Source organism: Rissa tridactyla, chromosome 12, assembly GCF_028500815.1.
Source record: "Rissa tridactyla isolate bRisTri1 chromosome 12, bRisTri1.patW.cur.20221130, whole genome shotgun sequence".
Classification (NCBI taxonomy): Eukaryota; Metazoa; Chordata; class Aves; order Charadriiformes; family Laridae; genus Rissa; species Rissa tridactyla.
This window is the reverse complement of record NC_071477.1, coordinates 7,446,003-7,590,181: the sequence shown is the minus strand read 5'-3', so window position 1 is coordinate 7,590,181 and position 144,179 is coordinate 7,446,003. Positions and strand designations below refer to the sequence as shown.

Below are 144,179 nucleotides of genomic sequence, written 5' to 3'. Positions count from 1 at the left end.
GTGAAGGCAAAAAACACTGAATGCAAGAAAAGTAAGCAAACACTCTGTTTGCTGGAGCCCATATCATTGTGGAATCATCTTACTGTTCTGTGGAGCCAGACAATCTCAACTACAGGTTTCTGTGTGGTCTCGCTTTTGGTCAGACCCTGATAATCAGTTTGTACTTATTATTCCCCGAATGATTTCAGAGTATTAACTCATGGTTTTAGCACCGCAGAGCAGATCAACAGCTATCCAGGTAAACGACATCATTTGATCTGCTTTTATTTCCCAGGTTTCCAGGGGAGTGGGGAGAGAGAAAGAGTTTCTCAAAGCGCCGTACCTCATTGATTGTGGTATCCAGTTTCATAACTTCCCTGGGTTTCATTAATTTCTTTTGAAAGGCACTTCTTACCCTCTGCCAGTCCTTTCCTTCCCTAGATTGAATTAGGAACAGCTAGGTTGAAATCAGAAAGGCTTAAAGAAGAAAGCAAGCAGTAAAAAACCACCCAAACCCACAGCATGTGCAACAAAAGCAGCATCTCCCGGGCCGCTCGGAAACCAGCTCCCCCTGCACCTTATCCAGGCTCCCCCGGGTGCCGCGGGTGCCACTTACAGGATCAGCAGCCCGTAGCCCTCGTCGCGATAGTCCCGATAGGCTTTCCAGGGCTTGATCTCCAGGCGCTGGGGACAGGCGCTCTCCCGGCGGTACAGGGCTTCCAGGAGGCAGGGGGCTGCGATGTGCACCGAGTCGAAAGCCCCCAGCTTCATGCGGAAAATCTTGCCAAACCTCCTGTGGTACTCAGCCTGGGGGCGCAGAAGGGACACACACCCCCCCATGCCCCGGTGAGTGCCAGGAGCTCCCCTGCCTCCCCCCCGTCCCCGCCGCAGCATCCCCATCCCTCCGCCCGCCTCACCAGCGTCTCATGCTGCCGCTTGAGCCCCCCCTTCCAGAGGACGTCGGGCAGGCTGCCCATCAGCGGCCAGCTGGGGGGCCCGGGCAGGGCGGCCAGGGGGTGCCCGCGGCCCCGGGGAGCAGGGGTGGCCGCCGGCCGCGGGGCGCTGAGGGAGGAGGCGAGCGAGCGCGGCGCGGGGGCTGCGCGGCCGGCGGGGCCCATCGCGGCGCGGCCGCAGGTGAGGGCGGGGTGCCGGAGGAAGATGCTGCAGCCTCCCATCGCCGCGCTGACAGACGCCCATCCGCATATATGTATATATATAGCACCCGGGAGGCTCGCTGGACTTTCATCGGGGGCCAATGGGAGCCCGGGCTGGGGTGAGGTGGGGCCGGCTGGCCCGGCCCGGCCCGGCCCGGCCCGGGGAGGCTGCGGGGCAAGCGGTTCATGAAAGGGTTCAGGCGAGGCAGGAGGGCACCGCGCCAGCGCCGGCAGCGCCGCCGCCCGTGGAGCTTCCCCGGGGGCTGCCGCGGCTCCGGGCCCCGCCACTGGCGGAGCTTCCCCGGGGGCTGCCGCGGCCCCGGGCCCCACCGTCCGCGGGGCTCCCCGGGGGCCACGGCGGCTCCGGGCCCCACCGTCCGCGGGACTCCCCCGGCTCCGGGCCCCACCGCCCGCGGGGCTCCCCGGGGGCTACCGGCAGCCCCGACCCCGCTTCCCGCGGAGCTTCCCCGGCGGCTACAGGGGGCTACCGGCGGCCCCGGCCCGACGGATAGCGGGGCTCGCCGGGCGCTACCGCGGCTCCGGGCCCCGGCGGCCAGCGCGGCAGGTAGCGGCACCCGCTCCCTGGCGTTCGTGCGAACGGTGTCATTAAGCAATTTCCCTCTCACGCTTTTACTATTTTTATTTTTTTGTAATTCGGCTTTTTAGGGGGGCGAGGCGGCCGGGGCGCATCCGTATGAAGCGGGGGGGCGGGGGGGGCTGTGGTGTACACAGTGCAATGCACAGGTGGCTGAAGAGTTCAGTCTTCCTTCAGCGTTTGCACTTCGAAATGATGGAATGAAAAACGCAGGGAGCTGAGGAATAACAAGTTGTGGTGGGTGGACTGCTCTTCCCCTATCTGGCTGACTAACCACCTATTTATGAAAAGGGCATGTGAGTGCATCATCTGAGAAGGCAAAATTCCCTTCGCTGTTAGTATTGGCAGCCATTAAATTCTGACAAAAAAAAAATAATCAGTTAATGCCATGAGTCTTTTAATTGGAAACTGCACAGTAACCCTCAGAGAGAGCCAAAGGTTTTCACGCTAAGTGAAGGCAGGAGAGGTGCTAGCACAGAGAAAGCAGCTCAGGTCAGCCGGGTACTTAGCTCCCTGTCCTCCCCTTGCAAGAGGAGTCAGAGAGGCTGTGGGTCTTGCTGCAAGACAAAAAGCTACCTGTAAACCAGAGCATTTCCAGGAAAGACAGGTATGCTACAATGAGGACTTGATTCTCTCCCACCCCACGCTACCTTTTTTCATCTTTCCCAAGCTGCGTTTCCTGACTCAGCTCTTAATCCCCTTTATTTAAGTCTCTGACAGTAAGAAGCAGAGTGTGCAGATAGATGGGTGTATTAGACAAGGGACATGCAGAGGAATAATTAGAGGATGGATTTGACATGGAACCATAAAGACACATGCCTCAAACTCAAATTAACCATAATAAAAAGGCCAAGGTAGCAGTGGTCAATACAGAGAAACATGCACAAAACCATGACATCTCACTGCAGACTTCTGTGATTTTTGTACATCCTTTTCAATCTTGTCTCTCTGTTTCAGTGATTTTCTTCTATAGGATCATACTATGTAGGCCACAAGGTCAGAGCACTTCCTAAGGCAGGCTTTAAAATTAAAGCTGGTTCAAAGGTTTGCAATTTTTTTTTTTTTTTTTTAGGGAAAACCACAACAAGTTGGTATTCTTGTCATTTGTTTTCTTTGAACCAGTTCTACTGAAAGCACATCTTGCTGTCCCTGTAGGCAGTGCAGTTCAGGCTTCGTTCAACGATAAGTTCTTTTAAGAAACCAGACAAGAAGAGACAATTCGTGTGCTCTCTGGACACCTGTCTATTTAAGGAATCAAAATGAACTCATTTGAAGGGTCATGGCTTAATGCCTGTGAAACAATCTCTTTAGAAGACTCTGGAATAGGCAAGTCAAGACTAAACTGGGCACAGGTCAATTTTTCCATGTTTGTCGCTGCTATGGGGAAGAAACCACCCTGTTAATACGAAATCTTCTCTATTAAGCTGTCTTTAAATTACAGAATGGAAAAGGTTTTATTTAACTTCTGTGGTCGTGATGTAACACTCTGGCAGGGAAGCCAGTATATTTGTAGCTCAGCTGGGCCTGGAACTGCGAGAGCTAATGATTGCCTCAATTTCTGGTAAAGTGCAGTTCTAAGGGCATTTTCAGCCTTCGCTTCTTCCTCCCCTCTCTTGTAAGAGATCTCAAAAACAAGCCTTTAATTTTTAGCACAATCTTTTCTTGTGACCTTTAGAACATATCAAGGGTTTTCTTAAGAGTAAGGGGACACTAATTACAGGGTTCTTGAACTGAATTTTGGGGGCTTATCCTCACAGGAGTATCACTCCACCGAGGCACCTGTAACAGTGAAGATGTCACCATTGTCCCACAGATGTCTATCCACAAGACTTCCCCATATTTTCTAGTAATTGTAACAGCTAATGACAGCTGTGAGTGAAAAGCCCTCTTCACTTCTATACTATGGCAAGGAGTATTTTTAGGTCAAAGACCAGGAAATATCTGAAGATCAAAACTAAATAGCTTATGATACTTATTGTTCTATGCTTCTCTTTTGCTACAGAAAATAAAATGTGGTTTTGATTTCTGCAGTCACAGATGTCAGGAGAGAATGTTCCTTGAAAAACGAGCTGCCAGTGTGATGCTTCTGTAGAAGATCTGACAGGGACCATTGCAGAGGTACAGAAAGGTTGTATCACAGCATATCTTTTTCATCACTAAAATATTTAATCAGTACCTGAAGTCCAAGTTTTAGAGCTGCTTCCTAAGCAGGAGTAATTGCTAGTCCTACCTCTTGGGAAACAATAGTAATATATTCTTTAAATAAAACTTGGAAATCCCATCAAGCTAAGAACTCACCAGGATTTAAGAGACTGAGGTGTGCTCGGAAATCTCATTGAAACACAACAGCTGAACTTTCAGTATATCGTGAAACATATCAAAGGCACTGAGCTTATGCAAAGTGAACTGACTGCTTTTCATATAGTGCATTTCAAATACACTAAATATTACCAGAATAAATCCACAGTGGGAAAGAGCTTTAGATTAGTAGTGGATTTTCCTCCTTAATACCTGTAATTCCAGGTTTGTTTTGTGACATATTACACAATTCCTGCCTCCTGACCTCTACTCTTTCTCCTTGTTGGAGAAAGCTTTTTGCTATTTTGGCCCCCGATATGCTTTTGAAGTCTCCAGTGGTTTCTAAAATGCTACAATGTACAAGTGCTATAGGAGAACGGGCAGCCTGCACAGGGAGTTATCTCTGACCTAGGAAGGTATTTCACAGTGTTGGGGAAGGCGAGCTGAATGCGACTTGTAAACTCAGGTTTCAACACACAAAGTTATTATTCCAGGCTTTTCCACATGTTTGTTTATGCACTTTTAATTCTATGTCTCTTTCCAGCTGAGCATCTTAGAGTTTTGTAAATACTGGTGGATTAAGCCTCAGCTTAGGAAATTGGAAAGTACAGTAATTCCCATTCCTCACAAGAGAAACTGAAATGTATTTGAAAATTGAGATCTCAAAGTTGTTATGCAGATGCTCACTGTAAAATGAAAGCAAAAGAAATCTTCATTATATTTTTTACTCAAACACTAATTTTTTAACATTAAACTTGTCCGATCTCACTGCATACTAGATGATTACACTCCTACAAGGCAAGAGTAGGAGTGTGGGGAAAAAGGTCTGCTGAGTGAACTGAGAACAAGGTAATCCTTAGAGAGGGATCCAGAAAAACAGAAAGGTAGATGAACAGCTCAAACTCCACCAGCCAAGGAATCTTCTAGATGGCCATGACCTGTTTCTGATATCTACCTCGGCAATAAACATTGTGACATTCAACTACTGGAGTCTCTAATTAAGTAAGTACATGGTTCAAGAAAATTAGGAGATTTCTTGACTTAAATTAAGCAGAGTTAGTGTTTTCTTTTTTTTTAAAAAAAAAAAAAAAGTTGAACCATCTTTTCTGTGAATAAATATTTATTTTCTCCTTTACATGGATAAAGCAATGCTCCATGCATACTTCATCCTCTCGAGAGGTTAAGCGTACAGGGGGACAAGCCAGGGAGAAAGTGGTGAGCACAGACCAAGAAATTGATGTCCATCACATGATGTTCTGACAGCCAGCTTGGAAATACTCAGGACTTGACTGGCTCTTCTCTTTTCTTCTCATAACTAGCACCACTCTCTGGGCTTTTTCAGTTTCTTGTCTCTTTTAGCAATCTTGTCCTCCTTGAGCGGGGAAGGAGGATTGTAGCAAAGGATTTGTGTATTAGGATGCTGTGAGAGTGAGTTATTGTCCCAGGCTGAATTTTTCTCTTTGGACAGAACTGACAGAAGTTTAGAAGATTTTTCACCTTTCACACGGCACTGTAGAGAGGAACATTTAGTTTAAAAAGCAGTAGCATTTAGGAATCTGTCAGAACATTTCATTTTTGAAAGCATATGGTTCACATTCAGGAGGTAGGAATTTCACTAGTGATATCATGCCATGGAAGGTGATACTGCAAGTCTTGGTTTCTCTTTACTAGTCTTCAACACTTGCAGGGGGAAATTGAGGGAAATCAGTGTGAAGTGAATCCCTCAGGATGGCTCAAAAGTACCTACTGAAATCATGATTTTGTGATTGAGCAATTATTGCGGGTGGATACCATCATACTAAGCTAGTATAGGACAAGCCCTGTTGCTTCTCTCAGCCTTGTTTCTCCCAGATGTCCACAAACCATCTTTTTCCTGTTGACACCTATCCTATCCTTCTCTATTCTGCAGTTATTGACAGGCTTAATGTACAATCTAATTATATTTTACATTTGTCCCAATGGGTTGGGATGTAATTTGGTTATTTACTGCAAAAGAATTATGTACATTTACAACAGTGTAAAAATGCAAGTGTCGATTTATTGCTGATGTTATCAGTGTAACATGATGTTATGCAAAGAAAATCTTAAAAGATACAAAAAGGTATAATGTAAATGGTATTTTCCTCACCACTTGATTATGGTGACTTACCCTCTTTTATGCTGCCTAGTGATCCATGACGTGTAAGCACTGTGCCTTTAGATCCAGTGTATATTGAAACATTCTAGTTTAGCAGTATCAACAAAAGTCTATAATTATACAGATACAATAAATTACCATTAAATTCCTTTTCTTGTGTGTGTGGTGGGTGTTAGTGACTTTAGATGATGTACCTAAGAATCAGGCTAGCTTGCATCCACTTCAGGTTACACCTGCAGACAGTTCTGCATAAATACACAATATCTAGATATCTATCTTTATTAAATGATCCGAAAGGTACAGAGGGCAGGAAGGTCCTGGGAAGTATTAGGAGGAACTGTGAAAGATTCCGCATAAAACCTAGAGAAGCATTTGGATAGTCAAGTTTTGCCCAAGATTCAGGCCAAAGAAGTTTGGCCTGATGAAGTTTGGCCTGATAAAGTTTGGCCAGATAAAGTTTGCCATCTCACCTGGAGACATGGAGTGTTTGATGTCTATACAGTCAAAATGTAGATTCTCAGGCATCCCAAATCCAAAAGGCACCTAAATTCTGTAGCTATTTATGTATTTCTGTTTCCAGAAAAATTATGAAAATATTTTCAGTTCTAGTGGTATCAATAACTCTACAATGTAAGTAAGCGACAAAAACCTGTTTGCCAAAAGCAAGGAAAGCTTTCAGAAGCAGGAAATGTTGAGTATCCCTTTAATTCAAACAACACAAATCTAAACTAAAGATCATGTTTAAGAACCTGAAGCTTTTAGTTGTTGTGTGACTGTCTTAATTGCCCGGAAAAATAGCTGTTATATGACTTCTTGAGAGAATTTGCTAAAGCTGGTTATACAAACACTTGAATCAGACTCAGACTCATGCAATTTACTGGAGTTGTTGATTAAGCCTGTAACGTTTGCACAGATTACTTTACTTTTGGTCTGATGGATGTGTTTCTGCCGAGGTAAAACTGACCTCATACCAAGTCTTTTGAAAACAAACAGATGCTTGTTACTTGCTAACATTTTAAAGGCTCTGTTTCTCTGACACACTACTAGCCAGTTTGTCAAAGAAAAGGCAGTAACAATATTGTTCTTGCACATTTTTCTTACAGTTATCTTATGGTAATCAATATTTATCTTATTGTTCCTGCACTGACATGTTGTCATAAAATATCTTAAAGTATAATTGTGTGAATATAGTCTTTCATGTTATTTTTGTACTATACTGTATTTTATTTCTAGAATTAGAGTTTCACAGGTATTAATATCTGGTCTCTAAATTCCCCTGAAATACCAAGATAATAGGTGATGCTCTTATGAGGTTATTACCTTGAACGCTTGCCAATATACAAGAAAGATAGTTTAGGAGGTTGAGTGAGTGCCTAAGCAAGCAGCGTCTCCCCCCTGAGCCAATACAGAACTCAAAGCCCCAACCTGCTGTCAGTGGCTTCTATGCCATTTGCAGGTAATGCTCTCTGAATGACATACACCACCACGGCTATGTGCGTTTGCAAGTGTTCAGAGGGGAGGAATGGGAGGAATGCTAGTTATTAGTATTATCATCGCCTTGACCACGATTACAGTTTGGTAATAATATCTGGTCTCAAAATTTCCCAGAAATGGCAAATAAATAGGAGATTTTAAATGTATTTTACTAACTATTATGGAGCACTGCTGTGTTTCATCCCAGGGAGGGGGTGTGCGAAACAATCCTTGTCTGTGGCCTTTAGAGTATTTTCTGATGAAAGGTCTAATAGATATGTAGAAGATACTATTAATCCAGCAGTACTTCTGCAAAACCACAAAGAGATGAGTTTGAGCTTTAACGAGTGAATTGCTGTGAACTGAGTGCATTTTGCTTCTACTGTCTTCATTAGAGCCATAAGAAAATATGAAAACTCTATCTCCCTTTGCCATTAGTCAGCCAAAAGGCACTTGGGCTATGCTTCGTTGAACTCAATACCCTCTGGGCCACATCCCGGTTACTCCTATTCATTGCTTTTGGAGGGATTAGAGCAGACTGCAGCAGTAGTTCATCAGATAAAGCCTTCGCCTGAAATCCTGCTGTTTATTTCAGTTCAAATGCCTGGCCACAGACCTCTCTAGGGAAGAGTTTAGTTTCCTCAGATGTATGACTACTGAATGCAACTATTGCCCTTGGGAAAACATTTAATATATTTATTGCTCTATTTGGTAAAGTATCAAATGAGCACATCTGATACCTCTCTGAGGAAAACTATTCTCCCAAACTCCATTGTGATTCTGCCAACACTCCTACCACCCAAAAAAAAGAAAAAGGAAAAAAAAAGAAAAAAGACAATCTTGTGCAGATTAAAAAATGCTGAGTAACGCTACAGACAGGGCACGTTACTGACAGACCTGCTGTGAGTTTAGAGCCAGCCTCCAGATTCGGTGACAAATAAATCTGTAATGCTTCAAGACGAAAGAATCCAGCGGGGTGATGGTTAAGGAGGGAACAGGACTCTACTGCTCCTTATGTGTGTTTTTTGAGAAATACATGCCGACTTTGGAAACTGGCACTGACAGTGCTGCTCTTAGAAAGGAAATTATTTCTACATGTACAGGTGTAACTGAAGACCTAATTTCAGGTAGTTTGTAAGCATTTCTATTGAAGATGAACCATAAAAGTAAAAAAAGAGCAAGACTGGTGCTACAGTTGTAGGCCCTGTAGAGAGACTTTCAGTACGGGCCACAAAAAGTTCCCAGTAAACTGAGAGATGTTCCACATTTCTGGAACAGGATGGATTGTGGAGCAACAGAAATACACGGCTAATATTTTGGACTTCGATATATTCCCTGTTGATACTGAGATGCCAAGTAGTGGTGAGGAAGGGCAGGGCTGCAGAGATAGCTCTTACCTTTTATTTTAAATAAAACCAGCGTGAGGCAACAACTGTTCTGCTGGGCCAGAATTATGGGATTATAAAGCATTATGTTTACAGAATACCCTGTCCACAAAGGTGGAGTAAGGTCTTCTGCTGTGCTTAACCATAAAGGGATTTCCCAGCAAAAGGGAATCTCCAGCTTCCATCTCAGGCACAAACAGCCAGCAGAAAACTCCCCTTGGCTTCACGGGTTCAGCTGACGCTGCAGAACTATCTGAAAGGACTACAGCGAGGGAAAAGAAAGTTTTCTTCAGAGGGTGAAGCCTATTGGGATGACTTGCAGAAAGGAGGTAATGCAATTTAATAACTCTAGTGCTGGATATATATGAACATAGAGGAGGGCTTGAGTGATAAAATGGTGATGTTGCTTTTGACTAACAGGAGGGATATTCTGTCTTTGAAAGAACAAGATTAGAAATCAGAGAAAATCTGCCTTCCTTTCCTCAGAATACAAAAGAATGAAGAACTAAGGGGGATTTGTCCTATAAATACTTAAGACTTTTATCGTTAAGAGCTGACGTGTCTTTCTGGAAAATAAGAACACCCTTAAAAGGTTTTTTTTTTCTTCAACCTCCATTTCCCGTGCAATGCTGGTACAAGAAGGGCAGACATAGGCATTCTGACATAAGGAGCTTTATACCACAATAAGCCATGTCATCTAATATTGGAAATGCCATGATACTGCTAGTTCTGCGCCAACATGATATGGAAGCTGTACCCTTTTAGTACACTGGCACAATTAAAATATTACAACTTTGTGTGGTTTTTGCTAATAGCGATCCACTTCATAAAGGCTAAACCTAGATAAACCAACCACTTAATCTCCATTAAGTTTTCTCCATTTCTAATGCATCTTGTACTAACAAACACTGTTGATATGTGGGTGTTGCAAGATGCTCAAAGACTGAGAAAGAGCTCAGTGTAACTTCAGGGAAAAGGGTAAAGAGTTTGGTAATTCAAAACAACTCACTTAGGCAGCAAAGAGCATGGGAAGACTCCTTCCCACCGAGCTGTATTGCAAAAGGCTACAGCAAGTAACATGAAACGAAAATGTGGAAAAGAACCACAAAGGAGAGGTAAGAAGAGGGCGTGGGGGTTATACACACCATGGAAGGGATCCCACCGAAGTGCAAGGTGAAGCTAACCACGCTCACAACAACAACGAGGACCAGTACAAGAAAGAGCAAGTCCTTTTATGCAACTGAAAGAGAAATGAGGTCACGGAGTTCAATGAGTTTATCTTACTCCACCACTAGATGTTTGCACTCGTGCACTGTTTTCACTTTTATTTACATAAGAAAGGTCTACAGTAAGTTACTCTTGGCAACATGCTCACACCACAATTCTTGCCTGAGCATGTGGGAGAAAAAGATTTATTTTCAAAGCCTTCAAGTCATCAAATTCTTACGAAATCCTCTCCTTTTCTGTTGAAGGAAATTACACTGGCTCGGACCTAACATGTATTATTCAGTTAATCCACCCATGGAAATAACCATGATTTAGACTATATCCTTTCATAGTAGGATCTTTAAGAAGAGAGAAGATAGCTGACTTAGGGAAAAGTAGGAGAATGGCCAAAGAGATGAGAGTTTGTTCTCTAGAGAATAAGAGCAATTTAGAATTAGGATTATATTTTTACAAAAGTTAATAAAAACATAGTCCCCCAAGGAGAACTTTTGTGATTAATTTTCTCCCTCAGTGGGAAACAAAGCCAAAATTATGCACCAAAATAAAATGTAACAGTCAGCCTGAGGGCCACTCAAAATATTTTCTTTTCTGTTCTATTTTTTCTACTAGTTTGTAACAGGAGTTTTGAAATAAGCAGTCATTCTGAACTGAAAAAACCAGAACTTTTTCATTCAGTAAATATCCACTATAGAATATCTTGATGGTTCAGAAAGGGTTTTCCCTCTGCCAATTTTCAAGCTAGAAACCTGCTGCAGTTTTTCCCACAAGTAGTTGTGACTTTCTTACATTTATTCAACAAAAAGCAACTACTGAAAGAGAGCTCCCAAGCCAGCTCTACTATGAAATAAAGCTAAACTTTGTTGGTGTAAGCTCCACCTCCGTAAGTAACAAAGCAGGAACCCAACCTTTTCATTTTTGCAGGCAGTAGGGCTGCTATACTATTTCCATCTGTGATGGGCAAAGTCAAGGTGGAGCGAGAACGGTGTTAGTATATGTGCTAAGACTTGAATGGAGCATGCCGTATTTCAGCTGCTCCTAATAATGCCTAATTGCAGGAAATTAATAGGAAACTTTTAACATATACACCCATTCTTCTGTTGGGTGTTGTCTTCTATTGTTCTCCACAGATCCACTTTGGAATGGACTTTTGTAAACTACCGTGGAACAAGGATTCTCCTGCAGCTGCAGGACTGGATTCTCCCTCAGCAATAAGGGGTTCTAACCAAAGCAAACACTGGCACTCTGGTCCATGGATTGTTCCTCTATTTTTCATTAAAACTGTCATTGGATAACATACAGAGTTATTTATGATTCAGATGTTAGGAGTGGGGTGGGAGACGTGAATTTGGATGCCACCAGACAGCAGGGAAGTGTACATCAGCCTCCCGTATCACGAATAAGCGTTTGAAGAACAAGACCATTGCGTGCCATCAGGGTGTTCGGCTTTTTAAAGCATAGCTTGAGAAAGAAAGGTTATAAATTTTGCCTTCAGGAAATGGTTTTGATCTTTGGACTCCAAACTGGCAGAGGCGATTCTCAGTAGCTCTGAGAAAAGGTTCAGCAGTTTTGGCTGCCTGGGACTGAACGTGCTGACCCTAGACAGCTCCTTGGTCACAGCGCTGTCTGGTTGTCTTTCTGGAGATCCAAACTCTCCCCAGACACTGTTCAGTGAGCTGCAGACTCTAACCCAGCTTTCCAAATTCCTTTCCAAAGTCAGACATTTTAAAAGCACAACATCCAGGACCTTGGACTCTCTGTACCCAGTCACTTTCTTTGGGTATAATGACTTGCAACTGCAGCTCACACGATGGCATAGCCGAAAGATGAATCACTGCAAAACACCTGAAGATATTTTCAAACACCTTTCTGATTCTTACACTGCAGGCTTGTTGCCATCCCCACCTGACACTGGCACAACAGCGTATTGCTCGGAAATCTTTGTAGCTGAGGTGTATTTAAATTTTTGAAACCTTGCGGGTACCGGAGATGCCGATCATTCTTCAAGATGGTCTTGGCAGAACCAAGCAGGAGCCGATCATGGAGCCTCAGCCACTGTTGCCAGTGGCAGTAGCAAGGCCAGCGCGGGTGCCTTAGAATCATAGTATGTGTTGGGTTGGAAGGGGCCTTTAAAGGTCATCTAGTCCAACCCCCCTGCAGTAAGCAGGGGCATCTTTAACTCGATCAAGTTGCTCAAAGCCTCATCAAGCCTTGCCTTGAATGTCTCCAGGGACTGGGCCTCCACCACCTCTCTAGGCAACCTGTGCCAGTGTCTCGCCACCCTCACTGTAAAGAACTTCATCCTAATGTCTAATCTAAACCTGCCCTGCTCTAGTTTAAAACCATTTCCCCTTGTCCTATCGCTACATGCCCTTGCAAACAGCCCCTCCCCAGTTTTCTTATAGGCCCCCTTCAGGTACTGGAAGGGGCTATAAGGTCTCCCCGGAGCCTTCACTTCTCCAGGCTGAACAACCCCAACTCTCTGCGCCTGTCCTCATAGGAGAGGTGTTCCAGCCCTTGGACGATCTTTGTGGCCCTCCTCTCGACCTGCTCCAACAGGTCTGTGTCCTTCCCGTGCTGCGAGAATTGCTTAGGTTGGAAGAGACCCTGTCCCTTTGCAGCCCTCACAGTGCTTAACATCCATCCATCCACCCATCCATCCATCCACATGTACCCATCCACTGCCCCCCCAAGGCCTTTGGATCTCGGGCCTTGTACCCACTGCAGCCAGGCCTCAGGAACACCCAATGCCAGGCTTCTCCCCGCAGCTGGGAAATGTTATCGTGACCTGGTTTCGTTTTAAATTTTTTTTTTGTTTTGTAGCTGTGAGAAGCTAAATAAACTTAAGCACATGGAGGCAATTATGCAACATAAAATGCCATAACCCCCTGGTTCTGTTTAGAAGCTGTCAGCCAGCCTTTTCAGAAAAAATATTTATTTTTGCTTAAAAAGTCCCTCCGCAGTGATTTGAACTCGAAGGCCTCTTCCACCTCCGTTCCCGAAAGGCGGCTGCCGAGGGCTGGGGACAGCTCCGCGCAGTCCCTGGGCCCGGCCGCCCCGCGCTGCGCGCTCCGGGGCCGCCCTCCGTCAGGGGCCGCCCTCCCTCAGGAACCGCCTCGCACCCCCGCCCTGCTACTGCCGCGCCGGACCGGACCCGGCCCAGCCGGGATCCCGTCGGGCTTCTGGCAACGGCACCGAGCGGGCGTGAAGCCGAAGCCGAAGCCGAAGCCGAAGCCGAAGCCGAAGCCGAAGCCGAAGCCGAAGCCGAAGCCGAAGCCGAAGCCGAAGCCGAAGCCGAGAGCGAGGCCCCGGCGCCCCCCGGCGGCGGCGCTGCCAGACCGCAGCCGCAGCCCTCCCCGTCGGCCGGCAGCGGGGCGGAGGCGGGTCTCTTCTCCTTTAAACGGGACGTACTAAGCGCTGCGGGGGTGGTTAGGGGGTTCCTGAGCGCCCTGTGGTGCGTCCGGGCAGCCCGCCGGCCTGGAGGTTGTGGGGAGCGGGGGAAGCCCCGAGCCGCGCAGGGTCACCACTGCCGGGCGCCTTCCCCTCGTTTTCCCCGGCCCCCAGCTCCCCCTCTGCGGGGAGGGCGGGTGGTTCAGTCCCAACAACATGGCCGCCACCATGAAGAAAGCGGTGAGTGTGGCAGAAGTACACGGTGGACTTTTATTCCCCTTCCTGGCCTCTCCCTCTACCGTGGGCTCCCACCGGGGAGGGCGCAGCTCCTCCGCCGCTTCCCCGGGCGGGCAGGCCGGGCCCTCCAGCCGTTGGCGTCCGCCATCAGTCGGTGCTGGGGCGGTGCGGCCGTGTCGCCTCAGCGCTGCCTCCCGGCCCTGAGTTGTCTCCCTGAGCGCCTGACCGCCGGTTCATGCACCCCCCCGGACGGCAGCCCTGTGCGGGCCGGGCGCGGGGGTCACTTTTCCTAGGCTCCCCCTTTCCTTAGGCCGCTGCCGGGTGAGGCTAGCTCCGGGTTAGGCCCTGCCGGAAATACCCCCCCTTGCTTGTCGGTGGTGGTCCTGGTGTTGTTATCTTGGCTCTATCGAAATCCCCTATCAATCAAACGTGCAAGTCCAGGTTTGGTTACGCTGGTGTTACAGAGTTTGCGCTGGTGCAGTCGTTCGTCTCAATGGCCAATCCGACCCAAACCACGACAGTTGTGCTGGCAAAAGCTCTTTCTGGCCGCGCAAACTGCCTGTAAATGGAGGACACCCAACCCTGTCCACCTCCCCAGGCTGCTCAGGGAGATTCCACCACAGTTCAGTGGGTTTAAAATCTGTAGCACAGCACAGCTACCAATTACCACAAAATTATGTTGCGTATGACAGACTACACTGACCTGTTAGGCTGTACCCTGCTGTGGTCTTGAAGCAGAGGTGTCCGTTTCAACTGTCAGTGCTGTTTCCTGTTAAGGAAACAACCTTCGGCGTTGGGATGCTGTGGATGGCTGGTGTTTTAATTGGGTGTTACTTAGGCCTCTGCACAGCTAAATGTGGGTATTGCTGATGTCCTTGGGGGGGTGTTGTGAGCAATCAAGCGTATAAGCAGAATGTAGTGGCTGTAGGACTATTTTTCAGAAGTTTTGTAGGAATGATCTCGTAGTGAGATTCAAGATGATGTAAGAAATGAAGTCTTCATTTTGACCTCTCCTCCTCGCAGGCTGCAGAAGATGTCAATGTTACTTTTGAAGATCAACAGAAAATTAACAAGTTTGCAAGAAATACTAGCAGGATCACAGAGCTGAAGGAAGAAATAGAAGTGAAAAAGGTATATTTGCTTAAAATATCACTTACTCTTCATTGCCCTGAATTAATTTTCAGCTGCAACACAGGAAATATGGGCTGTGGATTACTGTAAATAATGCTTTGGTTCTGATACGGGATATTTGATTCTTTGAAAATAGCCAGAGAATGTTAAAGTGGAAAAAGAAGTCATGAGAAGTAAAAGCCACTAATATATTCTGCATGCAATTCTTAGAACTCCTTAGTTTTCATATATGAAGCATTGTTTATATATGTCTATATGTCTGTTTGTAGTGTTCTTAAAATTTCCTGCCTGAGGTTGTTCACATTTATTTTTTCTTGAACCAGTAAGGCAGTTGTTTGTTACGTTCTTCTTTCAATGTGTTGACAGAGATTGTCATTATGAGCGCAGAGGTTTTCTTTTGCTAGGCTGAAGAGGATACATCATTCTAATTTTCTTTTTTAATATTAATTCACTTTCCTTCAACATCAGTCATAACATTTCCAAAGAAGTTTTATCAGGTTTTTTAAAAATGCTATTACTGTCACAAAATGTTCTGTGTAACTAGTTTACCTGATATATATATTGTGGAAATGTTGCCTTTTTATGTTGCTGTTCCGTTGATGACTTAAGGTGCTGGGACTCTAAACAATCCTACTTTTGAGATAAAGTAATTAACATTTGCCATCTTTTTTAGTATTTTTTTCTGTTTTCTCGTTAAATTTAAAAGTTCCTGTGTAAAAGCATAGCAGATATTAGTGAAATTTAAATCTGCTGTATTTCCCTTGTCTAGACAGTTAATTATCCTATTAATGACAGATAATGAGTATTGACTAGCCATTTCTACTGGTACAGCTCCATTGTATTTAATACTAATGCTGAATTACAGCTCTGGAACTGTTCTATTGAACATGTTAATATCATACTGGCAGGTAGGATTTTTCCCTGAAGTGTGGGCTCACTGAGTTCATTATTCAACTGATAGCACGACAATGTATCCATTGAAATAATTTACCTGGTACAAAGTGACCACCTTTATTATGTCTTGATGAATAGAAACAGCTTCAGAATTTGGAAGATGCTTGTGATGACATCATGATGCTTGATGATAGCGATTCACTTATGATACCCTACCAAATTGGCGATGTCTTCATTAGTCATTCCCAAGAAGAGACACAAGAGATGCTGGAGGAGGCAAAGGTTTGTCTGGGCAAAAGGGTGCGCCTTTACTATGCTGGCTGCTATAGTGTGATGAGCATTGGAATGGGGTGATCTGTTCATCCTTTGAACCTTTTACTTTCTAAAGTTCATGTTTGATTTGTGATTTGAGGAGGGTGATGTACATGCACAGTAATTCCTAACCGGGATGTCAGTATACAAAGTCATGCTGGCCTTTGTTTGGCCCCGTAATAAGTCTTACAGCCTGATGTGGCAAAAAGTTGGCAAAGGGATACCTCTTTATTGTTTATATGTTGCTGACAAACATAACTTAGTTTGTTTTATGTAACTAGTTGATTTTTTTTCTTTTTCAGAAAAGTTTACAAGAAGAAATTGAAGCATTAGAATCCCGAGTGGAATCAATTCAGAGGGTGTTATCTGACCTGAAAGTTCAGCTCTATGCAAAGTTTGGAAATAACATAAATCTTGAGGCTGAGGACAGTTAAAGGTGTTCTAAATATGCCATACAACTTTTCCTTGATTTATTAGATTTTTTTGATAACATTGTTTCCATCACATTTTAAAAAAAATTCACCACTTTTTTTTTTCTGAACTTTCCTGTCTTGGGTTCCATCTATTTAAGGAGAGCTTTCTTATTTTGGTTATTGCAATTATTTATTTGTTCAGGAAAGCATTAGCTTTGTACTGTTGTAAAGCATCAGGATTGGAATATTTGCATTGTTTATTAAAGTAACAAAGTCAGGCACATATTTGTAGTTTCCTTTGTTTTATTTTCCACTCATGAAAATACTTAAGTATAAAAACAATAAAAATGGAGAATTTTTGATTTGCACTGTAATGCCTGTTTGATAAAAGTTTCTCTGTAATATGTAGGGTATGGTTCAGCTGTAATGCTATTTAGCTGTTTTTAGCAGCCTTCCTGGAAATACTAAATCTATCCTTTGTCTTTCAATCTTAGCTCAGATAGCATAAACACTGTTGGCAGGGGAGAAAGGAGGGCTCTAGAAAGCTCGCAATGTTATTGAAGAAAAGCTTTTGGAGTCAGAATCATGTTCAGTCATTTACTGCTTTGTATTTGGGAATCACAAAAGATGCTGTAAGTCAGAATGGTGAGTCTTAACTTCTAATTTTCCTGAACAATGATTTTCTAAATCCACGTTTTTGTATCAAGTTAATGTCAGAATTGTTCATAGATGATGTTGCAATGTCAGCATCAGTCCCTGGAACTATGCCTCCATTGCTATGTGGAGTTGAATGTAATTTTTAAATGTCTTTGACTCCTTACATCCTTAAAAAAAATTATGTACTGTCTCACTGTAATTCTGCTTTTGGACTTTTGCCTGCTTCTTTGATTAATGTATTGTTCCATGGGAATACCTGCTCATTATGACTTTGTTTTTAAAAAATTAAATCTAAGCATACTTAAATCATCTTTTTAAGCTATTTTGCAAAACAGTGTGGACAGAGGATTCATTTGGCCAAACATTAATCTACAGCCATTGTTCTTAATAATCAGAGTATGAGATGAGTATATTTTTATAAAGTGACTAATACCTACCTATCGTGTCAATTGTGTAGCATCTCTTCTGCAAACAATGTGAATGTGGAGGAAAAAACCCCACTTGGTTTCTCTATCACTGAAGTAGGTTAACAGGGTAGTGATATTGACCTTGATCTTCAGTACACCTGAGCAGGATCTTACCAGTGCATTGTTATTTATGAATTGCAGCATTGTAACTTACATAGTTGTTTACGTAAGTGTATTAGCATTGTATATAGGGTTTAGCACAGCCATAACAGAAGATGTCTTTGACAGTGAAGATCTAATACCTCAACACAAGCACTTGGTATTACATACAACGTATATTAACTGATGGCTGCAAGTCTCAAAAGCTGTCCTAACGTTCTCTCTAGCCCTGGCATTTCCCATGTTTCTTTTCTGTAGAATTCCAATGGTTTATATGCTTTTGCTGCTGGACATGTGTACAAATACCCTGGTTATTCCTGTACAGATTTTAAACCTTGTTTCCTAACTGGTTGTGGTTTTATTTCAAGTCTATGCCTCAGGAAAGGGTTCAAGTTTTTCCTTGCTTCCTGAGTGAATACTTAGGCTACTCTTAGGTAAAATGTGGATATGGTATCCATAGCAACTCTGCTGCTGTCTGCCAGCCAGTGCTTGTAGCAAATCAAGTGTGCTGGGCCTTCAAGAAGATATAGGCGTTCCTCTACATATTTTCTGAACCCTCCATTCAGTTTTCTGTGTTAGGTAGGCATTTGGCACCAAACTACTTCGAGCAGTTGATTGACCACTTACTGTTATTTTAGGCACTAAAGGAATAAAGTGATGGCCAGTTATTTGAGAGCAGCTGATAAGAGTATTGTGGTCTTAGGTGACTCAGCTTTGTCTTATCCTGCTGTAGTAGATAACAGCTTTTAGTCCAAAACTGTGTTTTGGGACAGCGCAGTTTGAGACCTGAATAATGCAAGGCTACAGACTTAGGAGGTGCTGATATCTTGAGGCTTTTTCTAAACAGACAAATCATTCATTTGGTATGTTAAACCAAACCATCCAATGCACTTGTCCTTATAATTATAAACCAAAAAAAAAAAATGTAAAAGACATCTTTTTCCAGGTGAAAACTAAGCTAGTGATGGAGTTTGACCCATAATGAGAAGCATCCAGCAGATGGCATCAAAGAACTGGGAAACCCGTTTTATGGTAAACCCATGCCTAGGCTGTGAGCACCATCGCCGATTTTAGTAAAGTGAAACTTTGGCTGCAATGATCACATTCTCATTAAGTGGTTGGTAACACTGTAAAAGTCACTCCTAAGTGACCGCTGTGCCGTCTCTGCTGTTCTGAGCATATTCACAGCTGTGCAGACTGCAGGTATTTAAAATGATTGTGATTTCCAGGTAGGCCATAGCACAAATATGGCTTCATTACAGAAAAGAAAAAGGCAGCTAGTACAGTTTAATGATTCCAGTAGCAGCTATAAAGCCAATGAGGACCTTAGTTCAGTAAAGGACCAAAGGGAGAATGCTGCCAAGGTGTGGAAAACTTGCATTATCCCTGCTGTTCTTTGCTATGCTAGAAGTGGAATTGTCCATATATACAGCCCTGGTGGTTAGGGAATAGAAGGCTGTTAGATTGTTCTTGTGAATGCCAAAGGTCTTTCCTCTCTGGTCCTTTTAGTTTGTTTTGTGACCCCGTTCCCTTATTTTCTTTCTTTTTTCTGGTTATGATGGTCTTGGTGTATTTTAGCCCATTTAACTAGGCCTTCCTGCACTACTAGAGTTTAGGGTTTTATGTGTGTGATGCATCTTTCCTGTTTGCTTAGTCCGTGCTACAGCCTTGAAAATCTGGGTGTCTTTTTGCACATGTAATGTCCAGTTTCCTTGTATAGTTATGGTGTTTGCAAGCCAGGCAAGTAATTATCCAACAAACCTTTTCAGATTAGTCCCTGGATTTTTGTATTTTACAGAACTACGGTCCCAGGCTATCATTTTGTATTTTTACACGCGTAAAATAGAACATGAAGGAAACTCTGTTTTGTTCTTAAGTTGTCATTGTAGAAATTGATTTACAGATCATCCATCAGTTGCTTGAAAGTATTTAACAGAGTCCTAGTTTTTCCTTTTGATAACCTTTCTCCTCCCTAGTGAATATATGCAATTGTCTTTCCGTTGGCATTTATTCTGTTTAGTGCCACATCTTCTAAGTACTTTTTATTTTTGGTAGATTTGAAATTTCTGTTGTCTCTAATCATGTTTGTCTTTCAGTTATCTTCTTCAGATAGTGTAAGTCCATGAAAAAAACCTGATCCTTTGTGCACTGCTGTACATCATGAATCATTTAGCTGCACTTGACAATGTACAGTTTTTAATAGCGTTGTCAGAATGCAAAAAGTTTACTGTCATTCCCTGTATTGTCAAGGGAGCCACATTTGTGAAGCACTTCAAAGATGAAATGCACTGTAAAAGTGCTAAGTGTTATTTTAATTTAAGGGCTTCATTTAGAGCATTGGGCCAGTGATCTTGTATTCTCTCTTAGTGATTGAATTATCTATTCAGCTTCATCTTTGTATTAAAATACAGTTTCCATACTGTTTTTGTATTTTGCAAAAGTCATATATTTTGCAAAAGTCATATATTTTTATATTTTGCAAGTCATAGAGCCACCAGTGGCTGCCTTTTCACTTGGTTGCAGCAATTAAAGCAGGTAAACTAGCAAAACTGCAGCCAGTGAAATATAGCTTATTTCAGTGCATGATGTCAAGGAGACTTAACTTACCAGTTTTTCAAAGTAGTCCGCTAAGAACTCTGTAAAACAGAGTAGGACACAATTATTGTACTTACTGTATTTTCAGGGGCTTGTTTGTGATTCCATATCTTGTCAGCTCATATAAAAATGTTTTCCACATGATGATCTCTAGCATAACCTTCTCCAGTGGAACCTTCATTATTGCTCATCGCTTTTGTATAGAAGAACCTTGGATACCATTACACTCCATAATATAAATGTGGTTGATAATTATTCAATAATTATAGGAAGTGGTGTGTAGCCGAAGTACAGATAATTTTGTGGTATTAACTATCACTTCAAAGAGCAAAAAGGGATTGAATGCTGAATATAAAGCCATATTTTCTGTAGGAGCAACAAAATTGAGTAGTTTGGTTTGCATGAGTCAGTGGTTCAGATAAATTATCTAATGTTATTCTAATAGTCTGATTCATGAAAGAGAAAAAAAATGTGGATGTATATAGGCATGATAAGACAGAAATTATTTGCAACCAAGTTTGTCCTTATATTGGTTGTATGAGTCATACAGAAAAACAAATTATTTGTAATTAAATGTTAGCTGCTGATCAGACTGCACAGAATGCAGTGCACCAAACATGGGCGTAAATGGCTATGAAGGATTCCATCAGCAAAAGGTGAAACAGGTTTACAGTTAAGGGGGACTGCATCCAGCTGTTCAAGAGATGTAATAAAAAATTACAAACCTGAGTTGAACATTAGCCATTTATTGCAGATTTACAAAAATCTTTTCTTTGCTGTTGCTCTGCAAAGCTGGTTAGTATACAGTGACTTTGATCTCAGTTTATAAACTGCAGGTTTCATTAGGTGGCCCTCTGTACTCATGCCAGCAAACCCCACACTTGGGGACGCTGAATAGTGGGGTGCAGGGTTGTAATGTGAGTTCATCAAAGGATTGCTTTAGGATAACCGCTGTGGTCTGATCTGGTGGTGTTACCACTTGTACAGGGGAGAGGAGAGACAAGATGCACTTGATGTTGAACTACAGGCTTGGCCAGTACTACATCTGGCCATTTCCTTAAACTATTAAGAAAATTGCCTGTTTGCTTTCTCCACACAGCCCAGCACAAGTGAGGAAAAACATTGTTCAGTGGATTTTTAGATTCTGTCAAGTTTTACCCCTTCAAGCACAGTACAGAAGTCCATCATATCATCACATTTGGATGATTTTCTTGCCTTGTTAACTATAGCTAATAGGTTTGTGCGTACCAGACTTACAGTACTCCGGTAAAGTTAGAACTTTTTTTCATTATATTTACAGTTGAAGTTTCTACTGTCTGTTAGGTATCCAGTTAGAAATGCGAATTAAACCAGCCTCATTGATGAAGGCTAGTAATTGAACAGCAACCTATAGCACACAAGTATAAAAGCTGACTGCCTTTGGGTACACAACAGCAGTAAATCAACGCAGATAAAAATTATTAATCTCAAAGCACATGGCTAAGGTCTGATGGTAACTCTATACCCAAGACTGTTTTTTATTAACACTTCAGGGCAAAACAATAAAACTTTCCGTTTCATTTCAGTTGTGAAAACTTTTTCTTCCCCAGTTGCTTAATATTGCTATTAAAAGTTCATCCATAAAAGCTTTAGTTTGCTTTTGAAAATGTCTCCCGGCACCAATGTTAAATGTGACTATGCTCTCAAACAGCCTCTGGGGAAGTTTTTAAACTTGAGACTTGTCTCTGCTTTGTAGGGGTTAGAGAAGGGTTCATAGGTTTTTCATGTATGTGCTGCCTAAGACAAATATGTTCTGATAATTTATGCTCCTGAAAAGAAAAGCAATGGATTTCTTTGAGATATTTGGGATAGCATTTATAGTGGTTGACTTGATGAAGGAAGAAAGGATAATGTCAACCACAGATGGAAATCCTGGCAACTTCTGGGCTGCTTATGTAGATAGCCGTGTTAAACTTCCTGTAAAAATGTGCCCCATCTTACATTTAATGTTTTTCTTCTGAGGTGCAAAGTCAAAAGCACATTAAGGATGACAGTACATTTTCTCCCTCCTTGGCTCATGGAGTTGTTTACATGAAAAAACCAGCAATTAGGAGATAAGAATTGTTAGCAGATACATGGTTAGGTAGGTTAATACAAACATCTCCCTTGCTAGTTGAAGTCATGCATAGTCCTTGCTGTAGCTGTAATTATTCTGCAGATAGATAGAAATATTAGCAAACTGTTCATTTCATGTGTGTAGCCAAGATTCTTCACGAAGGCAGGCCTCTTTAAACTGTACAGCATTTCTTCTACCTCCTTCTCCGCTCCCCAGCTACTTTTCCTGCTGCTGTAGAGAGTAAATCTGGTAGGCTTATTGAAGCAAGGTAGGAGTACACAAATGCATATAGACAATCTAAGCAGATGGGACCGTGTTTGTCCACAATGCATTTTGCAGAAGATGCTGCTACAGCACATATACAGACAAATCCAAATATTAAGAATTACTATTTTTAAAAAAGGAGCAAAATGGACTCTTCACTGTACAAGTGTTGTGCCCATGATTACACATTTTATTATGGTCATGATCTTTGATTTTACAAAAGTGGTAGCAAAACCAACTGTAGAATTTATTTGACCAGCTAATTTGTTCTACAACATTTGATGGAGCACAGTTGAGGATGTTTTTCTTTCTCTTCTCTTCACCCTCCAGCTTTGGACATTAGTGATACGGAGTAGCTGTATGATTGCTTGCAGATGTTACTGTGAGATCACTGTTGCAGAGGTTTTGCAGTTATTCCCTCCCAGATTATCCTCCTCACAGTTCATTCCTATGTGATGTAGCCAGTGAGGAGATAGTGATATTTATTAATAGCCAAGGAGTGCATTATAGCACTCATGTTTACCTGTAGTCACTTCTCTGGCACTTCATTATTGCAGGTACAAAGTACCATGGGATGCAGAATTGTATATACAATACCCTATAGACAAGTGTGGGTTGGTTGTGGGTTTCTTGTTTTTTGTTTTAAGTTCTTGAAGAAAAACTAGAGGACATAAAGTACAAGTTTGTAGGTAGTTTTGCATTGGATACAGTAGCTGTCAGACTTAAAGAAGTTAAAAAAAATCTTATTTTACCTATATGATATTGTTGCTTTCTACTGTGGTAGCTGTCTTTATCTCAAATGAGACATGGAACTTTCATACTACTTTTAATGCTCACCAACCAGTATTTTGCATTTCGGCCACATATATATGTGACACTTAGCTGGTATTTTGCATTTTTTACATCCAGCTTGGGCTTTGTATGCTTTCACTTTCCCAGACAACAAACTGCTAAGTAGCTGTTTGAATTTATAATGCTGTTTGGTGACATCCGGACAAGAATTTCACATCAGGTTGACTTTTATTTATTGTCACTGGCTAGAACTTCTTGACACATAATTTTATTGCCATTATATTTGATATGACAAACATCTAATAAAATAAAATTGTATTTCATTTTATATCAAAGATTTATTTAGTATCATCATGAAGTTTCAACTGATGCATGTTGCTATGACAACATGCAGTAACTTTGTGGTTAGCATAGGAATTATCTCAAGAATTTCCCAAGTTTCATGTCAAATATGAATAGTTTGCAAAGCTTTCCTTATATTAAACAGGACATGTGGGAGAAAGATCACAGGCTCTTTCCCTCTGCTCCTTAAATGCAGTTTTCAATTTGCTCTTACTTCAAAGGTGAAGTTATTCTTGATTGATACAGAAGTTAGGAAATTGTTCAGAGTAATTTGTCTGTAACCTGCTATTTTTATTTGTCCTTTGAACTGCAATGGAGACTACAAAGTTTGCTTTTTATTCCACAGTAGGTTGCATGAGCTCTGGATCAGGCTTGGCTCTAGTTCACACGCTTTCTAGCATGCTGAAAAATATGCATTTAGGCTCTTACTTGTCTCTGCTTACACGGTGACCTGTAGCTTCATGTTGAAATGTTTATCTTTCAATTAATGGAGGTGTATAGATGCTAAAATAATGAATACCATTCACAAATTGGAAAAACAAATGAATCCTACAATTAAAATAATGTAAGTTGAAAAAGTGATTAATTCAGAGCCAAAAGAAATCAATTCTTTGTAGCTGTAATTAATTCTAAAAGGAGCAAATAAGATATATTCTCCATAAATGTAGCTTTTCTGAAAAATCACAGCTATATCCAGTGACTACCTCTTCATTAACATGTACACCTAAGTTTATTCTATACTATTTTTCAAATAAGGCCACAAAGTTAGTTGTTATGCATCAATGTACCACATACACCTAGCTGAAGTATATGAACCAAATTGTGTCACATTCTGTTGTGTTAATCAGCATAATGAAAGGAGAAAGTTCTAGTTTAGCTTTGAAAATGCTGCTGTCTCGGTCTTTTGGTTGTGAAATAGAACTGAATTAATGAGCGATAGTAGTCTGCATAATTATACAGGAACAATTTATTTAAGGCACAAAGCAAACATGGAAATTTGCAACAGCTCAAAAAAATAGAATTATTTCCATTTCATAGCTATTATGGTTCATTTGGAAGCAACGGAGTAAGAAAAATCTAAGAACCAACTTACACCTTGCTGTGAAAAGGTGACACCAGCAATGTTTGAAATGTCTGCACTATATTTTATAGACAGAAACGCGGGAAGGTTTTCTGTTCACAGTGCGATAATGAGCTCCATCCTAGCCATTTCTAAAGGGATTCTCAGCTCACATGGAAAAACAAACAATGGTTTGGAAGAAAACATAAGCTTCATTTTTATGTATGCTTTTGCAGATTTTCTGAATTCATTGCTGTTGCATTTGTACAAAATCACTGTGTGAAGAATTAGGGGTGGAAACACAATGAGAAAATGAGTTCCATTTCTTTTTTCCTGTGTTGTCTTTTGGAATTTTGTATTGGTGTTAGTGCCTCCATTAAAAGTCATTGAATTTCATGGCACTGGGACTTTCTCCCACCCAAAGCAAGCTGTGGCATTCCCTCTGAATTCTTTCTTTTACCTAATGTGGAATTTTACAGAGTTTAGAGGGAATCTTATGACTGTAATTGGGAAGAAGAAGAGATGATATGTTCAGGCATCCAAGCCTTTTGTATGTCTGAAACAGCTTTGCTGATGATCTTAGCCATTATAGAAACAGCAGTGCGGAGCAGGAACATCCTCAGCAATCTGCCCACTTTTCCCCATGGTTAACGTTTTGGTTTGTAGGAGAATTAGAGTTGACCCTTGTGTGCTAAACCATTACTGAGTGCCCCAGACACATTAGGCTAGAGGACGTGAATTAAACATAAACTTTACCACTGTCTATAAAGTGGTGAATATAAGACCACACATGCAGAGATCTCTGCCTTTGTAGAAGCAAATGTCCTCAACAAAAAGTCTGCAAGAGTTGAATGTGATTTGCAGTAAGCAAATAGTTTACATTTTTCCTAGATGTATTAAAATTGACTCAAAATTAGTAGCAAAGCCTGTGAGAAATACCGATTTAGAACAAAAAGCAGTAATTGTTCTTATCTGTTCAGAAAACAGGGAAAAGCACAAAATGAAAAAAAAAGGTGCCTGTCATATGTATACATTCTGTAATGTCTCTGCAATATAATTTTCAAGATTTTATTATTATTTTTTACAAATGGAAAATCTGGAAAAGCACATGTCATTACTCATCATATTTTCTTTCTTCCCCGTGGCTTAAAAAGAGGTACAATCAGTAGGCAAGGCAGCATTACTGTGAGAAGAAAGAACACAGCCATTTTATAAAGAATAATGAGATGAAAAAAACAGTAAAGCCTACAACTGTTCCTTCCTTGATTATTGATATTGAGCTTTATTAGAGCATTTAAAAGCTTGGAAGGGATTATAGTTCTAGTACTGGCTACCATGGAAATGCCACTTCAAATGATAAACCCCTTAGAGTGACACTGGTATTTCAGAGGATATCACAAGTAATTATTCAGGTGAAGAATTGAATTTTTAGTAGCTCTTTGAATTGATTTCTTTATTCTCCCCTGCCCCCTTTTCTCCTGCCTTTTAAAAAGAGCTAATCTTATTTCATCTCTGCTCTCTGTGAAGCAGGTATTTGGAATGCTTATCTGAGCTTTCCAAGGTAGTACACAGTACAGTGATTGCAGCTGAAAACACACCTATCCCTAGTGCCTGCGAAATGTTAAAACAGAAAAGAATTATTGTTTGTTAGTCCCTAAGGAGAGGAAAAATCTTTTCCTTTAACTGTTGTAACAATATGAGCGGAACAGAGCCAGACAGCTGTGATGTCCAGTCTATTGTAGCTAAAGACATAAAGTGCATGTAGTTGTCCTGGTTTCAAGTAGCCATTTGTCTGGACAGAGAAAGCTGGATTTTGAGTGTGAAAGTATATTTGAAAGAACTAGAGATTTGGATGCCTGTTTTTTAGCCAGAGCCTGCTAGGTAGAGCAGTCATTAAAAGAGAAAGCAAGGTAAAGACTTGCTGACATTTATACAATAATACTTTTGGGTTTACTTTTCAGACAAGATTTAAATCGTGTTATATTTTATCTGAACTATTTCATAAAAGTTGAAGACAGACAAGTATTCAGGCATACAGAGCATATCCTTTTGAGTACAGTAAGATTTATAAACAGACAAGTTTAAGCTCCATAATTCTGCTGGCCGCCTTTTAGAGGTTGCATCTATTATTCTCAGATCATCATAAAAAGCCTATCCTTTGCATAAAGATCCAGTCAGTGCTAGAAGATTCACTAAACCAAAATATACTCTGTGTCCCAGGGATATCACAGCGACTGTCCAAGTAATTTGTGAAGCTACATATTAACATTCTCCAAACCAATAATTAGTCATGAAAAAGTAAATTTTAGGCCAAAATTGCAGTTAAGAAAGAAGACCTTAAATCCATTGGAGGTATCTATTTTACAATAATTTCATCTGGTAACTTAGAATTGAAATCTGTGGATTTAAGTGGAAAGGATAAATCTTATCAGAGGGACTTCCTTTCTTTTGTTAAATACAATCTGCTTGCAGATTGTATAAGTGTGGAGCTGAGAATTCATCATCGTACAGAATTTGCAAAATTAAATTACGGAAATGAAAATCTTCACGGAAGGACTAACAATTCCTCCATTACTAATGCAATGAAACCAAGACTTGAAACATAAATGAGACCTCGAGCTCCTGGAAGTCTGTCTTTCGCCCTCAGCAGAGGATGAATTCCAGCCATGTAACCAGGAGCAGGCACGGGTGTATTCTAAAGCTTCAGCAAGAGCTTTGCCTGACATGTATTGACAACTTTCTGGACAGTTTACCCACAGAGGATTCAAAAATGTCCAACTCTTACCATTAACTTCATGTTTTAAGGCATAAGCCAACCATTAACATAGGAAAGAGAAAATTTGTCTCCAGATAGATAATTTCAAAGTCAACGACTGAAGATTTTCTTATATTCTACATAAAAATCACAATGCCTCTGGTGGAGGAAGTCAGGGCAACAGTTCTGGAGGCTAAGGAGCTACACATAGGTTGCCATAGGTTAGTTCTGTTCTCATACTTGCCTTTGTTTGGACCGCAATGGATTGCTCTCAAAGGAATGACACGGACTAGAAGGATTTTTAAGCTAAGCTGCTGGGGCCTTTCTGACACTATCATGAGCACAGGGCATTTCAGGACAGCATTCAGATTCAATACAAAAATAACTGTTCATTTTGATTAGGTGCTGTGTGAATATAAAAAAGCCTAATTTCTCATTTTTTGAACATTTAACCAAAATCTGTATGTTTTTGAAAATTTTTAATAATTTTCTTTTTTAAAATGAAGTTTCTGTTCAGTTCTTTTGCTTCTCAGATTAGCTAGATGTATTTACTTAATCTGCCTCAGCTATTGCAAGGGTGAATTAGTCAATGTTTTCAGAGCTTTGTAAAGCATCATGTAGGTGTCAAGATTTTAAATAATCTCTCAGCATTTATCACTATATATTTAATAGGCTTTCAATTAGAATGCCAATTAAAACTGATTTGTTTTAAAGAAACAGACATATTTTTAATTACAGCACGCACATTCAGACTTGTATTTAATTGCAACAAAATTGCTGAAATGCTGTCTTTATTCCTAGATGTACAAGGACAAAGCTTTTACTCAGTTCTCTGCAATTAGGATGAAGGAGGAACATTATCTCAGCAGGTGCGGAGCAGCTCAGAAGGGAAGAGCTGAGGAGCAGATTTTTGTGGTCCTGCTGGCTAAATGGCTGCAATATTAGAGAGATTTGCCCCAAAATGGGATCTGGCTGCCTGCATTTATTGTGCTAAGGTCTGCAAACACAGGCTCAAGAGAAGCTGGCACTGGTTGTGGTAGCTAGATCTCCCTCTTCTACTGCAGAGTTCACCATCCTGTGTTGAAATTCTTCATAACCAATATGACTAATGCCTCAAGAAGGTGGCACTGTTGCAGACAACCATGGCACAGATCCTTAGCTACCCTTCAGACTGCTTGGTGTGACTTCTCTGGGACCGTTAAGGGCGTGATGCTCTAGGACAAGAAAAATACCCTTCTTGTTCATCTGGGGCTAGCATAACCTGCCTTTGGCAAGATGCTCTTGACCCTCCTGGAAAGTAATGGTGGACTGGAGGAGTGGTTTAAATAAGATTACTTGCGTTATACCATATTGTGCCCTGGAGGCAAGAAGGGCAGGCTCCAGCCCTTAGATTCTGGTCCAACAAAAGACTGAAGAGTGCATGTAATCCCAACCTCTAAGCAATCTCACTGAAAACAATGGGACTATACAAATACTTCAGTAGTTTGATAACAGCAAAATGCTTTCTTAAGTCAGGTGTTTAACATGCAGTGTCTTCAAACCAGAGCTCATATTCAGTATTACTTGCTTTCCATAGCGCTTTCAGATCTCACTTTGCAAATTCTATCTGTATTTTGTTTTACCTTTGAACACACCATACTGGTATTAAAAGGTGCTCTGATTTATGTTTTAGATTTTTTTGCCCATTTGTAAAGCAGCACATAGAGCCTTAATATGTCATCTATCAGCGCTGTAAAATCTCATACTTCTAGATACTCTGATGTGAAGGCGAACTGCAGTCTTTGAAGTTTTAATACAATAATCCCCTTACCAGCCAAAGGAAAGGTTTTCAAGATATTGATTTCCTTCAGTTTTCCAGTGTGTTATGACTACGCACAAAAGCTGTGCTTCACTAGCTACAGTTAGAGGAAGTGCATCTCTTGTCTTGTGACACTTCTCATAGCTAAGGGTTTTAAGTGTAGATTTGGAATGTAGCGTTGTAAGTAGTGACACCGATCACTGGTGTGATCTGAATTATCCTGTAAAAATAGTTATCTTCTCACAAACACAGGAGCCTGAGTTTGTCTTAGTGACTTACCACTTATCAGCCAAGCCAGGATAACTATGCACGGCATTTTGCAACAGCAGAATAAATCATTAGCTTAAACCAGCACAAAGCTTTCACCGTCAGTCATTCACATTGAAAACCACTTGAATTCAGGTTAGTCTTCTTGCTACTCAGTGTTAATATTCTCATATTTCTTTAGAAAATAGTGGCTAAACATTGAATTCATAGGTTCTTAGAACAAGGCACAGTACGACATGCATAGTGACTGTAACGGTGGTTCATTCCCACATGAGTATTTATGTAAGTATTTATGTAAGTAAGTATCTTTTCTGTAAGATCTGAAGTCAAAGTTGAAGAGGGAAGCAATTTTGAAGCAGAATGTGACAAGTGTCTGGATTGTCTGCCATATGCAAAATGGAAGACAGTAAGCTTTTCAGCCACTTCTATAATTCAAGTAAACAAGGCTAAAGTAAACCCAGAGTGGAAAATAAATTGAGCTGAAGATATGATTACACCTAATTTTCATGGGCTTCGTGTCGTTCTGCATTGACAGCATAATTCCCCTTTAGCACAATTGTAAACATTTTGTTCTCATCTGGTCATTGATCCCTCTTAAGGAACAACTTTATTCATATGCATCGAGAAGAATATGAAAGTCCAGACCCTCTCCATGATAAATACTTCCAGGCAAAAGCTGCATTTGAATGCTTTCTCCCCACTGCTGTTATATTCTTGGCACACACTCTGAATTTGAGCAAAAAAGATAGACCTAGTCTTGTGAGTCATTTTCTTGATTGATCTAATTTACCTTGAAGGTTAATGTATTCTAAACTAATTCAGAGATTAATAACCACTTAAAGATATATGAAAGACATTTAACTGTATACCGGATGAGTGTTGTACCCTAGTTTATTATCTCTTCAATGACTTTGGGAGTTCATTTGATGAGATTTAAGAGTTATTTGATTGTTTGATACACAGAGTGGCAGGTACAAAGCAAAAAGGTGTTTTTCGAGCTCACTAGTTCGTTCTGAAAACAAGGATGTAATTCTGTTTACTTATACTGCATAATTCAAATAAAAGGTTTTTGTTCAAGGTGATAATTAATGTCTTTTCCTATGGCATAATTAAAATTCTTTCAGTGATTAAATAATTAGTTGGGCCAGAACCTGTCCATTCTCCAGCCTGCTTTTGACTTCTAGGACAACAGAATTGATGACGCTGCTCTTCCACTTTTTTTGCAAGACTACACTGCCTTTTTCTTAAGGAGACATGGCAAGTTTAGACATTACCTTTTTCCAATAGAAAAAAAAAAAGCAAGTCTGTTGTATTGCCTAGTGTTTTTGGATGTGTCCTCTTTCTGCTGGAAAAAAAATTGTCTAGTGATTTTCTGAAGAATTTGTGTCTGACCTGATAGAACTAGCAGATGGAAGTGTGAGACGGTACTGTGTGCGCCCAGGAGCTCTCACCGGGCTGCCATGTGTCTGAAAGGCATTTTTGCAATGTTAGTGGAGATGCTGGTTGTTGCGTAGAGCTATTTGTGCTGAAGATTTGCGTAGATCTGGATCAGAAGTCCAGCTTTTGTGGGAAGCTCCGTACACCTGCACTAAAAAGAAGCATTCTTGGCTGCATCATATACATTGTGCATATACAAAAAAAAAAAAAAAAAAAGAAATACATGCAATATATATGCAAGAGGTCCAAAACCCTGGACAGAAATGTTGTATGCTGGGGCTATAATATACTGTGTTTCAGCCTGGCTGGTCTCAGCAGGAGATCAAAGCTGAGTGAAGACTGAGCTCTGTATGTCCTTCTGGTCGTCCAGTTCCAGACATCTTCCTATCTGGGGGAAGGAACATAGGCTGCTTAATCTGTATGACATAGATTATGTGAGAGTTTTACACATAAGCTTGTGGCCTAGGTACTTCCCTGAGTGGTGCTAAGGATCTGCTCCCAGACGGGGAACTCAGTTGTGTATAAACAGAGGAGAGTTGTTTGATATTTACAAATCCTGAGCATCTTCAGCTGCCAGAGATGGTGCGAATTGCAAATACTAAATAGCAGCAGGGAACAGATCCGGCAAATATTGGCTGCTTACTATAAATATTTTGTTTTATGTTTACACCCAGATATGTACCAAAATTGTGAGCAAGCCGTTAGGCACAGTAATACCTCTGAATATTGTGTGTGTGGTCCCATTCGCTGACCTTTAAGAATCACAAAGATGATATACAAGGTGTTTCATTGCCAAGAGTATGGTATCCTACTGCTTGTAGAGCTTCTATCATGTTTTATCTGGGTTTTTATCTCAAACCATTGTTGCATGAACAATAAATGCGCAATGAGCCCTGGCCACCTGATTTATGTCTGCAAGCTCCTGATGACTTCCTAGCTCATGAGTGTCAGAGCAAAACTGAGCCCAGATTGATTTATGAAGGGTCATCAATGAAGAGTGGAAGAAAATGACTGGTCTAGAATCAGGGCTCTGTATGCAACACTAGGCTAGACATACCTGATCTAAGCCAAGCAAAGTTACAGATTTATAAAATAGTTATCAATTAAGAAAAACCACCACAGCTTCAGGTAACACGGGGATCTATGCGTAAGTCCTATAAATAATACATAAGCTTTTCATTTTGAGGTTCTGATGGGCTGTCAGAGGGAATAAAAGACCTAGCAAAAAGAGCCAGGTATGTTCAGAGTCAGCAAAAGCCTTGACAAATACTAAGAAGGAATTAAGTGGGTGAACTGATGAATGGACATACAAATCTCTTAGAAAATGCAGTGTACTGGTGCCTTGCTTAAGCCACATCTCGTCAGCAATCGCTATTAGTGTATGTATTGCTCTACTCTCTCAAAATGGTCTCAGGGCTTGCTTTGTCTCCTCACGCTGGAAAACATAGGAAAGGTAGGATTTTAAAAGTGCCATTTTCATTACCATTGACAATCAAAAAAAAAGAAAAAACAGCAAAAATTATCGTGTCTTGGATAGCACACTACTAGAATGCTTTCTTGAGAATAATATAGTCCAGTACATGCCATTTCACCCATGATATAGCTTAAAATGCAGAAGCGGTGCAGGCAGTAAGGTATTTGTCAGAAAAGTATAGAATAGCGTATCATCTGTTCTGTTTCTTATCAATGAATTTGACACTGTCAAGACCTGGACTTTCACAATGAGCTGCAAGTTAGTTCATCCAAGGAAAAAAAAATCCAAACCACTTGTAAAATTCCTTCAGGAGCTTTGGGGTTTTAGCATGCCCCAAGAGGGAGAGGGTTGTTTCTCAAGAATGCAACCAGAGACAGGGTCAGATGCAAGCCAGGAAAGAGTCCTTTCATGACAGAAAGCCCGGCAGATGGTGTAAGCTGATCCTGGTATCATCGATGGGCCAGCGCTTTTGTGAGCACAGTTGAACAGACTACGAGGTTTTACAAGCACTGAATCACATTGATTTGCTGATAACCGCCCCATGGAAGCAAGCACGCACACAAAACATCATGAAGGTGATTATGAGCTTGGTTCGAGAGGTATAGACTCATAATAAACTTGGGGAAAAAGGACATTATGCATGTCATTTTATATCACAGCCTGTCATTAGTCATTTTAATTCATAACATATGTTAGCCATGAAAATTTTTGCTACTTTGGAAATACATTATTGGAGGGTGCTCTCTTGGACGAAGAACTGTCAAATACCATTAGCACAGCCTGTCCATCTTTTGTGGTTTTTTTTTTTTAGGAAATAAAGCTTGGAAGCAATATGGTATCAGTCTCTAGATTAAATTAAAGGTCTGCAAAGTGGATACTTTATCTAATTTTCTATACAAGAAGGCGCAGATTTGCTACTGATAACGCATACAGCTCATGAGAGATTTCATGTGCTTACCACACTGCATTCAGGGTAGGAAGAAGTTTTCTTTTATATCATTTTAGAGCATAGAAGTCTTCCAGGGGGCTGAAACCGTGGTCACCACAGTACACTTCACTGGGCTGGTCTTAGATCTGTAATGGAAGACAGCAGTTTTAGAAGCTTGCCAAGTTAGGTGTTACGTGCTGAACTAAAAGAGGGAGTGTGTCTGCAGGGCAGTCAGATGAAAATCTTCAAGGAAATACTGAAGCACAGCCTCAAGCGACGTGACATCGATATCAACACAGCTGGGAGTTACTGACAGCAAAGACGGCGTGCTGGTGTTGGTGGTTTGTGTTGGGATGGTTTGGTCTGACCAGCAACACATAGCTGATATCAAAGCAAATGGCACTGAAAACTGGGAGGTTCACAAGGCAGAGGTTCCAAGATTTTCTGACTTTACTTACACCCGACGATGGAAAGGAAAGAATGCCATTCATACGCTGGGCTTCTCAGGATTTGGTGACCCAAGATGCAATACAACAGTGTATTGTGTGTGACTCAGAAGTACTTATCGCTATAATGCCATCGATTACTGCAGTGTCACAAGATGTAGCAAAATACAATTTGATGCGTATCAGAGAAGAGGGGTCCCTTCAGACGTCTCCATGCACCTCTGATGCCTGGAAGAAAACTCACATCTTAAAGACTTCTAATTTTTTAGTCTTACTGTAATCCAGCATTGCTCTGCCCTTTGAGCTTCTCTTTGCCTTTGTGCTGCTATCTTGAATGCTAATGGCATCAATTGTGATGATCAAGAGATCGGTACTTTTGCTGAACTTTTGTTGTCAAAAACATCTCAATTTATTATTTTTATTTTCCCCCATAGCATCAATTTGGTTTTGATGGCAGTTAAACTAGAAGCAGTCAAATCAATTTTCTGAGTGTAGACTGTAGAATTTAGCTGGATACAAAAGCAAACCTATTCCCACCGTCAGAAACAGGATCAGATTGTGTCTTCATCCTGTCTTTGGTCAGCTTCCGGATCAGTGTAATACTTTTGGATTCTTTATAAAAAGCTTTTAAAGTTTTTACGGAGAAAAAAAAAATCACTTCTCAGTGAGAAAAGGGCAACTTCTCCTGAAACAAGTGAGATCTCGTTTTGCCCAGTTCTAACAATGCGGTGGTAGCTGGCAGCATAATTATGAAATCAGAGTGTCATTTGTTAGGCATTACAGACCTCACAAAAATTTTCACTGCATAACATATTTTTTACTGACATATCTTTGTAGTAACACATGTAGTAAGACTTTCTCTAATGTCTATGGACTTTCGCTCAAAATCTTATTTTGACTTTTCTCAAAATAATTACCCTATGTGAGATTCATGCACTGATATATGAACTGCAGTTCTGACATTTCAGCATTAACACTGAACATTCTTGACTATCTTATCTTCCAGTTTAAGTTCATTATTTCACAAACTCTGTAACATTTATTTCTTGGTGACTGTAGTCATTTAGCAAGTTCGTTGGTAGCCTTGAAGTGTTAGGTTCAGAAAGCCTGTAGATAGGATTGATTTTCTGTTTGAGGCCAAGTATTTTAATTACCATGTTAAAAATCTGTCTCTCCCTTCAAATACAGAATACTTTTAATGCGTGTTGTTTTTTTGTGTGTGTGTGCAGAGCTGTAAAAAACCCAGCAAGCTACACAAAACTCCACGTCCATTACTTGAGTTGATGGCAGTAAGTCCCTTAGTCACTTTAGAATTGTAGATAAACAGACAAATTTTAGATATTTAGTTACAGTGGGCACGCAACATTTAGCAGGATGAAGGTGATACAGGGATCTCATATTTCACCATTTGTGCTGATTGCTTGAAAAAAATTTAACATTTTCTGTAAAACAGAAAATGACTTCTTTTCGTTGTCTTTCCTATTTGCTTTGCTTTGGTATCTATGTCCATTGCGTTTTTTTCCTGTCTAACTCAGAGTGATTCTGTAATTCTTATGATTAAATGTGCAATTAAGGCTTAAGCACTATTAGCACAAGGGATTTTGAAATTAGGATGAGACTGTAACATTGACATCAAATTTAAATGTCAGCACTACTGGAATAGGAAGTATGACTTTCATCTTCCAGTGACGAGCTATGTAGCTCTGCCATGCAAATTGCTAACGGGTATAAGGCATGATGAGGCATCAGGACTCAATGTACCCAGCAGCAGTACTTAGCAGACCTATAATGGATTTACCCACGGTAATTTTTGGAATTATATGTACGCTGACAGCATACAAATGACACAGTGCAAATTATATTATTTTAACTTGTTTATCAACTTGTCATCGTAACCCTTTCTTTTTTTTTTTTTCAGTGCAGCATTGTAAATCTGACTCATGCAGAGAAAGTCACAAAGATGCACTGGCCTGTCTAGATTTCCAGCAGTATTATTATGAAAAATACATTAATTTGTCTGTATGGAAAGGATTTAAAGGTTGTTGCATTCATTTGTTACCAGAGACTGAGCACTTAATCACATAGACTCGGTTCAGCAAGAAAATTATCTCTTCTTCTCGAGTCCATTAACAGTACTTTTACAGAGTCTTGAGAAATATAAATATTGGAGGATATTAATGAAAATGACATCTATACCTGATGTATTGGTGCCCAAAAATGTGATTAAGTGCCCTGTTAATTAAGTTTTTTGCGATGATACTTGTAAAAGTGTAGTCATTTTTTAAAGCCAACTGAACCGCCTAGAAAAAGGCCAGTAGTCTGATCTGGGTGAACGGTTGTCCCATCAATTACTTAATTATGAATAACAGCAACATGTAGTGCACCCCACAAACGCCACACTAGATAAAGCAAAACGCTGAAGTTAATATTTTATTCGTACAGCAGTACCTCCCTGAGCACTCCTCCTCTTACTATTGTTCTGTCACTGAGCAAAACTTTGTTTCAACAGTGGCAGAGAAAAACCTGTATGAACATTTTGAAGATTGGAATTTGAGGCATAGAAAAATTAAAGGCCACCAAAAAAGTATATAAAGACCTCCCATTAAGCAGTGATATTTTTCCTGAAATCAGGACGGTGGGACTGGAGCTGTGTTGAAATTCTGTCCCTGAAGAGCTTAGGCAAGGATGCTCAGAGGAACATGGCATGGCCGAGGACGGAGCCCGTCTCTTGAACACAGTCTGTAATGCTACAAGTTATCTTGAGTCTATCTCCTGGCCTCGAAAGGGCTTTTAATAAGAAGAGGAAATCAAATAGCCCTGAAATAGTGTTTTCTTTATGAGATCTTTTACTATTAGTTCTTTACTGAAAAGGTTTTCAGCGAGCTAAGTGGCAGGAGAGCGAATGCAGGGTTTGCAGGATCAGGTGGCAAGATGCTGGTCTTGAACAGATTCCTCAGCTGGCCCAAGCAGATCTCAGATTTGAGGAAAAAACCCTCTGACACACATTATATTATGCAACTAATTGTTATGCATAATCATCCCAGTTTTCCCATAAGTTTTTCTGCCTAACCTCTGTCCATGTTTGTCGGAGTTCCGTTAATGGGATGATCTTGGAGAAAAGACACAGGTAGTTTTTCCTGTGTTACAATAGGACACAAAGGGCAAGATCCGTACCTTAAGAAACAGCCCTTTAGTTCAGAAAAGTAGAGAGAATAACTTTCTAAAACATATCTTTAGAATAGCAGTTCATTCCCTTACTTGTCTGGGGGCTGAGTTTGCTATTTAACAGTGAAATATTAATTTCTGTTAGCTTTAATAATTATTTTTTTTTTGAGGAGCTTCTTTCATTGACAGAACCACTCTAATAGCAGTTGTAAAAAATTATCACCCCAGCACTGGAACATACTTCACACCCAAGGAGACATTAAATTCACTCTACTTCACTGCGTTTGCATTCTGCGGTTATTAATGAGTTAATGATCTGTACAGTTTTAATGAATAGAACATAAATGAAGAGACAGGAAAGGATATTAGAGCAAGCGAAGCCCTGAGTGAAGGCTTTAATTACACTCCCATCTTCAGGTCATTAGCTGCATAACTACCTGTGGACGATCTGATAATTATTCTCTCATGGCACTAATGAATTTGCTTTTTGTTTGGATTGGTAAAAATGTTAATATCTTTTCTACGAACAATTAAACTCACTGACATGAGGTGTATAAAAAAACTGCAGGCAACATACTTGACCATACTCTGCATGTCTTCCTTCACCCCTCATGCTGCTGCATACTGTTTTTAATTAAACTTTTCCAGAATGACTTCCAATTAATTTTACCGTAATTTGGTTAGCAAATCTGTGTAGTGCTTTGCAGAAAGACAAGCAAGAAGCATTTCATTTTTCATAAAAAAGTTGCTATATATTCCGATTCCAGAAGTGGTTACATTGTTCTTGAAGTTAGAGATACCTGTTTAAGATTGTTTTCCCCCGTGAAAAGTAGGGGCACACCTCATGCCCTTTTTTTGGTAGCAGGTAATGCAAAGGCTACATAGGAACAAGTTCTTTTCAACTTTGTGAATACCAAAGAGTAATACCCAGCTAGCACTGACACATGGCAAAGGGCAAACACATTTGAACATTGGATAAAAAAACCAAACAACTTGTTACATGATGCAGTTTTCCAAATACTGCTTTTTTTGTTTTTAAATGATTCAATGTCTTACACAATTCCTAGGCATATGATAACTTGGCCCGAGTAAGAAAAAGGCCATAAAGAAAAAGCTACGTCTTCCAAGTTAATGCCCTTAGTTTGAATTCTTGAGGCTTCAGACCCAGAGAAACTAAACGACATCAGAAACTAGAGAACTATTACCTTGGGGTCAATTTTGAAGACCATCAATAATTTCAGTAGCTAAATAAACAAAGTTTTTTGAGCTTGAAAGAGGTGTTAGCAACACATCAGGATGCTCAGAAAATTCAAAAAAAGCTGGCAAAAATAAACCAGCACCTTCCACCAGCATTTAGATACACCAAAGAGTGTAATTCTGCTTCTCGTGATTATTATATTCGGTGAACACTGAACAAAAATTCTTAACACTTTTTAAAATACCTTCCATACTATCCTTTAACTGAAAACCGGCGTTTCATCACGCATTTAACAAGCAGCAGAACTGGAGAGATCATTTTGCTGGCCTTTGATCTCACATTGGATCTGTTAACTTACAGATTAGAAGGGACAGGACAAAGGCGTGCGACTAATCAAGGCAGGATCACTGCAGTGTTTGCAGATGACCTGGTAGGGTTGAATAACTCGTAGGAGAGCATAAAGCATAATGCGTGATTAAATTATTAGAAACATTGATCATTTAAAAATGCAGGACAAACTCATGACGTTTTTGCTGATTCAAGACTTAGGTCGGGTTAATAACTGAAGAAGATTATTGCTCTTAGAAGTTATGCCTGCACTAGACAAGAAAAGACAACAAAGTGTTATTTCTAACCTAAAAATTGGCCTTAGTCTGAATTTAGAAGGCTTACTGACATGATTTCTGAAGCTATTTTGAATCTGTTCTACAGTACGCTTGTTTCTGTACCAGGGCAACCACAACAGGGTTAAAGCAAATACCTCCCATCTGTCTCCATTTAATTTTGTTTTCTTTTGAAAAACCCTTTTCTGTTTAAACTGTTTATTCTGCTTTTTCGCTTAGCATTTTGTAATGGAGCTCCAAGTTAATCATGCTGAGTACATCAACTTTGACTACAGTTAATAAGGCATTTGTGTAACCCCAGTGACTCAAACAAGTGCCCTTGGGAGTCCTACTGTGCCCGCTACAATTTACACGTACAAAAAAGTACTCTTCAAAGAGGGAAATGCCAGTACTAGCATGAAGTTAGGCATATTAGGCTTTATTCAAAAGAATTGTAAACTTTAGTGGCTAGCTTCTGACCAACTACAGGGATTATTTATGCCTAAATTGCAGGGCTGAGCTCCCAGCTGTGACTTGCGCTCAGTTTGGCAGCTGTGACACTGGGCAGAGGAAGGAGGTGACGAGGCAGCAATTGGTTAGCAGGTTACCGAACCGATAGTACATTTGTTATGTGGGTACTGGAAGCTCATATAAAAATTTAATATACACTTTCTTCCATAACAAATACATATTCATAAATAATCTTGACATAAAAAGCCCGCTGTGACCAAATAGCGCTTTTGTTCTTTTGAGACTTTGTTCTGCCTAGTATTTTTATATTTATGAAAAGCAGCCAGCCCAGACAACTGTCTTTTCTGACCAGTACGTTTTAAGTCTGGAGATATTTTACTGTATATTATTTAGCTTTTCTTCCTGAAAAAATAATACCTGAGATGTTCTGACTGCTATAAAATTCATAATGGTTCAGTTTTGTATTGACTTTCTAACTCAACAAATGCTTAAGAACAAAGCCAAAACCTTGAATAGAAGATTATACCCTTTCTCAGGAAAATTCATAGGCAGTATTATTTTGAAATTCCTTAACAATATTTTCAGTCTGGGTTTTGTAAACCAGAACAGAAACAAGTTCCAGAGAACAATTTTTGAATTTATTAAAAAAATGAATATATGAAAAACAAACAAAAATAAATGTATGTCTGTGTAGTTTGTGTATTTGATTGCCCTTGGGGTAAAGCCAGTGGCATTGTACAGACATACCGGATGTAGCTGACTACAAAATAAAGATATAACTGCAGAATATAGATATGTAGAAGTCTTCTGAACCTGCCTAACATAAGCTAGGCAAGTTTAACCCTTTCTAATTCAAAGTGTTGTGAGTCACTTAAAAATCTAAAGGCTTTGATGAAGAGAAGCTTAAAAAAGTAAAGAAAAAGTAAGAGCCCACTGTCATGAAAACAGCTACACACTTTTAAAAACAGTTACTTAATTAGTGAGCTTTTAAGAAGAGAGACATGTTGCTCTGGCCACTAAAATATCAAGGAACATAATCTATACATTTTATATTTTTTATTGCTATAATTAATTCAGTATGTGTACAAATCACTAGTGCCAAACAGGTTTACGGCCAGCCCCACACTTGTTGCCACATACTGTGCAGGCTCAAATGCAAGCTTTTATTACAATTGGGTTTATTAACAAATAAAACCAGGAAACAATATATCCAGCTCAAGTTTTAATTAAAGGAGTAGTTAATTCTAGGACCCCTCTGTCTGGGGTCTGCTCAGTTGCACGCTACATGTCTTGCTATGAGGAGGATTTCGCAGATCTTATTCAGAAAAGACACGGAACAGCACAGCTACCATCTCCAAAAAACAACTCAACTGTCCTCACAGGACAGCTAAATAGAAAACCTGGTCCTCCTGGCCTTCGGATCCCTCCCATACCCCTTGGCCAGGATGATCCCCTTCAAAACACAGTCTTCCCTGTACTGCTCAGGGAGGAAAACTTGGGGACATTTGTTTTGATGAAGAAGAAATAAGACATACCCATGAAGTAGATTCTCTCAGAGATTATTACTTGACTAGTAAAAAGCTATTAGTTAAAAAAAAATTAAGTTGCACTTTTGGCTTATTCTTTGTGATTTTATACTGAATGTATACCACAGCTAGGTCTCCTTTGTATCACTAACACGGTTCCAGTGATTTGTTTAAATGGGTTATATAGCCAAGTGGTTCATCTGGGAGTTTAAGTGACAGATGTTTTGAGGTGAGCTATTTTTCACCTAGTTAAGCATCTAAAATACTAATGACCAGGTCCACACAAAGAAACATTATGATGTGACTCTAAGTATTCTAAGTAACATTCATGAGTTCAATTTTCAGATCCATTTCTGCAGACCAATAGACAAGTAACTGTTTCAGGGCATTTTGAAATGCTAATGATAGCCCAAATAAATGGTTTTCATTAATGCTAGAGAACATTCCTACACTGTAAATGAAGACAAAAATTGCAAAAAAAGTATCACTCAGGGAACACGGCATCCAGGATTTCAAAGAACAATCCAAATACAGGTTCATTTGCCCAGCCAAATTATACGTGTACTGGGTGACTGTACAAGACACTTTCCTAGTTGCCTGTGCATTTAATCCTCCTGTCATTTAATCTGCAAACCCAAACCAGACATACCGGAGGGTTTAGGGGTGTGGGGTTTTTTTTGTTTTGTTTTTTTTTTTTAATTCAGACCTAAGGAAGGATGAAAGGTTGTTTCTGGAATTAAAGTGTAGTGCTATTAGTAGGAAATAGGTAATAGAACCTAGTCAGAAGACTTTGGAAAGACAGCAAGGTAGACAAGGCTACCCAGGCTTTCTACTGCAGCGTGCTATAGAGCTGAGCACTGCCCCTTTTGAAAGCCAACGGCATCCTGGCTTGTGTTAGAAATAGTGCGACCAGCAGAAGTAGGGAGGTGATTGTCCCCCTGTGCTCAGCACTGGTAAGGCCACACCTTGAGTATTGTGTCCAGTTCTGGGCACCTCTATACGAGAGGGATATGGAGGTGCTGGAGCGAGTGCAGGGGAGGGCAACGAAGCTGGTGAAGGGCCTGGAGAATAAATCTTATGAGGAGCGATTGAAGGAGCTGGGACTGTTTAGTTTGAGGAAGAGGAGGCTGAGGGGAGACCTCATTACTCTCTACAACTACTTGAAAGGACATTGTAGAGAGGTTGGTGCTGGTCTCTTCTCACAGGTCATTAGCAATAGAACAAGAGGGAATGGGTTCAAGCTGCAACAGGGTGGGTTTAGGCTAGACATTAGGAAAAAATTCTTCACAGAAAGAGTGGTCAGACACTGGAATAGGCTGCCCAGGGAGGTGGTGGAGCCACCATCCCTGGATGTGTTTGAGAGTCATTTAGATGTGGTGTTGGGGGATACGGTGTAAGGGAGAACTTTGTAGAGTGGGGTTGATGGTTGGACTCGATGATCCCAAGGGTCTTTTCCAGCCTAAATGATTCTGTGATTCTAAAGCTGTTGTGGTTTTCTTTTCTATCACAGTATCTCATTTGTCTGAAGCAGCCGAAGCTTTTTTGAATTACCCAAGCTTCTTAGTACAGCAAGATCTGTGTAATGTATTAGTTATATTAAACAAATCAGAAGTGTTTACTTACAAAAAAAAAATTGAAGTCAAAATGTCATAAAATAGTAACTTATCACAGGGTCTCAGTTCAATGATTCAGAACATGAAGCATAAAAAAATATTAAAGGGTTCATTGTATAATAAAACAGCCTTGAGGAGATGTAAAATTAAAGTAAAAAATTGGACTGTGGAGTAGGATCATCAGTTTGTCTAGGCTGATATAATTTTATTACAATCTAAAGGCAATATCTAGATTTATCAAGAAGCAAGCATAAAAGCTCTATGGAGAAGCGTCTGCTTCAGCAACTGTAAAATGCACTCCTGGTTCAGTGCTAAGAAACATGAACAGCAACAATATTTGGGAAAAGTATGACCCAGGAAAAAAATAGTCATGTAACGACAGATGTGGTCACACTTAAATGCATAGTTTAGGATGATGATCGTTGCCCACTTTAAAAAAAGAATGAAAAGCAAAATATCACATAGGTTATTGAAAGTTGTCTGCCAGAACTAATCTGGCCAGTAAATCTCCAGTAGGTTCAGCTGTATTATTTAATAAAGCAGATCAGTATTGCTTGATCTTTAAAATCTCTAAAAGCAAAATAAAACATTTATGTTTTAATCAGCAGTAATTGTCAGAACTTACAGTTCAAATCTATATGTTTTTAAATCTTTTCTGCTTAAGGGGCCCCAAAGTTTTACACGACTGATTTCCCCAGCAGACGCCAGACTGGCATCAGATCCTATCACTTCCAATAATCATTGATAATGCGGGACTCCAGTCCACTTAAGTGAACAGAGCATAGTTACTCCAAGATCTTTTACATCTGGGGAAAGAAAACGCTCTTCTGGGCAAAGAAGAGTCAGAGTTCCTTCGTTTTGGCTGAAAAAATACTTGTATCAAGAGACAAAACTGCTGAAATGAGAAGTTTGTTTTTTCCTAAGTCTGGAAAGCATCTTTTCTTATACTTCCCTTCTTGTGTTTCCCTAAACCCTTAAAATATAGTTTCCTTTTTCAGAGACCTACGATGATTTGTATTTGTTTCGTGATAACTTGAACCTATATGTGGTTCCATTATTTGAATCATTTTTAATGTGCAGTTTTTCTGTGTGCAATTCTTCTATGTTCAAGTACAAATATTCTCATATGTGGCTGTTTTGCAAGCATTATAGTAGTCCCTCTTGTTTTCTTTCATGGCAACCTTGGTCTCAATAGATTTGGTAAAAGTTCACTTTCACGAGTTAAGATAAATGATTTGAAAGAGGCGGAGAGACAGATAACTTCAACATTACGTATAAATAGTAAGTATGAGCAGCCTTAGGTAAGATATTAGACATGTTCACCTTAATATTCTGGTGGTTTATAGAACAGTCCAAACAAGGACTAGGAACACACACAACGCGATGGGACTTTGGTAAGGACATTGGGGATAAAGGTGACTGCTTCAAAAATCATCATGGAGTCCTTAATGTCCCCTGAGACAGGAAGAACATCTGTTGACTTCTCAGCCCTAAAGAAGTAAATTATAATAGTATCAGCTTCAGCAGCATATTTGGAGTTTTATAGATCCCATGTCAAAAGCCCATTTAGGGAAAAATAAACAAAAGGAAACCAAGCAAAACCTATGATCTATAATACAGCTGCTTTGTAGATTAATGTTTTTATTTAAGAAAATGCTATATATGTAGGAAGTGTCATGACTCAGCCCTGCCTGCACTCAGGTAACACTGCTGGAGCCTAGTTGCATTTGTACTGTTAGTACTACTTCATCCTTATTCTTTCATTCAAGCATCTCAAAACACTTCCAGCATTCCACAATTATTTGTCACATCAACTCGGGGTAGAAATTACTTTTCTGTTTTATTTCTTTGATCTTTTGTTTATACACACGGGAAAAAAAAAAAAAAGAGGTTCATTTAGTTTGCTCAAGTCACTCAAAAAAAAGAAGAGCTTAAATCTTACAGGTCCCAAAATCACATAAACCAATAGACCATATTCCCTCCACTGGATAATTCTGGAGGGGTTGCTTGGCAAGTGTAATACATTTGAGTTGCATTTATTTTAGCTATTCTGAAGAGGCTGGTTTAAAATACACTAAGGGTGAATTTTTTTGAGAGGTTCCAAACCTGCCTGATCCAATTTTCTCTGCACTTTACATGTGTAATTGCACTTGCATGCAAATAGCATCTGAGTGAATGCACAGATCAAATAAGCTGACAGCTCACATATACAAATCCTGTTTGCTTCTAATAGAGCTACAGGGCTAAGTATTCGCATGCACAAATACGGCTCATTTTTAAATATGTGCTGAAGTTACACTGAAGTCAAATGGTATCAATCACATTCTTAAGATTTAATCATCATCTTACATCTCTTTCTATAAAGGGAAACGGGATGTTTCAAAGTTATCCTTATAGGATTTCAAATTTTTCAACCAAAGAAAACAAATAGGCAGGGAACCAGGTTCTGTAACTAATCTTTCACTGTCATAGCTCTGTCGGTTATCTAGAATAAATGTCAGGGACTGAACTGACTTGCAGAAATCATGACAGGAACAAAAGCAGCAGCCAAGACATTCAGTATATTATAATATACAACATATACTTATTGTAATAGAACTGGCCAGAAGCAGGTATTACACCTCTCCCCTGGATGGAGAGCCGCTCTGTGCAACACGATTCGATTGTGTCATCGTCTTCCCATCAATGGGAAAGAAGGTCTCTGATAACTAGGCTAACTGCTGATTGATCACAGGTCTAGTCTTTACGTTAAATTATCTGGAAGCCCAACAAAAATAAATAAGAATTAATTTGCCTTCCGTAAATGGGAAGTTGGGAGAATAGGTTAAATTAGAGTGACCGTTACATTTTCCTCAGCTCTTTCTGATTCATTGCAGCTCTGAATAAGAAATGGTGCTCCAGATGGTATCACTTAAATTTAGATACTTCTATATTACTAACTCTAATATAGGCATTTTAAGTGAAGTATTTAAAAAATCAAAATCAGGTCAAATCCTCCACGTCACAACCTGAAAGGTAAAGATACAGTGACTGTCTCCAAATTACATCTAACCATTCACCATGACAATGACACTAATTTGAAGCACTGAGAAGTCATTCTTTAGATGAATTGAGGTTAATGTTCAGTATCTATTGAACATAAAACACAGGTGATGCCATGTTTGTAGGCTATATCTTTTGGATTTGTATAGTCCAAGTTCTGCCCTTGTATTTCTCTCTTTTTCTGCATTTTATAGATCTCTTCCGGAAGCCAAAGAGAAAAGAAACAGGCACAAGTTGCCCCTAGCTGAAAAACATAACCCTCTGGAACAGGGAGAATGAAAAGGCTGGCTTAAAAGCAAGCAAGCTGAAATATATTCTCTTTAGATACACTGATTCCCACATTTCTGTTTCAAGATGAGAGCGCCTGCTTACTGTCTGAATTTTAAAGAGATGCAGCTGCATCCACAGATGTATAGTTTTCTATAAACCAGAGTAGAGCAAATGAGAAAGAAAGCAGATCCCTGAGTCTAGACTCTTTCCTCCCTCTTCCACAGTCTGTTCTGCCCAAGCTACTAATTTTCAGTCCAACCTGTAGTAGCAATAACCTTTATTGCTATCTTTTTAGGGGAATTCCCTAGCCATCATGGAAGAGTTTCAAGAGTAACTCCTACCTGAACTCCGTTGCTACTCTTTTTGACTTGTTTGTTGTCAGCCTAGCAGGCTTTGTATCCCCTTTAGGAAAACTTAATAAGAGTTTTGTGTTTGGCATTAATTAACTTCATAAAACATATTATGTTAGCAAACCTAATCTGTATAATATATACAGAACACATTATATTTTGGGAAAACTCCTTTAAATGAGAAAGTTTAGTGTGCTTGGATTTTTGCATAGCTGAAGGTATATACAGTTACTTCAAGGAAGATATGGATGCATAGCCAGTAGTTGAAATAATTTCTATTGGAACCTATCAAAATAAAACATCTGTTTTCCTTTAATTTTTGTCTAATAGATATTATTTGCTAAGCTCAAAACAAAACAAAATCTTCTAGTCTGAAAATATTTTACCCCCCATGATAGCTAAAGAGCTATAGAAAGCTCATTATCAGTTTAAAAGTATTAGCAATATATTACAGTATTTTCTGAAGGTGTAATTTTTCTTAGCTTTATATATTATATTATATAGAGCAGAAAGTGCTCACTTAAAAAGTAACATTAAGAAACCCTAAAAAACTAAATTTCTTAATTTTACCAATCATCTGGCTTTTTCTTAAAAGGTGAATTTGTTTCTTTGTTAGTCAGACTACACACAAACAATGAAAAAGAAATTCACATCCTAAATTAACTTACCAAATGGAACAGTCACTTAACTGATGCTCCATCCCATGCTGCTGAAGTGCTTCCCTATGTTTCCATAAACTAAACTTACTCAATAGCTTCAAACATCAGAAAAAGAAGCTTTTAAATCCGGAGGTACTTATAGTTAGTCCCAAGTTAAGTGATCTCAGCTGAGCTTACACATCACCCCACCCCCTTCATTTTTGTCCCTATAAATTGTGAAATTTTTTTTTTTTTTTTTTTTTTTGGAGATGGATGGGAATTTGTGGTGTGGGGAGTTATTTTGCTCTGAAGAAGAAAGTAAAGTAATAAAAACTTGGAACACCTGTAGAGAAAACTTTTCAGTGTAACTTTTGCTCAGTTAAAGAAGTTTTATTTTCTGAAGGTGTCTGTTTCAAGAGTCTGACGTAAGTCTCAGATTACTTTTCTTCTTGTGTATCATGGGATAGTCTATAGTTGGGTTCTTCTATGTAGAAGTTTAACTGTGTCTTTGCAGTATTTTTTCATAAATTCCTATGTAAATAGGAATGCATTACCATATTCTTTTTATATCTCTAACTAAGCAACAGCAATATGGTAGAAATCTGCAGTCGAGATCTTGTGTAGAAAAATAGATAAGCAGTTCACTCCAATTTTATATTGAACTCTGACTTCCATCAGTAAGGAAATGTATTGATTTTTTTTTTCACTTTTTAGCAGAAACTTTTGCAAAAATTTTTCTTAAGATGTTTTCTTACTGAACAATCACTTATAAGCTCACTTCTGTAAACTGTTTTAAGAATTGCTAAAAGTTCCCTTTCTTGTAGCTGCTGAGGGTATTTAGTCTGGAGTTTGTGGAACAAGTTAAAAAATGAAAAGGGAGTAAAAACCACAACTTGGAGGTGGAGGATGATGGCTCCAGATTTTTTGGTCTGCTCTATTTGAAATAGCCTATTATGAAATAAAGCATAGGGTTTTTTAATGATTTGAAAGAAAAGCCTATTCATATTCTAAACTTTCAGCCTATTTTGAAAATAATGAAAACTTTCAGTTAACTTCTTGGCACTGACATAAGTTTGAGCCGTGTATATGGGGGCTAGTAAATACTTTGTGCTGTCTCAGTCTTTTGTGTAAAATGCCTAGCACTTCTTCGCCCTCTTCCCTGGGTTATGCGTATGTGTTTTAATGAGCATTGGGCTATAGCCTGGTAACTAGGCATGTCTCCACTGATCTCTCAAAACTTTGACTAAAGCTCTCAGATTCTTCTAATAGAAGCATTTGGACTGTGAGGGATAAGGAGGGGATGTCTCCGCAAGGGGTGGCTTTGCTGGCTGGTAGCAAAAGATTTAATGTGCTTCCAGCTAGTTCTGTAGGTCTGAAATCCTCGTCACTTGAGACTAATGTAACTCTGCAGTCTTGGCGATGTGTAGTATTGAATATGTGGATTATGTTTGACTGAAGAATGGAAAGCTTGAATTTCAGTAATTAAAAATTAAAGTTGGGTGATATCTTAAAATTTTGCATTAATTTCAACTGCCTGTTTGGATTTCCCCCAGTCATAACTGGGGCCCTTTGCAATTATACTCTACATAGGATACAGATCTGTTCACTGCTAAACCTAGAGATGGTTTTCCCTTAAACCAAAAGTGGCCAGTCTCAATAGGTATAATAAAGAGGCTGGAAAAAAGGTGGAGAAAAGGTGCCCCGATGTCACAGGGCAGGTCAAAGTAGAGCCAGTAAGAGGACCTATGTCTCCTTAGGTAAGTTATTTACTAACTGTACTGAGATTTGGAATTGCTTTCTGCTCTGTAGGGGAGGCCTAATTACTCACTCAGGCCTCCATCGCTAGTGAATTATGAAGCCATCTGTATCTCATGAATATAAATTCCATTCTCTCTGGTGAAGTTATATATAGTTATATCATTAGGGGGATGGCATATTCCATATATAGAGAAGGATAGAGGGACATTCTTCTCTTTAAAAAACAGGAACAGTTTTTTAGCAACACAAATGATCATGTGTTCAGAAAGACAGATTATTTCATTTTACTCCTGCTGACATGCAATATGTCAATTAAAATATTAACATATTTTTTAATTCAGCAGATTGATTTTCACTTTGCCTTATTTTTAAGTAATTTATCTTTGTTCACTGCCTGAAAGAAACGTGGTATATTTATTCATCCCTTGAGCCAAAACGGTGACCACTGCATGAAATCCTTACTCCTGTCCTCTGCTGTTTTGCACCAAAACTAACAATGGTGCTGTCAGCTTTTACATCTTGGAGACAGGAGGCACAGCAGAAAAAAAAAATATTTATATAATGTTATAGCTTCTGAAAAGTCCTATACCTAGTGTATACAGGCAATATGATGCTTTCATTCCAGTTTTCCTTGCTGAGGGTCCATCAAAACTGGCAATGGTACAGTTGAGCTCTAACCATTATGCCTGAGGTGTGCTATCTTGTGAAAATAACCCCAAGAAAGGGATGCTTTTATGCAGGCTTTTGTGTAAGAAAGGTTAATGACATGAGAAGCTGGTTCCAGGCACTCGAGCAGGAGGCAGGGAAATGGGGCTCTTAGCTGAAAGTGCCTGGTTTGGGGCAAAGCGGGGAGCTTGCCTTGGACCTTGTGTTTTGAAAAGTGAGAGAGGGTGCAGCTTTATCACCTCACAGGACATGAGAAAAAAGTCTGTCTCCGCTCCTGTCTGCAGTCCCTTGAAATGTCTGTGCTGCTCCCAAGCCTTTAAACTTGTTTATCACTGACTCACTGAGACCAGTATTGGGCTGACATTTTCCAGGGCAGATTTCTGAAGCTGTGCAGTGAGCTGGCATGGAAATAATTGGCCTAATTTTTCAGAAGTGACGAAGATCCCACTGACATCTTCGTTACATCCTGAGACATTTAAGAAGATAACACCAGGCGCCCACATTTGAAAATCCTAGCCTTTTGCCTCACCAGAGGTTTTACCTCAGAAGGAATTTGTGAAGATTACTGTGTTCCTAATGCCTTTTGAAATCCTTAAAAGGTTTTGTATGTGAAGAGTAAGAACAGCAGCAGTGTTACAATACAGTCTTCAGCGGCTCTGTTTGCTTACCAGGTCAAAACCCATGCTAGGCAACCAGTGGTACCATAGACCAGAACTTTGGGAGGTTAGCAAACAGGGCGGTAAGCTCTGCCCACAGCATTGTGCGTACAAACACCTGCACCTTCTGTGATAAGCTGCGTTTTGAACTAAGTATTACAGCAGAAATACTGACTAGACTTCTCTGTAAATCTGATTTCAAAGGCATAATTACTCCCTTTTTCCAGACCTAGAAGCTAATGGGAAGTGACTTGCTTCAAGTGTGAAGGGAGCTGACTGAGCTGAACTGCCTTCTGTCGTACGGCAAGAAGGGTATTAACTGGGAATAGCAACCATGAAGTGAACAACAGAATATCCCCAGTTTTCCAGTCAGAGCTCTTTATCGTTTGTGTGTAGGGTTTTATTCCGTGTCCATTGAAGTCAAATGTTTGTTCTTTCCATTGCTTGGTTTGCACAGCCAACTAGAAACCTCACAATTTGCATTCTCTAAATTGCAGAATTTTGTTGCTGTAAACTACAAGCAGAAAACAAAGACTATTGTTTATAATCTGTCCCATTAGTATTTATCTTCAAATAATGTTAATTACACTAATGAACATCTATGCCTATTGCTTTACTCACTTAGCTTGTGTTACAAGGAAATAAGTCATACATTTGAAAAACTAAGCACAGAGATTTCTCAAGAACTAGCTAACAATTTTGATCTGAACTATACTTCACTTTTAAAAGCAATTATGAAGGTTCTTGACAGATGTAATATTCTAGCTGTAATCTTATTAGTCGAGGCAGCAATGGGAAGACAAGTTGCAGTCTGGATGAATTTACCACCAAGGCTAAACTATTTATGTTTGGCAATACTCATTTTTCAAAGAGCAGATGGTTTAATTCTCTGAACCAGCTGCTAATAAATAGGAGAAGGAAAGTCAGAGGTTGGGATTGAAATAACTGTTATCCACCCTTCAAAATTTAGCAGAGTTTAAATGTATGCAGGCATTCCAACCTCAAGTAATGGATTTTTCTTTTAATTTCTTCAGACTAAAGTACTTAGAGCTTCAATTGATATAATATAACGAAGTTTGTAAAATGACCACTTCAAAACTAGTCTAAGGGAGCAATGAAAATACTCAGTTTAGATGTTTGAGAACTTGTCTTTGCAGGAAAAACATGAGGCTTAAAGGTATTAAATAACCAGTTAAATAGCATCTAGCTTTGGAAAAGTGGTAAGGTTTTAACTAGTCAATTAACAGTCAGGTCTTACAGACGTTTACTTCTGTCACTGAAGTGATTCAGTTGCAATATTTAGCTGCAATATTTGTTCTGACCGTTCTGTTAGGTGCAACCTTTTAAATGCTCTAGGATATAGAGCTCATAATGCAATGACATGACAGCTGAACCTTGAGAACAAAACCCATGAACTTCAAGACTTTGAATTGATGAATCCACCTCCACTGGCTCTGTTAATGCTTCTTAAAAACAGCCCCACAAACCTGGTGTGCTCTGTGTGCATGGGATCCAAGGCTGAGCTGCTAGCAGTGATACAGTTTGGGAATTTCTAAACAGATTCTTATTTCCTTCTGATTAGGGAAATAAAAATATCCTGCAGTGAATTCCAGCTGCATCTGTTCATGAGTTTTGTCCGCTGAATGCTCCCCAGGAAGCCCACACAATGCTTGTGATTGTGTGCAATTTATATCTTGCTCCTGGAAAACAGTAGATGCTGCCAGAGGTTTATTTGCAAAAGGTTTGGGAATGTGTGGTGAGGGCACAGGATATACGAATGGCTGGTGCACCATGGTGCAGGACAAATGAATGTGCTGTTGTCTGTGGGCATTTGGTTTTTTTATATGATCATAGAAGATTGCTCATTATTTTTCTCTTCTTTCACTTGCGGGTTTCTCCTTTCTTTTTCTCTTTGGATGCTAGGATACTGCGTGCTTGATGTTAGCTGGTCCACCACTTTCTCTGTTCCTATTCTCTGTCATACAAGTATTTGGGGGCACTACATACAACTCTCTGCAGTTAGGCTTCCATTTAATCTTAGTTTGGCAAAAATACAGCACAACTTCCTGAGGATGTCCTTCCATGGATTCTTGAAAAGTCTGCTATGTCTTGAACATGTTATCATTCAATATTAAGCTACCCAAGATGAGAACTGTCTTGTTTGAAACCTAGGTTATTAGAAGAAGTAATAAGAACTTGTTCTGAAGGTCAGAGTGCCGCTTGGACTAACAACCAAGTCCGACTGCAACCCTTGGTCTCATTTTGCTCAGTGACAGATCCAGTGGAGAGCAGTCAGAATGTGATCAACATGTGCGTGTGATGGACGAAGTCCCATAACAAGCTCTACTTTCAGCAAACCACAGGGATTCTGCTTTGGAGCTTCTGTACGAGTTGCTGAAAAGCTGTAGTACCCCGAAACTACTGTGGTAAAAGGCACATATATTCCTTTGCATAGCACAGTCTGAAGACTCACGGAGTGCATGCGGTACTAGAAGCAGTAATGAATTAATCATGAAGAAAAAACAAAGCAGGAACCTTAGCTATTTGATGCCAGAAGTGTCAGCCTTCAAAGAGTAGGTTCTAAAGGGTGAAGCAAGAGGATCACTTAAGGAAGCTGTGCTCGTAGTTATTCAGGTAAACTTAAAAACCAGCTATTTGATGTTGTTCACCCTGGTCTACATAATGAATGACAATTAGTTCATATAAAATCCCACAGCTGTCTATATCTTCCCCTGTGTTCTCTTCTGCTATTTTCCTGTGCCACCACACCTCCATACTGACAGTTATTTTCCCTCTGCATGCGAAGCCTTATAGCTGATATCAAAGACTTTTGAATGCTACTCCTGACAGCAGCAAAGATGAGAACTATGCTGCTTTCTGCTTTGGGTCTTGTCCCTCGTGATTCCGTGGCTGACAAAAGGAGGGTGTTGCTGATGTCTCTCAGGATGGCCTGGTTTTTCTTATCCTGTACTCTACGCTTTCTTGGCAGCCATGGCCTTGGTAAACGTGCTCCCCATGGAATGGAATTAAGCACTATGCATCTGTATATCAGCAAAAATGAACACGTAAATGGAAATGATACTTCTTATGATGAAACAGAGCAAACCCTAAACTGCGAACAACCATTCTGGAGCAGTAATGGTGTTTCAGGAGGGTATTTTGCAAAGCACCACAGCTGTAGTAGTGGTCTGCAGTTTCAGGTTTTCCAGAAGTAATGACGTGCAGCCCGTTGGTTCTAATCCCTGTGGCAATGGACTCCCTTCTTGACATTTTCTTCTGCATTTAATAGCCAGTTGTTACTTAAACATCTTACTAATATAGGAGACCTGGTCTTCTTCATCCCCTTATTAATCAAATAATAGACTGGAAGGGAAATTGATGTATCTATTACATTTTTGCCTAAGCAGAAACAATTAAAATTTTCTGGCTCAGGAACAAATCAGACTAGTTTACTGTGAATCTTTGGCAGCAGTGATAGTCCCCTCAAAGTAATGAATAGCACAGCCTGGATTTTGATGCTCTGTCTGAAGAGCTGCTCGGGTTCCTTGAAGGTTAGAGCAGGACACGGCCTAAACAGTGACCATCTCATAGATGTAATTGAATTCATCATGCAGGTAGTCTGATGATGGTGTGAAAAAAAGCTGATTTGCGTAAGCATTTGGAAATAAACTTTAACAATAGTTATGATTCCTTCACCATTTCTCACAAAGAGGAAACTGAAATCATGTCTTATCATTACTGTAACTCAGGTTCTCAGAATATGACATTGCCACTTGGACTTGTAGATCGTTCCTGTTTTTTTCTAGTCGGTTACTCAAATATTCAGGAGCGTGGCGTAGCTTCTTTTGACTTTCTCTTTATTTTGCTGATGTAGAGAAATACATAGGAAGCAAGAAAACAGGTTCCTTTATATCACTCTATTCAATAAAATGTCATTACTCCAGAGAAATCCGTACTTGTTGAACTATTGCCTCAATGGAATTGAAATGTGATTATGTGCTTTCCTGAACCAAGATCTAAACTATTTACACTTCAAATATTGTTCATAGTGGACTGAGATTCAGAAGTTATATACTTCCTTACAGACCTTGTCATTTTGATTAAATAATACAAACAGATATTTTAGTTTTACTGTTCTTTTTTCATAATTGCTTTAGTACCAGTAATTGCTGCCCCTCGTTTGGTCTGTATCCAATATACAGATTTAGAAATAACTAATATATTAACGGTGTCACTTTCTTTAGAGCAGGGACGGTGTTGATGCTGAATTTTAATTCTATTTCAGCAAGGAAATGGCAAATGCAGAGACTGCATGGTTCTTGTTGCTCCTTCTTGCCAGTGAGCCATATCGAAAATGAAGCAACGCCCCAATCTAGATATTACCTGCATTACAAATCATTCAGTTTGTGGATTGTATTCACCACCTTTTAAAACAAATAACATGCACGAGCATAGCAGTGAAGACTTTAATTCTCTTTTCTGGTTGCCTTTCTTCAGTTTAATAACGCTCTACCAGGAAGAGTACTTCAATTTAGCCTAAATTTCCTATGGAGCATGTGTAATTGCATCCCTTGATAATAAGCAAGCCTGGTAAAAATGAAAATAATTTAACGTCCAATAATCTGAGTAAGAAGCATAAGCACCAACCTATATTTCAATTGCATACAACAACTTACTCAAATGATATTTTAGCACTGCCCCTGGATTATTTTTTATACTTAATAGATTAGGGATGTTTAAGAAGATAAAGAAATTGGGATTATTTAGCTGTCAATAGTTCTGTTGAGAGACAAACTTCTTCAAAGGACGGGTCAATACTGCCATGGTTTCCCCTATGTCGTTAATTGCATCTCTCTGTATCCTGCCTGCTTGGATGGCAAAACTCATTACTTGTGGAGTAGGGCAGTGGCACACCCAAGTTTTAATAGCATCATGGGGAGCCCTGCTGAGAGAAGATTTCTGCTGAATTACACGACAAAGGTTATTTGATTCATTATTCTCAATTTAGGGCTTTCATAGTTGGGAGCCTGTTATAAAAGGAGAAGGAAATTGGAAAGGGTAAGATTGGTTCAAAATGAGTACTGCAGTAGATTAAATTGGGACTTTCTCTGCTTCACTATTCTCAAATGCAGTTTTGAAGCTCTGTGGATAGGCTGGCAGCGTTTCTTTCCCTTCTTCCTGAGAACTAGAAAGAAAAATGGTCTTTAAATTGAGTAAGCCTAATTGCCACAAGGCAGAAGAACATGGACCCGGCAGTAATTTTCACTAACCTACCAGTGGTGAGCAGTGCCGTTTAGAGTGAGTTCTGTGTGAAATTGCACAGACAGACTTCATTAGGAGGAAAGTTCCTGCTGGGTAAAACCGCACGTATTCATTCTTTCTCTGACTCATTTTCTTTCTGTTATTATGAGCACGGTTTTATTTCCCCCACAGTTTTGGCAGATTTGCACACAGAGCTGGGGCGCATGTGCTGTTACCCCTTACGTCGCTTGTCTCTTTGACCTTCGTTCCCCATCGCGCAAATAGGTGTGAAGCGGTTTGCAGAAGGGTGAGGACTCTACAGCTGAAAAGCAGGCATGGATGGAGCGCTTCAGTGCCAGCTCCTCAGCCCACGCCAGGGCGTTTTCTCTCATTTGAGTGTTTTGCCCTCCTTCCTCACCAGCAAAGAGATCAATGGGGTTTTTATCCTGTGAATCTAGCAATACACAAACCATAACTGAATCTCTGTTTTTTTTCCATCATAAATTTTCCAAGAGAAAACCAGTGTTGCCAGAATAGAAGTATTTTCACTGGATGTGTCAGTTTTGGCAATGTTTTTGATAGGAATTTATGAAAACACACCATTCAGGCTTTCTTATTTTATTCCGATAACCTTTAATTCCTTATTTTGTTTAGTTTCAGATTTTAAATGCAATAATTAGTATTTATCATTGCATATTGAATAAGATACGTCATAATTAATTTTGACCTTTAAGGTTTTAAACATTCCCTAGATGAAACAATATGGAATTTCTAGTCTGTGAAGAACATCCAAATGTTCACTTTGTTCTGAAACAGAATGAAAATAAATGTCAAAATATACAGTACTCCATGGAATATGTGTTCGATTTTCTTAACAGATGTAATAATAGATAATATTTCAAAATGACTTAACTTTGAAAAAATAAACAGCTTTGGTTTGCCTTCAAAGCATTAAAAAAGATCAGTCATAGATTTTTCTTACTCATGTGCAGGCTTATGGTTTTTTTCTGTTTATTTTCCTGTGCTTTAGGATTTTTCAGAGGTTAAAACAAATCTAGACAAGGAACCTAAAATGATTATAAGTAAACCGTGCATAATGAGGAAAATAAGACTGCAGAAATGATTCTAAAGTAATATTACTTCATGTTCAATGTAAAAAATCTAAAGTTTAAATTTGATTATAGGACCGAAGCAGTATGCGTGTAAGGGGCAGGCAAGAGCGTATTTAGCCAATCTGGATTTGCAAATTCAAGTCTATGCGTACACACTCCCGCTTCCGTGGCCACTGCCATAGAAACTTTTTCACAATTCCATTGATATTTGGATATTTGCCAGCTTAAGTTATACTTACAAGCATTCTTTGGGTTCTGAAACACACGAGAATAACCCTAGAAATGCAGATATTGAATATTTTGAAATATTTTAATTTTTGCAAGTACGGGAGACCACTGTTACTCTAGGGTATATCAGAAACAAGACTGGGAAGCTGAGTGAAAGGAGGAGACAGATGGGTTGACAGAAGGACTAACATAGTAAAGTTTATTTTCTTTTGCCTGAGTATTTGCTTGGAATCCAATAGAGTGTTTGATTATCATTCCAGTGAAACACAGGCTTTTTCCTCTTGAATGTCACTGCAGAATGTCTTGGTCTATTTTAGAAGCTATTTTCTTTGGTATTTGTTTTGCAAATTCTTTTCCATATCTGTGCATATTAATGGTTTTTATATCAGTTTGAATATACATAATTTGGTGTCACAGCGTGAAAGTGAGAAGAATTATGAATAAGTTTCTAAGGAGCAGGTAGTGATGCTCATGGTAAATAATGACTAGGATGCCAGTAAATAATGACTGGTGTACGGCAGCTTCCTGAGGTCATTTTTCACCCAGGTATGGAACAGGAGCAGTTGCAGATACGTACAGTGCAGGAGAACAACAACCTGGGGATGTGCTCGCAGGTGACTGCGTCCAACCATTGCTGTAACACCCTGATGGGTAAAGGAGGTTTCTCGGTGCATAATTGGAGAGATTCAGGCTTATCTCAGCCTAAGTAACTGGTGGTGGTGAATCCCTTCAGAGATTTCTTGACTTTATGGTGAAATAAGCTTCTGCTTCAGCAGTGGCTTGGGCAAAGTCCTAGAACAATGTAAGGAAATTATCCAGAGGGATCATCTAGAGGTGGCCCATTGTGTTGCTGTGAAAAGGTGCAGTATCCAGCCTGAGTGGCACCCTTAGTTTGAAAAAATTATTTGCAGTCCCAGAAACCCTATTGATTTTTGTCACTCTTGCCTGTAATTCACTATGGCCCTTACTACCAATGCTTGAAAAGACAGAGTAAAATACTTTGGCCCTGTCATCAAAGGGCAGATCATATGGCAGTCAGTAATATGTGCCTTAAGGGCTAATATATCTAAATAAAGGAGGTGGGGGCAGAGGAAGATGTGTTTGTGAAGCTGAGTCTAGTGAGGAACACTGGCAGAGAAGAAGGGACATCTATCTCCAACTAGCTAATTTTTCATTTCAATATTTTTTCCTTTGGTGATATCTACAAATCCTGGGAGACGGTTCTGAAATGTGCTGTGTTTTGATCCCATTGTACATTTGCTGTAGCAGTTTTGATAGCATTTATCTAGATTTAGCATGGAGTAAATGAAAGCTGTAATGATTTATTAATCTATTCCCACTTCTACAACTTGCTGTATGTGTTAGGCTGTTTCTAAAATGCTCTATGGTTAGAAAAAAAAATGGATTAACAGAATGCTATGTTCACTTCTCTGTAGCTTCTAGGTCAAATTTGGTCAGCTTACAAGTCAAAGAATGCTTTCTGCCATGGCCACAAACACAGCTGAGATAGAAAGTCAAGCTGTGGCGGGGAAAAGAGCTCTAATCTCTTCTCCACATCTTTGCCTCATGCAGTTACATTGTCAGCTAAATTCTTCTTTCAGGCTCTTTATAACTGTTTATGATACTCAGATGAAAGAGGCAACTTTTTAATTTTAGAGAAGGCCTGGTTGTCTGAGCCACAGAATAGGATGTGGCTCTTGTCATAGATTGATTGTTCTCAAGAAACCACAGCTCTGCAAGTGCTAAGGGAGAAAGATGTATTTTTTTAGTGAAGCCAAAAGATATGAACCAAAGATATAGAGGAAACAGATTTTATTGTGTAAGGTGTTGTGGTTTTTGTCATGGTCCAGTTTTCTGACAATAATCAAACCTGTCTGCGATATTGCACGAGATAATATCCTTTATAAAGTCAGTAGAAGGTTGGTCATTTATCATCAGTTTATCAAATTCCTCTCCTCACTCCTGCTGTACACAGTCTTTGTTTGGGCTGGAAAACAGCAGAACAGGAAAAGATGCTGTCTCATTTCACTGAGAAGATGGTTTTGGATTCGTTATAATAGTCCCAATATTAGGGGAGAGACTTCCGTCACTTCTCTGCATTGAACTTGACGAGGTGCACTTGAACCGTGCAAGTGTCACAGTATAGGCTGCGTGTTGGCCTTCTCTTAGAAACCTTGAATGTCAGTGAGGAACGTAATTAGTAATTGAGATGGAAGGAAATAAGGCAATGTTATTAGCTGAGTATTAAGGTAAACGTTTGTCTGCTTTAGCTTTGGGCTACGGAGAATTTGTGTGCTGCTCGTGCATCACGCACATGTGAGCTTCCTGTTTATTATTCTGTAATTATGAAATAAATAGGGAAAGAAAAGACCTTTCTGTCAAATTTTAACTGGAAAATGGAGTGATACAGTACACTATCTTTCATAGCTCTTCCTTAATTCTGACGATTTCAATGTAAATTCTGTGAAGGGATCTATTTTCCTCTTTTTAAGAGTTGGTTGCATTTCGCAAGAAGATATGTGATACAAAGATAATATGCTTTTTTCCCAAGTGCCCCATTGTGCTTTTAGCCATTTGCATTTCTGATAGCTTAATGTAGACTATTTGCTTCTGAAATGAATGTTTCAGATGACTTTCATTAAAATCACTCAATATAATTATAATTTTGTTTTTATCTAATTATATATTCTTTTAGTTGTCCCTTGAAAAAAGTTAGCTCATTTTCTCATTGCTATGGTGATCCAGCCATAAACAATTTTTGCCTTTTCTTTTTTTAACCTCTGACTTTGATGCAACAAAGTGGATGGAGGGTCCCAGTTTTGGCATACGCTGTGTCAGGGGCTATGAAACATCAGGGAAATTCTAGACCTGCAGAAGAAACGGAAGGACATTTTTTGGCTTGAGCACATCTACATCTCTAAGTCTTGGCTTCCTGGGAGGCAGGGAATGCACATGGGAAATGCAGGACATTTGTTAGACCTTTTCTGTATTCCTGTGGACAGAAAGCTAGAAAAGCAACAGATTTGAATACAAAATAGTAAGAAATGAAAAGGCAGTGCCAGAAGGTGTGAAGTAAACAGCCTTGTTAAATTCTTACCACCTAGCAAATCATGAGATCTTGCCTCTTCATCTTCGGTTTTAAGAAAATGGCAAAATTGCTTAGAAATTTGACTCTTACTTTGACATCAGTGAGGAGCCACCCTGCGAAATAACCATCTCTGCATTTCTCTTTATTTACTCTTTTGGCAGGATTTTTCCTTCATTAAAAAATGAAGGTTCATTTCATCCTATGGGCTGCCAATAGCCTAAGCTGTGAGACAGTCCCCTTTTGTAAGCTTATCCAAAATGAACAAAACACCACATTATTTACAGTCTTAGTTGTTCCAAAGCTGTCACAGCATGACTTGACATGAATTGCATCTGAAGGACCTTGTACTGAGTGAAGACCAAGAACAGATCAAAACCCGTCTCCTTTAAAAATCAGGGCTTTTTTCAGGCTGAGCAGCAGTGTAGAAATTAGACTTGAGCAGACTTCCTACTGTTCACACTTATGTTCAGTCTGGGAACAGCAGGAACTTTCACCTTCTCCGGCAGTTGGCTGCTGTACAGTTGTATTTAGTCCATGATTTTGTCAGGTTTGTGGGAAATCTGCTTGGATCACGTTCCCTCCTCTTGGTGCAAGGAATTAAAGGACCTCTTCTGCTCCTGTTCATTCTTTGTGGTGTCCCAGGCCACACACAACTAGTGCTCCTGAAATGATGTTGGCCAAGAGCCTGGCCTGACGCCTCTCAGTGCCCCACGCCTCCAGCCAATCTCCTTGGGTTAAATTCTCTGGATAATCTCCTCTGGTCACCTTGAGGACATTGTGGAAAAAGTAATGCAGTTAAACAGCTATGCTTTGGCGTAGCAGAGCCATATGAAGCCAACCCAGCACAGCCTCCTTGAAACTACACGTTCTCCTGCTGTATGTTTCTTTTTTCTTCTTGTGATCTTTGTGATAGTCCAAGGGAGACCAGGCTTCTGAAGACCTAGGCTGAGACTTGGGAAAATTGCATTTCTTCCCACTCTTACGTCAATCCTCTCCAGCCAGAGGTGAAACAAAGCTGTTACAACTTCTGCCCTTTGTACAACAGCTTCGATTCGAAGAAACCACTTGGGTGCGGTACTATCTAAATAACTGTTTCATTATTTATAACATGCAAAGCCTGGTTACATCTACAAACAGCTGCTCTGGCATGTTTCTGAAATGCAGAATTCAGTGAAGGCTGCTAGAAAGCTCATAAATCATTCAAAGGGAGACTACTGAGCTGCCAGCGACTACGGGAGCCTTCCCGATCTATTCGCCATCCTCTCCCTCACACGCCCAGCAGTTTTATTGCTCGTTTTGCCATTCTAGCATTGACATTCCCCCAAAAACTTAAATTTTGATTTCTTTAGTCAGAAGTTCATCTAGGCTATGTTGCAGTGCAAGGCAAAATTTTATGCTGGAATTCTTTTAAATGCTCAGAAATGTGGGGGTTTTACGACAATGCTAGTGTAGCTTAACTAAAGCAGGGACAGGTTCATAAAGTACTACCATGTTAATTACTGCTGAGATATTACAGGTAGCATGGTGAATGCAAATTTCATGGAATAATTTCACCACAATTAGTGAGTTTCATCCTGTATTTTTGCAAACTTCTGTTACTAGTCTAAATTAATCAAAACCAGAGTATAATTCTCTGATCCTAATATTCTTCTAAAATTGTTTGTAAAGAAATAAATTGTACAGCATGTTCTGAATATTAGAAAGCACTTTCTCACTTGGTCAGAAGCCAGTAATAAAAAAATTGTAATAAGCTAATTTCACTTCAAAATGAACTCATTCCTATGCTGGCTGCTGAAAATGCATGAGACAGGCATTGTACTGGCAGAAGCAACTTGGATTCTACCTTCCTTTGCCTGTCTGCCCCCAGAAAAAATCCAAACTAAAATATTTCAAAACAAATAGGTTTTAGAACAAAATTAACAGCTGTTACAGTATTGGCCCATGGCGTTCTCTGGCCTGTTTTCTGAACTCCTAATCCATTTGGAGTGCTTTAAAAAAAGAGGTTACTAGGCACAAATGCATATGTACAATTCCTTATACTGCATACAAACAGGTTGTAAGATGATAGAAAAATAGTATTTCATACCAGAGAGTGTGTGTGTGTGTGGGGGTCCACACTTTTTGATGGAATAAATCAAAATCAAGAGGCCACAGAAGAAACAAATGATATAATCACTTTGGACAGGTGTGGATTTAGCTGATGTCTGTATTTCATTCATGTCTGAAACAGCAGGAAGAGGGGCATAAACAAACCTAAAACCTCTGCCTTGAATTCCTCCCTCTAAAATGTAATTTTGGATACTGGTAGCTAATCCTTTCTAAATTGCAATCTGTCTCTGAACAAGCTCTTATACCTGTGAACCCAGCAAAGTGGATTACCTATGTTATCGTTTTTCCCAAAGGACAAATTCTGCCTGGACCTTCCCAAAAAGATCATTTACTAACCTACTTTCAAGCTTCCCACTTCAAGCTGCCTGACACGGTGTCTTTAGGTGGGGATAGAATTGTTTGTGATATCCCCTCTCTCTCTCAAGGGGAAAGCTTTTTTTAGTGCAATATATCTGTGATTATCTTTCACAATCACAACACCACCGTGACCTTGGTGTGACAAAGTAGTCCAGCTGAAATTCATCACTAAACCTGCTGCCATACGAAAACCAGTATATCTGAATGACTGTACTAAGCGGCTTTGCTAAATATTGCCCTCAAATGTGAGCTGGTCAAGAAAACATCTACCTTCCTCTATCATGAAAACTTCATTTTTTCCATGAAAAACACAAGATACCTCCCTGCTTTGTCATAAAATTGCCAAGATTGGGGTAAAAAAAAAATTGTCCCTATTCCTTTGCTGCTCTCATACTCCCAAACTGTTTTGAAGGAATTTTTTCTACCAGTATTTAGTGCTGCAACATTGACTTTAAATGCTTTGAGTTCTTAGAGGACCGATTTTATCTTGTTTTTAGTTTTAGAAGTCTTGTGGCAATCAAAAAAATGAATATACTAATGTATAAGGCAACATAGTCTATTAAAATGTTAGTGAGGTTATACTGTATGGGAGAAAAAGTAACTGGAGCTTGTTGAATTGGATTGTAATTACAACCAATAATCAAATAGAAAATACCATTTCTAAGCTAAAACTCTACACCAGATGTCTCTTCCTACTCCCACTTCCCTTGGATAGTATTCTCCATTGCCCCCCACCTACCTGCCTTTCCCATTTAATTCTGGATGCTTTTAAATAGATACTAAACAGTTAATTTTTCTAAAGCATTTGAAAATCCAATTCATTATTCCAAACAGCCTCAAGTTTTTCAAGCTAAAGATGGGATAAAACTGATTATTATTTGCTAAGCCAGTAATTGGAAAACTGATTTTCTGTTAGCAACCCCAGCTTACTCTGTTCAAGAAGAAGAAAACATTGACCTTTCTACCTGTCACCATGGAGTGACTCATGGCTGACAAATGTTTGAAGCTGATGTGCACTATTTGCAAGATAAATCATTATTGCAAATCACCCTGTTTTATTTTTGTCTTAGTACTTCAGATGGGCCCAGAAAAGTGCCTCAGGCTTCTCCTGTCTCATCCAATTACTCACTAGGGCCAGGCACATTGTCTCAAAATAACTTACTAGACCGTTTCTTGCTCTTGAGGCAAACTGAGATCCCATGGCCATGACCCATGTCTTCTCCCAAGCACGTGGGCTGAAGGTGCTGGCTGGGCACTGGGCAAATCTGCTGAGGGATAGCAGGAAAATGCTCCCTGGTCGGTGGTGGGGTGGGCACAGGTCCCATCCATGTTGTCCCTGTAGTTCATGAGCTCCCACTCAACCTTTCCTGGGTGTCGAAGTGGCAGTGGGTGAGGAAGCTGAAGGATGTCATGGCATGGTTGCTATTACTATCATCTCTCACTGGAGAACAGAGGCCAATCAAAGGGTCAATCGAATTGTCTGGATAATTCTGCCAGAATACAGCTGGGTGTAAATTTGGGCAAAAATAGCAGAAGGAACAATTCATGATGCCAGCACATACCTAGAGCGAGCCATAACATCTAGAAGATGACAAAGTCACACTGTGCTGTATCTCTAACTGGTCCGAGGAGAGCATCCTGGTGAATTTGGAGTTAGAACCTGTCTCTGAACATGTGAACTTACAACACCTGAATGTTTTGGTGAACTCACTTTCCCTCTCCCCACTGGACAATGTGCTGAGGCTTAAAAGCTCCTCTTCTAGCCAAGGGGAAGGATTCTTTGCTTAATTTCTTCTAATTCAGCTTAATTGCAAAGTATTGGGTATGATATTAAGTTTGGCTTGAAACTGGTGGTATGGTAATGGTTTTAATTTTATCTCTCAGCTTGAAGACTGACTTGTAAACATTAGCTGACAGGCATATCTTTCATCTCCCTGACAGTAAACCTATCTGTCAAAAATCCCAATTAATATTCAGAGAGGGAGAAAAGTAATGCAATTCAAATTAGGTTAAATCACTTGAGTTAGGATTTGGAAGTTCTCCCTTCGAATATCTTAGATGTTTCTTTAAGGTATTGTTCTGCACGTATGATGTCCAGCTGCAGTGAAATGGTGGCTCTGTGATCACTGTCTTTGTGCCACTAGAAAGAAGTGGCCAGTTCAGGTTTTTTGTTTTTGATGTCCTTGTTCATGCTCCTGCCTTGCCAGTGAACGGCGGTGCCCTAGGCTACCACGACACTTCTTTCTTGGTGTATGGCATTCACTACAGCATTCCTCATTTGTGCATTTCCCTCAGTGAAAAATAAATATTTTCTTTTTGTATATTCTATTAGCTGTAGATACTTGAGAGTTTCTTATTTCCATTTTAAAAGATGTGAAGTCAAACACAGCAGGTCAGCAAGCACTGTCTGCACACTTTGAAGAGTGCTTTCCATGTTCACGTGCTCGCTGTCCTTCACGGATGAATCCGTCCAGCCCCCCAAAGGCACACCTGAATAAACACATCACAATACCATTTGAACATGCAGCTTTGACAGGCACAACGCAACCCAGACATTTTGCTTATATGGATACATTAAACATATTTGTATTGTTATTTCAGTTGTCATTTGTTTTCATGTCTTCACTTGACAGTTTTGGGAATCGATACTCAGGTCTTAATTTGGCAGTTTTAGAAATCAGTAGGCAAAAATCTTTGCCTTCAGTTCACTTTCCTTTTGAGGCAGGCATTGCTCACATTGATGTAGGAGATAGTGCTGAGGAGTTTTGGTGACAGTACAGGTCTGAACTGGTGCCTCCGTAGCTGGAAGTAGCTAGACCAGAGATGCAGAAAATGCCTTGTCCTCCCACTTCAGCGCACTGGGAGAAGCACAAGTGTCCATGGCTTTTCTCAGCCCTAGTTCAAGTTTGCTTTGTAATAGTGGTTCAAGTGGTTGCTTTGTAATAGCGCATCATGGCTACAACTACATCTCTGTCAGTGTCAAAGGTGAACGCCTGTTACAAAAAGCCAGGATTACCCAGGTAATGATACGAGCCGTGTGGCATTGAGTAAGAAACGACAAATGGATACCTTAAGTTTGGATGTCTGCTGCATGCCCAATTGAATCAAATCCTTGTAATGAAAGAAAGTGAAATTAAGTGTTTATTCTTAAGTGGATTTTTTTTTTTTGCTACAGGGGAAAACTGCTGGAATGTTTTGAGGTAGTCTAGGAATAGTATTAAAACTTTCTGCTTGAGAGATGGAGGTGTTAGGCTTAACTTAAAAAAAATTCTTAACTCAAGTTTCTGTAAAGTATGGACATAGTTATTCCGATTCGTATGTTAATATAGTGTGATGGAGGAGGACAACATGCAAAGCACCTTTACTTGTTCGACCTCCTTCAAAGTTCAGTGAGATCAGGGAAAGACTTCTCAGTGACTACAAGAGACGTTAAGCACTTAAAAACAAAGTCAGCCCTTGTGCAAGGCTTTAAATATTTCTAACAGAAATTTCTAGTAAAGATGTCAGAAGCTTAGCTTCATCTTTGCTGCTGCTGCCTTTTTTCCTTACCCTTTCGTTTTTTGGTGATCACCAGAGCTTTGCAACCTGTTACACCCTGGTCAGATTCTGCATCGCATTTACAAATATCGCATCTGCTATGAACAGACATTAGTATTTCTAACCCGTAGCCGTACTGTTGCAAACCCTTTGCGCTGCAGCCCTGTTTCAATGCAAATTTGTTACACGTTAGTTCTTTATGCAAGTTCAGGAAAAAAAAAATATACCTGGCAAAGTAATGACAGAAGTAACAGATTGTCCTTCTTTAGAACTAAACAAATGTGATGATTTTCTTCCTAACTGTAGCTACCATTGATATAACAGATGATTTTTTTTAAAAAAGCAGAGAAAATACAAGCCCATTCTATACCAAGTTTTAAAACTTGGCTGTCATCCACTGAATAGAAAAAATGGGGAAAAAACCCACCTGTGCTTTTAGATAATATAGCTTCAGTAAGTTCATATACTGTATTACACAGAGCTTTTCCATGAATTGATCTCTGAAATTGTACATTATTACATAGGTAAGCTGGAAGATAAAGCAAAATCATGCTCCATTGAAAGAACTTTAATTTGCATGCAAATTTGTTGATGAAAGATGGATTCAAGAGGGGTAAAAAAAAAAGGTAGATCTAGGTATGAGACAAAAAGCATTTATAGCTGGTATTAATAATGTGTAGTGTCCCCTAATGTTAAAGCAGAGAACAGGTGCACTTCCTCTCTATAAGGACGAACTGTTTTGATAATAATAATGATTTCGTACAAATGAAAAAAGTAATTGATCTAATTTACATTAGCATGTAAATTATTCATTAGTGAACTGCACAGAATAAAATTAGACTAGCCAGCGGAAAGACTTATTATTTGTCTGTGTGTGTTCCTGCCCTCGGTGTGTGGTATTTGCTGTACAGCTGGCAAATTCTTAAGCGAGATATAATTTCAGCAAAGAGCGGTTCTGTGCAGACGACACACATGAAAACAACTATCCAAAATGTCGTCATACTTTGGTAGGGACTTTTTTATATATTTCACAATTTAAACAGAGATATAGCCAAAGCTCTTTACTTTTAGTTTTCTTATACTTTATTTCCTGCTCTTTGTAATTCCTATACAGAAACTTAAACTTAACCCATCTTTAATCCGATTACCCCTTATATGCCTTTCACTTAGCAAACATTTAATTTTTCTTTCTCCAATGGAATGGCAGTAAAACTAGATCCATATTTAGGTATTAGTCATTTTCTCTCTCAGAAGAAGCACCATTTTCCTAACTTGTTCTCAGGAAGGGACATTTGTAGAGGCAGTCTGGGTACACGTATGAATAACGCTCCATTTCTTATACTCATTTATCTAGATCACTAATGATTCAGTCCCACGGGAAGATCCTCCGTTCAAATCAGCGAGAACTGAATGTTATTAGCAGTGATAGTTTGTGTCCATTCAGATCAGCCCTTCTGCTTGCGGGGGGAGGTCTATGGACTCAAGGGCTGTAGTTGTTCCCTATGAGTCTTTGGCAGAGATTTGGGACAGTGAAAACCAGCAGGATTCCTCTTCTGGGTCATAGCTCCTAAAGGACGTTATCAGAAGAGACGTTTTTAAAAAGGATGTTTTCTTCAGGGACCTTCATACTGCATCAAACTTTGTAATACGTTAGAAAATAAACAATAACATGGCGCTTTTCTATTGAGCTTTTCTTCAGAAATCTCAAAGGGCCTTGCATAACATTCACATGAACTAAAAGCCTAGTGAGATAATTTCATCCATCACTAAGTATAGCTAACTGAGGAGTAGGCTGCAACAACTCTTTCGCACTGACAAGATTACCGAACAGCTTTGGGAAGAGGATGCAGAAGAATATCACATCCAACTGAAACTGTAAGGGTACTTACACTGAATATCATTACATGTAATACACTTTGCCCAGAGCACCAAGAGTAACTACAGATGCCTCCTGAAACCCATCAGCACTACCAGAAGTGATGCTGCGAGGCTGCCGTGGGGTATATTTCATGGAGGATTCAGTTCAATGACCAACCAAAAGCTTAACACGCTGTCTATGAGGAAAGCCATCAAAATAGGGATTAGGGAGACTAAGCGGGCCTTGCGCTCACGTCTGTGACTGTCAGAAATGCTCTAAATTAATCGCATTAAATCTTTATAAATGGGCTTTTTTTTTCTGGAAAACTTAATGAAAATAGGTTTAGGTGGTCTCTTATGGGCTTCAAGAACATCAGACTAATGAGAAAACATCTAGGTTTACACTTTTGATTTTTACAGAAGTTTGTGAGTAAACTCGATCGAGTTTTAACTGGAAAATCCCACAAGCTAAGCGTTCAGTTTAAGTCAGTCTTAATGTGTCCTGGGGAGGGAATCCATGAGCTAACAGTGAGGATATGTGGGTGTTCCTTTTTAGTTGATATTAAGTAAAACCATAAAACCAGAGGCAAAAAATTCCAGCAGATAACATGTGGGGGGTGTGTGGTGAAACAGAGGGAAAAGACCTACTTGCTCTATGCTGAAAATAACCATCAAATTCCGTACAGTCGTTTCGGCTACAGTTATAAATACTAGGATTGAATTTCCGTCCTCTTTTTTACAGAAATCACTTGTAGAGAGCAGAAGTGAACTATTTTCTGAATGCTGTGCTCTTGGAGAGAAGGGTGGCAGCACACACGGTAAGGCCACTCACTTCAGTGGGATTTGCTGCGTGTGCAGCGTAAAGTCCTTGTGAGCATCAGGCAGCCTGCTTGGAGGTACTGAAACCTCCAAAAGTTCCACTGGGTAGAAAAAGTTTCTTGACAGAAAAGGAAGATGTAGGGAAAGCTCTGTGTCAAACATTTCCCCAAAGACTCTTTGTCCTTCAGCTCTTTGAGCAATTCCCAGCCACTTCCATCACCCATGATTTCTTCAGAAGTTTGGAACTGAACTCTGCTTCCGCGTGCTCTGCCAAGTGTCGTCGGTTTTGCTTGCTCACAGGTCAAAACCTTGTTGCTGCTTCTGTGGGTTGGTTTTTGGTTTTTCTTTTTAGTATTCAGGACAACTTGCTATAGGTAGGCTGGGCTCACTTTACTTTTAACCTCACCTCTAGTTGTTCCAAGCAGCACAGAATGCAACACCAATTCAAATATGAAATTATTTCCATTCCATTACGTCTTCACTAAATTGTCTGTGGCTTAAATTCAGGAATTGCAGCAGGCCAAATGCTCTTCCTACAATAACTTTTCTGGTCTTGTAAAGCAACCGAGAGCAGAGTTTGATCCAGTTTCCCTGTTGTTAATCACCATAATGGTAAACAAAACCTAATGTTATGAATGCATTAAAAGTAAATGAAAAACAGCATTGCAAAGTGAAGTGGCGGGTGGATGCATTTGCTCATTATATACTAAATAACCCAAGCAGTTAACGCCTTTGCTGGCTAATTGCTTTGCTTTCTATTTTAGACCAGAAGTCGTCATATTTGAATATAAACTGGGGTGCTGTGTTTATCGTGTACCATTTTTTATGACTAATTAACTTTCTCTTGCATTTAAACCACTAAAGCCAATTGAACTTCAGACTCACAAGCACCATTCTCTCCGTTTGGGAACACATTTAAAATTCCAGCAAGGGATCGCAGGCGATCTGAAATTCATTATTGGCTGTTACACCAGGACTTCAGATCAGTAGAAGAACAAAGTGGTACTGCAAAGATGATTATTCATTGTGCAACCACTTTCAGAGTGCTCTGCTGTTTGCAGAGCAACCTAATGAAATATGGGTGTGTTTACGGAAGATTGTTCGTAAGAGATCATTTCAAGCACCCTAGTTAAATCTTTCTATTTGGTACAGTAACTGTTCTTCTACAATAACAGTGGGGGTTTCAAAAGAATAGTTTTTGTCATTGAAGATTCATTTTCAGATTCGAGGGGATTTTTTTTATTTTTTTATTTTTTTTTTCTCTGTAAATATCCACGGAGGTAAGTTGAGTTACTGCAGATGGTTTAGCCTGGGGCAAAGTATGTATTTTTAACAAATTGTAATTGCAAAACACATTTCCATGACAGAGGGCTCTTGCAGCGTTCATCTCCTGAACATACTTTCTTATTTTGTTTCATATTTTGATAACTATCTTTTGATGTTATGAATGGGTAATGTTGAAAATACTTTCAAATATGATCATAGCAAACGCTCTCCCCCACGTGATGCCTGAGTTTTGTCACTGGTGAGTTTTATTGACCGAATGGAGAGTTTTTTGCACGAGGAGGCTTTCGCTCTCCAGCAGCAGTGGTGTTTGGGGGGAGGCAGCGGCTCCTGGGGGTCAGCAATCGGCCTGGCACGGGCTCCTTTTATCCTTGAGCAAATCAGTCTCTCTGCTTCAGGTGGCCATCTGAGAAATAATAAGGAAAGCTAAGGCGCCTTGTCTGTGCTGTTTGCGCTTATTTAAAACCCAGAATACAGCCTAGTGTAGTGTCTTCTGAGTTGGCCTGCCAATTTTGTTTTTTTCTGGCTCTCCTTGGGAAATGGGGGACGGGGGGAAAGCAAACTTCTTTTGTTCTCTCTAGTTCAGTGCTAGCTAAATTCTGGGGTAATTTGTGCCAGATATTTCCAGAGAATCTGGATCCTTATGCAGGACTCACCAACCTGCCTTGGTGTGCAGATGTTACGGGGACTGCATGCCAACTTACTGAAATGTTTTTGTTCTCGGAGTGGGTTACTAAGACAACAGTTCCACTCTATTCTTTAAGGCAAATTCATTATTTGAATGAACATAACAACTCCTGCCACTCCTTGCATTTCTCCAGTCATTTTTTGCTTCCACATTGCCTCAGGGTAGTTGCAGGGTGCTGACTTGTTAATTACACAGTCTCTCTATTCTCTAAAACTCCTAAGAATATGATGGCAGATGCTGCTGTGCTAGTTCTTGTTTAGAGCTGGTACGGGATGCTGGTGTAGGACAACTGCGTGATGATCACCTTTGGCCCAAAAGGCAAGTGCTGGGCCTCCGATACATATTCACGTACGTATTCATCAAAAGAACGTAGCAGCATAGTGTGGTTTCAGACCGTTGTGATTCAATTCGCTGTAGCACTCTGTTCCTCATAACAGGCACCGGACTGAGAATCAAACAGCAGGATGAGAAGTAGAAGATTTGGCTTGAGAAAAATTTCTTTGCGTGCTAAAAAAATACACATTGGTGGTTCTTAAGTAATCTAGGAGTGTAGATCTGATGCAGCATTACAGATACGGGGCATTACCACAGTGTCGCCAGCGGTCTGTGCGATGTATCAGAGGTGTGGCATGAATAGATTTAAAGTTAATACTTCCAACATTTTTAAGACTGAGCAGTTAGATAATTTTGTTGTCTTTATTCCTTAATTTGAGGCACTTTTCAAAAAAGGCGCTGATATTAACTTCCTAGAGATTTGACTATTGCTATAAATTTTGCATTGAGGGTGCTCCAATATAATAAAGGCGGTTGGCAGTAGGAAACCTGAAGACAGGGAAAGAGGTTAGATGAAGAAAACATCCTAATCACATAAATCATTACTCCAGGGCAAAATGTAATGAGCGTTTTTTAAAACATGAGCTGTCTGCGCTGTGACATCCATTTAACATCGTACCATCATGCCACACCAATAATTTGTTAACTGTAATGAAATCCTCCTCCCCTTCACGTCACCCATGCTTTTGATTAGTCTGAAGGTATTCACAACAATACTCAGAATTGATTTCCCTATAAAGACGGCTTCTTGGTCCCCATGGATAAATGTGGGAGCAAGTGACACTTGTGACCGTGCAGGTTTCAAATTAATGGGCTACTCGGGTATGACTAAAAGAAATGATAGGTACCTTGCGGTATTAATCATTTTGTGACAGTCTGTCCTAATTGCACCATTTTTAAACCTCTATAGAAAATTCAGCTTTCAGGGTTAAATTCTCCTATTGCATATCATCCATTCTGAGTGACGTCCATGTTTCAGTACAAAACTTTGAATGAAAATGGTGCAGAAGAGCAGATGCCACGCTGAGGCATTTTCCAGGTTTTGCACCACCTTTGACTTCGGAGCAAACGTAAACAAGCTGCCACACGGAACGTGGTGGTAGAAATGCCTTTGCAGTCACAGGTGAAAATCTGGAGCAAAACTAAAGAAAAATTTTTATTCAGTAATGGCCTCATTTGAAAGAGTGATTGCAAGAGAGGGATCTGTCTGAGAGGCCGTATTTATCCACTTGATGCATATGTGTGTTTACTTACATTTACATAGGAAAAATAGCCTGGCACGTTCGGCTTTTACTTTCCCATAGGGGAAATGCAAATATCCATTTAGCTAAATAAAATATGGCCATCTTTGTGATTGCTAACATCTTTTCCTCCTGATCTCTCATTTTTAACGCGCTCGTGAATACCAAGGATGTTGATCACTGGAATCTTCTTAATTCCCCTGTGGGTAATGGGGCTGTTACTGACTTCCAGCCTTATCAGCAAGGAGACAAATGAAGCTCTTTGTCTTATTGCTTTCTCTTTTATTCAACGAATTACAGGTTTGATGCAAATCCCATTAAACTCCCAGTGTGTGTTGGATCATTTTCCTCTTGCAAAGCTGCTCTATTTTTGCCTTCTGTTAGCTGTTGGGAAGAGGTGAGAGCCTCCACCAGCTGTTGTCTGGGCTTGGTGTCATGCTCCTAATGCTCCTTATCTGCTAGCCAGCATCATTTGCAGAACTGCGATAATGCCAACATAGGGAAATCGTACTAAGAAAGTGGTACGTTAACATTTAACGTTTTGCCTGCCTTAACATTTTGCCTGCATTTCAGTACCTGTAAATTAAAAAAAACAAACACCACAAAACCACCAAAAAACCAAACCAAAAAACCCACAACCCAAAACCCCCAGTAGTTTATCTACGTGGCAGAGGTATTCCGGGTCTTCACAGGCTGGTGCAAAGGATACGATAATTACTGTGCAGATATATATGTACACACGTATACAGGCATGTGTTTCTCAGTACAAATGGTGCTTTTAACTGTCTTGTACTCTTTATCTGGCAATGATTCATGCAAGATGTTTCTTGTAATCAAACATGCTCTGAAGCATAAAATCGGCATGTCTCCCTCATGAGATATTACCACCGGGACCTCACAGTGTGCCGGGGGAAGGACGTGCACATTCTTTTTCCCCTGTGCAAACTCTGAATCACCAAGAAGCCTGTTTGCACTGTGGCTTTGTGGTGGCAGATCCCGTATGTTGCTTCTCCTCCTGGCTCGTGCTTTCAAACGAGCTGCGGCGCTGAAACCAGAAGAGGCTTTTTCAGACCGCAAAAGGGCAACACCATTTTCGCTGGAATTTGTACTGGTTTTAACATGGTGAGGTCAGGACAAGAACCAAGATTGCACAGCTTCATGATAAAAGAAAATAAATGCTGTTAGTGTGACTCTGTTTAAAGGAAAGACACTGGGCTTTATCCCTCAAGAAAAAAAGTGGAGCCACAGACAGTTCAGGTCCTGCAAATCCTGTTGTCTCTGGAATACTAGAGATGGTGATGGGTCTTCTCACAGCTCTTCCTAACCCTGTCCATGCTTAGGAGGGGCAGGCGGAGTGGCTGTGGGACTGTGAGCTTGCTGCTACCAGCCATAACCTCCTCGGCTGCTCAGTCAAGGGCAAGCGTGGGTTTTCCTGGAATCAGGGTAAGAAGAATGGTTTGCAGCCAAAACCAGCAAGTCCCTACACTGGCCAGAGCAGGTGGGGGCAGTCTGGAGGTACGCCATGGGGACAGCAGTCGCCCGTCCCTGTACAGACCACGGTCCCCACCACAAACTGGGTGGCAGTGGTGGATGCGGAGCAGAACGCAAGGCTGGGGGCTGGGGGGACACTTCTGCTGCCTGCTACGGGCTGCTGACGGGAAACCAATAAAGCAGCGTGTCCTTACGTGATGGCTGATGATTTGCTCCTGCCACAGACCGAGCCAGTCTCATTAGCACACCACTTCATTAAGTTTTTCTTTTAATTGCTTCATCGAGTTAAGCTTCAGTAAGCATCTAAGTATATTTTTCCATTCAGCAATAGAGAAAGAAGATGTACAATACGTGATGCTGTTTGAGTTCTCAATGGAATAGAGATGGGAACGTTTTTACTTTCACACAGAACATTTTGGGTTTTTTCTTTCTGCTTATGATTAAAAGAGCAAACATCAATCGCTGGTGTGACAATGAATGAGAGTTACAGAGAATGAATGTGAAGCACAAATATGATTTTTTGACTGTTTTTTTTTTTTTTAATTCTTAATTTTACCAAAGGCCATGAAGATTGTTCAGATCCATAATGCCAGGGGACATCAAACTGTATGGCTCCATTGAAACTGCAGTGGCTACATCTTCCAAAATACTGCTTTTGTCTAATTTTTTTTTTTTAAGTAATTTCTGACTGATTCTAAAATTCTTGTCGTTGAAAGACTTAGGAGTTGTAAGCAGTAGTGTAATATTTGTTCTTGTCTGCCTGTCATATACATTCTCACTTGCTTTGAGTTAATTTGTCACATATTTCATAATTACCATTAGCCATATGAAATCTTCTCTAAATGAAATGCACTGCCAACATGGTCATTTCCAGTTATTCAGTTTCAATTAAGCAGGTCTTTTTAATAAACCTGAAACCCTCTTTTGATCTTATTCGTATTTTCAGGAGCTGCCTTCTAGCTTCATCATACTGGATTTTAGGTTGTAGTTCATTAGTTTTAAGCAACCTTTTTGGCCAAATATCCTTAGAAATATTGCAAAGTTCACATAGGTTGATTTCATTTAGATGTTTTGTATGTGCTAAGTAATATTCCTGAACTATTACTTTATTCTGCCCCTCCCCCCCCCGTTTCCTATACTTATCAGTAAAAATATTTCCCAACTCAGCTCATTCTTTGCACTAAGTTAGAAGGAAGTATTTAGTTTCCATATGTGCATGCACAAGTTATAGTACGATATGCTTGCATGGAACATGGTTCTGTCAGTCAAAGACCTTCTTATGTGTAGTATGGCTGTTGAACATGTAGCGACCTTTGGGAAATAAAAGGCAGAGGGTTTTCTTGGCTTTAGGTATTTCTGTTATCTGTACATGAGGCTGTTGCAACGGCTTTTCACCATCCAAAGCAGGTAAAAATTGCTGTCCTTGTCACTGAGGTCTCAGATAGTATTGCCCCCTGCCCCGGTGTTCAGATGACCGAGGAGGCAGGGAAGGGGGTGGATGTCTGGACCCTGCTAGTCCCAGTGAGGGACGCACGCTCTCAAAGTACCATTTCCTTCCTTCTGCCCTGGACCATGTCTCATTCCTGGTCATTGTCCAGTTATTAAGCTTGTTGCATTGATGGGTTTTGTTGGTATCTATCTTGACCACAACGGGAGGCAAGTCTGGGCAGAGGATACCTCCCAGTGTCTGCAGTCTGGGAGAGGAGCTGGGCATTTGACTCAAGTCAGCCTCGGGAACGGCTCTGTGCGCTCCTGGGTCTTTCAGAATAGTTTATTTCTGATAAAATTTATCAGAGACAAATTATATTTTGTTTAATATTGATTTTTATTTTTTTTTTACATAGATGCAGTTTGCCTGCAACAGCATGGTTTGTGCTTCCTTAAAGTTTGGACTGGAATTGGTGCTGGCTCAGTTATTAAATGCTAAAAAAGTGCCTACAGGGTGCATACAGTGCCTTTCAATTCTGAAGTACAATTGTTTATATTTTGTAACATTTGGGAAATCTTCCTCTGCCAGATAAGGTAACATCAAAGTCTTAATAGTTTATTTTACAAGGGTATTTTGGAGTCTTTCTAATCTTCTTGCTTATCTTCTCCACTGCAACTTGTTGAATGAAAGGATAATCTTCCTTTTGGATTAGTTCAGGAATTTTCGACCAAAAAGTCCACAGTGTTTTATATATGAGAGTATTTTATTGTTGCTCATAGTGCTCCTGCTGAAATTCAACGTTACTAAGTGCACGCTAAATCAGTTTTTCATTCTGCTTAGCTGGTAGCATTAACTAAAGTCCTTAAAAAGGGTCAGTAAGTGAAAGCAACATAAATATATACCATAAATTTTCTGCCTTTCTTCTAGAAATCAAGGTACAAGCAAAAAATGTCCAGAAATTACAGTGAATCAGTTGCAAAATGTTTTCTGAGATTATTGTGGTTGTCTGGGCAGAGATATCCATTAAGAAATGTGCAGAAATGTGTGAAAACCTAAATCAAAACTCCACTCATACATATTCTGACTACAGTAACTAAAAGATGATTCAAACCAAGCTGTTATTCAGGATCATGTTATTACTCTGAAATTAAAATGCCTAGAAATGTAATTTAAAAAATAAAAAAAGCAAACAACATTAGTAGTGATATTAAACAAGAGGCTGGGGCTTTAAAAACCTTCAAATTTTCATGCTTGCAATCCAGTCTTGAGACATGGCAACAATACTTGAACATATCTAAAATGAATTTACAAATTCCACTAGATATACTAGATATATATTTTATTCTATCAGTGTTTTCAAGGAACTGTTAGCACTGTAGTGTAGTCAAGTTCCTTAATTTAAGATGGATGCATACAGAAAAAAAGCTCATGGGGAAAAGCCAATGAAGAATTCTCTTCAACGAAATCACCAATTGCTTACACTTTTAAAGCTAGAAATCTCAAAACTGAACCTTTAAGACTAGTAATTGTAGGTACGTGTTTTGCTCATGAAAATAACCAATTGGCAAGCACATTTATAAAGACAATATGTGCAATTAGATTCACAATTATACATTTTGGTTTATTGGCAAACATTCTTTCTCCAGTTTGAAACAAAGAAGAAAATGTGATGAGTATCTTTCAGATGACACTAAATATTACACATAAATGCTTTTTAGAAAATCTCCCCCAAGCAGGTCTAATAGAAACTGCTGATTTTCATAAAAGGAAATAACATTTGGTTAAAGTTTAATGTTAAGGAAATGAACTGTCACAAAGTGTAAGGCTCGAACAGACTGAGAAGGGATGACAGCAACGCCTGTTTCAGACCCAAATGCTGCTAAAATGCCATGGTAACACTCATGCATTATTTATTTCCATGACTAAATATGAGCGTTACTTTTGCTATCCCAAACTGAACCACAGCTGGGAATTAGAGTTTGCTTTCAATAAAGCTCATCAGTCTTGACGATTTATCAATCTTACCAGGCAGACTTTTCAATTAACCACGTAGTTGTTCGATCCCCTCACGGCAGCCCAGCCGCGCCAGGCCGTGTGATGGGGGACGCAAAGTGTCCCCAGGAGCTCCCACCAGCCACTAACAGATCCACGTGTTGCATGAGATAAATTGCCCGTATTTTCATCAAGTGACAGATGCACTGTTGGCCCTATGTGTAGTGGCAGGATGTTAAGAAAAGAGGCAACAAGCCGCCAGAAAAATGTATTAGTTGGTGACACCTATCCAGATGGAAGGGATTGCTCTACAAGGAAGCCAGCAAAATATAGGTTGATGGCTAAATGAATTGCCCTGGCAGCCTGCATTGGTGCCCCCCACCTTCTGTATTAAAGTTTTAGATCTTATGTGAAATCCTGTATTAAAAGGTTAATTGTGGACAATTACTTGACATCGTAAGTTTGCAGCATGTGTCGGGACTGGAGACCACGCGGAAACCTCTCAAGACAAAAGATAAAAACTGACATGTCCACTAGTGCAAACTGGCACTGTTCAGCTGAACGGAATGAAGTTCTGCCAGTTGAGATTTGCTGAGACTCCAACCAAAAGTTCATAATAAAGTTACAATGAGCAGACACCAGTTTCTCCAGAAAAAACCTCAAAACTAGTGTTATTGATAGAGAGAGAAACAGAGGCCTCGGAATTACTCATCCATCATTCAAGAAATGAGGCCCTGGAACAGCCATTGCCTGAGCACATAGCAAACGTTATTACATGAGTAAGACCATTAATTTATAACGTCACCATGGAACTGCTTAAATTATGTTCACAGTTAAGGCTCTTGATGAGTCAGGGCTGTAGCATTTTAGTGCTCATGGTCAAAAGTTATCAAGAAGAGATTTGCAGGAGACAAACGAACCCTTCCCCACGTCTAGCCCAAGCGAAGGCCAGGCTCCCCAGGGGAGGCAGGGAAGGGGCGAGGGGAGAGCGGCACCTACTTTAAGGATAATTAAGCTTCCTCGTCAGGCGTGTGCTATCTCCACTGCCAGAAGCCCCAGAGACATACACATCTCTGGAGCAGGTTTGCTCCTTGCCCTGTTGATTGCACCTTATGGCCCTGCCTGATCCTCCCAAGTCCATAGTGGAATGGGAAAATTCTGATTGTTCCTCCTGTACATTGCAAAAGCCTCTTTCAAAATGTAATGAACAGGCTCTCAGAGGAACCTGACAGAGGTAGGGATCCAAACCCCACTGAAAATTCATTAAGGGTTGGGCTTCTTTAAGCTCTTCTGAAAAGCCCAATGCACACAAGTGATTTCTGAAGCATGACAGCGATGCCCAGAAGTTCTGCAGTAGTGCCAAGAGCAGAGTATACTGCCAGTTTTTCACTCCTGCTTCAAGCTCTGGCAATCAAAAGGGACAGGTAATGTTGTTACAGCAAGATTAGTTATAATTTTAAAATTACACACACATCCCCCCCCCCATTCTTTTGGCCATAGTTTGTTTTGAAAGAGAAGGCGCTCTGAGCTTGAGTGTATAAATTTGTAAGGCCTCACCCCAAATGACCACAATTTGTATTTCAATACTTTAAGACAGATGGCAAGTTTAGTTGCTTCATAAATTGTACATGGAATCCTTCTATCCAATTTCCTGTTGTTTACTAAAATGTATGGAGGAAGATCAATGCAAAGCCCAGCAGATAATTATCAGAGTGGTTGGTCATTGGCTGAGGCACAAAGTAGCAGAGAACTACGCGCGCCCGAGGTACCCAGCCTGCATAGCAATTTGCATTAATTAATCTTTCAAAGGAAAAACCAGTATAATCTATTTAAAGGCAAATTAGTTGTGGTTTGGATTTGCACGTGCGTCAAAGAATGATCGAAACTAAAAAAAAAAAAAAACCTAAAAATGGTGCAAATTGCACAGAAGACATACTCCTCTTCAGCCGTCAGGCAGGTATTTTGCAAGGAGCTGGGCTGGATGCAGCCTGGGCTGCTGCTCCTCACCGTCCCACCACCCAGGGCTTCTGTCCCGGCGGGTGGGCGCTGGAAGGGTTGGGAAGCTGCCCGGTAGGGTGCTTCAGAGAGTGACCTGAGGCAGCTTAAGTAACCCAAAAGCATTCCCTATGTAAAGATATTATAAAGTTTTAGTACAATGATGAAAGTTTCAGCGAACGGTTTGTTAAGGGTTACAGAGTACACAGGTTGTGCAGCGTTTTAGTAACTCTTCGGCACTACAGTTTATAGTAGCTTACAACCCTTTAGCTTAGTGCTTTTTACCACCCAAATGCACATATTATTAATATCCGTTTAACATTTTTAATGTGTTGTAAACTACTTATTGAAAGATCGTTAAAATAAAGCGAGCTAAATGACTCTGGCCACAAATAATGACAAAGTTAAATTTGAATTAATCTAACATTCAAGTATCAGCAAGGAAAGAAAGGCGCTGCTGACAAGACTTGTTAACGTTGGGCAGTGCATGTTTCTCAAGTTGTTGGTTTTGTTTATGAATGAGTGCTCTTTGTATATTTATGCCTGTGCTTTTCTCCTCCTCTCTGTTCCTGCTAATCAGCGTGCATATCCACCATTGAGGACAACTGATGAGTCCCCAGAGCCAGCTGAGCCTTGGCAAGCAAAGTCACCTGTGTTAATGAATACTCATTTGAAATAATTTACATGAGAGATGCAATTTACAATATTTTCTGTGTAAATTGCACAAAAATCAAGGATAATTGGGCGTTAAGTCATTCTTCTCAGTTCCTCAGGGAAGTAGCTGCATGAGAAAGGTCTGTAAATTCCACCCAATACAGCCAGATGTTCAATTTATGGCAGCTTTGTTAGAAAACTTGTTAAACTTTGGGTAATAGTAAACAAATATTTTTACTGATACATTCTGCCATCAAAACCCCTGACTTTCTTGCATTGCTTTGGAGTGACCTGACATAAAATTGGAATTAACCCTTTGGCAAGCTTTTCCTGTTTTAGGCAATCTATGCCTGTGCTGGAATCTGCTCCTCAAAACATTGATCACGGCAATATTTACAGCCCTCAGGAGGTGTAAGCACGAGGAATGAATTCTTGTGCTATTTCTGACCGAGATCCTGGGAAATCTGAGAAATCATTTAGCCTTTGAGAGTCCCTTCCCTTTTGTATACCAGAATTGCTGGCGCTGTTTAGCACCAGACTAGGAAGGGCTGCGGCTGAGCCCAGACAAGTCCCTGCAAATCTTCAGTAAGACTTTAACTTCATCACCAGTGCAAATGCAATTAATGGATGGAGTCTCACACAGAAAGGTCACAAGTGACTCAATTTAAGGTACCTGCAGTTGCTGGGCAGTTAGCAGAAGTTTGCAAAATCTGTATTCTACACAGAGCCTTTCGATACACGGTGACGTATACAATAGCTCTGATCACTTCTTGAGGGCTTGTCATTTGCATTTTACCACTCTGCAAGTGTTCATAATATTTTTATTTTGATACTGAAATACAAATTGCAGATTTGTTTGCGTGCCATAAAAAGAATGACTTATTGTCCTGGTGTCTCTCTTACTTGAGTTAGTCTTTGTTTTATAATACCTGTTTTGAATTTCCACCTTCAAAGTCAGCAAAGAACATGTGTAAATTTGGGCTGCCTTTTCAAAAAAGTGACATGCAGGTTTTCACATGTGAACGCACTGTTTCCAGCTGCATGTGCAGGAGGGTGATGGATGCCGTCTTTTGTCTCGGCTCTAGTTAAGGAGAGTCAGGAAGCACATCTTTTTAGTTGCTATCTTTTCTGAGACTTGGGTGTGAAGGTACTGTGTCATCATTCAGTCATCATACTTTCCTAGTAATTTGGCTTGCTTCTAAAGGGAAATAACTTGCTTTAGCCTTTTAGAGCATCACAAAGCACCACCCCGCTGCAAAGGCATTGATATGTTGGGAGAATGGCAGGGAGAGCAAACCCCACCCTTCACGCCTTCCCTGTTCGATAGCTCCAGGCTGCAGGGCCTTGGGAGAGCTTTGGCTTTTCCTACCTGCAGGTCGTGCTGCGGTGGCGAATGGTGTTTGTTTTCTTATTCATCCCGTTTATTCAGGTGCCTGGTTCTGGTAAATGCTCATGCAAATTTAACCTTGCAACTGCACAATGAAATGGTAAAAACCAGCCCCCAAATCTCCTGATTGTATAAAGCAGCACATAATATCAGACTCTGCATTGTAAACTGACACTATTTGGTATCTTTTCCAAATGCCATCTGCAAATACTATAATTAGAATATATACTTTTTTTCTAACTCATTTAACAGCAACAAAAAGATCAAAAAACTTTCAGGCGTAAATTTTCAGTAGACATGCAGCAATAAATGCTTAAATATGCACCGAGTCGAGATAAGAACTTGCCTTGTAGACATATTGTTAACACAGACATCAAATTAGTTTGGCATTGGCTCAGTAATGAGTATTTAGGGCAAAACAACAGAAACAAATTTCACTGGAATCAATCAGTATTAGAATATCTATAAATATTGAACATTGAACATAATATCTATAAATATTAGACATTGAAGTCTAACATAGAAACAACTCACATTTAAAATAGTGATGTCATGTAAAGGAGCTTGTATTTGAATTTTCAGGTGACACCCTTAGCGTCTGGGTTTCAACTGAAACTTAGACGATGCTTTTCTTGCAGCGTGATAATAGTCAATATTTATTTACCTGCTCTTTTAATACCAGCCAGCATCCTGTTACAGCACTGATGGGGCATACTACAGCCTGAGTGCTACCCTCTTCCTAGACAATGGTACCAGAGACAAGGTTTAGGTTCCTACAGAATGTCCTTAAAAATTGCAGATACCATTAAACACGGGCCCTGGCTTAAATATTTCCCTGGGTGCCATTAATACTTTCCCAGTCCAGTTCCTTTGTGAGCACGCGCTAGACAAAATGTCTATTTATGATATGACTTCTACACCTTTCCTACTAAATTTCACAGCTTGATGTTGGCAGTTCGAGTCTTGAGATACCCTTTAGCAGGTGTGTCTTCACTGGCTTGGAAAATCCCAGAAGATCCTGATTTTACCATCAGTGGTGGTAGGTCCTGTTTTGAAGGGTCTCTTGGAGGAATTATTCAATATGAGGTTTAGCTGGGCCAGCCCCAGTGACAACCCCTGTGTCGTGCAGTGAAATCCACCTGCACGAGCAACACAGTTAAGTCCAAACACACCGACAAATGTCAATGAGTCTTTCAAGGGCACATGGTGTAAATCCGAATTCACCTGTTGCTGAGGTCTGAGTCTTTGGCGCCGCTGCATTGCCTGCTCACGGCTACGTACAGACTACAGTCACGTATTTTGGGACCTACTCTGGGATTAACGTTCTTGCGCTGGCTCAGACGGGAAGTACAAAACAGGCAGTCAGGGGAACGGCAGTTGCACGGGCTCTGTCCCTCCAGCTCTGCCACAGCCAAAGATCAGAGCGAGCTGCCGGTCCCAGAGCTGCGCTTTGATACACTGCAGGCTCTGATAAATTACCTATAGGAAAAGGGAGGATGGATGGTGACCTTGTGACCCACCACTCCGTCCCGCTTAATCCTTCCAGCCGCATTCCACAGATTCAGGAAGGTCCCTTGATATATGTCTTCAGGAGAGCGAGGATGAAAAAGTTGCTTAAATGCTTGTAACTGTCACTGAAATACAAAGCAAGCAAAATTAATGTTGGGTTTTTCAATAGCTAATGTTACCCTGGATTCACTTGGCTTGCAGATTCAGTCAGCATATATTTATTTCTATCTTAACATTCACTGTGTTGACAGTAATTTTGTTAGGGACAAAATATTACAATCAGAACCAGAGCTTCCAGTAAAAGGATGCATTTCATTTGCTGCTTCCCCCCACCTCTGCTATCTTCTCTGCCTCTCACCACCTTGGTCTACACGAAGCAAAGTTATTTGAATGAATTGTGCAGAGGCAAGGTAATTTCAGTGCCTGATGCTGCAATATTACTGTGCAAAATGACATGTTAGCCTGGTTAATAGATTATTTATTTTCATTAAATATTGATTATCAGTGGCTGATGCTGGCAGGCATTTTCCTGCGTACTGTGCAAGTAGCTATGTACCTACCTTCTCTTATGGTAGGGGTTTTTTTTTAAGTTAACTGTTCAGTCTCATGAATTTACATGTTTTGGCACTGACTGACATCTGCATAGTAATTCTGCCAGTAAGTTATGTGTGCATTTCGCTAATGCAATTTTATACCTAATGTATTCAAAAATCCCTGGAGCGAATGAGGATGTTGTAACCACGGGTCCCGCCCTCACTTCACCAGGTAAGCTACCTCTAAAGGCTGGCACAAATTTTATGAAGGTTTCTTAAATTCTGTGACCTAACACACGGCTCCTCTGCCTGACGCCTGGCAGAGTGGCCACTGCACAGGCAGCCTCACAGTGTATTGGAAACACACACAGAAGAGGATGTAACAGCATAGAAAAGCTTCTGAGAAACCTTCATTTCTGCAGAATTCACTCAAAATCAGTTAGCGCAATGATATGTAAATGGTGAAGGAAGAGAATTTCTGAGCAGTTTTGTACCAGCGCATGGTTTTGCTTTAGCACCAGCAGTAGAACAAGCCACAATTATAAGGCAAAACTAATCAAATCTCTGCATTGTGAAAGAAGTGAATTCAGAATAAGCTCCTCTCTTTCCTTTTCCAAAATTAAATATGGCTGGCCTAATGATCCAAGGCAGCACTACAAGTTTGCCTTTGCAAAAAGGAGAATAAGGGATTTCAAGGTTTGCAATAGCATAGGGAAAAAACCCCACTTTTTAAAAAAGAATGACACTTTCTTGCTTTTAGTCATTATCTGTTGCATTTCCTTGCAGCTAGAAGTCGTCCAAATGCAGATTTTCCATTGCAAAAATCAGAAAGAAATGTCAAAAATTTATCTCACACCAAAACAAAATTAGACGTAGGAATGCCAAAAAGCTTTTTGTGGAGACGCTGTGTTTGAAATATTGCATTCCAGTAACCTCAAAGCACTTGATAAGGTCAGAACACTTCATTGTGACGTTATCGTTTCTGAACGACTCTGAAAAATCAAAACCGTAGTGGAAAAATGTTGTCATCTTGACCTTCTGGAAACAAAATGCTATGGGAGCTTTTCATAAAAAAATATTGATGCTTGTTATACATTTCCAGAAAATCATTTCGGGGTGATCAAATGAGAAACTTTTTTTGTTAGGAAATGCTTGACTAGTACCAGCTCCATCTGTTCAAGGAAATAGCTTCCACAGAAAATATTGCTTCCTTAAAATGGCCTCTGCGGTTTTCTTATTCTTTAACTTGGTAAGTCTCCGAGATGTTTGTCAAATTTTGCCTTTAGACTGTGATGAAATACTATCATGGACACAGGGGATGACATGCAGCAAATACAATAAAGTGGATGTAACTTGTTTTTAAAATGTCAGTATGGCATTTTGAAAAAAAAAAAACCCTGATACCTTCATTTTCAGTTATAATGCATAACAGTGATTTCTGTTTCCAGAGCCCTAAAAGCAAACGAGCTCATTGTAGGGCGATACAATGATAGTTATTATGAGATTAGAATATAACAATAATCCACTTAAATTATTAACAGCAGGCTAGTACTTCAAAGTGACCTTTGACTCTTCCTAAGAAATAATAGCAAAAACATCGTCATTAAAAGGAAAAGAATTTGCATTTCAATGAAGGCTTATTAAAAAGGTTTTATACAGTTTTGAATGTAGATAAACATGTGCAGCATTTCCTCATGGGGAGTGCAAATGGTCAACAGAGCCCTAGGGAAATGAAAGAAGGACTCCTGTCAAAACAATGAGAGCACACATTTGCATCAGTATTGAAAACTTGGTAAACAAGGTTTTGGGTTTGTTTTTTTTTCTAGTGATAGTATTGGGTTGAAAACCTGAACAATGAGATTTTCTGGCACATTCTTGGAACATATTGCACACATGGGAATTAAAATGCATTTTCTCTTTGAACCGTAGCATGTGTAAGGGATTTACGTTGTTCAAAGTGAAAACGTAAGTGGACACTAATATCCTAATTCATCAAAGAATAAGCACAGGCTTAAATCCACCTTTACTTAGCAAAGCTCTCAGGAATGTGTTTACCTGCAAGAATATGCTAGTGGCTAATGAAATCAGCAGGATGTGTTTACAGGTACTGGAAGGGATTAGAAGAAACGTCTAAACTTGTTGAAAAGACATCTAAAGTGGCTCTGTAATTTGTTTCCTGCTACAAATGTCTTTGAAACCAAAAAAAGCACTCTCTGTTTTGTTTTGTTTTGTTTTTTTGTTTTTTTTTTCTGGGTTGAGAAGATACGTGATGCTTCCAGCATTAGTATTTTTATGGTGCTTGAGATTGTGAAATACGTTTCCGCGCTGAATGCACGGATGAAGCAGGCTGGGTGCCTTAACTTTTCTAGCTTTCGACCAGCAGTGAAATCTAACAAATGGTGCTACGGAACCGGTATTAACGGTGTTCTGGGGTCTGTACAACATATTTAACAAAAATACATTACTTGGCAATTTTGCAGTGAGGAACCCATGCTTTGTAATATGCAACTTCTGTGTTGATTTCGGGTCATAGTATCCCAGTGGATGGACTTGTCGCAGAATATTCTTCTCGTTTCAGGCGTATTTTGGTGCATGGGTGTGGAAGTTTTTGTTGTTTCTGGCTGAAGCTGTTCCATTTTATGCATGCTGTAAAACAGCTCAGTGAAAAGGAGAGGGAAGTGTAAAATAATAAAGTAGACTCAGGCAAGGACTGCAGACTTGTCTCCTTCATCCTAAGTGAATTAGCCCTTCAGCTAGAGAGTCTTACACTCTATCTCTGTAATCCACTCCATCAATTAATATTTCGTAAAGCCTTGCAAAGCATAATCACCTCTTCAAGCAAGAACTGAAAGCGCCACGCTGTTACCACAGCAGAGCAGCCACCATCATTCCTGGCTGCTGCTAAAATGAAGGAGCTACATATTTAAACCAGAAAGGGGCCAGTTTTATCGTAGGTGACTTTTGTAGTTGTTGAACAACTAAATAAAAGCAGGCATCGCTTCCACATCGCCCTGCGCTCGGCACGGCTGCGAGGTGCTGCCTCTGCCCTGCCTTCCTCCTTGCTGCCCCGTTTGTCATTTCCGCGGCACGATAATTCTCAAAGTCAAAGTCGTCTATCTGGCTGACCTCAGACTGCCTATATTTGTAGTGCTATTAAAAGACGTTATGAAGAGATGAGCGGTCCCTCTTTCCAGGGCGTAGTATTTATAGCGTAGCGCTAGCAGGTAACCCGTGTAGAGCAGGCGGAGTCCCTGGAGCCCCCCTCTCCTGGGCTCGATGCGTACTTGGCAATATTTGCATGTTCTTGGAAAAGGAGAACTTGGGGGATGCCGAAGGCAACCCCGGGGCCCAGAGCCAGGCAAAGTTCTTCCTTACTGTAACCTCACTTTGCCTAGAAAATGCAGCATATGCTCCTGTGACATTTCCACGACATGAAGTGCACCATAGGACAACAGCTCGGGTTACCAGCCTTTAGAAGGAGATTCTGGAGCTGCGCCACTTGGCAGACTTTCAGGCATCTGAAAGACTTTCTGGGAAACCCACTTTCCTGTGTAAAACCACAGGTCAGAGCCTCATCGCCTCAGCAGGACGGGGCAGATCTGGCTATTCCCAGCTGAGCCACCTGCAGCTGGAGGAAACAACGCGCTTGGTGGGGCGGCGTGAAGCATTTAGACGGCTCCCCACAGAGCCCGCGATGGTGGGGACTGGGGGTGTCCCTCAGCGTTTTGCTCCTCAAAACTGACCGTCGGGAGCGGGGACCGCCAGCCCTGCGGAGGACGGGGCGGGGGGGTGCGTGGCGGGATAGTCCTCGCTCCCCGCGGGCTGTGCGGGGGTGTGGGAGGGCGGGCGCTGCCGGCGGCCCGTCCCACGGCCCGGCCCGCCGCGGGGCCGGGGCGCTCCGCGGGGCGGTGCGGAGCGGGGCGCGGCTGCGGAGGCTGCTGCGCGCCATGCGGGCTGGCTGAGCGGCGCCGGCCGCCTCCAACTTTCCCGGGGAAGGATGGCCTCCAATTTCAACGACATCGTGAAGCAGGGCTACGTGCGCATCCGGAGCCGGCGGCTGGGGGTGAGTGCTGGCCCCCGCCCGGGCTCCCCGAGGCCACCTGCCTTCGGGAATTTTTATTTTCATTTTTTTCTTCCCCTCCTTTGTCCTCCTCTTTTTGCAAACTGAGCTCAGCGGGTGTCTCCGCAGGGGAGACACGAAACAAAAAAATGGGGGGGAGGGGAAGAAGAATAAAAGCACCCAAATACACACACGCACACACATATATATATATATATATATACATGCATTATATATATGCACGTGCGCAGATATATTTTTTTCCTCTCTCCCGCTGGGAGGTGGGGATGCTGCCTGCCGGGAAGGCTGTGCCGCCTCCACCTCCCGGCTCTGCCCTTCGCCCGGAGCCGGGCAGCCACCCCCAACTTCGGGCCGGAGCCGAACGGCTGCCGCGAAGGGCTCCGAGCCCCGGCGGGGAGGGGGACGTTCGGGAGGACGGCGGGGGCTGGGGGTGCCCGTGCCCTCGGGACTTCGGGGCTGGGGGACTTCGGGCAGGGATGAGGGCTGGCAGCGCTCCGGAGCTGCTGAAGTCCCGGCGTTCCCGGGAAGGGGCTGCTGCAAATCAGGGCTTGAAGGTGCCGAGTGGGTCAGGTGAAGACCTTGTGGTATCTTCAGGGCTTTCAAGTTCATTGTATTTGAGTTGCACAAAGTGAAAATCCAAAAAGCCCCCTTTGTCTCCTTATTTAATTTTAAACTTCTGTTAAGTCTGTTCTTTTACTACCACGGTGTGTTCCTGGTTTCAGTTGTAGGTACTAGATAGGCAACAGTGGTGGGTCAGGTCCCCACGATTCCTAGTTTGGCATATGCTCTCCTAAAGCATGGTCTGTGACCACAGTGCAGTGGCAGCTGCTGGTGCCCGCTGCCCTGAGCGGGCCACCAGAGCCGCCCCAGCGATGGGACTTGCGGGCTCCACACCTCCCGTCTCCCTTAGTGAGCCAGCGCGGCTCAGGGGGACACAAGCTGGAGGGAGGCTTTGTGTATATAAAATGCTTTAATTGATGTATCAGCCTCTCGGGACCGGAATGCAACTCATTTCTTGTCTTTACCGAGAACTGCTGGGTTGGCAAGTCTGAATTGTTCATAGCACGAGTTTTGCATCAAGATTTATTATGAGGGGTCATCTGCAAGCTTTTGCTGGCTCCTTACATTCTCTTGCTGTACCCATGTTCAATGCCTTCTCTGCCATTCTGGTAACTTGCATCTCCCTGACTTGTATGGAAACTGGGAAGCATTTTAAAGTATCCCAGCAGGCTATTTTTCTTTAAGAACAGCATGATTCTGTGACAGATGGAGATAACGTCATTATGAGAGAACTTGTAGTAAATTTGGCAGAATTAGTGTATCGTAACTATCCTTTCGTTCCTGAATGTATGTTAGTATTCACTTTGCTCCAGCATAAATGAAAAGTAAGGTAAAAAAACCCAACACTTTGACATATCTTTCCATACTGTAACAGTGAAGCCCAATGGGCGCATGAATAAGGCGCGTGTAACTCTAAAATAGGTGTAAATTCTGTTAATGCCTGTGTCTTTCCTTTATTAAGGTTTTCCAAAGCACTTTGGGGGTGGTGGTGGTGAGGAAGTGTTCAGTGCCCTCTCAGTAGAAGTTCATCTGACAGCTGAATGCAAAAATAGAGGGAGAAATGGAGAAAGGCACAGAGTCCATGGAAATGGAGCAAATGTTAAATGGTTTTGGTTTTGTTTTGTTTCTTTTTCTTAAAAGACAGTTTCTCTGTTTGATCTAATTCCTTCTAATTCCGAAGGTTTGTATCATCATCAATGGCTGGAAAGTGTGAAAGGGGTGATGGAAAGTGCTTTTGTGAAGAAGTCTGGGCAAAGTCCCAGAGAGGCCATAGACGTCAAAATGAAGAGCGCTGGGTTGGTTGCCCCCAAGCTGCCTGTGGCTCTGGGCATGCTGTCCCCCCGGCTTCCCAGTGCTGTGGAGAGCCTTGGGAGGGAAGCTGGGAGCTGCTGGGATCTGTCACTGCTTTAGATCTGGTGACGGAGGCCTCTGCTGTGAGGGAGAGGTGACCTATTCAAATCTTGCTGCTCCGTTTGTTTGGAAATAAGTGGTTTCATCAGCAGTAATGCTTTTGTCTCCTTGCAGTTCTCACTTTAGAGTATTGGCCCACTATTTAAGAACAGAAGGTTGAAACATGGCTGCGGATTTCTTCCTGTAACTTGCATTTTCTATAAGCTGCTTAAGAGCCCAGTGCCCTGATTTACAATACCCAAGTAGAAGTGGGTAATTATGATTAACCTGAGTTCTTTAAATGCAGGACAAGCTTGTGTTGTTTGCGGCGGCAATGGAACCACTTCTCAGTGGGCAGCCCCAGCGAGATCGTGTGTTCTCCTCCCTGCTGCAGGTGTGTGTGGTGTGGAGCCGGGTGCCGGAGCTGGCTGAGCACCTGGGGCTGCCACGCGGCTTTACCAACAGCCTGAAGTCAGGCTTCCTCAGCGGCTAATGGGAGCTTGGCTTCTCCAGAGGGGAAGGAACAATGCAAACAGCTTGTTTTCTGGTAGCTACGTTGGGGAGGGCTGTTTGCCACCCAGGAGCTGGAGGTGGGAAGGGGAAAAAATACTTTAGACCTTAAAATACTGACTTTAAAAGAACTTTCCCAGAGCCTGAAAACATTAGGAGGGACAAGCCTACTCCAGTGCTGTGTAGGACTCTTGTTTGATTGAGAAGGATTTCAATACTGTGTGTGTGGTGAGATGTAAGTGGGAGTTATTAAAATACGTTCCAGTGTTATGGTGGCACAGCTGTAATCAGTGCACTGTCTTTTCAGGCTGAATTCAGCTCCTGGGTTTTCCTCTGTAATGCTATGGTAATTCCATCACCAAGGGAACTAGGAGCAGAGCTTGTATGTACAAATTATCTCAAGAAATGACTTTTCTGAATAACTGGGGTGCAGATTTGGAAAGAAAGGGGTGCAGAAAAGCGACTTGCTCAAAACCAAGCCTCTTTTAGAAGAAAAATGATAATTCTGGTAGGCCCTACTTTGTAATCTCAAGATTGAATTTAGGTTAATTAGTTTTGTACCTGGACTGCTTTTGTGCACTTCAAATATGTAAATTTAATTTAATATTATTTAATAGAATAGTTTCCATAGCAACATTTGTATCACATGTGTCTTCTGCAGAGCCAAATATATTCAGGAGAAAGCGTATTCTTCCTGATTCTTCCTATTCTTATAGGGAGAAAGATAATTCCCTCCGCTAATGGTCTCCCTCTGTTATGTCATTAGCAGTGGCACTGAGGAGGTTGTGTGCTAGAAAACTGCTGACAGTGGAAAAGCACCAGCTTCCTCAGTTCCTTAAAACAAAAAAAACCCCAACAACCCAGCTTTGCTCCAAGCAGCACTTCCATCAGTGACCACTAGTGACCATTGGACCTGCCTTTTGGGAAGGAAGATACTCTGCTGTGCTGAGTGCTTTTGCTTGCAGTCATCTTCCATCTCATTAAGTGCTTTATATCTATATATTAAACTGGGGAGTCATTTTATGGCCTCTGTACCGAAAAAGCATTTTTTGTGATTATGATTTTCAAATAACGACTTGTTCTGTGATACAGATGTGACCTTTCTGAGGAGGAATATATTATGGAGATGTTTCCTCTCCTTAGTGGAAAGGCCAGTGCTTGTGTTTTCATTTTAAGGATGGGCGGGTGTGCCCTGCTCGTGAGCACACATGGGCCTTCATTGTAGGTTGGGATGTCTCAACTGAGTGTTCAAATAACAATTAAAAATCAAAACAGGAACAAATCTTTGAAATAGAGGACCTTTGATGAGCCTGAAGAGCTTTAATAGGCGAGGGACACTTGATATTCTTCCAGGTGCAGCCAGCCCACCTCCCTTCGTGGGGTGGGAGGCTCCCAGCGGTGTGTGTTGGTTGCAGTCTAACGCTTTTATTGAACTCCCTGTAGTTAAGGTTTACCTTACCCTTCCTGCATCCACACCTAAACTCAGGTTTGCTGGAAGGCACGTTTCAATTCGAGCAAGGATTATGCGGCACGGAAGCTGCTCTAAGGATATCCTCTACTGCCATCGTCAAGGTGTGGGCAGAAGCGAGTGCTGGAGGCTCAAAGGTGGGTGATGCTCCTGAAGCCTGTTCTCAGGGCACAGGCACCGGCGGTGGGAGCGCTGATGGTGTGGCACCGGGAGGGTGCCAGCTGCCCTCCCGAGCAGGGCTTTGAAGACGATGCTGTTCTCCTCGGAAGACCCTGCGGAGTTCGCAGGCATCTGGCCTGTCCCTGCCTCCTGATGTATGGGAGACTGCTGGAGCAAGATGCCATGGGGTTAGCTGTCAGCCCCTAGTTTCTGGTATGCCAGTAACACACTTGGAGTGTCTTGTTGCATTAAATGATGAAGTACCGTTAGTGTCAGAGGGAAACAATCTCTTCGATGAACAGCAACTGCCTTGAGCCGTCTGCAGCTGAAAGCAAAATAGTGCTGATCAAACAGAAGTGCCTCAAAGAACCGGCTGAGATGTGCTGGTGGTGAGCAGAGATGTCTCTATTGAGGAGCTGTACGTATTCACAGCTATGTAAAGCCTTGCAGAGTATGGCTTGGCTCTGTTGATTTGATTGACTTGATTGACTAGAAAACATTGGCTTCCAAAAACATTCTCTCTGGCTTGCATGGAAAACAGGCGTCCTCTTCAAACAGAGGGTTTGGCTGTGGTGGCTTTGTGTTGCTGCTTTCCAGGAGGGGCAGAATAGCTGTCTGAGCATACCTTAAGATGATACAAATATGACTGCACTCTTTCTCCCGAGCTTTGTCGAGTATGAATGCGTCTGGCTTGTGTGCAGGTATTTCCACGGTATCCCCGTTTCTGAGACATCATCGCTTTTAAGCTCATTAATATAACAGGTATAGAAAAATGTGAGCTTTGTTCTGTGGACTGTGATACTTGACCTGCTGTGGTACAAGGTTGGGTCAAAGCTCTGCGTAGGCAATGTGGGGAGACTGTGTTACTGAACAGTGTCCCAGGAGAAATCCAACAGCAAAGATAGACACCATCTTTTAAATTTTTAGGGCTTAAAAAAAGATGTGGAGCATACAGCAGTTTGTGCCCTCGTGTACCCTTCCGTCTGTCACAGACTTCTCAATGCGGAAGCAATCTTTATCTGTCTTGCTAGTAAAACTCTTAAATATCTTAAACTTGCTAGTAAAACTCTAAAATGTCTTTATTCAGGAAGACTCTTGATATAAGAGGTCTATGCCATAATCCAATAGAAATCCAGGTTGAAGTAAGGAATGAGTTATGGTTAAAAAACAGAACGTACAGTTGTTTGCAAACTTATTTCTTTTGTTATAAAGCAAAGAGAGTGTAACAGTTGTGATGTTTTGTGCTTCAGCAAACTTCTCTTTAACAATGAAACTATGTCCGTTCCCTGGCTATTCATAGCATGTTACTTCAGGTTATCTGTCTCCTGATTTCATGGTGGAGATGCAAGAATTTGAGCTGTGAAACAACTTTGGCGCTCACAGGGGTAGAAGTAGCCTTCCCAAGCTTAAATGCTTGTTTTCACAAAGGATTCAAGAAAATGCTAATGATCATACGCATCTAAAAGCAGAATAGGAAATGCTGAAAAAATTTGCATATGGAAATTAAGGTGACCTGTATTCTAGAAGAGGATGAAGTTTTTTCCTTCATATATAAAGGCAAGGTTATTAAAATTAAAAGTGAGGACAGCTTATGCTGCTGAATTAATATACATAGATTACTGCTTCTGCATGACACAAGTACTTAAAACAAATAGTCCTGGCAATTTGTTGTTTGTTAGAAAAGCCTTAAAAAATATTTATCTTTCTAGAACACATATTGTTGCTAACTAGATACACTGGATGTTTACAACCCAGAAAAACAATCTGGACACTAAAACTAATGTGCAGAACTCTTAGAATTGGACATTATTAACAGGCATCCTGATTTATTTTATTATTGCCATGATTTTATGAAGGTATTTCCTGCGTGTGGATGTCTGGGAATCTGCTCCATAAGTCCGTATTACTATCAGATTATTACAGGCCATTAAAAACACTCATTTGGAGGATCCACTGACTTTAATGGAGCTGGGCTAACAGCTAAGTTTCTGTTCCTAAAAATGCAGGTCTCTGCAGAGACTTCTATATCTGTTTGTTGGAGAGTACAGCTCACGGAGAGGAAGAGAGGGGTAAAGTGGAATTTTTTTACCTAGCAATCTGTTTCTTGTACCTCTGTCTGGCAAAGGAAACACTGCTAACAGATTTCTGCAGAATCCTGTCTCATGAGGTATCTTCCACTTTGCACTTAGGAGGCGAGGCACAGAACTGTTCTTGCCGTCGTATCTGTTTAACAACACTTCTAATTAAATCCGCAGTCTGCACAGCCTGCTCTTGGGGTTGTCTGTAACCCCATCTGTTGGAGGCATCTCCTTGTTATGCAAGGAATGGTCAGCCTCCTCTGTCTATTAGAGTGGGTCCTCCACGGAAATTTGGGCTGGATCCAAGAAAAAGACCTGAGCGCCCAACGTGAGGGTTAGCAGGGTTTTAGCAGCTGAAGCCCAAAAGTGCAATTCTGATGCCACCTGTGTTCATCCGTGGGAGTTTCCTAAGGACACGGAGATCAGCCAGCGTCCTCCAGGGTTTCAGATGTGGCAAACACCAGGTTGTCCAGCATCTGATGTGTTTCTGCAGTCCTGCCTGGACGGGTTCTGTTGTTGTCCACTGGTGGGGCCAGATCTTCCGGGAACGAATGTGTAGAACTGAGTTTTAAATGATGGCTTCACCACCTTTGTTAAAAGAAGTGGAGAAACTTCTGCCCTTAGTTCTAGCAACAAGATTATTCAAAGAGCTAAAGATGAACTAAGCTCAGCCCTGACCTCTTCCTTCCAACTGCTGCTCTTGCGGGGCACTTCCCTGGCTGTCCTGGGGGCGGCATGGCTCAGGGGACTCAGCCTTTCCTCCTCAGTGCCCTTGCCCTCACTGATGGGGCAGCATAACTTGATTTTTTTGCGCTTCTCCAAATCAACATGGGTGTGATTAAGTGATTTCTGATTGAAAGGGTGGCCTTAAGCAAGTGTTAAATGGCACTGGAAATGTGGCTGCGAAGTAGGACTTGGCTTCTTGGAGTGGAGGGAAGGAGAAAAAGCAGAAGTTGTACTTCGACTGAAAGCAGCTGCATTAGTACCACTGACCTCACTGGTGTGAGGATCACGTTAACATATAGTAGAAAAAGTTTGTGTGGGTGGCCTTAAACACTGTTTAACACTGATCTGCACCAGCTTAGCCAACTTCAGTAGAGTCCTGACCATAGTGAAATTAGGGAAGTAAAAATTAGTAGGTAACAGTAACTGGGTCACTTCTGAAAGGTGCAACTGCTCCAACGACAGCAGTAGTTCTCTCTTCAGTATTAACCTTGTTGAGGACAGAAACTAGATCTGTGCGTGTCAGTTTTCTTTGCTTGATGGGTCTGACGAGCCCAAAATCTCTTAATGACATCAGTGTGAAGGAATGTGGTGTAAGTGGTGTCCTCCAAGGCAGAACTAGGGCTCTCCTGGACAACCCCACAGTAGGAATTTGTAGTAGTTTAGTCTTCAGTTTGTGGCAGAGGAGGGAGCTGACTTCTTCACGACTTTGTAACTTGTTGTTTCTTGGAAATGCTTGCTTAAGTGCAGTAACATGAGCAGTACTCAAATATTTCTGAATAAATTTAAAAACTCAGTGAAAAAAAATCCTTCTTGGGTTTCTGGGATGCCTGCTTCTTCCTTTGATTAATGCTTTACTGGCAATATTAAACATTCGCCTAAAAGTAGGAGGATGTTAATCTCTTGTGTATTTGAGTATTGCATGAGAATTTATGTGTTGGTCAGTGCCCATATGCTAGATTAAGTGGGAAAATACAATGATTCTGTGCTATAGACTGTTCCTCAGAAAGTCTGGCATTAACGCTTACTGCATACGCTTGTTTTAGGACTAGATGGAAAAACTTCTGTTTCAAGCTTGGAAGATTGGAAAAACTTTTGTATAAAGTTTTGGACTTGTCATCTTCAGCTTTTTTTTTTTTTTTAACTTCAGTGGTAATTTTTGATTGTCAGAAGCTGAAAAGAGATGAAGCTTTCAGGGTTTTCTGTTCTTGATTTTAATTAAGCTGACTTCTGTAGAAACTTCATTGAGAAGATTGGTGTTGAACGTTTAAAATGACATGTACTTTTACAAGTTTTGCATAGCACTGTTTCTGTGAAACCCTGTGGGAGGAGAGGTAAAATGGGGGAGAGGCAATCTGCAGGACTAGAACCATATGGTTAAAGAGATTGGCGCTTGAATAAGCGTGCCAGAAACTTAATATGGGGATTTTAGAGTATGAGCTGTGAAAACTGGAAACAAGAATGATGTAAGGCTGGGGGGGGGGGGTGGGGACGACGACACACCAAGGAGAGGAAGAGTTGTCTGCCTATATCTACATTTGAAGCAGCTTTATTAATAAAACTCTTGTGTTCACCTATACAGCTCCTTTCAGTCTGGAAGCATTGAGACAGAGAAAAACTGAACAGATTTCTTATGTACCAACTTAGACCTGCAAGATATTAAGCCCATTGGATATTCATATTTTTAGAAAACTGTTGAATAAGGTGTTGCAACACATTCACAGATATTAAGATTTCTTACTGCTTGGAACTTGTCAGTGGCAGTAGGGATAGGATCCAGGACATATCTTAGAAAGTTTGAGCTTTTATCCTTGAGCTGATGAGGGGAGGAATACCAGTAAATGTTGTTCAAGACCTAATGTGGGTCCATCTGGCTGCTGGCATTGGGTCTATCAGCCCGTAAGCAAGTCCCCTTTGGATTTCCCCTGGCAAAAAGGTAATGGGATTTGAATCCAAGTCAATAGGTGTCTTGATGGGGTTATGTCTGGAATTGAAGCAAAGAAGTTGAGTTGGAGGTGAGTGAGCAGTGCTTGTCATTCAGGAGCTGCTCACCTTGCATCATCTAGGTGTTCAAGGACCAGGGTGCTCAGCACTGGGTTCAGGATGAGTGAAAAGGCGGTTTTGCAACTCACATGGTGGAATTACATTTTGTTTCTTCTCTTTTTTAAGGTATCTTAATTAGGTATTAATTAAGGTATCTTAATTTTTGCCTTGTGAAAACAGGATGGAGAAGCAAGGGTCTGATATCTTTCCCAAGGTCCCCCGCTTTCCGTCACCCTGCTTTTCATATCTGAGTTTCATTTGGGGGCAGCATCTGAGTTTGTTTTGGATATTGCTCATAGCCCAAGCGACGATCCTAAACTGAGCTGGGAAATCTAGAGGTTTGTGTCTCTTAAAAATAGGTGAATTTGATCTTTAGGATTGTGTGCAGAGAAACAAAGGAGAGCCTAATTTGGTTCCAAAAAAACCCCACCAGTATCCCCCAATCCAAGTGTAAGAGCTGTTCCAGATTTTCTGCAAGAGGCAGAAGATGGGAGATTATGCAGATCATGATTTGGAGTATGAAATTCCTTTTTTGATAGTGGCCCTTTTTAGGAGCAGGAACAGCTTTTCTTGTTCTTTCCAGCGTATGTTTTCTGGTAAATTACCGTCCATATTCTTCTTTGGAAGGTGGGCTTAGTCTGTGAAACGAAGCAATGAAAATACAAATTTGCCTTTTTTCATAAACCAAGTTAACTAGTAAACAAGCGGTTCATGCCCATTCGTTATCTTGTTCTAAAGATGGAGTTTTCATTTTAACAAGTCTAATGCAAACCTGACCAGAACACCGTTTTTCTTCTGTTCTTAACTCAAACGCTTCCCTCGTCTTCTGCCAGTTGTGGGTCCCAGTTCTGCGTTTTCACTATCTGCTCTTCCTTTGTTGGGCAAAGGTCTGTGCGGTTTGTGGAGATGACTGCACTACCTGCTCTGCATACGAAAGGGTACGCCAGGAGCGATTGTGAAGGCAGTGAAAGAAAAAGAAAACCCAATTACAAACTGGTGAAGTGTAGTCTTTCATGGTTTTGATGCCTTTTCATCATCCATTCACTACACGGTGTGAAGGTAATTCTCCTGCTGGTGCGTATGGGCATCGCCCTGAAGTTAGATCAGTGATAAATTAACATTTTGCAGTGTTTGTGGAAACACTTGAAAGAAAGTAACAGATGTAAGGTCTGCACCTGAGACTGACATCTTAATTTGATGTTTCTGTAGTTTTAGGTATACCATGGAAGTTGATGGACTGTTCCTATTATCTTCTCGGCTGACTTCATCAAGCGCTGTCAGAAAAAGCAGTGAAAGTTCAGGCTATTGGAATGAATAGTGTTCTTTTCCCCCTTTACTGAAAGTAATGTATCTTGTTTCAATTCAAAATATCAATATGGTAAAATCAGTGGCATTTCTCCCCAGTTACGTTAATGTAGGGGATTAAGTTGTCCCTTTACTTACCAAATATAATGTTTATCTGGGGAACTGTCAATGCCCTGTGGTCGGCAAAGGAGAAATTCGTCTTGATTCTCTCGCTAATGGCTCCACCCCAGCGAGGGTGGATGTTAGCTGATTGTACCGCATTAACCGCGTGCTGTCATGCCGTGCTCTTGGCACAGTGCTTATGGTAAAATACAAGTGGCTATTCTCTGTTAAATGAAGTAGTGCAAATTAAGACGGTATTCTGCTAAGCTTTCATAGACATTTTTTATGAAGCACTCAGACTTTCTTGAGGAGTCTACCTAAATGTGAATGAACTCTTGAACTCTTTCTTTAATTAGTACTACACAGGTGGGACATGAGAAATTAATAGAAGTTGGGTTTGTCCATTTGAATGAACGTGTAGATTGGCCTGAGGAATCGCAAGAGGACCGCAAGGGCCAGTGGAAAGCTGAAGTCTATCAGGGAAATACTGGCTCCGGAATCTTCATTTTAATCTGTGTTTCTTTAAGTCAGTATTAGTCCGTCCCCACCAACCTGAAACAAATGAAAAAAAACCACCCAATAAACAAAGAAAACCCTCCTACTAGCCTCAGTTGCACCTTTTTGAGAAAATTGACTGAATTTTGTTTTTAAAATATAGGACAGACTGGTGACATGTTTCATCTGGTCGGTAGCTTTAAAAGTTCTGTTAGAGCAGTGGAGCTCTTACATGCAGGACCGTGGGTTTATGGCCAGGACGGTCCATCTGCCCGTCACAGGCGCCCTGGGCTCTCTGCTAGGGCTTGGATCCTCTTGGGCACATGCCGTCGGTAATTCGGGATACACTGAAGGTTATCGCTCCGAAGCCAGTGCAGCAAAGTGCTTGAGAAGGGAAATGCATTTAGACTGCTGTGGACTTCTCGCTGCAGCAGCTCTGAACAGCGTCAGTCCCTCTAGCAGTCCAGGCAGATGACTTCAATTACTTGCTGCAATCCTGTAAGGCAATGCTGAAGTGCTTGTTACTATGATTTAATGGGCTGTAATTCTGTCACTCTTAACAAAGCACTATTTTGGTGAAGTCCAGCTTGCAGTGACTCACTTGGTAGCATTATTTGCTCTTTCTTGCAGATTCACTTTGATTTTTAAAAGTGATCCAAGCTCCAGAGAGGCTGGGGGAATGACCTACGACTGCATAGCTTTGATGTCAGGATTGAAAGGAAAAAGTGGAAGGAATAAGATAAGTTTACCTTGTGTTGGGCCAGTACGATGGATTAACCTTGAGACTTAGGCAAGGTGTCTGGCGGGTGTCTGTAGGGATGGGCGTTAATGTATTTGTTACAGGAAACCTGTGATGCTTTCTGAAGCTTGCCGTTAAATTAATTGGTGAATGGCAAAGAATGACAGCAGGCCAGAAATGTGCGGTTATACCCATCTGTTAGTTACGGGCTTGCCGGGCATTTGTCATCCTTGGCTCTCCAAGCAGCACATAGCAAGCATCATTAACTGAATTTAACAGGTGGGCAAGTGGCAACAGGTACAGCTGAATTGTTCAAGTCATACACTGAAGACTGAGAAACTAAAGCTCTTCTTCCATGTCTGGCTTTAGATGCTGGCAGCTTACTGATGAAGAATTTACTGAGATAAAGGCCTAATTCATGTGCACTTTCTGCCCTTTTTTTCCTCTTGTTATGTGTGGTCTTAAAATTACAGGTCCAACTCTGAAATACGGATCTTACAAGTGGTTGTATGCTCTGGGGGGGCTGTTGCTGGGAGTTTGTGAGCAAGTACAGTTCATCTCCGACTACGGAGCAAATCCCGTCTGTGCCTTCTGACCGCTGAGTTCAGGAGAGCATCCCCCTACCGTGGCTTTAGCAGGTGGGCTTGGGCTCTTGTTAGAGCTGTGAGCGGCTGTTACCCAGGGTTAGCACATGTGTGCTCTGCAGCCTCTTTGCATCTGATGTACTAATTAGTGAGCTCCATGAACTGGTAATGAGCTGTATCCATGCCATTTTCCCCCTATAGCCCATGTAATTAAAGTAACCGAGTCAGATGCTTAGTGATAAAAAAGAATAATTCCAAACCATAATTCATCACAGTCATTTTAAGTTATTCAACAGTTACCTAATTCTAACACAGTACTGAATTATGTTAATTCACTGGGCCGCACTAATGGCCGGACCCAGCAGGACAGCACATCCAACTGCACTCAGCAGAGCTCAGCCAGCGTCAGCTGGCTGCACAGAGTCAGTTTTTAGTCTGCATTGAAGCCTTTATGATTTTTTTTCTTCCTTTAGTAGTCCTAGGCTGATTTTTCTCCTATCCAGTTTCATGCCTAGAATTAACTGTGCCCATATATAAAGCTTAGCAGATGTTCAAGGAACCAAATCAGATACTTAGCTCCACTCTGCCTTTTTTTAAACTGTCGCTAGCAAGAGAGGGTTCCTGCTGTAAATGCTTTTTGGCACTTGGAGGCACTCTCCTCTAATGGCCTTACACAGCCCAGAATTACAACCTTTTCAGTGTATGACTTAAAATCCAGCAACCCAGCAACCCTATATTTTGAAGGCTATAAGCCCATAAAGAAGGGCCTGAAAGTGGAAGGACATTTCAGGTAATGCTCTCTTTCTAATGGTACTGCATCCAACTCATCATTTTTGCAGGGAGAGTAGACTGGAAGTTGAAGTCTTGCTTTTAATGTCTGAAATCCTGGAATTCTAGATAGTCATTAGAGAAACTAAAAAATGGAGTCAGGTTCTATATTGCCCTCCATCACATCAAAGAGCATGACTGCTTATCCCTGCCAATGCAAATTCAAGGCACCATACACTGAGTAGAGAAGGGAAAGAAACGACTCCTTTGCAGAACATTTATGATACTCGTGTGGGATAAGCAAGTCCTAAATCTTGGCCCTGTCTTCTTAATGACGTTTCGCTATCGCTGTTCTGTTCCAGGTGCCAACCTCCTGGGTGTCCTGCATTCTGGGAGCCCTTTGCCTACCCCTTGAGGTCCAAAATGCTGATTTAGGTGTCACCCCGAGTCTTGAGGCTCCTCTACCCTTTCTGGACTGAACCATAGTGTCCTTCCAAAGCCCTCAAAAGATTGTATGTCAGAGAGATTTCACTGGTAATGTGCTTCATCATCTGGCCAGGATCTGTAATTAAGATGCCACTGGACACTAGACTTCTAGCTGCTGAGGGCGTCAGCAGTTTGAAGGGGTACATTCCTTCTAAACTACTTTATTGACAGTTGCAGTGGATCACTGTAAAGGGCTCTCATAAGCTCCTGGTGTCCCTTTAATTTTTGTTTGTTGTTTTTTTCGGTTTGTTTTTTTTTTCTCTTTTAATTTTAACCTTCTACCAGGCTGGAATGTATCAGCAAATCCCTTCTTGTCTTTCAGTGAGCCCATTCCATCTTGACATCTGCCAGAGGTGACCTGTGCTGGCAGCAGCATTTTTGTTGAGCACTTTTTCCCCTTTGTCTGAACCAATGACTGATACATACGATAAAATGCTGCTTATGTTTCCCTGTCAATGTCCATTGTCACAGAGCATGGTATAGACACGAAATAAAAGAAAGGCTCCATTACTAAATGATTAGGTAATCTTGGGTGAGCCATTTTATTGTCTGTGCTTAGCTTATGCTCCTCACCACCCTACCAAGGCTCGGACAACGTACCCTAGACCACAGCACACAGCCTTTCAGGTGCTGAAGCTGTTTTGGCAGTATGTAAATCTTGTCTGTGGAATGAATCCCATGTAGGTGTGAAGGACCAGGAAAACCCCCAAGCGTTAGAACAAAGTTGCCTTCTAACTAGCGTGCCGAGTGGGAATGCATGTGTAGGCTCCAATCCAGCTGTTTGGCATTTTAAAGTCAGGCTGGAGGAATGGCTTTCAGTTCGGGGCCTGAACCATTAACAAAAATCCCACTTCTGGTTGGTGCAATTCCAGTTGGGAGGGAAGGGGTAGAAAGAAAGAGTTTTTGAAGAGGAAAGACTGATTAAAACGCCTCATATTTTCGAGCAGTAGGCATCTGTTGTGACTTGTATTAATAAGTAAAAGAAGGTGTATAGGTTCATAAAGATCTGCCAGGCATTTTTTGTGCACTGGTCTTACAGCAAGTTCTGGCCAGTGCCAAAGCTGGATTTTGTAACTTGAGGAAAAAACTTCTCAGTACTGAGCAATATTGTGCATTCTGAACAGGCACAGAGACAAGATTACAGCTTCATTCCCTATTAGCAGCTGTGGATGACTTCTTAGTGTAAAATATTGTTTCTGAAGATATATACTAAATGAGAGGAAGGAGCGAGGTTTATGTCTCCGCAAATGTGTTTCTCGGGGGAAGGAGAAACCTAGATCATTTTCCTTAGTCCCCCAGAGAAGAAGATAGCTTGATGTAAACCAGCTTTGATTTATGTAGTCATTATAACCTGATCACAATGAATAATGCAATATCGCTTACTCATAACACGCTCACGTTAGATGGGTATTCTGGGAAAGTGCAATTGTCTTGTTGCCAAGTGCAGCGATATCTTTACAGGCAACACGTGGACAACTTTGCTGCTTATTTGACAAAGCCAATGAACCAGTCTACGTTTCTATGCACTGTTTAAGTCATGCTAAACACATTTCAGTACAAGTTAAATATGTTTACAGCTATCTCATTCTTTCTGGTAATTGCATCTACTTGTAATTGTTGTCGACTTACATTGTGTTTTCTCAGAATGAAATAGAGTTGAACACCGCTGCCAGTATGGGGATAAAGTGGGCGAGGGACAAAGCTGGGTTGGAAAAGTAGAGGCAGGTCATAGCCTTACAGAAGAAATACATTCAAATTAGGTACTTGCATTTTGTGAAGTCGTGGAAAGGTTGTGGGGCCTTCACTAGAGCCACGCAGTCCCATTCAACAGGACGCATAAGGCATCGTCATACTTGCTGATACCTAGACCTCTTTACTAGAAAGCATTCCTCCGCTTTTTCATGAAGAAACAGCTTCGTAATGGAGATCTACTGCTTCAGACAAGTCTGAGGAGCAAATATAATTAAACGAATGAGCTGCAATCTGCCTTTATTGGCAATATTTCATTTTTCTAGATGCAAAGCAAAATTCTAGATCCAGTCTCCTCACAAATTTCCTTCTCGCTGGGAATTCTGTTTCAGGGTCCTTTATCACCTTTTGAATTAGCAGTTGCATATTAATGCATTTTTTTAATTTTTAAATAGGGGAAATTAAGATCCAGACACTTAGCACTATCTGGCTAATTTTCTGTGTGAGCAACCCCCTGTTGGAAAGGGCCTTGGACCCGGAGCTCCAGTCCACTGGCGACTCCCTGGCAAAGTTCAGCAAAACCACTCAAACGATGTTCCCTGTGCAGCTGAGCTACTTCAGCGGGTGAGCTATCTAGCAGTCTTGGATAAAGTGGCAGCATTGTTTTTCCCTACAAAATAAAACTTCAGAACGTACTGTGAGAAATTTTGTGCGCTATTGTGCTGTGCCTTTACTAGATTATCTGTTTCTAGCAGTTATCAGAGGCACAAACTGCAAGTTCCTGGCAGTAGCCCAGGCTTTCTCTCATCATCCCAAGCTACGTGGTAGTACTTTCAGCTACTGCTTTTAAAAAAGCAAAGTTTGTTTATTTGACGGCAAGTTCAGTGTCCCTGTAAGTGCAGCTCATTGGAATTCTTTTTGTTTTACGGCAGAGAGCAGAAAAACACAATGCAGGAATAAAATAGGGCAGCTTTCCCTGAAGGTTCACTTGTTCGCAGAGGAGAAATTTGCCAGATGAGACTTTGTGCTACTGTCTCTGACCTCTATATTCCTCTTAAATAACGAATATGGGGTGGGATTGTTTGGTCCGGAAGTAACATAGGCTTGCTTTGCCACAGTGTAGTGGACCCCACATATCTGAGTTTTAAAATAATAGCCAGTTTTAAACTCCTTGCCCCAAGATATAAAAATAGCCCCCCCCAACCCCTCAAATTTCTAAACATTTGGTTATTTCCATATGCTTTTTTAGATCAGTTGGTGAACAAAAGTATTGAGGGGTGGGGTAAACTTGCTTTGGGCTGAAATGCAAATTTTGGTTCCTCAGTTCAAACGTTTGTGTCTTGTGTGGAATAGCTTGTGCTTCATGTCTAAAGAATGACATTTTAGGCACTCCAAGATCTAGCTCTTGGTTATCTTGCTTTTCTGATGAGTTGGGAGGAGACCGACTGACAGGTCTCCCTCCCCACACGCCTTTCCAGGACGGACCAGGGGTTTGGGTCGTCACGTAGGACAGCGAGCCTCCGGTTTCAGTTTCCCTCTCTGCATGAGAGTATTCCCAAACCAGAACTGAACCATGAAACCCAGGAAAGTCAAAAGAAATTTTTCCACTTTACTCAGCCAGCGGCTGACCGGTTCCAGCTGAGATTAATAGCTCCTTTGCTTCACAGTGTATTTCCAGCATCAGAAGGAGCATGGGGACGGCTGAGCGATCCTGCCTGGTTCCTGAGGCACAGCACTGACAGCAGGAATCCAAATACTCAGATTGCATCATTCCTTTGAAGTTGCTCCTTCTTTGACTTCAGTTGTGGTAATGATTTATATCAGCTGATCTTTAGAGCCAAAAATAGAACTGTTTTGACGTGACCTTGGACATGCATATTGGATCACCTATCTGGGTTTTGGATGATCCGCTTCGCAAAGAGTCGCGTTATTTCCCTGGAGTTCTACGTTGTTACCTGCTCGATGGGCTGTTAGAAGCTGAAATTTTCAGGAGAGGCCATGGGAAGTAGATGCTAATTTTTGATACTCGAATTAAATTTTGAGTTAGGCTTCCTCGGGAGATCTCACAGGGAGAGCTTTGTAAGTTTTAGGTGTTATGCAAATGACAGCTATTACTGTTCTCTCTCAGCACATCAGATCCTGATTTGCTGTTTGGATTATCTAATCACTGTCAGCCCAAGTGTTTGGAGTGGAAGTAATTACTGCAGTACTTTCAACTAATTCCTATTCATGAAGTAGTAGTGAAAATGTTGATCTGAGGGATAAGTGAGCTAAGTATTCATGACGGAGTAGGCACCTAAGAGCATTTGGGGCTGGTTCTTGTTGCTTCCATCAAAACGGCTGTAACAAGGTAAACAGTTCACGTGCCGTCTTCATCTTCAAGAAATACTGACAAGTCTCAAACATGTACTAGATCATGATGGCATCAAAGACCTAATTACTTGCTCTGTATTGTAGCTCATAACAGGGTCTATGATTAGCTCTCTGTCTTGGACACATCGTCTCTGCCGCCTGTTGACTGCATTGAAGGGCTTTCAGTGCTCCTAGGCAGATGCTGCCAAATTGCTTATTCATAGAAACGTAGAATGGTTTGGGTTGGAACGGACCTTTAAAGGTCGTCTAGTCCAACCCCTTTTTTATTGCTTTAGTGCTAGAGATTTAGGGTATAAGGGTTTATGCTCGGTTAAGGTGGTGTTGGCTGTTCACCCATGAGGTACTTGTGTCATGGGAGCATTGAAATGTGACTGTGATGATAGGACCCATTCCTGATCTCATCAGATCACTGACATTAATGGGATTCCGAACTGCATATTCAGGCAAAAAATTGCTCATTGTCTCTAATCAAAACAAAATACTTTATTCTGCTTTAAACTACTATTGCAGTAGAATCTCTCTGCCTAGAGATTCCATAAGAGGAGAGGGCTGACTAGCTCATAAGGAAGGAGGAAGTTCAGGGGAGGAACCTTCATGACCTGACCATCTTCCAGTTTGCTCACATTAGCACTGTGAATGCCATTTATTCTTTATTGGCGTAGTTACTTGGGTGGTGATGGTGGTGTCCTGAGGCACTGTCGTTAATGTATTCCAACCCTGGGACGCTTTTGTTAAAGAACTATTGTAATATGGGAGTGGAACCAAAGCTCAAAGACCAGTATTTGTATTGTAGGCTGATTTACCTTTTGCATCCTTGGAGGTACTTACGTGTAACAGTTTTTGGGTTTGTCTTTTAATTCCTCCCCTTCCTCCCCCCGCCCCGGCTGTGCCCTGATTCTAATCTAAATCCAAGTCTTGGGTTAGTCATTGTTGAACTACAGTAATACATTCCAGTAGCACCAACTTACAGCTGTCTACCATGCTTGAGTGGAATTGATTGTCAATAGTACTTATGCTCCGAGTGGCATTTGGAAGGGCAATAACAGTCCTGGATCTGTGCCCTGCTGGTGGCAGAGAAAACTTTATTTCCTTATTTGTATTAAAATGTTATGCTCATCTTCTCCCCCGAATTCTGTGTGCTGTGGAGCTCGCTGTTGCAGCTACAGCTTTGAGATGCTTGCAGAGACCCAGAGAGGTGTTTCTGTGTGCAAATGGTCTGAGTAGGACATCATCATGTTGTAGTTGTTGTCCTCGTGTCTGTTGTGCGATGGTAAATGCATTACTGAAGGATTCTGTTCTCTTCTATGGGCTTCTAATTGCTAAGATAAAACTACAGATTTTTGAAAAGCAAAAGGACTGGATACTCCAACTTTTGATAATCTCTTTTGGGTGGGGTTTTGGAGAATTTTTCGTGTCAGGCATGCTGACGTTATCTGGACCCAGCAGACAAGATTCTCAGAAGGCAAATGTAGAAAGTCTCTTCTAGTATAAGTATGTGCATATCTGAATTGCTTTTTTGGTGGCAAGCCCTCATTTTGGTCAGTATCTGGTCATTCTGGAACAATTAATTTCAAACCCTTGCATTAAACAGAACAGGTTGAGTGGCCAATAAGCTGGAAAATTGGAAGAGAATCTTGATGGGTTCAGCTGGTGCCTGGCATCGGAGCAGCCCGTCCGTATGCTAAATGATTCTGCAGCCAAGTGGGCCAGGAGCAGGAGTGTCCACGTGTGAGGCAGAATAATAAAACTGGGGGGGAATAATGTGGTTCCCTGAACGTCTTTATAGAAACAGCTAAAAGCTGGTGAAAGAAGCACAGCAAGTCAACTAAGAATCATTTTTTGGGCACAGAAATAAAGTTACAGCTGCTTTTCATGGACCTAATTGTTTTGTGCTGAATACATTGTTTAGAAAACCATCAAGGGTTCAAAGGATGGCGTTGCCTTGTCTGCTGGTTACCTGTTGGGTGCTGGCTTGGCTGGAGGCAGTGAGATGTTTTGGTGGGTCTCGTCACTGATCCCTCCAGTGAATTTGTGCTGTGCTGGAGCTCTGCCAGAGCTGTGAACTACTTGATAATGGCTGATCAGATTTTTTTTCTTTGAAATCACACTTATTTTAATAGCGGTTTTGTTTTATTTCTGACTTACCAGGTGCTACTTTGGATTTACTGATTAAATGTAGGCTGTGAACAGTTGGCAAGGCTTGTAATGCTTTCCTTCTATACAGCCAGTGTGTTATCTGAGCTGAGAGCTATGGTTTTGAATGCAAGAGGACGGTAGAAAGTGCACCGCAGTTACAGAATAGGTGGGAAGATTGCAAGAAATGGGGGCAGAAGTTTGAGATGAAGTGGCTTAGTGCTGCAGATGGAAAGGTGTTTGTTCAACCACTCTGCATAGACAGTCTGCTCCAAGTGACTTGAATTTAAATTCAAATGGACCTTGGAAGCCAAATGCCAGTTGTCAGATGGTCCTGGGTTCTACTGTTAAATGATCTGCCTTGTCCATTACCCAGTACTTCAGTTCTTTTCCCTTATGTATCCTTATATGTACAATATCCCTTATGTATTCCCTTATACGTACAATATACAGTTATGGTTTTGTCTCTTACTTATGATAGAAGTTCCATTCCTACCTGTTTGCTCAAGGTTTCCTCAAGTCTGTCTTAAGCATACAAGACTGGAACCAGTAACAAATCCCCATGGAAAAGTGTGTCACTTTATTTTAAAAAAGCCGTTTCCTAGAAAGCCCTACATTTGCAAGTATAATTACAGCCTTCTTCCTAGCACCTTTCATGCAAGCCTGCACTGTCTTCGTAAGCATTTCTGATTGTATCATAATTCAAAAGAAATAGGGTGTAACTATCCATTAACTTGATTTTTATTTTCTGTCTAAGCTACGGAGAGCCATTAATTGTAGCTCCAGAGCAACAGCTGATTTATGGGTTTAACTTCTATGCAAATATTAGTGATACTCAAGTCATCGGAGATGCCAAGTTTATTCTCTTGTGTTTCTAGATTTACCAGAGATGCTGGTTAGTATTCAAAAAAGCTTCAAGCAAAGGGCCAAAGAGGCTGGAGAAATTCTCAGATGAACGAGCTGCTTACTTCAGATGCTATCACAAGGTAAGATGTGGTAATATACTTCTTTCTTAAACTTGCTTCTACTTACAATCCAGAATAAAATCTGAAGTTGTCATGTATTAATTGCCCTGAAGATTGGAACTTTTTTTACTATCGAGGTCCTAAACCCACTTGTGGGTTTAGTAAAATAATGCAGTAAAGCAGAGGCAGAGTAAGTATTCTGTTTTCTGCTTTGCTGCAAACATCTTGCTAAGCTAATGGAAAATGACTTTATTTTTAGGCATTTCCTTTCTTCTCCTCAGCCCTTTAAAATCAGAGCTGAAATACTTCGCAGTGACTGCTGCTCTTCATGATTATGGTAGCAAACATCCAAGGTAATGCGTGAGTTCCAAAAGCTGAGTACTTAGAGGTTCCCATTTCACTGGGATCTTGCACCCGTGGGGTACAGTAGACAGCTACAGATATGAAAGGGAACATGCAGTGTTTTGTGCAATGGTGATGTGAAAACCTTTGCTAAATTCACTACTATTAAAAGAATGAAGTTCTTCCCTCTGATCACTTCTCTGGAGTTATGTGCACATTTCATATTCATCTGAGAATTTACATGTGTAATTCTCCTGGGCATGGAGATGAAAATAAGAAACCCTTTAATTTATAATTGTTGTTGGCAAAAGCTTAATATATTAGAAGATCAGGAATTATGTGCATAAATTCCTAGGAGTCGGCGAGCACAGCTGAGCTTGAGGCCGCTCTGCACTTACTCACTTTGACATACGTTTAGGAGGAAATCTCGAGGGAATACTGAATCTGAATTCAGACTTGTCTGTCAACGTGCCATGTAATTTGTAATTCATTGGTCATAAAACCTGTGGCTATTTGTAGTAAGTCATGCCCAGAAATAGTTTATTCAAATTTATATAAAGCAACTTTCAAAACTAATGAGAAGTGCATTTTTTTTTTTTTTGTCATTCGGGGGGTGTGCGAGGGTTGCACAGTGCGTTTTAGACAATATCCAGCTTTGTGTGAAGTGTGTTTATATTGGTATGACTCTGTCAATTATTGATGCAAATCTGTATTTCTTCCGTTGTATTAATGCAATATATCAGCAGCACACGCTGACTTGAGGCTCAGATTAGGTAATGGATGTGAAATCCATGAGGAATCTAAATGAGGTTGGATTTTTTTTCTCTTCTTTCAAGAAAATCTGTAGGTTAGCACTTACTTGTCGCGTATGTAACCTAACAGCAGTTTCCTACGTCTGGATCTGCAGACTAAAGCACCATAGAAAGTTCCACTGGCTTTGAGGGATTTTCAGCTTTAAGTCAAGCTTAGTCTGTAATTAACCGTTACTTAATGGTGAACTATTGCTGCTTCTATGAATTTAGTATCTGGGTAGCTCTGGTAGCTTATTGGACAGGAATAAACAATGGTCAAACTCCACAGTCGGTCAGTTTTGGAGGAGTAAACCAAACCTAAATGCAGGTCACTTGAATGTAGCGTGTGCACCTGCAAGCACTGGAACAGCGAACTGATAGATTATGTCCTAAATCACCTTTTCAGGAACTGGAGGGTGACGTCTTGGGGTCTGAGTCTTACGCTGAGTATACCCGAGATCAGTCTGAGCTTCTATGGGGTTTTTTTGGTGTCTTGGACCTGCTGAGCTAGACTGCCAGCTCCGAGCTGTGAGCCCTTCCCCTAAACGTCTGTCTGCTTTGGGTCCCAGGTGTGTAGACCCAAATTACGGGGTGCAGCGCTGAGGTTTCTGCCAGAATGCCTGGATAAAACGGGGGGATCTCTCCTCCCAGCACTGCACCAGCCTGGACACTGGGGATGAGCTGCCTACGCAGGGATATTGCCATGAACGTTTGCTCCCCACGTTTATCACTCCTCTTTGCCACTCTCTAAATGAAGCAGGGCTAACCCAGTAGAGCAGTTTAAATGGGATTGCCCAGGACAGGGGGTTGTCGCTTACGCAGCGTTGTTGTTTGGCAGTGGGGCTCTGCAGTGTCCCCATTTTTTCACTGTGATGGTAAATGAGACTGTCTTCTAGTTCTAGAGTCAGCAGCTCTACAAGTTGATGGGAGCTGTTTATTTTTAATGAACTTTACTGAAAGGAAGCTAATGAATATTAAATAGCATTTTCTGGCTAAAATGTGTTAACTTACAAAGAGCACAGGTGGATAAAAATGAGTTTGTTTATTTAATAAGCTTTGTACACATGTGGAATTCTAAGGTGGCGGATAATGCAGCTTCTAACAGTATTAAATATGAGGTGTTGAAAACGGAGAACATGTCACTGCTGCTTTGTACTCCTCTGTAGTTGAACTGGTTCTTGTAAAAAGCATGGCTGGTTATTAATAAAAAAGCTAGAAAAACAATTTAATATGGCAGAGCCTGCAACTAACACTACTTGTCACCTGGTTTTGATGTATAACGTTAATGGGACTGTGGTACTCAAGACATCAATCCAGGGGTCTAGCACAGCCATTGCTCTTGTCTGGATGTACGTTTGGTCAGCAAGAGCAGCTGTTGTAAAAACTGCTTGATGGTGTGGAGAGGCTTTTCTGCGACTAGTCTAATTCTGTCACTCCTGGGCAGAAGGCTGCTTCTCGCTGCCTCTGACAATAAAGTTAATCCTCCAAATGAGAAGCCCAGCCAGTCCTGTTAACGTGTCAGGTGTCACCGTGTCAAAAGCTTGTGCTAATGAATCTAGGGGCGACTGTGGTTCAGCCTGATAGATGATACTGTAAGAGGAAAACCTCACTTACAGATTACCCGTGTTTCAGAAATATGGTCATTAACTTCCTACCTGGGTTCTGAAGTGATTCTCAAACGCTGTTGAAAGCAGCATCACATCTAGAAAACTGAGGAGCCCCCACTCACCCCATCAATCTCGGGAAAGGTTTAATCCATCATAAAACTGTAAAGGGTAGAAAAAGAAAAATGATGAATGGAGCTAATTTTTCAATAGCACCTGCCTCCTTCACTGAAGTGTTAAAATTGTTTCATTTTGTTGCCTTCTCCCCCCCCCCCGTGAAGAATGAAAGTGCAAATGTTTCTTTCATTTATTAATGTAAAGAGTCTGTCCAGAGCATTTGTTCTGATGGCACCGTGGTGGTACTGGTCACTGAAGCTGGGCCGCTGTGGTCTGAGACCGTAAAGCATCTCCTTGGCACCTCTATCCATTCAGGGGCTCCCCTTCATCCTCCTCATCCTCCATCTGCCCTGGATCCTTCACCCTGAGTCCATCCAGACCGTCCTGTCTGGTCACGAGCAGTGTGTCTGAGGTGTCTCGATGTCTTTCTGTCATATTGGGGGGGTCCAATTTGTTCTCATTTGAATGCACGATGTACGTGCCAGGGGCTGAACTTTGGCATCCTTGCCACTCAAAGTTTAAAACAACAAAAGAAATAAGTACTTTTTTGGGGTATAATATTGACCTTCAAATACTTTCTAATCGTGTTCTATTTTTTTTAAACGTGGAAAGGTTATTAAAGTGTCCTAAAATACAGGTCATCTGAGAACCGTCGTCTGTAGCTTATGAAGCGAACTGGAAATCTGCATACACAAAGCAAATTGCCCACTTAATTCATTTGGCCCCACAAGGGAGAGAAAATAATTAGGATCCAGGCTACGAAATCTAGGCAGAGAGTTGCCTTTCAGGTAGCTGTCTAGTTTTCACTTGGTAAATGTAAATAATCAACCACAAATTACCATATGCTTTAACAAAATAATACTGCCGGAAGGAAGAAGTTCTTGTTTCTCCAGGTGACTTTTGACTTTGCGGTGTGCCAGAAGAATCCTTAATATTCCAATACAAAACCAACTAATTGCATGCTGCTGACAGGAATATACTGATTCCTCGAGGGGATCTAAGTTTTAATCCGATTGTATTAATCTTGCCTTGAAACAGCAGAAGTAATTTAAACAGTCTTTCTGTCTAGTTATGGAATAATCCATTTGGAAAATTGAATTGTGTAATTTGTAATTGTTTTCCAGGCTTGCTAATGCAAAACTGTATCGGTAGCAAATTAAATGTTTAAAGTATGACCACTCTGCTAATAACTGACTGTTAAACATTTATTTTAATGAATACTATCACTTACTATGAATGAAATGTCTAGTTTGAGGCTTTAAAAGAATTAAAGGAACTTGTCGGGATCTTTTGGTGTCTTCACCCTAAGGCTGTACATCGAGGCTCACCGCAAGTGCATGGGGCAGGTACGTGTCCTTCCGTATGGGGAACGAGAGGGATGGTCAAAACCAAGCCTCTAAATCTGGTAGTTGTTCCTGGCTTTAGTTTCTTTGAAAAACCAGCGCTGGACACCAGTGGGGTTATGGCCAGTGCGTGCAGTTCTGTACGTGAGCAAGTGAAAACCAGCAGCTGGTGATTTCTCCCACCGAGGAAAGGAAGATATAGGCATGAATGTAAATTTTTTAAAACAGACATACATAAAAATATATATAAAAAAAATCTATATAAAATTTTAGTATGTTATATATACTTAGTAAAATAGACAGGTACAGGCAAATCTTATAAGCAGGACTGGGCTGGCATTGCAGCATTAAATGTTCCCCTGGCGTGTCCTGGGAAGTGTTCTACCTGAACTCATCATGAGTTTTCAGGAAGCCAAGACAGAAGCATAAACTCCTTAATTAAGATTAAAACACAAGATACTTAAAGCCATTGAATATGGCAGTTGTGTAGACAATAAATGTACTCCCTTTTGTTGTGTGCTGAAAGGCTACCCGTATTTGGAAATTATCTACTAATTCAAGCAACAGTTTGAATGCTAAAGACCATGTGTGTTTGGCATGTTTTTGGAGGGAAAGGGAGAGGTGAAAGAATTTTTGCCGGAGTGTATCTGGTCGGGGTGAAGCTCTGTCTGCTTGTACTCTTGGTTGGGAAATGAATGATTAGTCCCTGTTCCTGGTTCAGAGCTCTCTTACCACACAGCTCTGCAAGTATCTTAGGTTTTAATCTAATGAAATGTATTTCAATGATATGGATTGTCAACATAAAGGAGGCTTGAAAGTAAAGGGGAGGGGAGAAGTATGCAAAGGGAGGTTCATTCTCCTTGTGATTTCTCTGTTAATACTGTCTTAGGTCTGATGTTTGTGGTTTACCCTCCTTTGTAGAACTAAGTTTTTTAAATGTACATTACTTATTAATCTCAGATAAATAAAGCATACGTGAATTAAACTAACCATAGAAACACTGTTTTGCATGAGCCTGGCAGGAGGAGAGTTATTTAAAAATGCCAAAAAAAAAACCAAAAAACAAAAAACCACCGAGAAAACTTGAGCCTCAAATATTTGCAGGTGTTTGGTGTCTGCTCCTGACTCCTTTCCAAGAGCGCGGTGGAGGGGGTGTTAGCAGCCTGCCACTTCTTCAGCGAGAATTCGGTGCATATGTGCCAGACAATTTGAACCATCTGTTGCATAAGGGTGAGCAACAGGGAGGCGATTTAGGCACCTGGGATAATGATGGGATTTTGAAGCACCTGGCTGGGTGACACAGCAGGTCAAATAGCAAGTGATCTTTAGACGGCTTCTCCCTTGGGAGCGCAGGTGCTCTGTTGAGCCTTGGCAGCAGGAATAGCTTCTTGGCTAAAGCTGGATCTCGCCAGGAGGGCCTATTCCCACACCGGAGTACCTCGGAACCTCTGAAAGGAGAAGGCAGCTTCAGGGGCTGTCTCAAAAGGGAAGAGAGGTCAGCTGCTGCTTGGGTGTATTGACTAGATGATCTCTAGAGGTCCCTTCCAACCTCTACCATTCTGTCATCCTGTAATATTTTTGCCAGACATGAAAATCGGGTGCCACGGGTTGTATCCAGGACAGAAAGCATGCATGAGCTGAAAGACTGAAGTGAAGTGACTCTTGTGGTTGCTATCACTTGTGCCACTGACTTCAGAAAGAGTCCCAGGGTGACAGGTTTTGTCCATCTGTTCTTCTCCCTGTGTCTGCTAGGTGTTGTACTGAAGAAAAACTTACTCTGAAACCAGCTGGGAAGAGACTGGAGTGTGTGCACGTTACCGTAGACATTTGGGCCTGGGTCAGAGACCAGAATTGGGGACTACCTGTCCGTCACACTGCAAAGGGACATGCTTAGGTGTCAGCTTGTGCAGCTCAAATGAAGCAAATGCCATCAGGAAATCTTCAGACGCCTGTGAAGACTTTCAGCCCGTGCTCTGTGAAATGCCGTTATACAAGAGCTCTCAAGCAGTCAATGCAGCACAAAATAAACCAGGAGCTGCCAAATATTGTAGCTAGCATTTCTGCAAATATAAATAACACCCCCCCCCTTTTTTTTTTTCCAGTTCAGAGCTAAAACCACCGGGTTTTACAAAGGATGTGATGATCAGTGAAATTAACGACGCGATGCTATTGATTTCAGTATTTCTTCAAGATTTTTCCCCCCAGGGGTGAAATCGCCTGCAATTTTATTTGACCAGGCCGTGAGCCAGGGCTCTTGGCGTGTCGTTCTGGCGCGTGGCGGCTGTGCGTTGCAGTGCAGGCAGTCTGCGTTCACACAGGTGTGGTGGTTTAGCCCCAGCCGGCAACCGAGGACCAGGCAGCCGCTCGCTCACTGCCCCCCATTGGGATGGGGGAGAGAATTGGAAGAGTAAAAGTGAGAAAAAGAACCCTCATGGCAGCACAGCCTTCTGAGTTTTCTCTGAGAGAGATGAATTAACTGCTGATTGATACCCCAGAAAAGCAAAATAGACCACTGTGAATACTGCGAAGGCAGCCGATAAGAGATAAATAATGTCTGAGATAATCTCCATTGTCTTCTTCATAAGGCAGTGTGCTTAGAGGGAGTACAGTAATAAAAAGCAAATGTAGGAGAAGGCATATTGAAATGAAAACAATTTTTTCTGTTCAGAAGGATGAACTTTGGGATCTCAAGCATGAGCTGATTCTTGTAAAATCTCTATTGGAATATATTATTCTGCATTTGAGATTACAAAGAAGTACTTTATTGCAGTAACTAACTGGCTTTTGAGAAGAACTTATGATAAGAAGGAAAAAAACTATTGCTATTCTCAGCACCAAAATGATGATGCCATTATAGTCATGTTTTTTTTTTTTTTTTGTATTTAGTTGTTTCTAAAGAGGAATGGGGGACTGTGAGTTGTGCTGTCATGAGGTCAAGTGACCCAACCACCATACCTCTGGACACGTTGAGGTTTGTACCGCTCCTTAATGGTCCACTGAGGTGACTGTAGCATAGAGTGGCTGTCCTCACTCGGGGGGCGCAGAGTGAGATTGCGGTGCTGGGCCACAGGACAGAGGAGGAGCTGCTGTGTAACTTCTAGTGAAGCTTTTCTTGACTGGGAGACCCAGAGAAAGAAAATTATTGGATGCAAGTCATGTCTATGGCTTCTGTACTCCTCTGTGCTGGAATTCGATCTTTTTGGAATGACCGGCTGCTTCTGATGTGAAGCCCTAGATGTGAGGGAGACTGCAGGTATCTGAGATACTGGCAGGAGCAAACCTCAGTCCCCATGGCTGGGTTCAGAGATCACAGAATCACAGAAGGGTTTGGGCTGGAAGGAACCTTAAAGATCACCTCGTTCCAACCCCTGCCCTGGGCAGGGACACCTCCCACCAGCCCAGGTTGCTCCAAGCCCCGTCCAGCCTGGCCTTGAACCCCTCCAGGGATGGGGCAGCCACAGCTTCTCTGGGCAACCTGGGGCAGGGGCTCACCACCCTCACAGTAAAGAATTTCTGCCTGATACCCAGTCTAAATCTACCCGCTTTCAGTTTGAGGCCATTACCCCATGCCCTACCATAACACTTCCTGATAAAGAGTCCCTCCCCATCCTTCCTGTAGGCCCCCTTTAGGTACTGGAACGCCACTATAAGGTCTCCTTGGAGCCTTCTCTTCTCCAGGCTGAACAACCCCAACTCTCAGCCTGTCAAATGATGCAGATGATGCAGTCCTAGAGCTGCAATGTGGATATGACGTATAAGCAACACTGTGCGAGGCTGGAAGCCTTGGGTAGGGTGGGGCTGAGCTGGAGATTGGAGTGAGGAGACTGGAAAGTACAGGATATATCTAGCAGTAGAGGAATGAGGGGAAATGGGTGATGGATACTCTATGCCAGGGATGCAGAGTCTGGAGGAGCTCATGTAGGGAGATCGGGCTGCAGCTTGCAGCCTTAATGAGAATGAAACATGACATCTTGGGAGGTAAAGTGTGGTCTTTCAGCGATGCTGGGAGTGGTGAAGGTGAGATGTACAAGGTTACAGTGATGAAAGTAAATGTTTTAATCTTGTCCTTCTCGTATTCCCAGCAGTGTTACGAGCATCTGCTCCCATCTGGCCGGGAGGCGCGTGACTCAGTCTGAACATGGGGTCATTAGTGATACTGTTTGGGTGGGTGGTTGTTTTTCGTTTCCCAGCCCTGTGCAGTAGCTGGCAGCCTCCCACATGGTCAAGTGCCCTTCGCCCCCCTCGCTAGGACGCAGGGTGGCTCCCTGCCAGGGGCTGAGGCATCTCATGCTGCCCATCGCCGGGGGCTGTCGGGGGGCATGGGCAGCAGTGGACCAGTTGGAACTTCTGAGCCTCCTAACTGCTGAAAGTACTTCTAGCTCCTGAGCCAGCACGGAGAGGCAGCGTGCAGTTCCCTGCCTGATGTGAACCTTTTGTGATCTCGCTGAGCCCTGTCACAGCATCCTCAGGATTCATCACACCGGAGACAATTACTGGGGTACCGAGCAGTAGGAGTGTGACGTGCCTGATTTTAAGAAATGAGCTTTCCATTAGGACAAATCCTAGAGAGCTAAATGATTCATTACCAAAACGTATGGCTACGTTCTGCTTCTGCTAACTTTTGTACTCGTAGGTACAAAACTTGATTAGCACGTTCACTTGCAGAAAATATGAATGTGCTCAGTATAAATGTCAGGGTGGTTGCTGCACTGAATGAAAAAAGTCTAGTTTTTTTTTTCCTCTTGCATTTGAATCCTTTCTTGGCATATGAGAAAAAAATATATGAGAGTTGAACTTGGCAGCTGGCAATTTGTGCTTGACCTGTCATGTGCTGAGCATGATGGGAATAGGTCGTGACAGATTTGTCATATTTAACATTGAGTTCGTTGGTGTCTTGTTAGCACTGGGGGATGTGCTTCCATCACAGGATTTCCTGGAAGAGTGAAAAATGCTCATGCAAAATTAAGCACAATTAGGAAGTCTCAGTTTTGACACTTGTCAAAATCTTGAACCTGGAGGCTATAAAACCTGAGTTTCTAAATTTGGCAGCTATCAGGTTTGGTGTGCTCCCCATGGGATGTTCCTTCAGTTGTTCCTTCTCCTACTACCCACAGAGCGAGGTTCTGGACATTGGATGTGTTGCTTGTTTTTATTTTGGGGAGACAGCGCCCACCGGCTGTAATTTGTTTCTTCCATTCACAGTAAGATTACCCTTTTCAGAGGTCTTACTTGAAAATGTGATTTTTGGCTGTCTGTTCTCCCCTGCTGGAAAGGAACGGGCAGTAAATTGACTTCAAGAAGGAAGTGACTTAGGATGAAGGGCCGGGGGAGCGCAGCGGGTGTGCGGCTGAACCCGAGATGCTCTAGAGCAGCAGTTTCTGTTGCCGGACCCAACAGCACTGAGAACTCTTTATACTTCCTGAGTCTTATAAGGCAATTGCTGCATTTCTTTGTTTGTTTAGAATTGACACAGTTTGATATGAGACTGTTCCCCAGGACTAATGAGACCAAAGTAGTGAAGTTGCTAGGTTGTACAGCTTTGGGAACATTTCTGTTAAATTCCCCTCTTTCTCTCTCTCTCTCGCACTCCTACCATGTAAAAGAATCAGTGAAATGTTTTCTGGTAATGAATATTTAAATATAACTTCCTGGTTCCCTGTCTGGATGCTAACCTTTATATTAAAAGGAACTTAAGTAATGAAGAATTCCTCCTCAGTCAAATTTAGGAGTGTTACTTGTGGTTGTGAGGGTGAAAAGTGGATGTTAGAAATACGAAGCAACTGTAGTACGTATTTACTAAAGCTGTATACAAGGTAACAGATACATGTTTATTTTTTTGGTGTGAAAGCTATTTTTCCCATGGTTTTTTTGGCAACCAAGCAACAGAAATCTGTGTTTACAAGTCTGTGAATCTTTAAAGCTAAAAAGCTTTCTAATAGCTGAAACTGTGATATTTTTTTTTTCTTTTTAAGTGGATTATTCTAACAAATCCTCAACTTTCCATCAAAAAATATTTAGAGAGCAGTTTTTCACCATTCTTACAGCTTTGTCCTCCACGATGAAAGCTGTACTGGAACTGGGCTAGCTCCTCCAAATGGGTGAATCCTTTAGATTTTTATCTTCACTTCTGTTTGCTTCTGCTACGTCAGGTTGGTCTTTCTCATGTCCTTCACGTAAATATTTCTCAAACTGAAGTGAGCTTTGATTCCACCTGCCTCTTGGCTAAAATCCTGTTCGGATGGTGTTGCGCTGAAGCTCACGCACAGACAAGAGAGAACTGGAGGACGTGGCTGATTCATCGTCCAGGGTCATCAAGTTGATTGTCGAAGGTGATTGATGTCAAGGCTGCATTTCTTTAAGAGCAATCGTAGGCATGTTCATGCTCTCTCTCCTTTTCTCTGCCTTTTGCAACATGATATAATTCTTTTCTCTCCTTCTCCAGTCAATAATGGATATATATCTGTTCTAGCTCCTAATTAAAACTCTGAATTGTGCTTTTCCAGGTCACAGAGCTCAATAATGTGAAGAATATATTACGAATGCCAAAAAGCACAAAGAAGCATGCTGTTGGGATTTATTTCAATGATGATACCTCCAAAACCTTTGCTTGTGAGTCAGGTGAGTAAAGCGGCAACGCACATTAGAAAGCATAAGAGCATTAATTGTGGAATTATAAATGTATTATACCTACACACAGATTTTCTGGGCATTTATACAGAACTTGAGGCAGATGAGTGGTGCAAGGTGCTGCAGATGGAGTGCCTTGGAACGCGAATCAATGACATTAGCCTTGGAGAGCCTGACTTGTTGGCATCTGGAGTAGAGAGGGAGCAGAGTGGTAGGTATATAAATGTTGACCTTCTAAATCTTTAATTGCATTATTTTAAAGCCTTTGGACTATGCATGTGAATATCAGAAATAAATTGGTGCAAAATTGTTGTTCCAAGCCCTTCTCCCTGTTCTGGAGGGAGGGGTTTGTTCCTTTGGGAGGTTTTTGTGCCTTTTTTTTTTTTTTATTGCTATCAGAGGAGATAGTTAAGGTAACTAGAATTATTTTGGAATAGCACTTTTCTTTCTCAGACAGGTTAGCTGCTCTTGGAGATGGGGACTGTCATTTGTTGTGTGTTTTCTTGTGTGATGTCTGTACAGCAGTTTCAGTCTGTGACCGAGGCTCTTTGGCAGCATCGTAAAGCAAATAATAAATAATAGTAATTGCGTGCAGAACCTGACCCCATGGCTACTTCACTTTCCTAAGCAAGTTAACTGATTACAGGCACAAATGCAATTGCAATGTATTTATTCATGCACACAATTTTATTAATTGTTTGCGAATATCAGGATTATGGTGGTGCAGTTCCCTCCAGCATCTGAATGCATGCACACACAAATGTTTGACGCCCTTTGAGTGCAGTGTTCTGACTGCCCAAAACATGGAGTTTATTGAATTACTGGAAGGAATTGGGTTTTTGGTTTTGAATTAGTTGTTCTAAGTGGAAATTAGATCTTGTAATAGAGGTGGAAAATAGGAAATTCCTTTAATGACTTGCACATTTAATGAGCAGGGATTTTAGACTAACCTTTTGTTTTTCTCCCAGAGAGATTCAATGTGTATTTGATGCCATCCCCTAATTTAGATGTGCATGGGGAATGTACCTTGCAGATAACATTTGAGAATATCTGTCTTTGGGACATCCAGAATCCCAGAGTAAAACTCATCTCTTGGCCATTAAGTGCCCTGCGACGCTACGGGCGGGACCCATCTTGGTTCACGTTTGAAGCAGGAAGGTGGGTGTGTGTTCGCTGTGTTGTGTTGCTTTCCTCGGTGGTGCTGGGTGGTGCTCTGGACGACTGCTGAAGGTTGTTGAAGGAGATGAGAGCTTATCTTCGGACAGAGGCTAGTCTGTACCTTCTGCTAAAAAAAAACCAACAAAAAACCAAAAAAACCCCAAAACCAAAAAACAAAACTCCACAATAATAATATATAAATATATAATGTTTAACATAATAGAATACAATAACATTAATAATATAATAATATAAATATTATATAAATAAAAACAATATATTTATATAAAAAATAAAATGAAACAAATCTAGAAGCAAATAAAAAACCTCTTAATCCCAGGTTGAAGCTTGACTAGAAAGAGTTGCCAAATAAAAGTGCCTGAGGATCGGGGTGGGAGACATGAGGTACCCCTGGGGATTGCAGGGTGGAGGCTGACAGCGTTGTATATTACTGTATACGGTTGTTCTTAAATAAAGCTGTATACGAGCCAGAGAATTGGATGGACAGATCTGGGAAGAAGGGGTGAACATCATTCCAGGATTTGCACAATGTGGGCACAGAGTTATGGGTTCTGTACTAGAAGTGGAGTTTGAAGTTGAAAGCAGCGAGTGCCGAGTTGCTTCCCAAAAGCAAACTAAAACAATGGAGAAGGGACTCGTGTTTTCCATTGATTGTATGCCTGTTTTCCATCTGTTTGACAAATGGATTTATAAGATCTTTGAATGCAATTCCTTGTTTTAGAGATGTTGTTCTGCAATACTTCCTACGGCTCGGTCTTAATGAGATGGTCTTTGTGTGGCTGAAGTTGGAGCACTTATTTATTGAACTGAACTATCAAATCCTTTCTAAGGGATATGGATGCATTATTTTAAATAAGCACATTAAAGAATTACAATAGTAAAACAGAAACAGATCATACAATTAACTTACCTGGAAAGGGAGGAGGCATTTAAATGTCCATCCTCCACATTTCTGCAGAATTTAGTCCTCTCGGCCGGGGGAAGAATTCAATTTTATTTAGCTGATCATGCATTAGTCATGATAAGACAATGCAATTGGGATGCTGAGGGTATGTGTTTGTTGCTTCCAGTGGAAGGCAAAACTCTGCAAAACTCATTACAGGCAGTGTTAAAAGTCTGAAAAGGGAAGACAAATTAATCCTACCTGGCATAGATTCTAGATAGGGTCTAAATATTAGAAATCTGGGTCTTGCGCATGAACTCTTTAGAGCTTAAGCACTTACGATAGATCAGTGGCTCTTAGCTGAGTCCCTGTTTCGTGAGAACAGTACAAATATGGGCTAAAATGGTCAGACTGGACCAAGGCTGGTAAGACCCTTACGCAAAGACCTGTAGATTACTTTGTTCTATATTCCAACAACCTTCGTTTTCTTACTGCTTGTGCGATAGCACTTCTGGAGCCGCATGGTAAAGTTTTGTTTGTTCATGGTAATCTGTAAACTTAAATCTCACTCTTGGATCCCATCTGTTCTTGCTTTGGCAGGATGTGTGACACAGGAGAAGGACTATTCATATTTCAGACCAGAGATGGGGAAGCGATCTATCAGAAGGTTCACTCGGCTGCTTTGGCCATAGCAGAACAACACGAGCGCTTGTTGCAGAGTGTGAAAAATTCAATGGTACGGCTGCTCATTATGCTTGTGATTTTGCACTGGGCAACAATGAACAATATGCTTCTTCAATGTGATTTTTAAGTTTTGATTCACAGGTAGTAAGCAGTCTGATTATTGCTCTTATTAAATTCTGCTTGATTTTAATAGTTAGGGCAGTATATATAACTGGTGTTCCTTTCCAAGTATCAAAACAGGGAAAGATATAGCCCTTGATTTTTGTGTTTGCAAAGCTATCAATAAGTGTGAATTAATACAGAGATGATAAGCTTCTGTCAGTGCACATTCTCATTAGGTTCCTTTGATTAATCAGCATCATGAGCTTGTTTGGAAGCATTTCTCATCAATCTATTTGCAAAATGTTATGGCTCATGCTCGGTTTTCCATTTGCTAATTGATGTCTACACTCCAAGGATGATTTGGAAAGAGTCATATGGTTCAGATTAAACTATGGGGGAGGACTAGATGTTTGTCTGATCTCTCAGTGGATGTCTGTTTTCCGCAAGTGCTTTTTGTGTCTAAAACTTGTTTTTTGATGCACATGACTGGTACAAAATATAGCAGTGCAAGATGCAAAACTAGCATAAAGATTGGGAACAGGTGGTGTGGCATCTCCAAAAGCATTATGTCTAAGAAAGGCAGTTTTACGGCACTTGCACCTAATGTGTTTCAGGATCTTATTAACTTTAATTTTTTTTTTCTTTTTTGGTCGTGAAACATGTGGAGTGAAAAGGAATGTTCTGTTTATCCCATATCACAATTGGTCTCTACACCCCAAGACTCACAGGTTGACTTTGACACTAAAATTAGTATCCTGAAGATAACAGGGTTTCTGGAATGTATAAAATGCCCAGAATGGGCAGCTGTGGAAGAGCTTGGCTATAAAAACTACCTCTATTCCAGGCAGTAAAAATTGGTTTATGTAATCAGCAACAAGACTTACGTCTTTCTCTCATTGTAAACATAAGCACTGCTGTTATCCTCATCCATGTCTAATCCATTCAGTAATTCTACCAACTTCTTGGTTTCAGGGATAAGTTGTAGTGATGAATTACCCCAGTATTAACTGGATGACCCAGCTGGGATGAAACAGAAAATGCCATTAGTACTTGTAGAAACGTAAGAAAAGATGAGAGTGGATTTTGAGGGAATAGAACAAATTGCCTTAAGTACTTTCTTTTGTTCTTCCACTTTCTTGGACTTGAGGCAGAATGGAAGCCAAATACAGGATAGGAAAGTTATTTCTCTTAATAATGGTTCAGTGAGGAGGAGCAAATGAGGAGAGGAGGAGCAATAGGAAGCTCTTCCCAAGTGTCCCAGCCAGTCCTGTGAACTGGATAACTGATTGCTTCAGCCGAGCGCGTAAGCAAATGGGTAATTCTGTCATTTGTAGAGCGGGTGGGATAACTGAAATGGGAAAGTGAGGAAAGTCTGAGTCTGTTTCTAGGCGATGTGGGTCATGCAATGTCTTTACTTTCAACAGGATAGAGACTAATGTTAAATATATATATTTTTATATATTTCACACTATATATAGTGTGATATACCGGTTTTCAGTTGATGCTACTCTGTTGACTTTATTACAATGTGGTCACTTCTGTAAAGCCCGTGGGAGAGTGCCGTGTCTGTGAGGATGAAGTACTAACGTGGAGCCTTTCTTGTGACAGCCTCTGCCCTGTGTCCATTTAGACCACGTGCTTTTCCCAGCACTTCCAGATGCATTAGGAAGAGCTTGACACTTTGCTTGCTTTCTTTCAAAAACGTTAGGACCGGCGGGTGAGCTCTGCAGCCAGCTGCACTGGTATTTTGCCCTTTCCCAGTAAAGTATCATCTAACACAGTCTTTGCTGGTTTTCACTTTTGTTTAAAAGTAAAAAAACTTTATAATTCTAGTTAGCGAAGGGAGTTTTTGTTCAAAAATATCCAAAATTATCTAAGTTGAGACAGATGGGTAGATGATACAAGTACTCAACAGTAACTAAATTAAGCAGATTAAAATTAAGCTAGGCTAAGTCGGAGTAACTAGCTAACATTTGTAGCCCACCAGGATCAGAAGCGATTAAGTAACCTGTTAAAAGCACAACTTAATTTTCAAAAATCAGGGATAGGTTCCATAGCAATAGTGAATAGGCTTACAGGCAATTTCATATCTGGTGGTTTTACATTTATGGAGTAGCATCTTTAATAGATGAGGTCTGACGCTGTGCTGTCAAATTTCCATCTTACAAGTGCCAATAGACTCAACAGATGCACAGTTGCTGTAGATTTCAATAGGGAGCAGCTGCAGAACCTCTAAAAGCTTTTTCATGAACACTGTGTCCAACCACAACCCCTAAATCTAATATTATAGACCTTAGAGTGCTAAGTGGGGGATAAGAACATATTCCTGGCGAACTGAAAGTCTTGTAATTTAGTAGCGGACTATAATTGTTTCAGACGAGTCCGTATGCCCCAAGTCAGTCATAGAAATATTGTCTGGTTCCGAAATAGTAAGACTTGGTGGCTTTTCTGGGGTTCAAGGACAGTCAGATTTAGAAGTTTAGCCAGAGGATCATGATATCAGTGTAGAAGTCAGGTGGCTTATTTTGCTGATTACAAAATATTTGTGAAGTCCATCTTTGTTCAGATTGATTAGTTTCCCCTGTATTTTTCTTCTGCTTTTGAATGCTTCAACACCGAGTTCATTTTAGATGCTTGCACTTCATGCTCAGCTGTCTATATTGTTTCTGTCTCCTAGAATCATTTACTCTGTGTGAATTTTCGTATTAGTAAAGCTTGAGCTGTTACTTACAGACAGGGTAAATAGAAGTAGAAGGTAGGAGATACTGATGGTGAGAAACTAGGTCTACACTGAATGTCTTCTGTTTGCTCCTGTCATCCTGACCACTGCTACATCAGTGACGTGATTATCCAAGACCGAGGTGAAGATGGTATTAAGCTACCCAAGGGCTCCTGGAGCCTGTGAAAAATAAAAAAAATAAATAAAAAAAAAAAGGGAGTTGAATGTCCCATGCTGATAGAGTGAAATAAAGCTGCCAAGTACTGTTGAGAACGTGGGCTATAATGTGTCTGTCACCTCCCTAGCAGTCGCTCTCTTTATATTACAGTATGTTGGTTCAGTTCGTGACTATAACTGGCTCTGGCTCTTGAAATGCATGTGGAAAATTGATGCGATAGTGGTTCCTCAGCTGGGGACCTCACCCCGACGCTTTCTGTTAACGTGCTGTTGCTTTCTGGCGAGGTCTGAGCATATGCTGACCAGAGTCTGTGACGCTGTCACAAGTGGGTTTCATTTATTCTCCTTTTCAGTGAATTCAAAGATCTCTCCCTTTTCTCTTTTAAAGGGAAGAAAGAGCTGGCTTTGCTTAGTGATGCATGAAGCCATTCTGGTCATTTGGTAACTCATCTCATCCAACTGTTTTTTTCCCTTTCATTTTTGCGTTGCCAGACAATGGAAAGAAAATATCTACTCAAGTTATATTTTCCGAAGTATTTGGTTGCCATGAAAACTGAAAGGAGTAGTGCTGTGACTTGACTGCTGTCATTTATGCCTGCTCTCAGTTCAGGTTGCTTTAAAAAAAGACATTACAACTTGACATCTCGCTAAAGTAATAACAGTGAACTTCCCAGTTTTTGGCAGCTGAAGCCGAATGCCTCACAGAAAGATATTATCAGCCCGTTTACCGGCAGCCTTGCCTGCCTCTTCTTCCCCTCTCGGCAACTCAAGTGTGCGCTTTGCACTTGATCCGCCTGATGTGCCAGTGCATCTGTCTGGGCCCGAGCCTGCTATTATCTAGCCATTTCCACGGAGATTCATAATTAAGAGTGGAAATCGTGCTCACTAACTTTTGAAATAAGAGAAGAATATTGAGCATTAGTGTAAGATGGATAGTAGTCAAAATGGCAGCAGTACGTTAGTGCCCTTTAATTTCTGAAGTTGCTTTTATTACTTTACCGTTCTGTAGTTTTGCTATAATGAATTTAGCAAACGTTTCTTAAGCAATTGCCATTCCAATTGATTTTGATTGATTACATAAATTTACTTCACTAGGAAGTAAATCCCCTGAAAACCACGGTGAGTGCAGTATTGCCCAACTGGGGATCCCAAGATGAAGGTTTACCTAGTGCAAGTGGTTCTGCAAAATCTCTGAAAATCGCATTGTCCAGCCTGAGGAAACCAATCAAACCAAAAAATCTCAGATCATCTTTCTTTTCTTTCCTTTTGGAGCCACGTTCACAGCTAGCTTGAGAGAATGTTGGTGGTGGGTTTTTTTGGGTGGGGGGTTTTTGGTTGGTTGGTTTGGTATTTTGTGGGTTTTTTTAACAGGCAGTGGTGGTGCCTCTAATGCAAGTTTTGTGGATTGTTAAGATGGGATCCGAGAAAGAAAATACTTAATCTTTCCTCCATGAGCCCCCAGGAGTTCTAGGAACCCCCTGCACCCTGTGTTTGACGCAGAGCTGTGCGTTAGCCCAGCAATTTGCCTGCGTGTAGGTGTCCACATGACAAGAGGTGGCACAGCGGCTCCCCGGCTGTCCTCGGCGCTGGCTGCTGATGGCTCCGAGAGCTGCTTCTCCATCCCCTTCCTCTGCGGCCCTCTCGTAGCCACCGGAGCTGCGGGGTGGCTTTGTGTCATCCCTCACCCCTTTTCACGGCCCTGCTGTTCCTTGGGTTTAAGCGTGACTTAACATAACTTGATCCCCGCCACGTGCGCGGCGTTTGAACCGCTCTGGGCATCCTCAGCTCCTTTCAGGTTTCAGCATTCTCCCTCTGCCTTGGGCAGGAGAGAGCGAGAGGCTGCGGATTAGGTGCCCTCCAGTTAACAAATTACTTGTTGTGTTAATGATACGTGGAGCTGCGTGTCCCGCCTGGCTCCCTGCTCGCAGCCTTTGCTCGCGCGTGTTCCGGCACGTCCGTTCCGACCGGGTTTGAGCTGCTCACGGGGCCAGGTGCTTCCGCAGCATAAACCCAGGTCATTACCAGCTTATTCCTACTCTTTCTGTTGCCACAGAGATACAGTAGGTTAATTGCGAGAATGAAATCAGTCATCATTAAAGCTGCTTTTTTTGATGAAACGCTGTGTATTCAGGACATAACATACTAATTCTTATCTCCAGCTGTGGGTTTTTAAGTTTTTTCCCCTGCTGATTGAGTTGAGGAGGGGCACCCTTTCTGTCCCTTTTCTGTGTCTTTATCTAATCTTTCTTTAGCTATTTTCTCCCAAAATAGCCTGTTCGGTTTTTTGCACTCCTCCTAACAGCCAAACCGTTGCTCAAACTGCCTTAGCTTGCTGTCCAACTCACCAACTAATGGAAACACCAAAAAAAAAAAAGTATCTCCAGCCAGGAAATGCCATCCTCGCGATGCTCTGCTAATTTTTATCCCCAGCAAAAGACCCATCGTTGTTTGTTTCCGTGGTGCCAAGACGCGTGTGGTGACACTGCAAGGGGCGTCGGGGCTTTAGTGAAGGAGCTGTAATAAATGTGCTGGAGGATGTAGGTGGAACCTTGCATGGTGTGGTGATTCGCAGCCAGCTGACGTGGAGGTGGGTGTTTTAAGAGCAGGAGTTGATCTGGGGTTTGTTTTGTTTTACCTTCACATCAGGTTGAAGGTAGATGGCTCCTCTAAACACCTTGGAGATGGGTCTGTTCGGATACAGCCAGCCCTTGCCTCTTCCCTGCGCTTGCTTTGCCTGTTTGGTTTTGCTCCAAAATATACTGATCTTCTTCTAAAAGGTTCTTTCACCACAGGTTTTGTGAAACTAAAACATAGAAACTTTCTTTTCTGTTAAAAGCTATCTTTCTAAATCAGAAAAGTCAAGTGCAGTCTCGGTATGTTTGGACTGATGTTTTGCTGAGCTTTGGGAGGAGAATTTTAGCTGTACTGTGAAGCTTATGATAAAATCCAGTTATTTTTATCAGCTTGCACATACATCTTATTAAATTCATGGCAAAAAATGCCTTAAAGTAGTCAGTTCTCATGTATTTTTGTGTTAAGTATAGCGTAACTAAGAAGGGGCTGTGATTGATAATGTAATAAAATGTTGCTGAAGGCCCTGTGTGGAGGGGGCAGCGTGAGATGGGGCTTCCAGCAGTGCACTGCAGCCCGTGTGCTCTGCTCTCAGCATACCTGGGCGTGCTTTCGCTCAGGAATTTAGCTGAAGGATGCGGTTATCTCCTGTGCTGAACTCCTGCGCCATCCAGCTGGCACGTGCCTCAGCTGTAGGAGAGGGGAGATGAATAGAAAATGCTTCAAAACTAACAAGAACAACTTGTCCTCACCCGTGTGAAGCATCTCCAGCCAGGTTCTCGATGTGCTGAGGCTGTATTTAGCCTTGGGAAGTTGCTTGCGTAGCTGGGAAGACCCTCGGATGGCTTTGCTGCTTAAGGGGGAGCATACCGACGCTTTCCCACCTCCCACTGACCCCTGGTTTCTGTTTCAGCTGCTTGAGTTCAAACTCCCCTCGGGGGAAGCCGTGCTAGCCCAGGACCAGGGGGGCACCAAGGTGAGCTGTGGTGTGCAGCGTGGCCTCCTAACCCGAGTGGTGTGTGCCCGTGGAGACTGACCCCTGCGTTAGCTGCCTCTGCTGGTGTAGGGTGGGCAGCGGGAGGGAGAGGCTGTGCCGGCAATATCCTTAGAAGTCCTTGCAGCCAGCGGTCGTGCTGTTCTTGAAGGGTTGGCAATAAACATGACTGTTTCCTTCACATCTGTTTACTGCTTTGCAGCTTCAGATGAAAATGAGCGAGCGAGCCGTGTCCCTCAGCGCCATGGTGCCCTTGCCCCGCAGTGCCTACTGGCAGCACATCACGCGACAGCACAGCACGGGCCAGCTCTACGGCCTGCAAGGTAAGGGCTGGGGTGGAGAGAGTCAGGGCACAAATCACGTCGTGACATTGTTGAATCGTTCCGGTGTCTGTCCGTCTCACTGGAGTCTAATGTCCGGTTTGAGCCAGTTGCCACTGCTGTCCGGTTGATGGAGAGCAGGGCACATGCCACCTTAAGATGGGCACCTTGGCAGACTGGTTGTCATCAGGGGGTGCTCTTCTGACTTCCCATTAGAGAGGAATCCTTCATTTGACAAGTTTTCTGACCATTTTTAGGTAAAAAAGGAGAAGTTAATGCTCCAGAGTGGCCAGTTGTCAAGGCTGCCCAATCCTTCCTGCTACCAAACTCTTTTAATGGCACCTGATTTTTTGGCCAGGCTTATAGCCGTTTGGTTCCCCTCTCCTTTGGATGGTTGCCTCATGCTAAGAATGATGCAATCTTCATTATTCATTTCGTCTACTTGCTAATATTCAACCTAAACAACTGCATGCTCAGAAACAGCTGAATTAGGGAAAGTAAAAGGAAATGGCCATGATAAGTAGTTCTAAAAAACTGGACAGCTGCGGTGCTGCCACCGTGCATTGCAGTGTGGCCTGAAGACGGGCAGGTGTCTTCTCCAAATCCCCTCCTTGCTGTCGGCCCAAGGGGCAGCACAGCTCCTGCCTCAAAACCACCCCAGGCTGCAGGGAGGGAGGAATCGCTCCCCCGGGAGGTCTCTGCACCCAGTTGTCCCTCCGTGGTCACCAAGGGACATCTAGTGGTTACTGAGCGCAGGGATGGGGAGAAGGAGAGGAAGCCCACCACACCTGCAGGATGGGTGGGTGGCTAACAGGGGCTTCTGCCCGCGTATTTCAGAGCGTGTTTCAACACTGAACTTCAGTTTCCTGCGATGAAGTGAAAACCGCGGCCACTGTCACGCACTGTTGTTGCTTTGTGCCGGTTTCCCCAGAGGCACCTCTGGAGCAGGAGCTGCAGGTACTTGGTACCTCTGAGGAGCTGGTCCAATGTCAGCGTCTTGCGGTCATGTGTATTTTTAGAATTAGAGACACCCAAGCAAACAACGCCCCATTTGTATTTCAAAACACAGTCTTCCACCCTAAGCCACGTGGATTGGCTGAGTTAGTGTTTGGACAGAAGTTGGTATTGATGAGTTGTGAAGTCAGGATCGGGGCATTACTCAGAAAACACTTAATAGAAGTATGGCAGCCTGGAATATTAGATGGAAGGAGCCAACACCTGCCATAGCTTTATTTTCACAATATATGGAATAAAGGCTGAGCTTGATTAAACATTTGGATGATAAAGATGGACTGAGGCAGTTTCCCGTCACCATAGGGGCATTGGAAAGGGAAGCTCAGCTTGGCCATTAGAATGCGGGTTGTTTCTCTGTCATCCCTGAAGGTCAGGGCAGGCGTGTGCTGCGCCAAGGGGCAACCCAGCTCTTGGTGCCTCGTCCTGCTGCAAAAAAAAACCCACGGGGTGGGTAGCAGAAAACCTCAGGAGCTGGCAGGGCTTTCTGGTACTAACATCAAGCATTCAGAAGAATGCTAGAAATCACTAGACAGGTATTTTAAACATCCGGGTTTGGAAAATTTTTAGTCTCTTTTTTTTTCTTTCTTTCTTTCTTTCTTTCTTTCTTTCTTTCTTTCATTCTTAGTCTTTTTCCTCCAGATACTAGAGGTTTCTAAAGGAATAATGATAGATAGATATTTATTTTACTTTTTTATTTTTTTAATAAAGCAGGAAATCGTGGAGGTTAGCACCTCCAGAACACAGAATATCCCAAGCTGTGATTAATAATTACAAGCGCTGGCAGCCCTGACGTTTATAGCTATATTCCATTCTGATCCTCAGCAAATTTATCAGCAAATCATAAAAGCCAATATTTTTCCATCTTTCAACACTAGAGGGGGTAGGCAGCACATAAAAAGCCCCAGCTAAACCTGGCAAATGTTTCGGAGGCAGGATGAGTAATAAAATCGTGCAAATTTGTTCAGTAAATTAGGGCATGGGAAGCTGACCTGCTGGTGGCAGCCCGTGGCACACGAGGACAAGACCGCTTGCAGCACTCCGACACAACCAGAGGACTGAGCTTACTGTGCCTTACTAGAGAGTCCTTTATTAAAACAGTAATTCAGCATTGAGTTGACACAAGATAAATAGACTGTATGGGTACAAACCACTTGTTTTATATTTAGAAAAATGGCTTGCTTGTTAAACTGGGAAAAAAGGATCCTAGGATATTGTCGTCGTGAGAATGGGGGTAAAAGCCTTTGTAAAATAAGTGAGCCATGCAGCCAGCATTGTAATTAGGAAAGACACTCAAGTCCTTGTCTTGTAAAACAGTCAGGGCCACTACTTCAGTGGTACCCCGAGCACCTCTAATTAGATTAGGCTGCCAAAATCTTGAAATGCGTCAATTACTACTGGAAAAAGAAATGTGAAATAATTGTTATACTGAGTTGTGTAAGTCCCTGTGTGCGAAGCAGCATTTCACTCACTCAGTGGTCGAGACATGTGAAATCTTGTGTGCAAAAACTTTCTTCCACCAAACTTGGAACTTATGATTTCTGAATTGGTTCCTGTCCTCTTTTCTAATGTACAGAAAAGAACTGATGCTAATACTGTGAGCTAAAGTGCATTTTTCATGTAAAATGCAAAGTCAGAACTTTTTAAAAATTAATTTGCTATGTGCAACTTTCTGTTCTTAAGGAACTGGGGAAGAAAATCTGAGCGGAGATGTTTCTGAGATGGAGCAGGGATAGGTTTAGTTAAAAGGCTGTAGTCTGTACTTCACTTACTCCTTTATAAAATGCTGAATAAGGTGCCCGTGTCTTACTGAATGTTATTCTGTTTTTTTTTTTTTTTTTTTGCCTTGGACTTGGTGAAGATGTTTCTAGCCCAGTGAAGCTTCATCGTACAGACACTTTTCCAACCTACAGGTCAGACCATCGGTAAAGGACTGTAAAGAACTTTACAAACTCTTTGTCTTCTGATAAACTGCCCCAGTGGATGACAGTGACGATGACAAGCGAGGATGGAAAAATGGAAAAGTTGAGGTTGGATGAAAAATTCTTGCAATACGAAGTTTTTTTCAAACTTTGCGACAAGTTAAAACTGTTCTGTAGATATTGGGGAGGGGAACAAAAGCAACAAACCCTCCAGTGTTTCTTTTATATCTTACAGCTGGACAGAGAAGAAATCGCTCCCTAAGTATTTCCAAATGTTTTTGTATGATAGGTATGTTGTAAATATATGAGATTTTCCTGTTGTAGTGTGGTTCCATTTCGTCTCCTACAGCTGTGTGTTTACTGATGTCAGCTGTGTCATCCTTGTTTGTTGTAATGCTTATCTTTAGTTATTTGCATTATTGTTCAGCCTAATCCTTGACCTTTGAAATGTGGCCAGTTTTAAGCAGCTATTGGATACAATTTTTCCTGTTGGAAGCCCGATAAAGACTTGATTGATTTCTTCTGAAAGCACCCCCTCTATCTTCTATTTCCTGTATTTATTTCCATCTCTGTAAATGTTTAAAATAAAAAAAATAATAATTCCCACTTATTTTGTGGTACAGTGCTTTTTGTTGTCACTATTGGCATCATGAACAGAGCTGGTGTGGAGCCACCAGGACGCTAGAAGGTTGGGTGGAGAGGGATGATGGTTTGCCTTGGGTGCCCCTTCCACATCTTAAAGCGGCACAACCACTTCTCAGGTGTCCTAGAGAGACAGCGTAGTAGCTTCAACAGGAATCTCACAATGCCACAAACTACTTTTGTGGCAGAAAGCAGATTTTTCTGTTTTGTGACAGCATCTGTGTTACGCACAACTTCCATAGATTGGCACTAGCATCTTAACAGCAAACAGACTTGTCACAAATAGCACGGTTGACTACTGCGTGCTGCGCCAAATGGTCAGAAACGTGTAACGGCTGTAGATAGAAAGGTGTGATTATCCTGAATGCAAGCAAAGCACTGCCTTGAGTGAGGTGTAGTTAAAGCATGTTGTTGGCAAGCTCTGAGTAAGAATGCCTTGTCAGGTTGCAAGTCAGACTCATCGTATCAAACCATGTTAATTCCTGCTCACTTCAGAAGCTTAATCAAAATAAGACTAGGTCACATTTTGATTGCGCCAGTGGGGAATACGGTCTCTGTATATTTTTCATTGAAAAAATATGGGATACAGTTCTAACGATAATTGCATTTGCCTAGGCATGTGTAACGCTAGCAGCTAGTTTTTCAGCAGATATCCTGGAAGAGAAGAATGCAATGGCCAGAGTAGGTTTGTAGAGAATGAGCTGCATTTGTTCGTGTTTGTAGAGAATGAGTTAGCACAGGCTAATTTTCTATTATGACAGAGGTAATGGTCTTGTGGTTTGAGTAAAAATAGCAAATATCTTAAGCTTGGCTTTTAGTCCTAAATATGAAGTTTCCAAGCAGACTCAGAGGACAGGGTCATTGATCGTGACCCACGTGACGAGAGGAAATGGCCTCAAGTTGCATCAGGGGAGGTTTAGATTGGATATTAAGAAAAACTTTTACACTGAAAGGGTTGTTAAGCTTGTAACGGGCTGCCCAGGGAAGTGGTTGAGTCACCATCCCTGGAGGTATTTAAAAGACGGGTAGACGTTGTGCTTAGCGATATGGTTTAGTGATGGGTTTTGTCACTGTTAGGTTGATGGTTGGACTCGATGATCTGAAAGGTCCCTTCGGAGCTAGGAATTCTGATTCTGTGATGACTAGAAGGAGATTTCAAAACTATACTCAAAGTTCCAGCGAGCTGTACTCCGAGATGCTGCCAGCGTTGAGTGCTGGAGGAGGATATCCAGAGTGGCGCGTGGTTCTGTGTCTGGTTCCAGTCCTAGTTAATCACTTGGACAAAGCAGATGGGAGTGTGCTTATTAAACCTGCACATCTGTAAAATGAGAAGGAAGGACACAGGAATACAAGATTGGAATACAAAATGATCTGGGCAAATTGAAGAAATTCAATAGGGACAAGTGCTTCTAAGCAAGGCTAATTGACTACACAAATACATAATGGGAAGAGAAGCAAGCCAGCAGCCTTTCAGAAAGGGATGTAAGGGTTGTAGCAGATTACAAGTTGAACAGGAGGCAACAAGGCCATGTTGCTGCAAAACAACTAGACGTTGTAAGGGAATGTAAAAGCCTTGACCTTTCAAGACAGCTGAAGTAATTCTTCTGCTCTGCTTAAAGCTGGCAAGGTCTCAGCTGGAGTCCTGTATGGTGGCCGATCCCAGGCTACCGTCCTCAGCTCCTACAAATAGCCGTGCCCTGCTCCGGCGCTGACACACTGGGATAGTTCAGCTCTTGAATTGCGCTGTGCACTGTATAACGTCTTTGCCTTCCTTTATTAAACAGACTTTCTCTCCAGCAATAAGGAAGGAGCAGATGTTTCCAAGTCAGTTCAGTCTTTCTGTTTGTTACGGTGTCCTGAAGTAACCAGTCACTCGAGTAAGATCTTTTTTTTAACTGATTTGGGCTTAGGATCTGTGTGTCAGTTTAATAAACACATTATCAATTCTGAAGTGAAAGACTGGGAAAATGTAAGATGTTGAGTTTCTACATCCAAAAAGGTTGTACTAACAGAACTGGAGGTGAGAGGGACTTTTCAGGGAAAGAAACCGATGAGTGTAGTGAAGGTAAATGTGTTTCTGAAGGAAAAAAAATCAATATGCCATCATTGTTTAAGATACACCATAGTGCAACAATAAGCTTAATTTATTGTAAGTAAGGATTATGTTCACTTTATTTCAAAGCTGAACTGCTAACATAAATAAGTGATTGAAAGGCATGTTATGACTAATAGGTCTTTATCTTTCAGGTTTACTTCTGCTAATGTATTCCCTTTAGAGCTGACAGGATCTGTTGTTTTATCATGGATATGACAGTTCAGTAAACGCGTTTATTCACCTTTCGCTCATGCAGTGATTGATATAGTGTGACTGTCTGTGGCTGAACAGTCCAATTACAAAGAAGACAAAAAAAGCCACTCTGGCCTTGGCCTTTAAACGAAGGGTCATTAAATCAACTAGCTCTGATATTATTCTTTCTAGTGAAACTGTCTGCAAAGGATGGAAAAAAGGCCTAAAAGTAAGTCTGCTTTGAATTACTGGGCGTGTATGACACAATATCACAATGTCAGGAAGTTGCTTTGTTTTAATTTGTGGTACCAACTGATTAAGTCACTTAATCTTTGCATCATTGCTGACTTGCTTAGTTAGCAAGGTCGTTAGCTGAAGGAAGTGAGGGGGTTTGCTACTCCTACAGTTACTGGCTCTATGGCAAGGGAAAGGAATTCACTGTATTTGGAGCTGGGGTGATTAGCCTGTCCGGCAGACTGCGTGTGTGCAACACCGATGTGATGATGCCATCATGCGTGCCAGTTGGGTGCCGGCGGTGCCTGATACACAGTGAAGAGAGATGCAGAACTGGGGTGGAAATCCTTCAGGTACCTGAGCCACGCTCTGTCTGAAGCCATGTACTTCGGAAAATATGCTGCCAATCCATTTGTAGAGCTGTGGGGCTTGAGGTTACCACGGGATTCAAGGATCAGTGTGTGACAAATCCTTGAGAACTCTCTTTCTCCAATCTCTGCCCTACACGCAGGCCCTCCACATCAACAGGACTTCACAAGGGTGTTTTTGAGCTTGTCTTGTATGTAAAAAGGATGATAACAATTTTACAGACTAGTTTCATTTGCTCCACCATATTCTAGCATGGCCTTTTATATTCTTCAACCTTGTTCTTTCTTGAACGTCCACAGGTCTTCCTAGATAACTTTTTTTTTGAAGGCAGAAAAGTCTTCTGCGAAGTCATCCGCGTGAGGAGGGTTTTGGCTCTATGTAACCTCTCCCATTCATACGGCTCTAAGTAACACTGTGCCATTTCTCAGACGGCTGCTCCTCAAAGCCTGGACAAGAAAGTCATACCCTCTGGTCCCTTTCATCCCACAAAAGACCAGTGGCCAACCTGCGAGTCATAGTAGTGGAGACAGAAGAATATGTTTCAGGGGTAAAAGAAGAAGGGATCAGACGAGAAAGCATAGAGCTGCTTTACCCCACTTTCCAAATCCATGCTAAGAAAAGTTGTTCTATCTTTTGAGAAGGTATGAACCAGCAAACTGGCAATGGCACAGTGGGTAGATGGAGACGGTCCAAACTGCATCAGAACTCGGCAGGTAATGGTCTTAAAAGGCTAATCTTGGAATCAAGTACATTAGGGGAAAAAAAATCATAATATCAAGACTTCAAATTATATTTCTTTTTCTTAGATGTTCTTATTACAGGTAACGGAATGCAAATGCTGTTCTCTAAAATAGCATAGAGGGCAACGTAACTACGGTAAATCATTGTGCTGCTGAGGGAAATGGGATGGCTCCTCTCCATAGCTATTTTATAGAGGGAGATGGAGTTACACAAGGACTTGCCAAAAGTCGCTCAAGACCTCAAGGTATCTTCATCATACTTCAAAACTTTTTTTTTTTTTTAAATAAAGGAGATCTTGCACCTTTTGCTTGACCAAGATTTAACAGAACAGTTTTTGCTTCCTTGAGGGAGGGAGGGTGGTGATTTAAGTGGGTTGTTTTGTCATTTGTCTGAGTGAATGAAACAGCTTTATTTTTCATGCTGGTACTGTTGTTAATATTTATTCTTAAGATTGTTAGTATTTAGTTCTCCTTTCCCTTCTTACACCTTACAGCAGAAAAGCATCATTAATATTTAAGCAGATGAACATCTCTTGAAGTTTGTGACTTGCAGCCAGAATGTCATTAATTTAAATAATCACACAGATAAAATTAATGCAATAAGAGCTGTATCTGAGTCCTGTTGCTGAGCGATTCTGGTGAGCGCATAATAATACTGCTGCCTCAGGCACTGGGATCAGGGGTCACGATGTGATATTTCTGCGTATTCATTAACTTTCACAAGGGCAGATTGATCTTCTGTTTCCATGAACACTAATGAACCATTTTCTTATTTTTAGGGAATATTCTATCACTACCACTAGCCACGTAGTGTTTAAAGAAAAGCTGTTTTCAAACAGAAGGCTCTAATTACAACTTGAGCCTCAGCTATATTGATTGCACTAGACTTTATTTGCTGGCATTTGTAAATCCACTGAGAAACTTGCCAGGAAAAAGTTTATTGTAGTGGTTTTCTCTTTAGTATTTAGCCTATGCATTGCTCTGTTTCTTTACAAGCAAAAAAAAGGGAATTAGGTGGTGAGACGTTCAGAATGGTTGGGTTTGCATATGAGTATTTCCCCAGCTATCTGTCTTTTTAAATACTTGGAAAATCTTAGAAACAAAAGGTGTGAGGTGTTCATCTTACTCTAAACCGTCTAAAAAAAGTTGCAGTCTCTCTGGTGAAATTAATTCCTGGTTTTCCAGCCATACGAAGGTGAGAAAATATAGAAAGGAGTAACCAAAAATAGCTGAGGGCATGTTTGGCTCTTGCCTGTGCCCGTCTGTGTCTCCCCGGTGCCCCGCGGATGCTGGAAGTCGCTTGAAGCGGCGGCGCGATCTCTGCCTCGGCCACCGGGTGCCAGCCTTGCCATGGGAAAGGGACGGAGGGCTCCGGCTTATTTACCTTATCGCTGCCTGCTCGGCTCTCATCTCCCACTAAACTGGGCTTATAGCTAATAACGTCAAAATATCTCGTGCCTTTTTTTTTCTTTTTTTTTTCTTCTTTATCTGTCTTGTGGCGCGTTCCGTCATTTCTTCCGTATCAAGCCTACACGCTCCCATCTCTTCCCTTGCTTGTGTTTCAGTGCAAACAAAGTGAAACGTTTGGGTTATTCTAAAAGGGATGTCTATGGCTAAACCTTAAAGAAACGCGATAAAAGTGTAAATGTTTTGGAGAACTATAGGTTCTCTTTGTACGAGCAATAAACGTGTAGGAAAAAATGTTTTCCTATGCAATACTGGTGCCATTTTTGCACCATGCGAAGCAGATTGAGGGGGCAGCAGCCTGAGCCCACCGTTGCTGCTGAGCGAGCGGGTTTTGCACAGGGAAAGGAGGGATGGTAGATGCAGCTGGTGAACAACTGGATTTGCACAGATTTCTCCTGCCTCTTACGTCAATTCGAGAAACCAAAGCCTATGAATGAGCCCTGACCCTCTGCCTTCAGCTCCCGCCACATCCCGCCAAGGTGTCCGAGCTGGCACCGTGCAGCACGGCCACAGCCGGCCCGTCCGGGTGATGGAGAGAGGCAGGCTCTGGGGCTTGCCTGAAGGAAGGGGGTTCATTTGTTTGCTTGAGGTTTTTTATTAAATTATTAAATTATTCCAGCTTCCAAATGTTAGGTCACAGTCACCCAATTGCAGTGGGTCATCTCTAAAGCTTCCAGAAAGCCATCTCCTAGCAAAAGGAGCAGCGTCCTTCTGAGCCAAGAGGAAATGGAGGATGCGGATGATTTATCCTGCCCTTGCATTTCTGCTGCAGGTCACAACCTAAGGGAAGGGTTTTATATCCGCAGGTGAGGAAACTGGCAATGTCTAGATGGGCTCATTTTTTGGCTCAGGCTCTGTTACCAATCCAACCTGAGATTCTCACTTGATTTTCCATGTCTTAAAGATGGGAATGTCATGTCCGCAGGCAGGAGCCCGCAGGATAAATGTGTAGTAACAGTCCTGCCATTTTCAGAAACAATACAGGAAGGACCACATAAAATAGCGTGAAGAAGACCTCTGGTCCTATCGGACAGATTATGTTTTAAAGGACACATAAAAATGAGACTGTAATTACCTGTGCTCATTAAGATGCTTTTGGTATTTTTTTTTTTTTTTAAGAGAATTGCACCCTAGCCACACTTAAACTCCGGCAACTGCCTGAATTTTGTCTCTCAATTTTCTAGGTTGACTTTGCTTAACCTCCTGTCCTATGCTTTTATATTCTGCTGTGAACTTAAAAAATCTAGCATGCTCCACCACAGAGGTGGACGCACTGTTGATGTGTAGTATATGAAATCATGCTTGTATGAAATTATAGCTTCTAATCAAATACTGCCTGCATTTTGAGATCACTGGATAGAAGACATTACAAAATGACTACGAGAAATGAATAAGAGAAATTCACTTGCTAATATAATTTATTGTATCTTTTTGACTGAACACAGAGTGCTTAATTTTACATAATGAGATAAACTGTATACAGACCAAATGATATAGAAAACCCTTTGTGCTGAAGGCAACGCATCCTTCTGGAATATATTGTCCATAAAACTGAAGTAAATAGTTGCATAAATACTTATTTCTCCATAAATGTGTAATGACTCAGCTGAAAGCCAGACAGTATTAATGATGTATGATCTCTATTTTTGGCACATTTAGTAAAATGAAAGTGTACCTGCATTTAGCATAAATGAAACACATAAATGCTGTTCTGCAGTGTAGGAAGGGAAAAGGTAGTGAAATTAGATTTTGTAGCTTCTGTGCCAGCTGTGAAAGATAAAGAGTTGGAGGGACCTGTCCCAGCTAGATCTGCTCAGGAGCTCTGCTCTGGTGTCCCCTTGGTGCCCTTGAGTGACCTGTCCTTCTCTTCATGTAATTATCTCAAAATGAAGAGAAGGCCTGGCTTTCACGTGCCTTTTAAATGTGTTGGGAGTAGGCTTAGAGGAACTCTATGTATTCAGATACTGGAATTCCCTGCCCAGGGAGGGGGTTGAGTCACCATCCCTGGGGGTATTTAAGAAACGTGTAGATTTGGCACTTCAGGGCACGCTCTAGTGGCAGAGACTGTAGGGTTTTTTTGTGTGTGTATGGTTGGACTCAATGATCTCAAAGGTCCCTTCCAACCATGAAGATTCTATGATTCTATGATGGAGTGATGTCCACATAAAGCCCCAGCAAAATGGCATCCTTTCTTGAGCCAAACGAAGAGGTGGATCAGAAACCCCAAGTCTGTGGTCTCTCCAGATGCCACAGCACCTTGCAACCATCGCAGCCCACAGAAAGGAAGACATCGCACAGCCCTGCCTTGTGGAGAGGAGCTGCAGTAACTCGCCTGGCTCGGTCCATCATGCCGTGGTCCATCACTGCTCACAGCCTTCAGGTTTTGGCTCTCTTGTACGAACCCCGCAGCTCACAACACAAGTCAAAAGGATCCCAGCAGAGGCTGATCCTTCCCAAGAAAGGACTAGTGGTCATTGACGTGGGGCTGGAAAGGCACGGAGGCACCTGATTCCTCTTTGGATACAGACTTTCAGTGGAAATGCTTGAGAAAAAGATATCTTCCTCTCTTTTATCCAAAGGCATCCATTAGTGGGGAACGGGCTGGACTCGCACTCATGGGTGGTCTCTCTAAGACACAAGCGGCATTCCTGTGGTTGGGAAAGAAGATTGATTTGGTGCAATACCCAGGCAGAGATGCTTTACTAGGACTACTGTCAAGTGACATGCTTTGACCTAGGCTCACTGCAGCACATTCTTACTATTTTCTTCCCTTTCTTCTTGAGACATTTGGAGTTTTTACCAAAGGCATTTTCAGTATCAAACCAGAGTAAAAGTGGAATGCATAGTTTTAAGAGGGGTTGAGTCGTTTTCCTTCCTGAAGGCCATGGTGGGTCTCTAGCACAGCCTAGCCTTTTCTCTACTGCAGAAAGGTAGCAAATATTTGCAAGAAAAAATGTTTCTGTGTCAGACCTTTGCTGACCTTTTCCAATGAGCCAATAAGGATTGATCCGAGGCCAGGGTCCACCTAGAACAGCAATATATAAAATAAAAATTTCATTTAGCTTTGTTTGGCGGGGGTGGGGGTGGTGGTGTCCTGTTATTTCTAGCATTTGTTTATCCCATGCATTATTCAATTTACTTGCTTACAGAGTGAAACTAAATCAATTGAAAGTTGCTTTTCCTTTGCCACACATGATTGTCAAATCCTTGTGGAAAATTGCTTAAATTGTGTGATCTATGGTTCAAAGTGAGAACAGAATGCTTAATTAGAGTTTAATTATCTTGAAAGATTTGACGCTTTCTGATTGCTTTTGTTTTATTTCTTTACTTGCTCAGTGGTCTCTGTCGAAGTGTGTCTTCGTTTGTAGCAGAACCAGGTGCACAGGTTGACACTGTACAGTTCTCTATGTGTAAGAATATATTTTCTCTTCAGACTCATGCATACGTGTATATCTATCCAACTCTCCGGGTAGCAAGAAAAATAAATACAGCTGTTAACGTGGGCCTGATCCTTAGAACTGGTGACTAAATACCTAAAAAACCACCCATATGGGTTTACACAGACCCAGATGTTATGTTCTATTTCAGTCAGTGTTTTTAAGACCAGAAATAAGGTTTACTGAAGAACTGTGATTTTTGACATCGAAAGCCACCACTTGCCCACCAGTGCCTGATCTGGAGCCAGCTGAACCGGATGAAAGTTCTTCCCCTAGGGCAGCCCAGGTACCTAAAGCTCAGCTTTCCATTGTAATCAGGCTAAGATGCTGATATGCTGCAGGATACAAGAATATAACATTTCAAAACCATATTTGTTTGGGTGCCGGAAAAAGGGAAAAAATGGGCTGTCCCTTGATTTAGATCTCTGTCTTCAGATCTTTGTTCTGGCACAGCGGGAGTTAGTTCTCTGCCAGCCCAAAACAGATCTGCTTAAAACTGCGCTTGGGTTTGGGGAATGTTTTGTTTGGGTAGGGCTTTTTGTGAGGTCTGTTTAACTTGAGTTAGTTCCCAGGTTATCTTCACTCTGGGGCTGCTGGCACCGCGAGGGGCAAAGCAGAGGCAGGAGCAAACAGAGGGGAGAATTTCGGCATCAGTGCCAAGCTGTGCTGGCTTGTGAAGATCACGGAGTTGTGGTGTGAAGCCCTGCCTGAATCGTAAGTGAAACAAAGGGAAGGAAGGCGTGAAAAGTCATGGGCAGATTTTGATGCTGAAAATCTTTACATCTGATTCAGAATCAAGAGCACTTTGGATTTGACTTTTACTCAAGTTTTGATTTTTTTTTTTTTTGAAGTTCCACTTTATCCGTGCCAAACTTGTTCATTAACTTCTAACCAGTTAGGCTTGTGCTGTTTGATGTTGACAAAGGCTTCTTCATGTCAGATGGGGAGAGTTTGGCTCGAAAACTTGTTACCGGTAAGAAAACAGGTATTAAGAACCCCTTAAGTAGATGCATTTGCAGAAGATTGTTTTTCTCTTTTGTGTGTCTTCTTTCCCCTGTGGAATCTCCTGTGACAGCATGTTGTTTTCCTGAGGAGCCATTATTTAAATAAGAGCATATAGCAGATTATATAAGAAAAGGTGGCCTTCAGTGTCAGGGTTCCTCCAGGCTCCCTCCTTGAGCTACGCAGCCCAAAATATAAGCTGACATTTGAGCAAGCCCAGGTGATGTTTGTGTTATTTGCAATAGTCACCTCGTAATTCAGCCTTAAACTGGGAAAGTGAACAACTGAGCCACGGAAGGCGGCAGGAATCCTCTCCGTTGATATTGCTGGGCTTGGATCAGGCAACCGTTTATTAGGACTCTTGGGATTGCAGGAAGTCAGCATCGAATGACAGTGGCATTATTACTGGCTGTCACTGCTAATGTCAGTGCGAACATTGGGTCTGTAACAGATAAAATGAGTCAAGAAATCTGAGCCCGGTAGAAATAAAGAAGGAAAATCTAGGAGAGGAAGGCTCACAGTGCTATTTTTAATCTGTTTGACCCTACTAATAGGCTGGTAACAAATCTTTGTATATTATTTGATTATGTTTCTGTGCTAGTTAATTTGTTTGATTATGATTAGGGGATTCTGAAGAATAATGCTAGCTTTTTTTGCTTTAATAGAAGAATCAAGACCTGTGGCACCATTATCCATGAAAGGCTGTGAGTGCTCCTCCTGCTTTTGATGCGTGTTCATTTTTTTACCCCATGAGTCAAGAATACAAACCCTGGTACTGCAGAAGGTAGTAGCAGATGTGGTTTCACCTGCTTTACAAATTGTGGGAAGGTTTTGCCAATTTAAAACTCAAAACACAACCCCCACTTTTCAGGGAAAAATAGATTTATAGCATCTTCTAATTGTATTGATTTCCAGAGTTGAGCTGGGATGGTACTTCTGTTCCCAGGAGCAATAGTTCATCCAGGCCCATTGCAAATGAGAAAGAAGACAAAAATAGACAGGTCAGAAATCCTTCAAAATACATCTAAGAAAGCTGGATGTAATCAAGGACTGAAACTTGTACTTAAAGCAATATGAGAAGCTGGAGACAAGTTGTTTTATGTTAGTAAAATACAGGCAAGCTTTTTTGTTTTGGTAGCTACTGCTGCGGTGGTTCTCCAGCAAAGATGCCATATGGATCCTTTGGATGCATCTGTCGGTACCTACCACCTATGTGTGACCTCTGCTCTTTGACTGCTTGGAGTTATGGGAAGCAGCTGCAGGTTAAATCAGCTTTTGGCTTGCCCAAAGTTGGATCCAGCACTGTTTTGCGGAACAAATGTGTGTGGCGTAGGAAATCTGGCTGCTGCTTCTGTGAGCAGGGAAATACCATGCAAACCAGTAGACAGTTGCTGGGAGGGAAAGCCAGGAGCCGAAATGCACGGGCAGTGTGTCAGAAGTTTAGACCCTGTCCCTGTTGTCCATACAATTTTCTGCAGATTGCACCGGTCCTTTTCCATCTTCCTAAACTGTGACATCTCCTTGATTCCCTCCTCACTACAGAGAATAACCTGACCCAAAGCACTTTCTAATGAATGTCATCAGGAAGGAAGCATTTAGCAGGATGGGGTTTGTTTTAACTGCAAGAAGGCCTGAACCATCATCCTTTTACAATTTATTTTCTTGCATTTTATTTTTCATCAGTTTTGCAGCTTCTGTACAAGTCGATGAGCAGTTTCTTGTCAAAGATCCCACATAATGTTGTCTCTGGCACAGTACACCAAGGTGCGTTTTCACAGTGGTTCAGTAAAAACGTCTTGATGGGAATTAAAGAGCCCCTCTCCTTCCAGAAGTAGCAGTTTGTTATCAGATTTACATGCTTTTTATTTTTCCTTTGTGGAAAGCCTGAGTCAAAGAATTTGGAGAGTTACTCGAACAGATAATTGCACTGGCTTTCCTGCACAGGCAACTGTGAGCTCTCTTGCTGCTGAATGAAGCAGAACATACTTTTTGACATTGCAACACATTTGAACTCTCCTTGTTTTGGTTCTTTTTGTGAGGGAACATTTCTTTTATAACTCTCCTGATGCCCTCAAAAAGGGAATCATCAGCTGGAGCTGGAAGTACTTTATTGTCTAAGTGCCATACTCTGATTAGGGTAAAGAGAAATAGGATAAAAGAAGGCGAACCACATAGCACTAACATTTAAACGGCTATCTCGATCGCCAGGTGTGCCAGCACTGGCAGTGTCTGACCTTCAGGATTTTTCGGTGAACTCCCACTTTCCTTTCAGCGTCTGCCATACGGAGGGAGCGCTGTCACCCTGGGTTGCAAAGCAAAGTTTGAATGCTAGCAGATCAGACCCTGAAAAAGGCATTCCCTTGCCTTGCAATTCCCAGCTCTTGGCTAGCTCGCTTCCTTGGGAAAGTCATTGCCCTGAGGCAGGTGAGGATGGAAATGGGAGCTGGTACCCAACAACAGGCATCTCACCAGCCTGCTATGGCTTCGGCAGCGGTGGGAGAGCACTCCTTCCTCTCCTTCATGCCCTCCCTTCATATGGAACTTAACACACCAATTTTTTCCAGTGAAAAGTCGCAGAAAGGGGTCTCTCCACACATTCTGAAGAGTGCCAAGTCCAAGAGCAGTAAGAATTGTCTGATTTTATAATCACCTGTCAGAACTGAGTTTCTAGCCCTCTCTGGCAAAGCGGGAACTTCCCAGAGAACGAGTTGGTCTCAGAGGCGGGCAGCTGGCCATTGTGCAATGATACACATCTGTTAAAAACATGAGCTAGACTGGCAACTTGTACTGCTTCCCTTAAAATAAAGAATTAATTGGTTACCTCTGAGTGAACAAAAGCAAAAAGGTTGTTTGTCTTACCCTGATGATACTTAGCGGAGTTTCCCAGCTGCATTATTGCAATATCACTTGTTTTCCCACCGTGTGCTGTCAATTTTCACAAACCATATTATATTCAAGAATCAGAAGTTCTAGCTAGATTTTATTTTCTTTGTCTCTTATTGGCACCTGGCAGGGTCCTGCTGAAAT

At 41.4% G+C, this 144,179-nt stretch overlaps 3 protein-coding genes across 8 annotated transcripts in view; 2 read left to right on the top strand and 1 right to left on the bottom strand.

Moving 5' to 3' along the window:
* The window catches only part of LOC128916821 (1,25-dihydroxyvitamin D(3) 24-hydroxylase, mitochondrial), a 9,056-nt gene extending 7,902 nt beyond the window's left edge, over positions 1–1,154 (bottom strand). Inside the window, exons 1-3 of the mRNA XM_054218880.1 lie at positions 897–1,154; positions 596–786; positions 323–416 (exon numbers count right to left, since the gene is read on the bottom strand). Of these exons, the coding sequence (XP_054074855.1) occupies positions 323–416; positions 596–786; positions 897–1,154 (543 nt within the window). The remainder of the gene's footprint in view (positions 1–322; positions 417–595; positions 787–896) is intronic.
* A 12,459-nt stretch (positions 1,155–13,613) lies between these two features.
* Positions 13,614–17,601, top strand: PFDN4 (prefoldin subunit 4). Its single transcript, XM_054218728.1, has 4 exons — positions 13,614–13,875; positions 14,896–15,003; positions 16,036–16,179; positions 16,512–17,601. The coding sequence occupies exons 1-4, from the start codon at positions 13,852–13,854 to the stop codon at positions 16,641–16,643; spliced, it is 408 nt and encodes a 135-aa protein (XP_054074703.1). The 5' UTR covers positions 13,614–13,851; the 3' UTR covers positions 16,644–17,601.
* Positions 17,602–86,485: 68,884 nt separating this feature from the next.
* DOK5 (docking protein 5) lies at positions 86,486–131,580 on the top strand. Of its 6 annotated transcripts, none has more exons than XM_054218794.1 (9): positions 86,486–86,634; positions 107,502–107,609; positions 118,289–118,403; positions 118,483–118,623; positions 119,381–119,570; positions 121,075–121,210; positions 127,641–127,703; positions 127,924–128,044; positions 130,914–131,580. In XM_054218794.1, exons 1-9 carry the CDS (start codon positions 86,632–86,634, stop codon positions 130,979–130,981), a joined length of 945 nt encoding a protein of 314 aa, XP_054074769.1. In that variant the 5' UTR covers positions 86,486–86,631; the 3' UTR covers positions 130,982–131,580. The 6 variants fall into 6 exon arrangements, with proteins under 6 accessions (XP_054074769.1, XP_054074766.1, XP_054074767.1 ...); XM_054218791.1 differs by lacking the exon at positions 86,486–86,634 and adding an exon at positions 86,804–87,000 and having other exon boundaries at positions 119,420–119,570; XM_054218792.1 differs by lacking the exon at positions 86,486–86,634 and adding an exon at positions 86,807–87,000 and having other exon boundaries at positions 118,504–118,623; positions 119,420–119,570.
* The last annotated feature ends 12,599 nt before the right edge of the window (positions 131,581–144,179 follow it).

What these genes read in the sequence shown, in the direction of transcription:
- PFDN4 (XM_054218728.1), top strand. Translation starts at nt 13,852, where the DNA reads ATGGCCGCCACCATGAAGAAAGCG. An exon ending in CCGCCACCATGAAGAAAGCG is followed by an intron (nt 13,876 to 14,895) that starts GTGAGTGTGGCA and finishes TCCTCCTCGCAG; the next exon opens with GCTGCAGAAGATGTCAATGT. An exon ending in AGATGCTGGAGGAGGCAAAG is followed by an intron (nt 16,180 to 16,511) that starts GTTTGTCTGGGC and finishes TTTCTTTTTCAG; the next exon opens with AAAAGTTTACAAGAAGAAAT.
- DOK5 (XM_054218789.1), top strand. Translation starts at nt 86,935, where the DNA reads ATGGCCTCCAATTTCAACGACATCGTGAAGCAGGGCTACGTGCGCATC. An exon ending in AGAGTGTGAAAAATTCAATG is followed by an intron (nt 121,211 to 127,640) that starts GTACGGCTGCTC and finishes TTTCTGTTTCAG; the next exon opens with CTGCTTGAGTTCAAACTCCC. An exon ending in AGGACCAGGGGGGCACCAAG is followed by an intron (nt 127,704 to 127,923) that starts GTGAGCTGTGGT and finishes ACTGCTTTGCAG; the next exon opens with CTTCAGATGAAAATGAGCGA.